Genomic DNA, 114,645 nt, shown 5'->3' with positions numbered 1-114,645 from the left:
CACCACCAACCCCCCCACCACCCACCACCAACCCCCCCACCACCCACCACCAACCCCCCCACCACCCACCACCAACCCCCCCACCCACCTACCACCGACCACCACCCACCAACCACCGACCCCCCCCCACCCACCACCAACCCCCCCACCCACCACCAACCCCCCCTACCACCAACCCCCCCCACCCACCACCAACCCACCCCCCACCAACCCCCCACTCACCCACCTACTCCCTACCCAACCACCCCCACCAACCCCCCCATCCACCTACCCCCCACCCACCACCAACCCCCCCACCCACCACCAACCCCCCCTACCACCACCAACCCCCCCTACCACCAACCCACCCCCCACCAACCCCCCACTCACCCACCTACTCCCTACCCAACCACCCCCACCACCCCCCCCACCACCACCAACCCCCCCACCACCACCAACCCCCCCACCACCACCAACCCCCCCCCCCCACCACCCACTACCAACACCCCCACCCACCACCAACCCCCCCCACCCACCACCAACCCCCCCCCACCCACCAACCCCCCCACCCACCTACCACCGACCACCACCCACCAACCACTGACCCCCCCACCCACCACCAACCCCCCCATCCACCAACCCCCCCCCCCCCATCTACCCTGTTGCATGAGACGCAACAGGGGGCCTACGTCACCACAACGCGACGCGGAGGCCCCATTGAGCCCTGCTCATGAACAGAATCCCTGAGCAAGATGGCCACAACGACGGATGTACAAAGACAAAGGTCCCCCGTATAGCCTCTAACACACTTGTTGGGGCAAGTGCTGTTAGCGAATACGTAGCACCTGCAAACCTGTCAACCCACACGGTTTACCCCGTGTTCTTGTACAGGGAAATTGAGTTATCAGGTCCATACGGCGTACATCCGTTTCAGTACGGGCATAAAATGTTCTATTTGTTTGTGTTGAGACTTTGTAAGATGAACGTTGAGATTGGGCACGGGGTGACCAGTAAGGTCTTAATTGGTCTGTCATAAGGTAGGGCACTGATACGGGGTTGACAGTTATGGGGCCGTCCATAAATGACGTCACGCACCTAGGGGGGGGGGGTCAGACATTTGTGACTATGTGTGACGAGGGGGAAGGGGTGAGAAATGTGACGTCACATCAAAATGCGCAACTTTAAATAAATATAGACAACACGTTCCACTTAATTAAATAGACTTTTTAATAAATGTTTTCTCCTACAACATCAGAGTGCAGCGCCACATTAAATACGCACTACAATGACAATAGTTTCAAGCGATTTGAAGCATGTTTTTTATATTTTTTGGGGGGGGGTGCAGAGCTTTGTGACGTCATAGTTGAGGGGGTCTGACTTTTTGTGACGCCGTGTGACGAGGGGGGGGGCGGTCAAAAATCGTCCAAAATCGCGTGACGTCATTTATGGACGGCCCTATGCACCTGTGTGAAGGCCGACACAATCGATTAGGTGGGGGGCCCAATATATTTGATTTGTCTCGCACGGTCACGCCTACGGCTATTTAACGCGGCTCCTCTTATCACGTCACTCAGCATTTTAATAAACAAATACATTTAAACCGCGTTTTAAATCTTTTATATTAAGTTCACTTGCTTGCTTGCTTACGACCGTGCAAATCTTTCGGTCGTTTTTTAACCCACTTCCCGTGATCCAATCGAGCTGACATTTTGTACACAGACTCGTTGTGCGTGACAATTTATTTTCGTGAAATTTTTTTTCCAAAATTTTACACTGTTTAGGAATTTTTTTTTTATATTTAATTACCAATTGCTTAATGGTACCAGGCAATCATCTGACCCATAGGTGGCAGCCATCTCAAGCCAGAGGACGAGAGGACTCTAGCCGTCACGCATATAAAGGATTTATAGTGAAAAACTTTGTTTTTACGGGTTAATTTTTAAATACGTTCTTGTTGAAAACATCCACGGTGGTTGTCAAAAGGGCCCCGAACTCGTAGCTTTGGCCACCAGAAGTGGAGGCAAGGCCCCCTGCCTACTGCCACCACGGCCCACGAGGGGGTGGGTGGCCAGCACCACGCCCGGCCGCCTTTGTCTCCCCACTGGCGATGTTAACCACACACCGGGTACTTATTTGAGGCCGAGTCGACCTAGGAGAGGAGGCCCAGGAACCGGTTCAGATAAATTTCGATTTAAAGCTTTCGTGACTGCAGGGATTCATCCTCTTGGTTCTTTTGGTAAAGTCACGTAGAAGGGAAATAATAAGAACAGGTCTGTCGACAAGAACAGGTCTGTCTTCTCGACAGACCTGTTCTTCACCTGAGGACGGCTGCTTGCGTTGTGGCCGAAACGTCGTGAGAATTATTTTATTATGTTTTATTTTTATTATTTTATTATTTCCCTTCTACGTGACTTTACTGAAAGAACCAAGAAGACGGTTCAGATAATTGTCACTGTTGGTGTTGGTGAGCGGGAATCGAACTCGAGTCGCCGGGTTCATATCACCGCTGCCCACAGTACACAATTTGTTGTCGTTGTATCCTCAAATCTTGTAACTAAATTTTAACCCACTTCCCAATGTGGTATCGACTGCAAACTTGGTATACTTATGTCACACTGATGACAACACTATATTCTATCATGAAAAATAAAAATAAATATTTTTAAACATTAGTTTTTGTATGTTATGTTTCGGCTTGGCTCTAATTGTCCACGGTAAACTGACGTTGGCTGTAATTGGCCACGGTTCCTTACGTTATGGCAAGCTTCGGGGCCACTTCCTGGAGTCGTGGAGTTCTTCCGTTACTAGTGTAGTAAGTTCGAGGAGACGATGTCGAAGTTGGGACACTCTGTTTATTAACTCCGGGACAGGTACAATAGTTGAAGGGGTATCGGCCCCTTCACCCGTACTATGGGAAACCCACCCTAGTACTAAGCCCTCTGTCCTGTCCCCCAGTCCTCCTCTACTGGGCTACGGGAGGCTGACTGATCTGGCCCTGGCAAGCACAGATCTCGGCACCAGCTAACCAGCCTTGCCCTGATAAGGGCAGCGGTCTGGAAGCTCTTGGGCCGCGCCACTGGCTTACCCGGCTCGGCCCTTATAAGGACGGCGAGACCGGGGAGTCCCAAGGCCTAATCTCCGAGTCTTGGATCTTCACTGGTCAGCTTCGTGTCGAACTGAACTCGAGCTCTTTGGGTCTCCACCTTTTATAGGGATCGCCTCCGAGGGCTGGGGGCGTGGGCAATAACTGATGCGGACGTCGGTGTGACCACCCGTGTATGTGAGTGCCGACAGCCCTGTGTTTGTTGTCCGCCGTTTCTCCCGTAATAACCCCTACATCACCCCCCCCCCCTGTACAGCTCGCAGCCGTCCCGGCTGCAACAATCTCTCAACCCCCAAGAATAAAGATTAACACAGTAAATACACGTGTGCCTCGTAACAGTAACAATAACAAGAACAAGCGTAACATCAACCGATGGTTCCCTATAAAAAAAAAAACCCCCTCCCCAAAAACGCAACACATATACAGAACGGTATAACAGCACATGCAATCAGCATATCGCGATCACACGCGTACATTTAAGCACAATAGCAAGCAGATCTGCAGGCAACCAACACACCATTAATCCTGTCGTAACTTTGCAGCAACAACACAATTATTCTCTCTCATGCAACGACCGCATCGCACACAGCACCTCGCAGCACCATACACCAAAAAAAAAACTTTTTTCAATTAAGCCCATCGCGCACGGTAACCCACGAGATGGTACAGCACAGGATACCCGACGCTCCCAAGTTAATAATTAACTTCACCATCAAGATAACAACTCCACGCAGCAGCGCACACACACCATTTGACACTCAGCAACCACAGCAGACTCTCCGTCCATTCCCAACACACGCACACACTTATATTGACACCAAGCAACAAGCAGATAGCGCGTTCATCGTTATTACACACACATACAACCAACAAAAAACATATATACAATGAGCGGGTTCCGCAGCAACGGAACACGCGCGGAAAGCTAATCATAACAACCGGCGCGTTTTGGCGCGAGTCCGTGCAGCGGGCCCGTCACAAGGGGCCGGCTTGGTAGAGTCGGTGGCAGGTGTCGCATCTGCAGGTGCCTGGTCGTCCGGCTTCCCGGACGTGCCAGCGCCGACCCCCACGGGGGAGGCTGGCAGCCAAGAGGGCTTCAGTCCTGGGGCTCCTGAAGACGGGACAGTCATTAGCGGATCAGAGGCTGACGGCGACCCCGCCCTCCCGGAGTCAGCGGACTCCCCACATGTTCGGCCATTTTCGTGGGAGGAAGCGTGCGGAGCAAAAAATGGCTTTAACCGTGAAGGGTGCACAAACCACCGACGCTTCCCCCACTTAATGCGCACACATTGAGGCCGCACAACCTGCACAATTTCTACGGGGCCCCTCCATGGTCGCAACAACTTAGCCGAGGTGGCCAATGGCACCTGGGGGCAGTGCAACCATGCTCGGTCGCCCGGGTGCCATTCGTGCGTGTGAGTCCGGCGCGATCGTAATCTCTCGTTTTGTTTCTGGCGAGAGTCAGAGTTTTGCATGGCCGCCTGCCGTGCCTCCGCCAAGCGAAGGATGTTAAATTTAACATGGTCGGCGATTTTCGACTTAGCATGAGGCGCGGCAATCGTCAGCTGAGTCGCGACAGGCGGGTCAACCTCGCGGCCATACATCAAAAAAAATGGCGAGAAACCGGTCGCTGCGTGCGGAGCCATCCTGTATGCCGCCAGGACTCCCCCGATCCGTAGATCCCAATCGTTTTGGGACTCAAATACCTGGTGGGATAGCATGGACGTAAGAGTCCTATGCAAGCGTTCCACCATCCCATCCGTTTGTGGATGGTAAGGCGAGGTACGAATTTTCTTTGTACCCAGAAGGCCACATACCTCGTGTAAAAGGGTACTAGTGAAATTCTTTCCCTGATCGGTCAACAACCGTTCCGGAGCGCCCTTGTCGAGGACGTAGCCCTGAACAAAGCCTCCGCAACGGCCGCTGCGGACTGGTTGGCGAGGGGCCAAGCCATAGGCCATCGCGTGAAATATTCCACGCCAACCAGCAGGTACTTATTACCCTTCGGCGTGGAAGGAAACGGTCCCAAAATATCAAGGGCGACCAGCTCATTAACCCGGGTGACCGAAATGGACTGGAGCGGTGGACTGGCTCCCTTCGCTGGCGGCTTCCGTTGTGCACACTGGGTACAGGACCGCAGCAGATCGTCCACGTCTCTTGCCATGCCCGGCCAAAAGTAATTAAGCTGGAGCATGGCAAGTGTTTTGAGGGTACCCAGGTGCAGGAGCCGTTCATGAGCAGCCCATACAGCCCTACCCCTCAACGTGGAAGGCACCACCAGCCTGTGACGGCGGATCGTCCCGTCCCAATGCATGAGTAGGCCCTGGCACCACCCCCATGAGTCAACGCCCGACTTCCCTTGACCTGATCCTTCCGCGCGACGTCGTAGTGCCAGGAGGGTCGCATCCTCCATTTGGAGGCGACCCCACTCAGCACTTGACAAGCCTAGTAGGGAATCTCTCCCTCCCCCCGAAATAGGACCAGCGTCCGAAGGAGTATCAACTGCGGCCGCAAGAACCCGATCCCGGCCGTCACTTGCCGATTTGCAACGGCCCGAACCCAAGAAACAAGTGCAATCCGGAGCGATCGGCAGGCGTGATAGGGCATCGGCATTGGTGTGGCGAATCCCCTTTCGGTAAGTTGTCTCAAAATCGAAATCCTGCATGATCTCGAGCCATCGGGACAACTGCCCCGATGGCTGGTTAATTCGTAGGGCATACTGCAACGCCGCATGATCTGTACGGACGGTGAAATGCCGGCCGTACAGATATGGCCGGTACTGTTGAATAAAGAACACGATAGCCAACAGTTCGCGGCGGGTGACGCAGTACCGCTGCTCGGCCGGGGACAGTACTCTACTACCATAAGCCACAACGCGCTCCACGCCACCCACAATTTGTGACAGCACGCCTCCAATCCCGGTATTGCTTGCGTCCGTGTCGAGCACGAAGGGCATGGAAAAATCGGGGTAGCTTAACGGCGGGGCCCCCACCAGGGCCTCCCGAAGAGAGACAAAAGCGGCGTCCTCCACCGGCCCCCAATGAAATTTGACCCCTTTTGACGTTAAGGCATGTAGTGGCTTAGCGATGGAAGCAAAGTCCGCGACAAACCGGCGGTAATATGAAGCAAAGCCGATGAAGCTTCTAACCTCCCCCACCGAGGTGGGAGTAGGCCAGGAGCTGACACAACGCGTTTTGGCGGGATCGGTTGAGATGCCTGACCGGCCGACGATGTGACCCAAATATTTAACAGATTCGCGCAGCAAATGGCACTTTTGTGGCTTGAATTTCAAATTAGCAGCGCGCATCTTGAGAAAGACGGCCCGAAGCCTATCAAGATGTTCCTCGAACGTCTTACTGAATACGATAACGTCATCCAGGTAAATCAAACACACCTCCCATTGCAAGCCAGCGAGGACCAATTCCATCAGGCGCTGGAACGTCGCGGGAGCAGAGTGTAATCCCATGGGTAAGCGATTGAATTGTAAGAGGCCGTGCGGCGTTCGGAAAGCTGTTTTGGGCTTAGATTCGTCGTCCAAGGGAAGTTGCCAAAATCCTGAGAGCAAATCCAAAGTGGAAAAGAATCGCGATCCCGCGAGGGCATCCAGCGATTCGTCCATTCGAGGAAGCGGATAAGCATCCGCCACCGAGATCTTATTTAATCGCCGGAAATCAACGCAGAACCTTAGGGACCCGTCGTGCTTTTTAACCAACACTATGGGTGCACCCCAAGGGCTGGTCGAGGGAGAAATGATGTCAGATTTCAACATGTCATCTACAGCCGATTTGACATGATCCTTTTCGGCGGGACTTAACCGAAAAGGATTTTGGCGGATAGGAGCGTTGTCACCGGTGTCAATATGGTGGCGTAGCAATTTGGTACATCCGATATCGTATTTATGTTTACTGAAGACGTCGGAAAATTCTCGCAATAAGGCGCGTAATTTAGCACGTTGTGCGTCGGACAGGTCAGGTGACTCAGCACACAACGCATCCAGCCAACCCTCGTCAGCGTCTGAGGCTAATCGCGTCTGAGAATCGGTGGCCACCTGGCCATTGATCAGCGTTTCCGCAGGTACCGGAACCGCATGTGCGAACACGGTACCCTGCGAAACCACTGCCGTCCGTGTCCCGACATTGAGGACCGCGATAAACGGGTCCCCATCCCCTTTAACAATAGTCTGGGCCGTCACCAGATCTGGCCCACTCACCCCGGCTCTAGATGGTCCCAACATAATGCCCCGGTCAGAGACCCCTTTATCTAACGGTCGACGCAAGCGCAGGGGTACCAACATCTGTGCCCCCGGGGGTACACGCACCGTCCGAGCAACGAGCGCCTGTACCGTAGCACAGGCAGTATGCAAGGCAGGGGTGGCAGGTAGGAACGTAATACGTCGGCCCGATGGAAGCTCGATGCATTGCTGGTCAATCAGAATTTTGATGGGCAATTTGGCCAAAAAGTCTGTCCCCAACAGGCACGGAATAGCCAGCGAGGAGGAGACGAACACCGGGCCAGATAGTTTAATGTCCCCTATAGAAATTTGCGCTCGAATTTGTCCGATAATACCCAACGAGCCCCCATTCGCAGCGTAAAACGGTATATCGACAGGGAGCAACGGGCGACTCTGAACGGGCAGGATATTATAAATCAAATCCGAAATGATAGTTGCCGAAGCTCCCGTATCGACCAGTAGCCGTACCTCCACCCCGTCAATATGCCCCGCGACAACGGACGACCCCGCCGATGCCGCCACAACTCGGTGAGCCAACTCGGACCATTGGCCCGGTTGGAGCGCCCTCCCCGACATGCCGCGACCCGACGCACCAGCACCCAAACCCCGAGAATCGTGTGTCGGACCTTGTGAGAGGAAAGTGGGTGTGTGTTCAGGCCGAACATGTGGGGTGCCATGACTTGCCCGAGGATGTTGCGAAGGCTTGTGGGGAGGGCCGTCCGCAGCTCCAGGTCTCGCACCGCGCTGTCGAGGAGCCCGGCATCCGGACGCCACGTGGCCCCGGAGGCCACAATTATAGCAGACAACGAGCGCTCCAGAGGACTTGGGCTGGTCTCGGTGGCTCGGAACGTCCCGAGCCGGTCGCTCGGCAGATCGCCATCCTGCAGAACGATCCGCAGCGAAGGCCCCCTCCATTCCGGAAGAGGTCGCCGCCACGGTGTGTCGTGCAGCAGCTTTGTTCGCCTTCCTCCGCTGGGAGATGAGATTGGCGTGAATGTGCCTTGCAGCCCGCAATGATGACATATCCGCATCGTCCTGTGCTAGGATGGTGAAGTCCAAATCGTCAGCCAGCAGCAAAATTTTCTCGGCCACCATCGCATCGATCCCTTCTTCGTCCATACGCGGGAAAGCGTCTTTCGCCAATGACAGCAGGGCCGTGCGATAAGCGAGTGGCGATTCCTTGTCACCCTTCTGCCGTTCATAGAAGAGCTGGCGACAATCGGAGGGCGGCCCATAAACGGTGGCCAGCAGCTGCAGCGCCGACTGAATCGTGGAGCGTGCCAACTTGGGTGCAGCGGTGAGGGTGCCCAGGGCATCGCCGTCCAGCAACGCCGGGAGAGCACACAGCGCCTCGTTGTCCGACCAGCCCGCCATCTCTTGGTGGGCCAAGAACCGGCGCTGGAACCCCCCCCAATCGCCGTCGCTTGCAACAAATACCTGCAGGGCCGGCAGGCGTTGCTGGAATGTCGGCTCCGTCTCTGATCCTCTTGCAGCATCCGTATCGCGTCCCCGTACTGTACGAGGAATGGCGGACTCTAATGGGTGTCGCGCCGTCAGTGACGTGTTGGTCGGGGCTTGGTCGGTGCTGGCGTCCGATGGTGGTGACGTTGCAACCCCTGATAGGCCGCCACTGCGACCCGCCTCCGCCGATGACGTGGCGGCTGCTGGCTGGGCTCCGTCCCCCGCGTGACGACCTGGGGCTCCTCCCTCCGCCCCTACTGTCTTCGTGGCGGGAATTTCGAGTCTCCCCGCTGTTGTAAAGGCGGGAGTTTCTGGCGGGCGTTGTCCATCTTCCCGCCGCGTCGCTCCTCCCGGCCCCAGGCGAGTTATCTGTTCCAGCATAGCGGCCGCTGCATACAGGAGCTCCGCCAGCCGCGAGTGAGCCAACGCCAACTCGTCAGTCGACGTCCCGGCCCTCTCCGACGACCCCGCCGATGTCGGAGCCGGCAGCAGTTGTGCAGGTACGTCGGCGGTGATGTCTTGCACCGCCCCTCCTTCGTCGTCATCCTCTCCTGGGTCTTGGGCACGAGTCTTCCGTCTCGTATCCATGCGTGGACCACTTCCAACACCAGATGTAGTAAGTAGAGGAGGAGACGATGTCGAAGTTGGGACACACTGTTTATTAACTCCGGGACAGGTACAATAGTTGAAGGGGTATCGGCCCCTTCACCCGTACTATGGGAAACCCACCCTAGTCTAAGCCCTCTGTCCTGTCCCCCAGTCCTCCTCTACTGGGCTACGGGAGGCTGACTGATCTGGCCCTGGCAAGCACAGATCTCGGCACCAGCTAACCAGCCTTGCCCTGATAAGGGCAGCGGTCTGGAAGCTCTTGGGCCGCGCCACTGGCTTACCCGGCTCGGCCCTTATAAGGACGGCGAGACCGGGGAGTCCCAGGGCCTAATCTCCGAGTCTTGGATCTTCACTGGTCAGCTTCGTGTCGAACTGAACTCGAGCTCTTTGGGTCTCCACCTTTTATAGGGATCGCCTCCGAGGGCTGGGGGCGTGGGCAATAACTGATGCGGACGTCGGTGTGACCACCCGTGTATGTGAGTGCCGACAGCCCTGTGTTTGTTGTCCGCCGTTTCTCCCGTAATAACCCCTACACTAGTACAATTCATAAAAGCGTGTTTGAACATTTTTAAAAATAATATTACTTATTTTTTTACCAGGTAAGGCTCACTGAGCTATACAGATATTTTTCAGAAGCGGTCTTCGCTCGTCACGCTCGGCTTCGTGGGTCAGGCAGTGCGTTACTGACTGACCCAGTTATGTAGTTACCCCGTTGTGGCCTAAGTTACTCGTGGTAGTCACCACCTATGTCGTTATCCCGTACATTTATGCAGTTACCTTGTTGGCGTGTTCGAATAAACATGTTGCCTCCAAGTTCGAGTGTGTGTCTCCGTGGAGTCCACTACCCTAAGAAGAGCCACTTTTATTAAAGATTCCCACAATAAGGAGCCCTACAATAGTATTCCACAATGAGGGACCCTCGGCTTCGTTCTTGTCTTCCTGATTGTATCTTCCTCCGAGCGTCGCCACTCCTTGTGCTCTACCCTTATATCCCTCAACCCCCTTTCTCGAACCTTCTTGTCCTTGTTTTTACCTGGAGCCAATCACTGTCCTTTCCCTTTAATGGTTCCTTTTTGTTTTCCCGTTCAACCCTTATTCTCCAATCCCTTTAAAAGTTTGCCTCCCGACCAATCACCGTGGAGGCCTCTTTCCTCCAATCAGAGACTTTTGTTTATTTTTAAATAGCCATTAGACTGCATATGGCTTGGGGTCATGTTTCGGTCATTACAACGAAATGCTGCGCTCATCACGGAAAGCGCTGGACAGTGTACGAGTGTCGTGATTAACGTACCTCTTCAATGTTGCATGGAAGGCGGGTACAATACCTCTGCATTGGCAAACTGGGGTCATGGTCCCCATTTTACAGGTAGGAACAACAGGTTCCACACTGCCCACCAGGGAGTATTTGTCTGTCTGTCGTGCATATCCGGAATTCTGCCCACCCATGCACCTCGCCACCGAACACCGAGCTACGCCGCGATTGGTTGACGATGTCGGGGAGGGTGGGGGGGGAAGGGTAAACACGTCCACTCATCCAACTGCCCCCCCCCCCCACCCGAACGCCGCGCTGTCCAACCAAGTTCCTACCTGCCCACTCCGAAGGAACGTGTTTAAGAAAGGGGGCCAGAGGGTGTGCTCCAACTCGAGAGAAATCACACTCCGCAGCCCCCTGGATAAAGCCTGTGCCAGAGTGCTGGAGAGGAGGCCGCGCCCGATGGTCAAGCCTCAGACTCAGGAAGGAACAGTGCAGATTCCGTCAGGGTCGTGGAACAATGGACCAGCTCTTTTCCTTCTCACAGATATTTGAGGGGCCATGGGAGTATACTTCCCGAGTCTGCCTCTGCTTTGCAGACTTGGAGAAGGCAGATGACCGTGTTCCCTGCAATGTCTTGTGGGAGGTGCTGTGGGAGTACGATGTACCGGTGCCGCTTGTGTGCGCTATCCGGTCCCTCTATTCCCGGAGTGAGAGCTGTGTCCGTATTCTTGGTGTTAAATCAAAGTCGTTCACTGCGGGTGTTGGACTCCGCCAAGGGTGCATCTTGTCTCCACTCCTGTTTGTGCTTTTCATGGACAGGATATCAAGGCACAGCCGAGGTATGGGGAGTATTCAGTACGGAGGCGTGGAGGTGGCGTCGCTGCTTTTTAAATCCTTTATATTAAGTTCGCTTGCTTGCGTGCTTGCTTGCTTGCTTACGACCGTGCAAATCTTTCGATCGTTTTTTAACCAACTTCCCGTGATCCAATCGAGCTGACATTTTGCACACAGACTCGTTGTGCGAGACATTTAATGTTCGTGAAATTTTTTTCAAAAATTTTACACTGTTTAGGGAAAACAAATTAAATAATTAATTACTAATTGCTTAATACTGGCAGACAATCATCTGACCCATAGGTGGCAGCCATCTCAAGCCAGAGGACGAGAGGACTCTAGCCGCCACGCATATAAAGGATTTATAGTGAAAAACTTTGTTTTTACGGGTTATACTTTTTACAGATGACGTTGTCCTCTTTGCCTCATGAGTCTGTGATCTCCAGCGTGCACGTGAACGGTGTGTGAATCAGCTGGGATCAGCACCTTCAAATCTGAGGTCATGGTTCACTCCCGGGAGACGATGGAGTGTGCTTTCCAGGTGAGGGGGGAACAGCTGCCCTTAGTGGAGGAGTTTAAGTACCTCGGGGTCTCCTCCACGAGTGATGGTAAGTGGGAGCGGGAGATCGGCCGGCAGATCGGTGCGGCCTTCGGAGTGATGTGGCCACTGTAACGACCCGTGGTAGTGAAGCAGGAGACGAGTTCTCGAACAAAACTCTCGCTTTACAGGTCGATCTACGTTCCCACCCTCACCTATGGTCATGAGCTTTGGATAATGACCGAAATGATGAGATCTCGGGTACAAGGGGCCGGAATGAGGTTTCTTTGCAGGGTTGCTGGACCCACTCTCTGTGATCGGGTGAAGTGCTCAGTAATCCGAAAGAGCCTCAAAGTGGAGCCGCTGCTCCTCCGGATTGAGAAGAGCCTTTGAGGTGGTTCGGACATCTGGTAAGGATGCCCCCCCCCCCTCCCCCTGGAACTCAACCAGGCAAGTATCACTGGCCGAAGACCCCAGGGCCGGCTCAGGACACGCTGGTGGGACTATGTCGCTCAGCTGACCTGGGAACGCCTGGGAATTCCCCAGGAAAAGCTTGAGTCCGTTGCCAGGGAAAGGCAGGTCTGGACCGCCTTACTCAACATGCTGCCGACGCGACCCTCACCATGACAAGCGGATGAAAAATGATGCTAAAGGTGCCCATTTTGAAAAAAAGGGAAACCATAGGGAATTTTGCACTTTCAAACCTGTTTATCATATAAACCCAGAAATGCAGAATTACCACTTGAAGTACAAAATAAACCAGTTTGAAATGTGTGATATACCTGAAGTTGCTATCTATGCACAGTAAACATGATAAGATTATCAAGAAAACTTCTGCTGTAGCATTAACATCCCAATTACTTCTCATTATGTTGTTCCAATTCAAAGGAAATATTTGAGGTAAAATCTGAATAACAAATTGAATTAAGCCAAAATATAATATATAAAAAAAACACTTTTCAAAATTACACATTTAATGGTGAATTGTCAATTCGCATATACGAGCAGTAACTGCACTACATCTACATATTCACAGGAATGATTATTGTAAACAAGGTTTAATTTTGATTGATTTATATTAAATATATATGTCCTATATTAATTTTATTATCATATACACATCACTAAATATCAAGATCACTGTCCTCACTATCAGATTCACATGAAAGAATATCCTCAGTTAATCTCACATTGTCACAATGAACACATTTACATAGGTCAGTGCAGGCCAGGCCAGCCTTGTGGCATGAGCACCTTCCACCTGTACAAGTACCAGACTTACACCCACAGTGGAGTGACCCCAAAATCTGTTGAGGAGCTGGATCTTAAGTCATCCATGATATGATGAGATCACCATCCTTGACAATCCATCCAAAGCCGTCTGGACTGGGAGCATTTATAAAAGGATCCAATGCTCTCCTGTGGATTGCAGCTTGGTAGTTAGCACGCTTGAAGTGCTCTGTAAGTGCATCTTTTGTTGGAGGTAATGCCTGTTCGGAAGAGGCCGGGACACAGAACCTATTGTATCTGGCCAAATTAACATCTGATACATTTTCTCCATACAGCTCACACACAAAACGTTCTATGGTCACAAATGTGGTGCTGTCCATTTCAAATTGCCTCCCAAGAGCAACAAATGCACGGATGTACTCTGCATTTCCAGACACTATATTTAGTGGTTTCTCTTTTCCATAAAAGGAACTAGTTGAGTCACAGCCAGTGAATGTGTGTAGTCCTATCAGTGCCTCTGTTAGTGAAGGACCCAAAGCAGAACCAATAGCCTGGAGATCTAACATTCTTTGCCTGTCTTTTGTTCCTGTCAGAAAGTACATCTTTGCTGAGGGATGCTTAGCCATTATTGAAAGTGAAATGATAGCAACATCAGTGTCAGGACTCTGGATGATTATCTTATTATAAAGTTCACTCCAGGCATGTTTTGCATGAAGTAGGAGCCTCGTGTCCGCTTCTTCATGGTCACAAGTCAAAGATTCTACCTCTTTGACAGACATAATGCCATCTTTAAGAGTGAGTTGATGACATACATTTCTGTGTGCCACAAAGATAGCTATGTCTTTTCCAGCTGCTTGTAAAGACACAGTTCTCCATGTCTCAAAGAGAAAGTCTGTCAAGGCTTCTTTATTTTCACCACTGGCTAGAAACTTGGTCCACTGACTTGGAGTCTTCTGCTTGATGCTGTATATTTGCAATAATTGTTGTCCAGCAACAGCACGTCTTGATCGTTCAGCATTTTTGATGCTCACTGCCGGGTAGCAATCAATGACAAAATCGACCCTTGGACAACTGAACTTTCTACCCATCTTAATCATAAGTTGAAGATCATCAGCAAGCTCACCGAATGTGTCTGGTATATTCTTGAGACTCCTGATCAATGCCATGCCATCTATCAGTAGGGCACCATTATCACCAACAGTCTTGTTCACATGACAGTCCTTGTTCTTTGATTCTAAACAAGCTAGAAGAGCAGCTTTATTTGTTTTGGCTAATGAACCATCAGTGCTTGCTAGCGGGGATGAGATATTGCAAAGTGAATATGTCAGAATCTCTTTCAAGTTTACAGACCGGGATTGACGTATCACTAACAGTCGTGCAAAGAGTCTCCTGTCATTTTTTATAATGACTTGATTTCCATCTTTTGTCTTGGATGATTTCTTCATTTGATCCACAAACGTAGTGAGCTTCAAGGACTTTATTGGAGAGAAGAAGTCTGTTTTTGATGACTGGACTCGATCTTGGATGAAAATTTTCAGAGCTGTTTCACCTTTATCACAAGCACTTTGTATGTCATCTCTGACAGTCTTTGTAGCAACACCAGAGCTAACACATACAAGATCTTCACGAGGCAGGAAGGGATTGATCATAGACTCAACCGCTGAAACCAAAGATATAACAGCAGCATTGTATTTTGCAATTCTTGTTGCATCCAACTCTTTATGACCCCTCTCTTCATGTTGCATTCCAGCCATCATTTCACACTGCCTTGTGGTTGCAGAACGTTCAGGATGAGACAGTATCCATCGCTGGACAGCACCTCTGTTCAATGTTATCCCAGTTATGCCGCCTTTGGTCTTTGAATCACGGTTGCAGGTTTGTTCTATTGCTTGGTCACAAGCTATGGATGAGAACCTGTTAGCATCCTTACGCTGTACTGTCCAGTTTCCTTTTGCAATAACTTATTCATAGCAGTGTGGATGAGTCTTTGGAAGATTGATCATCTCGACCCAATATGCTGATAGGTACCTTGCATAAATTTGGCGGGCATATGCAAAATACCATGCCAGCATACGTCTCCCTGTTGCTAAGTGAAGGCTCCAGTCAGAGCCTCTGGTTGCTCTAATGAAACCCAGTAACAGTTGAACCATTTCAATGTATGAGCTCCAAAGTCCAAAGGTGGGATTAACAGAGTTCATCTCATGTACATATCTATCATAGCAGGACAGCATATCTGATAATATGTCAGACACTGAGTTAGATGAAAATCCTGCCTCAGACTTGTACTCTCGTACTAGATCTTCCATGGCTGATATGTAACGAGTGTGCTGTTGCTCAGGAAGGGACTGAAGAAATGACCTCAACCGCAAGATATGCATTGCCTCAAATAGGAGTTTGTGTGCACGAATGCTACGGTTGTAGTGATGTCCACTAAGGACTCCATTTATTGAACCAACAGCTGCCACATTTGATTCAATCAGCATATCCTGTAGTCCTGCTTCTTTGAAACGTTTGCCTATCACTGCCATAAAGGACATGGCTTATGTGGAACTCACCTAGTCTTGGGATGATACGCTGCATCAGATTTTGGTCTTTCCACCCTATTTGCTGCGCTTTAGCGTATATAGCCTGGTCATACACAGTGACAATACTCTCCAAATCTAGTCGATCAGCAATTTCCACACTTCTAGTGAGTATGGTGATTACAGTGGTTTACAGTGTGCGTAGTGATATTGGCTTGATTTTGGCTCTGACCTACTTACATTTTCGATGCCAATTGGTTGAAAATCTAGCTCAACAGTTTAATATGTCTCAATACGCAGTCAATATTGTGCGCCAATAAATTACACTTTTCTCATTAACTGCAGGATAATGCGTGGAGAACGTTTTGCTTGGAAACCTTTTATTAACGTTGAACATATTGAGCAAAAGAAAAAGTAGTGCCCCGTTTGTCGGAACGAAACTGAACGATACAGCTCACGTACAGCGGCCTAAACGGTTTAAACAAACAAAACATACAAAATAAAGACCGAGTAATCTTCACCAATGACTTTCACTTCCCTAATTATCACACTACCTTGTTTGTATGATGAATTACAAAGGCGACAATACTACACTTGCGAGCACAGTTACGATCCCAAGAAGTCTAAGGGGGAATCCCTCTGCTTAAATGAGCAATGGAGCAGCTCTCGTATCACAATGGTAGCCCTGAGCGAGTGGTGCAAATTCACGATCTAAAAAACCAGCCACTGTTGATTTCCCAAAATATCTTGAGACCATGGCTGGGAGTCGTTCCGATAACTAGGGCTTGAACTAGCAACATTTCTATTGTGTGAAAAAATAAACGGAAATACACATATTAGTTAAGCAATGTATCATATTTTATAGTGTCTTATTCCGAGACACTTCACAGAAATTATACAAGTTGACAGTGGTTGAGATAAGGAGTGGGGTTTTTAAAATTGGTGTAGCTATCGTGACAGGAGAACAGGCGTGAGGGGGTAGTGGTAAGGGTAGTGATAGGGGTTGGGGTAGTGATAGGGGTTGGGGTAGTGATAGGGGTTGGGGTAGTGATAGGGGTTGTGATAGGGGTTGGAGTAGTGATAGGGGTTGGGGTAGTGATAGGGGTTGTGGTAGTGGTAGTGATAGGGGTTGTGGTAGTGGTAGGGGTAGTGATAGGGGTTGGGGTCGTGGTAGGGGTCGTGGTAGTGGTAGTGATAGGGGTTGGGGTAGTGATAGGGGTTGGGGTAGTGGTAGGGGTAGTGATAGGGGTTGGGGTAGTGATAGGGGTTGGGGTAGTGATAGGGGTTGTGGTAGTGGTAGTGATAGGGGTTGGGGTCGTGGTAGGGGTCGTGGTAGTGATAGGGATTGGGGTAGTGATTGGGGTAGTGATAGGGGTTGGGGTCGTGGTCGGGGTAGACCTGGTCGTAGCTGGGGGGGGGGGGGGGGGGGGGAGCATTGAGTACTTATCAGTGGCAGGATGGGCTAGGGCAGTACCTCCAACAGTGTTGTGGGACAAGTGCTATTAGTGGGCACCTATGAAAGTTGCCACGACGCACAAGTTGGTGGGGGGATGGCCAACATCACGCACAGCGGTTCTTGTCTCCACAATGCGGATGTTTATGCACCGCACCCGGTAATGATTTCATGGCAAGTCGACCTAGGGGAGACCCAGGATCGATGAAAATGTTCGTCACTGTCGTCAGCAGGAATCAAAATCAGGTTGCCAAGTTTGTAGCGCAATGCGCTAACCACTGTCGCTCACCACAACTGCCTTCCACCCTCACGTCCGATAAGCACAGTTGCTTACGTACGGTGCGAAATAAGTTTAATATACGTACAACGTACACACAATCCATGTCAGATTGAAATGTAAAAAAATACATGCATTGAAGTGCATTTCCTTTGGTCTTAATAATATTCAGCTTGAGAGTTTATGCATTCTTGTGTTTTTAGTGTCAGTATATTTGTAACCTTTGAAAACTAAATCCTCATCAAATTACATTTCACATTGTGTCAAGGACAAGCACGCCACCTGAATTGTGTGAGATAGAGCGATCGAAAGCTATTATTTTCACACAAAAGCAAATGGTTGTGACAGGTGCACATCCATTACATTTGTGAATGACATTAAAATGTACTCTAAGGTTTTTTCCGGTAAAGTCACGTAGCTAAAAAATAAAAAAATTTGTACCTATGTGACTTTACCGCAAAAAACCTAAGAGTATGAATCCTTGCAGTCACGAAAGCTTCAAATCTAGAACATTAATATTAATTAAGACTCGATAGAAACAAAGATGGTCTTCATTAAGTAGAAATATTCAGGTGCTACAGCAGCCTTCTACATAATAAGTTGTATGCACACCAGTATATCAATTGTGCCTACTAAGCCAACGTATGATGCGATAACTCGCTCTTTACAGTCATTTGCCACAGATAACACGGCACAAATATTCTCTTAAAGCAAACACAAAGGTGAGGCTTAATTTGCAGCGGTGACAACGGTTAAAAATACGTCCATAACCTAATACAGTAAAACCTTGGATTGCGAGCATAATTCGTTCTGGAAACGTGTTTGTAATTCAAAGCACTCGTATATCAAAGCACTCGTATATCAGTTGTGATCACGTGACGCTCGGCAGACAAAGCGTATACACGTACTCCTCGTATTGCAAGACCTCGCTCGTTTATCAAATTCATATTTACTAAAAAAATTTGCTCGTCTTGCAAAACACTCACAGACCAAGTTGCTCGCAATCAAAGGTTTTACTCTAGTCCCACATAAAAGTTATCCCCCAAGAATATTGGCTCAATTCTAGGTGACCATGTGAGACCATTAACCACGAGATTTGAGAACCAAGTGCAATCAGAGGTGGTTGCCTGGATTTCAATCCAGGATCTCAGCAGTGCCGGTGGCTCATTGCTCTGGGTTGCTGCGGTGGCAGGATGTTAACTCCCTCGCCTGGTATGCATGTACTCCCCGTGGTCACGTGGATTTTTCTCCGGGTCCTCCGGTTTTTCCCTCCACATTTAGAAACAACAAGCGTTTAGAGTATTTGGCTGCTGTACATTTCCACATGATGAGCCACTTCGTTGAGCTATCATTTGTGGCCAGGTCACTTCTAACAAAGATATAAATAGCTTAGCGGGCCTTACGTGGTAAAAATAACAAATAGTAAAATGGCCATTGTGAACTCAATGAGCCACCAGCCGGTGATTTCAGAAAGCTGAAACACATCCCATATTTACACCATTGGAACCTCATTTGCCAGTAAAAAATATGATAATTGGTTTTTTACCCTTCAATCTGGCAACAAAACTGACACCTTTTTTACAAGGAGTCATGTTTGCATAGACCACAATACCTGCAGTCATAATGCAAACAAAAAACATAACTCTGATAATGTATGCACTGTCCTTGAAGTTGATTGGTCCACACCCGAAAGCTGTATCGGTACTGTGGTCTATGCAAACATGACTCCTTGTAAAAAAGGTATCAGTTTTGTTGCCAGATAGAAGGGTAAAAAAACAATGATCACATCCCGTATTATTTACAATATATTTGTCACACTCTGCAATACACATTTATGTTACGAATCCCTTGTTATCCACAACATCACAGCTACACAATGAGCACCGGCTCGATGATGGCCTTAAATAACATTGAAGAGTGCGTCGATCCATTGCTGTACTTTGTGTGTGCGTTTGCGTTTACTTTCGTCACCTTGGTGACCCAGGTCATCCTTGCAAATGACTTTTGAGTTTGCACCTCGTTAACGAAAATAAACTTGATGTTTTTTTAAAAACGACCATTTATTGTAGTAGTAGTAGTGAGCCTAACCTCAAAAAGACTATCTTTTACCAAAATATGTTCTGATATCTGATGTAAAAAATGTATTCTATTAAGAGTCTTTTACGGATTAACATTCTGAAACAGCAATTCCCTTACAATAACATGTTTTTTGTGCCTGATATGGAATACAAGTTTACAGATATGACACACAAAGATCGATCGGCTTGCTGCAAAACAAAAATAGATCAGCAAGCATAAATGTACGACAACAATTGTTAAAGCGTGCAGAACATCCTGAGAACAAATCATTCAAACCTACGTGACACGGAAAAAAGTGTTCTTCTCTTTAAACATTGACAACTTTAGAGAATGTGCAAAGATATATTCAGAAACACGAACAGCACACGATCAAACTCTCCACTCCAGGGACCGGGCCAACCATGGAGGGGAGAAGCCGATTGAAAATCTTTCGCAGTTTGTTTACATTGAGCTGCAGTTCTCTTTTCAAATTCTCTTCCAATGTCCCTCTAGAAGCTGTTAATCAGATCTTTGCACTTAAGGTCCTTCCACAACATCCAATAACTGTCAGACTGTGGGGAATCATGTCAATTTTCACCATATACAACTCTTGATCCTCTTCCGTAAATACAGAATAATTCCACTTCAGAGTAGTGAAGACAACATCGGTTGTGCTCAAGCGCACCGATCTACCAAACACACACACGCACGCAATACACACGCAAATATACCTTAAACTTGCACCGAAGCACACACTTCTTTTCGGGTAGGTTTTGCTCGCGAGCTCAACTCTAGATGTGTCATCGGCAGCGCCGACACGGAACCATGAGCGTTTCCGCACGTGTTGTGTGGAGGTAGAGACAATCACACAGGCGGCTTGACAGGCTTGTCTATCAGCGAGCTTCTCCCTTGCTCACGGGCAGGGATGGAATGGGGCTGTGTCAAGGCCCCGTGGTGTCTGTCTCTCAGTGGTGGTGTGCGTGGTGGCCACGTTGTGGGTTGCTGCCCGCCGGTTGCAGCTTCTCCGAGCTCTTGTCCTTGGTCTCCGTGTCGGACTCGGACGAGGCCTCTTGGGACTGCTTGCTCCACATGTCTGTGTAGATGCCCCCTTTGGTTAGAAGCTCATCGTGCCTGCGATGCACGAAGAATGGAAAGGGAGGCAGAACTTAATTAACAAGAATGAGAAGTGGCTTCGGCGGTACGTGTGGCATTGTATCGCCACAGCGGCCGGAGTGGCCGTGGACAATAGAAGGTTGCGTCGTTTGGCTCGTCAAGTTAAAAACCCTGCAGCGGTGTGCGACTGTGATCATCCAGGACAGTCCGTACAACACATAACGACGCAATGTCCCCAATCACAAATACGAAGGAGACATCACAGCGATGCACTCCGCTGCTCTCCGACACGATTATCTGGCTTGAGACAACCTGAATGCGAAATTGCAGTTGTTGCTTTGCAGAATTATGCTCCCGTCCACCATGAGCAGGCCAATTGCGAGAGAGCCTTACTAACTAGGCCCTGAGTGACCGTCCTTGTGGCAATAAGCAATACATGTCACGTACTGGCATTCCTTCATGGCAAGGCAATTACATTTTTGGAAGTTCTCCAAGTCAGGTCATGCCATCCTTGTACTGACACAATTAATAGTGTTAAACTGATAATGGTCCATTATCCAGGAAAGGCTTGGCGAGTTTAAATACTCTTATTTTATGAGGATCCTTGTTGGGCAGCACTGTTAGCAGAATTCTTGGCTCACAATCGGAAGGCAGCGAGTACAAATTCTGCTTATTGGTATCTAAATAAGTACCACTGTCTCGGAAGTTAAGTGTGGTTGTCCTACAGCGAGACTAGTTTATACCATAGGAACGTTTAATTTTTCACCACTGCCCCTACAATAACAATAAGTACCTCCCAACACTTCATTGAGCAGCAAAATCGGGTTTGAGTTGACTTTACAAACAGCAGGAATTCCAAATACTCACAGAAAACTGAACTATCCCTGGAAATTGTCCAGCATTATTTCAGTGAACAGGAATAATAATTTGGATAAGTACTACTTGGTTCTTTCGGTAAAGTTACGTGGATGAAAATAAAAATATTTTTTATATTATTTTCACCTACGTGACTTTACCAAAAGAACCAAAAAGTCTGGATCCTTGCAGTCCCGAAAACTTGAAATCTCGAAATATGGATAAGGTGAAGGTGCAGCCTTGCACCTTCACCATCACTAGAGGGGCCTCTATAGGGTATTTTGGCCTACTTCAGAATCAGAATCTTTATTTAGAATGGAGGAATCCCATGACCTATGGAGCTCTTTTTCACAGATGTCCAACAGGGGCGGGTCACAATTAACTTGAGAAACCTTTCTGCATCGGTCAGATGCCTTGGGATAGGTGGGCGTACCACACTTGACCTCACAATCTGCTACTCGACGAACTGTGGTGCATCCATTTAGACAACCAAGCCACTTACCTCCCTCGCTCCACAATCTGGCCGTCCTGCAGCACAAGTATCTGGTCTGCGTTGATGATGGTCGAGAGTCTGAACAGAAGCAAATGCAGGTCCGGCATTAATGTTCCATGTTTTATTGTGGTTAAGCCATCTGGGTGGAGCATCAACAGCGAGCCGGGGGCCTTGCGCTTGGATAGGATGAGAGTTCAAATCCCGGTTGGATTCAGACTCTGCCCTTAATTGCTCTGGGTTGAATAACATCAGTACCACCCTAAGGAGCAATCAACAATGATTGTCCGATTAAAATACATTTTCCTGTCATAGGAATGTGTAAACTAAGCGGGACCAATTTTAAACGCTGCCCTTTGTGTCTTGCCAGTGGCAGTTTTTCCAGTGAATGAGATGGCATAGGAGGCACCCTGGAGCACTGTGGCATCGACTGTGATCACCTGTGTATTCAAGTTGGCACAGTAGGGGGCACAGGTGGTGCATCAGCCAGTCATCTCGGTCATCTCAGTCAGTCGACCCGTGGCACCTGGGTCTGACCCGTGGCACCTGGGTCTGCCCCGTGACCTCCTGTCAGCGGGCGTTCGACACTTCACGTGGCCTCAAGGTGCACATGGCCTGGCACGAGTGTCGTGGTGACGTCACCGCCACTTAGTGGCGAATAGCGGTTGTTGTTGTTGTGTTCATGTGGTGGGGGAGTGGAAGGGCAGCGGTTAGTGCGCCACGCTACCAAACGAGCGACCCGGGTTCGATTCTTGCTCAACTGATCTTCGGCCTCCCCTAGGTCGACTCAGCCTCAACTGAATTCCTGGTGCGGTGTGTAAACATCGCTACTTGGGTTACAAAGGTGGTGGTGCTGGCCACTCACCCCCTCGTGTGCCGTGTCGGCCTTCATAGGTGCTCGCTAACCGCACTTGCCCCGACAGTCAGTTAAGGATATACGGGGGATCATTGTCTTTGTATTAACGTGGAATACATTTGTTTTTGTACTCGTGTGTGCACACGCGTGTGAGTTAGCACCCTGTCACCGACGGGCGACGCACACGCACCTGTGCGCTATCACCACGGAGGTTCTGTTGGCACAGATCTTCGCCAGAGAGGCCTGGATGTTCCGCTCCGTCTGTGTGTCGAGAGCGGACGTCGCCTGGAAAGACAAAGGGGTGCCGCGTTGACGTCACTGCGCCGCCGCCGTTCGATGCGCACGGCGACCAGAGAGGACGGCCATCGACTCGCAGCACGTGATGGTGCATCATTCACACCAAGGCCGGAGCCATGGAGTCAACATTGGGGGGGACCAAATCTTCCAGGGGGTCTCGGGGTGCACCCCCCCCCCCCCCAGATAAAAAATCTAAATTTGAAAACGAATTTCCTGCCATTTCCTGCCTAAAATAAATAAAAAATTCACTAACACATTGGATTGACTTTTTATTTTATTACAATAATGTCTAAGGTACTCATTTCAGGCTGAACCGACTTCGGAGAGGCCCAGGACCGGTTCAGATAATAGTCACTGGTGTTAGCCGTGAAGGGGAACCAAATTCGGGTCGCCGGGTTCCTAGCGCATCGCGCTAACCGTTGCACTGCCGCTCACCACACACACACACACACAGCCACAAGCCCAAGCATGCGTGGGCGGACACCCACACACACAGAGACAAGGACACAGCCAATCGTTGTGCTGCAGGGCGGCACCTCATCGAGCAGGATGAGTTCGGGGGCCTTGAGGATGGTGCGTGCGATGGCCACGCGCTGCTTCTCCCCACCGCTCAACTTGAGGCCGCGCTCTCCCGACCTGCGTGTCGTAGCCTGCGCAGGCACACGCACGCACACACGCACGCAAGGTTACGACGATTACAACGGTGACAATCATAATCAACAACGGTCGCACTCATTACACGCAAACTGCTTGCCACCAATAAACTACAATACCTTGCTGGTCTCGTCAAGGAGCATAAACCATCTGGCGAACTCCGGTCATCCTCGCAGCGGCTTTTGGCGAGCCATCGGACAAAGACGGTTACCGCATTGCGCATCAGATGTGCTTCTGTGGTCATCTGGAAAGCTCTTCCTTCCGATATCAGGAAGCCACTGGAGCTATGCACTTAAATCGAGATTGAAAACTCATTCCTTTAGAACTGATTTTTGTGTTTAGTTTGTTGTCCTTCCCCCGCACCTCCGATCAGCACCATTGGCTATGTATGGTGCGAAAGAAGTTTAACATACATACATACCTTCACTCACTCTCGGAGAGAGATGAATGACTCAGAGGCGCAAGGAGCCACAGAACAGCGGGAGAGACAGCCACGCGATAATCCAGCACTGACAATTACTGTGGTCCTCCATATATTAAGGTGTTATCAGCCAATTAATCAGGGTTTGCATGCTGGAGGAAAGTGGATCACCCGAAGAAAACCCAACGCATGCAAGGGAAAAACACTCTACCTCATACAGACAAAACAGGGGAGTCCACATTTGTTGTACTGCCCTCTCCCGGCAAGCCAGGGTAGAGCACCTTGACGCAGATGGGGAGTTTCGCGACATTCGTGCGGTGATCCACCAACCGCCGCTGCCTCCACCGTGCTGGATTAGAGGCGCGCGGCGACCACGCGACAACGACGACGACTTCTTATTTATTTATTCGCACAGCGCATCTCGGCGAGACTCGACACGCTTCGTCTCACCCTCCGGGAAGGAGAGGATGCGGTCGTGAATGTCCGCGGCCCTCGCCGCCTCCTCCACCTCCTCGTCGCTCGCCGTCACGCGGCCGTAGCGGATGTTGTTGCGGATCGTGTCATTGAAGAGCACAGTGTCCTGCGGCACCACCCCGATGTGCTGCCGCAGAGACTTCTGCTTCACCTGGACGAGGCGCGCGGCGTTCAAAACGTGGACAGCACGGTCACCCTCGGCGCTGTTGATCACAATCCTTGACTCTCTCTCTCTCTCACAACCACCGATTCCCCTCACCTCGCTCTACTCCCCTTCGCATTCACAAGGCAGCAGCAGTGGCCAAGTAAACAATAAAAAACTAATTTGACCAGGTAAGACCCACGGAACTACGTATCTCTTTTTCTGAAGCGACATGGCCACAAATGATAGCTCAACGAAGTGGCTCATCGTGTCACATCTAGAAACGCATATTTCTAAATGTTAAGGGAAAAGCCAGGACCCGGAAAAAAATCCACGCGACCACGGGGAGAGAGAGAGACACATAAACTACAAATATACAGCAGCAGGCGTCAGGGTCAGAATCGAACCCACACCCTCCAGTATACCAGGCGAAGTAGTTAACATCTCGTCATGTCCTTGTTATGAAATCCGAAGACAACTTCTGCTCAATGGGAGCTCACTCCTCCTATGCTGCTCCCGCCATCGCTCTGTTCAGGTGCAGGCTCAAGACATTCCTATTTCCCTCTCTCCATTTGACTAAATAACCTCTTCCCATTACACCCCTCACCTTTTCCCCTCCGCTCCCTAATCATAAACATAGAGGCATGGTTACATGTTTATGCTAATCCACATTGCATTAAATGTGGATTGCATTCAGTCACCGATCGGAAACTTACACAGAGGCGGCTGTGGGCATAATGCGGCTAAAATATGTTTACTAATGCACAGAGGTTCTTAACGTTACCCAGAATATCAGCACTTTGGGACAGTGTATTCATCGAAAGGTGTTTCATGAGTGAACCTGGTCGCGGCTGACAATGATGATCACAGTGAAAATGTAAGGTGTATTCCTGTTCAATTGAACATGCTGTGCAGCTCAGAGTACTAGGTACTAGGTACCCTGAGCTGATGGTAAATATTCCACATTCCTATGGCAGAGAACAACTACTTCCGACTTTTTACAAATTGGCACACATATCATTGACCCCACAGGGACAATGGTGGGCTGAGTCAACTGCAACCGATATTTCAACTGGCAACCTCACTCCATCTGTGAGTTGAGCAACCTAACAGCAGCACAACTCAGCCAGCTATACTTTCATTGATAGCACTGACCAATTAGCACGATGGGAGTGCCACCCAGAGGTTGGAGACCAAAGACCTGAATCCACATGGGGATGGGGCGGAATTACTGTAACAGCAGACCTTGCAGGTCAAATGTCAACTTTGAAACAGCTGAGTGATTTGGAAAAAGGAAGTGGTAGCGAAGCATGGGGGCATGAACAGCATTGGCCGTTGTGACATCTTGAGGTTGACTCTACAAACCTTGGAGATGTCTTGACCATCAATGCTGATGCATCCAGATGTGACGTCGTAGAACCGAAATAGCAGACGCATGACTGTGCTCTTCCCCGCACCCGATGGACCAACCTGCAGCACAAGATCCATTATGAAGCCAGGTCAGTGCACAGACAGAATCGTCGTGGAACGGAGCAACCTAATTACATTGCAGCAAAGGAGTTCACCGTCCTGCTACATTCATCTGCGGGTTAAAGTTCCTTCTGCAATACACCCAGCCATCAGATTTACCATGCAAGTCGAAAAAGATGGCAAGCTACCTTTTTTAGATGTCCTAATACAAAAGAGACCTGATGGTTCAATGAGCCACTCTGTCTACAGGAAAGCTACCCATACGGATGCTTACCTGAAACCGGATTCCCACCACCATCCATCCCAGAAGAATTCACTCATCAAGACTCTGCACCATGGAGCCCAATGCATCTCAGACCAGGAATACATTGCCAGTGAACTCAAGCACGTACACCAAGCTCTTAAGGCTAATGATTACTCCGACTACACAATCCGCAAAGCGATCACACCAACCATGAAGAAGGACCCTCCTGAGGAGCCATTCAAAACCATCACCTTACCCTACATTGCGGGGATCACAAAAAAGATCTACAAAATCTTGAATAAACACAAGATCCAGGTCCGATTCAACACAGTACATAAAATCTGTGATCTGGTTCCGTCTGTAAAAGATGTGATTCCGGACATACAGTACCCTGGCGTTTACAAACTGAGTTGCCTCTGTGGTAGCAGTTACATTGGGGAAACCCAACGACATGTCTCGGACCGCATCCGTGAGCACAAAGCAGACCTGAAAAACGGTAGGACCAACACCTCGGCCGTGGCAGATCACTGTTATAATTCAGTGGGCTCACATGACATTGATTTCTCCAAGACGGAGGTTCTCTGCAAGCCATCTGGCTACCATGAGAGATTTGTTCATGAGGCTATCCACATATACAAACACAGAGACAATTTCAACCGAGAAGATGGATTCTGGCTCAGCAATTATTGGAAGGATTTGATAAACCATTTCGGGTCTTAATTGATTGTGTTCAAGCTTACGGTGACTTTCAGACCGCATTCCATTTTCTGCTCCCCCCTCCTCTTTTCCATGCTGCTGACGTCAGGACAAACCGCCACTTTTCCTAATTTTCTTGCTGTCGATTTCACACCTGATGATTTCTTGTGTTGCATTCGAAACGTCGTGAGAATTTTTATTGTTTTATATTTTTATTATTTTATTACTTCCCTTCTACGTGACGTTACCGAAAGAACAAAGAAAAAAGAGGCAAAGTTAAGTTTTTTTTTTACCTTTGACTCGATAATTTGGCCCATCGGCCTCAATGCTGCTTATCTACTATACCACGTGAGACCTAATTCAAAATCACAGCAAATAGATGCATGCCATTGGAGGAATCTCCCTCCGAGTAATTCAATTATCGTTGAATTTCGACGGCATATGCACTAGTTAAAATGAAATAAAAAACAAATCCTAGAGTACACTTACCAGAGCGATGGTTTTTCCTGAAGGCACAGTAAATGATACATTCTTCAGGATGTCCCTCCTGGTTCAGTGTGTGCAGAGGAGTGAAAAGGCCAGACATTTGAGAATGGAGGGACGTGAGAACATTTCATAAGAACAAATGTCGAAATGTACAAAATAGTCTCATAAATGACAAGCAATTAGAAAAGATATGTTTATTCCTTATTACTTTATATTCCAACTGTGTTGTTGGTGTTATTAAAATGTAACGTTATTTGGTGATACTGTGTTGGCAGTGGTGCACACGCACAAATAACAAAATAATACAATAATCGTCAATAACACTGTGGCCTAAAAATAAAATATATATTATACAGTCTTTCTGCTTTGCAAAACTGTGTTCATCACATTTCAACCAAATGGAATTTGCGGTCATGAAACTCTGAAGAAGCTAAATTAGGTGAAAAAATTAACCCGTAAAAACAAAGTTTTTCACTATAAATCCTTTATATGCGTGGCGGCTAATCCTTTATATGCGTGGCGGCTAATCAACTCGCAACAACTTGAGAACCAGGTTAACGAACGGCTGACCAGATCCAAACCCAAGATCTCAACGGTAACGTCTTGCGGTGCTCCGACTTAAGCGAACAAGAGGTGACGCTGCCCAACATTTCGCTGGGCCGTGCAGACACATGGGCTTGACTTGCGAGCGAGCTGTGAAGAAAGAAGAATTACCCGTTCACGTAGTTGAAAGAGACGTTGTCGAATTCCACGTTGCCATGGGAGAGATGCAGACTCACCGCGTTGACATCGTCCACCACCTACAGAGCCAAATAGTTCCACGCATATTACAGACAAGTGAATCAGTGTTACCTGCATAGCCAATAATGCACTCTGATTACTAATCGAGTATATAATTACAATAACCCCCCCCTCCGCCTAAAATCGTTGCACCTGATGAGTTAAATGATGCCGTCACCCTGCTGCTGCTCTATTTAAGACCGGGAGCAAGAGCAGAGCCTCACCATTCTGGCAAATTGCCCGATGATGCTGGATGCAATTACCAGCGAAACGTCGTACTCAAAAATTGTAAATGTTGTGGTTTCACGCTTCAACACACCGGTGGGCTAAAGCAGTGAACTATTTGTCTTTTTGTCAACGTGACACTTTTTTTGCCGATTGGCCGTGTCGGGTGGTGGAGGGTTACGACACATTTTTAAATAACGTGATCTAACCCAAAAACGTCGATTATGAATGCACTCTTAATGACTGAATACTGTAGAGGAGCCGTTCCCATCTTGTTGTTTGGCGGACCCCTGGTGGTCCACGAGGTTACTACAGGGAGGTCCGTGGAAAATCAAAAAAATAATAACATCGTCACAGGAAAGGTACAATTTCAAGTAACTCGTAGCGTGTGGTGGTCCACCAAATGATTGGAGGTTGAAAAGGAGTCCGTACACTCGAGAAGGTTGGGAACCGCTGATCTAGAACGATAATTATATGCAGGAAGCCCTTTATTCGGTTTATTTGTTACATCTTATTTTAAAACGATATTTCGCCTAGAAAACTCCCTCGAGATAGAATATCTTGTCCGTACGGATGTCCTGTGCATATTTTATTCAAATTGTGTGCTTTCTTTCTTGTTTAGTATACACATTGAACTTCGCTGTGTATAATTATTTAATGTACGATTGTATGTTGATCTCCTTTCGCACCATACTTAGCCAACCGTGCTAACCCGAGGTGTGAATTTAAGTCAATGTTAAAGAATGTTAACGGTTATGATTCCCTGTAGTCTTCATCAGAGCTGGTTTTAAAATGTTTCAAACAGTGTTATTTTCTGCACTCTTTTTCACTTCATACATTGGAATGTAACATTGTGTTCTACCTTGTTTAAACGCAGGCCTAGCTAACAAGACTCCCGGGGGTCTCACCGACCTCTCAGCTGCTTAAACACGAAGGTCGTCTATCGCTCTTTCTCTCTCACAGAGTCGCGACAGCCATGGAAAGTGACGAGTCACTCACCTCTTTCTCCTCGCCAAACAGCTCAAACATGTTCTCCATGTCGATAAAGGAGCTCTGGATCATCCTGAGAGAGATGGGCGTGATTGACAACATCAGCGCCTTTCGCTTTTAATTATAACAATAATTTCAACTTGTAACGGCGCTGCACAGTAGTATTTGCTCGCTCGATCTCCGAGAGAATGAACGACTCGGAGGCGCAAGGAGGAGCCAGATGATGAACCGGTGCCCATTTCCCCCTGCCAAGCTCTGTGATCCTCTATATATTAAGGTCTTCTTGGCCAATTAATGCGCGTACATATTTGTGGGAGGAAAGTGGAGCACCCGGAGAAGACCCACGCGTGCGAGGGGGCAACACTCTATCCGATGCAGATGGAACAGATGGAGCCCACGTTTGCTCTACCGCCTTCTCCTGGCAAGCCAGGGTATAGCTCTTCAACTCCCACGGAAAGGCAGTTTCACGACATTTGTGCGATCCACCAACCCTTGCCTCCACGGTGCTGGATTGCAGGCGTGCACCACGACCGCCCAGCAATAACACCATAGATGCCCTAATTGTCGGTGTCAATCACATTAAAAATGTACACTGACATTCTGCACGACGAAGCTCAATTACCATTGTGTTCTGTATGTATGGGTGTGCGTCAAACTAGAAACCAATTCAAATGAATAGGGTCCTTGCTTTTAAACATCCGACAGTTCAGCAGCATTGGTTTAAGCAAGCCTGACTCTGCTGATGAGACAATGAATAGCGAAGCCAGTTCTTGAGTGTGCTGCAGCATAGATGCACTCCAGGAAGAATGTGTGACTGATGGGATGTGTTAAAAAAAATAACGAGGAGAGACAAATATGGGCTGGAGGCATTATGTCTGCTTATTTATTGTGTGCCGTGAAATAATTAAATGATCAAAAACACACACACATTGCAATTACAAGACCTGTTCTGCCACTATGCAGGTTTTCCTGATGGGGATTCTCAGTGACGGCATGCAATATTCAAATGTAATCAGGCCCGAGGGTGCTGGGCACAAGGCAGCCTCACCTGTAATACGTTCCGAACCAGTTAAGAGGCACGTAGAGCTGAATGATGTACGTTCCAAACAGCACAAAGTCGCCCACCTGGAATGAGATGTGTACAATGACATTTGGCTTTGTATCTACGTATGTACGTTGAACTTATTTCGCAGCGTACTTAGCCAACCGTGATAATCGGAGATGCAGGGGAAGGACAACAAACTAAACACAAAAAGCAGTTCTAACGAAATGAGTTTTCAATCAGGACCCACAGGACCAATTACGAAACAGCACAGGAAAATTGCTTCTCTTGAATACGGTTATAATCAGATTGCGCAATGAACGATATGCAAAAGCGGAGTTAGGAATTCTCTTATGAGTCCAGCCCATCGTGAAATCGAGGCTACTGGACTAATCTTTTTGGAGTGGTCCCTTTTGATGAGGTATGCTGCAGAGAAAAATGCATTTGCTGTTGTGTAACTCTGATGTAATTACATCTTATTATAATCAGACATCTGTGTGTTCTGCAGGCCACGCTCTGCCTTGATGGAGGTAAACATGTTTCTAGATGTATTTTCTGTCCAGTGTTTTTTTATGGACTTTGCATCTTATATATATACACAAAGAACATCGTGTATACTTTATTGCACATGGCAATGTAATAAAATGTCCTGTCAAGCATAAAATTCATCCACTGCATTGCTGCTCAAACCTTAGGAAAATCCCGAAGATTAAGCCCGGCCCTAGCTCAAGACTTAAAATGAATCCTGACATTAACAATGGAGTAATGACAGGTGAAGTCTATCCCTGGCCAGGAATTTAAGTCTCAACCTTTGAATGCTATGGACCCCCGAGTATTTAGATGCTATATTAACTTTCCTTATTATGACTATTACCACTATAACCCTAATTATAATGCAAGCTTCAATTCTAGCCATTAGGGCTGCACTGATGCCAGCCCTAATGGGACACTCTAAGCCCCAGCAAAATTCCAAAGTTCTATTCCATAACCCTGATGCCACAACCTTTGCTATAATAATATTAATGAACATAGTCTTGGCTCATCGCACCTCCGATTAGCACGGTTGGCTACGTACGGTGCGAAAGAGATTCAACATACTAACATACGTGCATACATGCTAAGAATATAGACTTAACCAGAACCAAACCAAAACAATAGCTCAAACTCCAACTTCACCCCAACCCAGGCCCGGTGACATGTCCAAGCAGTACCGTGTTTGCCGCAGAGCTTTGCAGTTCAAACCCGACAGGCCGCGTTGGTTACTTATTCAGGTGTAGTAACCTTACATCACGTATTCAGGTGTAGTAACCTTACATCACGTATTCAGGTGTAGTAACCTTACATTACGTATTCAGGTGTAGTAACCTTACATCACGTATTCAGGTGTAGTAACCTTACATTACGTTTTCAGGTGTAGTAACCTTACATCACGTATTCAGGTGTAGTAACCTTACATCACGTATTCAGGTGTAGTAACCTTACATCACGTTTTCAGGTGTAGTAACCTTACATCACGTATTCAGGTGTAGTAACCTTACATCACGTATTCAGGTGTAGTAACCTTACATCACGTATTCAGGTGTAGTAACCTTACATTACGTTTTCAGGTGTAGTAACCTTACATCACGTATTCAGGTGTAGTAACCTTACATTACGTATGCAGGTGTAGTAACCTTACATTACGTATGCAGGTGTAGTAACCTTACATCACGTATTCAGGTGTAGTAACCTTACATCACGTATTCAGGTGTAGTAACCTTACATTACGTTTTCAGGTGTAGTAACCTTACATCACGTATTCAGGTGTAGTAACCTTACATCACGTATTCAGGTGTAGTAACCTTACATCACGTTTTCAGGTGTAGTAACCTTACATCACGTATTCAGGTGTAGTAACCTTACATTACGTATTCAGGTGTAGTAACCTTACATCACGTATTCAGGTGTAGTAACCTTACATTACGTTTTCAGGTGTAGTAACCTTACATCACGTATTCAGGTGTAGTAACCTTACATCACGTATTCAGGTGTAGTAACCTTACATCACGTTTTCAGGTGTAGTAACCTTACATCACGTATTCAGGTGTAGTAACCTTACATCACGTATTCAGGTGTAGTAACCTTACATCACGTATTCAGGTGTAGTAACCTTACATCACGTTTTCAGGTGTAGTAACCTTACATCACGTATGCAGGTGTAGTAACCTTACATCACGTATGCAGGTGTAGTAACCTTACATCACGTTTTCAGGTGTAGTAACCTTACATTACGTTTTCAGGTGTAGTAACCTTACATCACGTATTCAGGTGTAGTAACCTTACATCACGTATTCAGGTGTAGTAACCTTACATCACGTATTCAGGTGTAGTAACCTTACATCACGTTTTCAGGTGTAGTAACCTTACATCACGTATGCAGGTGTAGTAACCTTACATCACGTATGCAGGTGTAGTAACCTTACATCACGTAGTCAGGTGTAGTAACCTTACATCACGTATTCAGGTGTAGTAACCTTACATTACGTTTTCAGGTGTAGTAACCTTACATCACGTATTCAGGTGTAGTAACCTTACATCACGTATGCAGGTGTAGTAACCTTACATCACGTATTCAGGTGTAGTAACCTTACATCACGTATTCAGGTGTAGTAACCTTACATCACGTATTCAGGTGTAGTAACCTTACATCACGTATTCAGGTGTAGTAACCTTACATCACGTATGCAGGTGTAGTAACCTTACATCACGTATGCAGGTGTAGTAACCTTACATCACGTATTCAGGTGTAGTAACCTTACATTACACGCAGTTTTCTTCACAGTGGACGTGAAAGATCCCCTGATGTAATTGGAAATGAGTAGGAAATTGTGCACTGGCGGACACGTCCAAATTTGCAAATGAATTTCCTCAATTGAGATTACACGTAGCAACATTGCCCCCTAAAGTCAAAATAAAGTTTCGTACCTTGGTAAAAACTAGTTTATCTAGTCCACTGCTGCAATGTTATGAACTAAGAAAAACTACTGCAGGCTGCCGGTCAAACCCAGCACTTTTGTGATAGCCTTGCACTATAACAATGGTGCCAGGCTATCATGCATACCAAATGTAATCAATCATTACTATCTATAGATATAAACACGAGCTCATGCCCTTGACTTAACAACTAAGCCTATCTTCTTGGTTCTTTCGGTAAAGTCACGTAGAATGAAAATAATAAAATAATAAAAATAAAACATAATAAAATAATTCTCACGACGTTTCGGCCACAACGCAAGCAGCCGTCCTCAAGTGAAGAACAGGTCTGTCGAGACGACAGAGTCTTCTCGACAGACCTGTTTAATTTTTATTATTTTTATTATCTCCATTCTACGTGACTTTACCGAAAGAACCAAGAAGATGAATCCCTGCAGTCACGAAAGCTAACCATAACCCCTTAACCGTGACCTCGACCACCCCCGGAGGAGGGCTTCAAATCTGCGCTCACCTGTAGCTTCTTGTTGGTAACGAAGTTGGCGCTGAGCAGGGAGCCGGCCAATAGGCCCAGGGCGATCACCACGTTCTGCGCTTGATTGAGCACGGCCAGAGAAGCGTTGGTCTTCCACTCGGCATCCTTCCCAGCATCACCGAGAAAAAGACAAATATCCCCGTATAGTCTTAACAGACTGTGGGTGCAAGTGCTGTTAGCGAGCACCTATGAAGGCCGGCACAGCACACGAAGGGAGTGGGCGGCTAGCACCACGCCCGGCCGCTTTTGTCTCCCCAGTGGCGATGCTTACACTCGGCACCGGGTGCTCATTTGAGGCCGAGTCGACCTAGGAGATGCCCAGGACCGGTTCAGATAATCGTATTGGGCGTGAGCGGGAATCGAACGAGTCGTCAGGTTCATAGCACAGCGTGGTAACCGCTACACTACCACGTCCCCAGATCGACACAGACACACATTCACACATTGCGTATTTCAGCAAGAAAACACTTTCACTTAGCGAATGTAAATATAAACATATAAAAGAGTTATATTTTGTCATCTCCTTCCAGGAAGTGTACGCGTTTTTGTCTGTTGTTATGATGATGATTATTGTTGTTGTTACCACTACAAGAATGAAAAGGATATTTCATAAAGTGACACGCAGTCCACCTATGGCCAAATAATGTGATCATTTCAACTGGTAACGCACCACCGTCGCACTGTATTCGCTCGCTCTCTAACAGAGAGAGCGACTCAGCGGCGCGAAGAAGGAACCACAGACAAGTGGGGAAGGCAGCAGCAGCAGCCAGGTGGTGAGCTGATGCCAATTCCCCCCCGCCTCACCCAAGCTCTGTAATCCTCTATATATGTTAAGGTGTTATTGGCCAATTACCAAGAATGTGCCCGATCTCGTTAGATTTAGGAAGCTATGCAGGGTGGAGCTTGCATAGTACATGGTTGGCCAAGCACAACAATAAGATTGTTTTAGGCTGCAGGGCTATGCGGTGGGCAGAAAAAATAAATCAATTGCGCTGCTGTGCTTCCACGATCAACGAAAATACGCCCCGGCCTTCACAAACCCATAATGGCCGCAGTAAAGTGTGGTAAAATAACCCGCACATGCCGCATGGCGTGGGGGAGGCCCTCGTCCGGTGACATGTTCATGACGTGCAGTGTAGTAGGCGTGGCTTTAAGGTGCCTACGCACCTGATATTCCACAATGGTCTGGTTGAATCGTTGTACTTCATAGCTCTCAGCATTGTAATATTTCACCTGCAAGAAAAAATACGACACTTCAGGTCAATGCCATTTTGTTCAACCTTTTTTTTTATTCCTCCAAGTTGGCGTTTTTTTTAAGTTAAAAGAGTTGTGAACAACTTTGTAAGATGAAGAAAAATCAAGGTAACACTAATCGTACTTCTGTATTTTTGTTCGAATGGTCACATACTTCCACATCGGATAATTGTGGGAGTAAATAAAACGAGTTTAATAACAAAAGTTAGTCATGTAATTAATACAATAATTTTATTTGCAACAATTTAATGCGTATAAAACATTTGCAATATCAATAGGATGGGCTGGTACCAAACTGTTTAACAATAATGTCCTTCATTTAAAACATCCTTATCGTGCCTTGAGACTTTTTTTGGACGATCGTGCATTGAGATATTTTACCAGCTCTTTTATAGTGACATTTCAAGCAGAAGTATCCAAAGAAAGCGCACATAGAGGTCATGAACCCTACTTGCTGACCAACTCCTAACCAAATCGCAGCCCCAGCAAGGAGGCCAGGAAATGGGAGCCTCACGCACATGATCATTGCTGCGTATTTCCACGAACGCTGTAATAAGCATTTGCCACCAAGCATAGATGACAGCCACTGGGTGTAGGGATTGTCTGAAGACCCAGAAGATGTTTAGAGATACATCTCAGAGACACGCATTTTTTTTATATAATGGTAATTTGGAGTCTGACGTTTTTTTCCTTCAACAAGGCAACACTAAATATTGATTATGCTGACGACTGAATCTTTAATACACAGTAGCACTCACGGACACAAGTAGGCTCAGTACGGAGTTGGCAGGCAGTAGTAGCCAGTAGCTGTGTAGATTTAATATTGCACGCAAAACTCCTCTTACCTACGACAAAGTGGGGGGGGAGGGCGAACTTCACCAATCAAATCTCCAATCTTCCCAATAACCACCACTAGGAGGAGTCCCCCAACTTCCAGAGTGGCTGCGCCCTTGGTAGCTAAAGCTGCCACCTGCACCCGATTGACAGCGGAGGTCCCTGCAGGGCGCGGTGGGCCCTGTTTAACACCCTAGTGTGGTCATCTGGGTCAGACAGCGCGTTGACAATTTCTTCTCTCACAGGCTTTTGCTACGTGCTATACTGCAGGCATCTTCGCTCTACAATTCGGCCTAACCCCTACAAGACCACGCGTGGATTACGAGCGGCTGCGATAACTTTATTGCGCTAGAATTGCGCATTACCGTCTCGAAGTTGAGCAGCGAGTCCACGGCCTTGGACTTGGATAGGTTATCTTTGGTGTTCATCTCACGCCGGTACTTTGTCCTCCACTCGGTGATCGCGATCGTGATGCCTGGAGGGCCAATCGTCATTGTTGTCAGCAGCGTCGTCACCATTATTTTGGTCACAGTCATCGGCAAACACGCTTCACAATCATTCACGAGCCGGGCGACAGTCCATTGAAAGAAAAGCTTCAGGCAAATTGACAAGTGGCTTGAAACCTTCATCATCAGTGCTGTTATTCACGATCGCTCATCGCAGCACCAATCTCCTTTGATACTGCATTGGCAGTGGTGCACAAACACAAATAACAAAAACCCAACAATAAAACTTACCAAAAATAGGAATAATCTCCATATATATAAAAGGCAAAGTTGTGATTGTGTGTGTCTGTTCAAAATGTCTAGCGTACTTCCCGACATGCAACAAACTTGAAATTTGCCATGTGAGTACTTTCCAGACTGTACACCATGCAAAAATAAAAAAATACACTTTTTTTGGGTGGGGGGGGGAGCTCAATAATGCATATAGTTTTTGCACGGCAAGTGAGCTGTGACGTCAAATCTGTCACGTGACCCGCGCATGTGGAAGCGTAACGAATTGTAGTGTAGTGGTTAGCGCGCCGTGCTACGAACCCGGCGACCCGAGTTCGATTCCCGCTCACGGCCACCACCGGTGACGATTATTTGAACTGGTCCTGGGCCTCCCCTAGGTCGACTCAGTCTCAAACGAGTAATTGGTGTGGTGTGTGAACTTCGCCACTGGGGAAATAAAGGCGGCCGGGCGTGGTGAATCCAAGTCCCGGGCGAAGCTGGGTAGTAAAGCTAGTCATCTCTTAACAGAAGAAATTTGGGGCAATGTCCTTCCTTCAGAGCAAGGGCCATTTCCCAAAACTTCACCATTTTATTTTTATTTCCCTTCCGGGTCAGTGTTGTCGACAAACGTAATGAGTGTTTGTGACTTGAGAGCAAGCGAGGGAGGGCCCCACCTCAGACCCTTTCAAAAGGGACTCGGATCAGAGTAAATACATCGGCACGAAACAACAGGATCAAGTGCAACGGACGTAAATGCCGCAAACAGCTCCTGGGGTGCAACCACCAATTAGTCGCTCTCTCGCAGGCCGTCGCCAAACTAATTACTCTTCTACTGCCAGTACCGTGGTTACAGTTCCCCTCTGAGCTTCACTCATTGAGGTTGTCCACCGATGGTCGAGCACTCTACCACACCGACCGTTTCATCCAATCCACACCGGGTTCACACAACGTGCTGCAGGTCACAAAGAGTCTCTTATCCTTCTGCCCGCGCACCGCTTTACACCATGGAATTCCCCCTCCCATCATCTCTTTTCTTCAAGCTCTAATAACTTCGCTCAATTCTTATCGATCATAACTGTGATAGTGCTGGCTGTTGCTGGGCACACGACGTGTTGGGCCTTAGCCTTGTGCTCAGAATTGTGTTAACATAAATCAATAAAAACCATTGTAAAAGGACTAAGTAGAACCCGGACTTGGCATTTGAATCAATTCATAACCTTCTACTGCTCGGCCATTATAAGACATTGTTCACAGTGGTGATAGCGAGGGTGTTGGGTCTGTGTTAATTGTGGTGGTGGTCAGGCCTATCGTGAGGTCTTGTGTCTGTGTTAATGATGGTAGTGGTGAGGCCTGGGGTATGTGTTAATGATGGTAGTGGTGAGGCCTTGTGTCTGTGTTAATGATGGTAGTGGTGAGGCCTGGGGTATGTGTTAATGATGGTAGTGGTGAGGTCTTGTGTCTGTGTCAATGATGGTGGTGGTGAGGCCTGGGGTATGTGTTAATGATGGTAGTGGTGAGGTCTTGTGTCTGTGTCAATGATGGTGGTGGTGAGGCCTTGTGTCTGTGTTAATGATGGTAGTGGTGAGGCCTTGTGTCTGTGTCAATGATGGTGGTGGTGAGGCCTTGTGTCTGTGTTAATGATGGTAGTGGTGAGGCCTTGTGTCTGTGTCAATGATGGTGGTGGTGAGGCCTGGGGTATGTGTTAATGATGGTAGTGGTGAGGCCTTGTGTCTGTGTCAATGATGGTAGTGGTGAGGCCTGGGGTATGTGTTAATGATGGTAGTGGTGAGGTCTTGTGTCTGTGTCAATGATAGTGGTGGTGAGGCCTTGTGTCTGTGTTAATGATGGTAGTGGTGAGGCCTTGTGTCTGTGTCAATGATGGTGGTGGTGAGGCCTGGGGTATGTGTTAATGATGGTAGTGGTGAGGCCTTGTGTCTGTGTCAATGATGGTAGTGGTGAGGCCTGGGGTATGTGTTAATGATGGTAGTGGTGAGGTCTGTGTCTGTGTCAATGATGGTGGTGGTGAGGCCTGGGGTATGTGTTAATGATGGTAGTGGTGAGGCCTTGTGTCTGTGTCAATGATGGTAGTGGTGAGGCCTTGTGTCTGTGTTAATGATGGTGGTGGTGAGGCCTTGTGTCTGTGTCAATGATGGTAGTGGTGAGGCCTTGTGTCTGTGTTAATGATGGTAGTGGTGAGGCCTTGTGTCTGTGTCAATGATGGTGGTGGTGAGGCCTTGTGTCTGTGTCAATGATGGTAGTGGTGAGGCCTTGTGTCTGTGTTAATGATGGTAGTGGTGAGGCCTGGGGTATGTGTTAATGATGGTAGTGGTGAGGTCTGTGTCAATGATGGTGGTGGTGAGGCCTTGTGTCTGTGTTAATGATGGTAGTGGTGAGGCCTTGTGTCTGTGTTAATGATGGTAGTGGTGAGGCCTGGGGTATGTGTTAATGATGGTAGTGGTGAGGTCTTGTGTCTGTGTTAATGATGGTAGTGGTGAGGCCTGGGGTATGTGTTAATGATGGTAGTGGTGAGGCCTGGGGTATGTGTTAATGATGGTAGTGGTGAGGTCTTGTGTCTGTGTTAATGATGGTAGTGGTGAGGCCTGGGGTATGTGTTAATGATGGTAGTGGTGAGGCCTGGGGTATGTGTTAATGATGGTAGTGGTGAGGCCTGGGGTATGTGTTAATGATGGTAGTGGTGAGGCCTGGGGTATGTGTTAATGATGGTAGTGGTGAGGCCTGGGGTATGTGTTAATGATGGTAGTGGTGAGGCCTGGGGTATGTGTTAATGATGGTAGTGGTGAGGTCTGTGTCAATGATGGTGGTGGTGAGGCCTGGGGTATGTGTTAATGATGGTAGTGGTGAGGCCTTGTGTCTGTGTTAATGATGGTAGTGGTGAGGCCTTGTGTCTGTGTTAATGATGGTAGTGGTGAGGCCTTGTGTATGTGTTAATGATGGTAGTGGTGAGGTCTGTGTCGATGATGGTGGTGGTGAGGCCTTGTGTCTGTGTTAATGATGGTAGTGGTGAGGCCTTGTGTCTGTGTTAATGATGGTAGTGGTGAGGCCTGGGGTATGTGTTAATGATGGTAGTGGTGAGGTCTTTGTCAATGATGGTGGTGGTGAGGCCTTGTGTCTGTGTTAATGATGGTAGTGGTGAGGCCTGGGGTATGTGTTAATGATGGTAGTGGTGAGGTCTGTGTCAATGATGGTGGTGGTGAGGCCTTGTGTCTGTGTTAATGATGGTAGTGGTGAGGCCTGGGGTATGTGTTAATGATGGTAGTGGTGAGGTCTGTGTCAATGATGGTGGTGGTGAGGCCTTGTGTCTGTGTTAATGATGGTAGTGGTGAGGCCTTGTGTCTGTGTTAATGATGGTAGTGGTGAGGTCTGTGTCAATGATGGTGGTGGTGAGGCCTTGTGTCTGTGTTAATGATGGTAGTGGTGAGGCCTTGTGTCTGTGTTAATTATGGTAGTGGTGAGGCCTGGGGTATGTGTTAATGATGGTAGTGGTGAGGTCTGTGTCAATGATGGTGGTGGTGAGGCCTTGTGTCTGTGTTAATGATGGTAGTGGTGAGGCCTTGTGTCTGTGTTAATGATGGTAGTGGTGAGGCCTGGGGTATGTGTTAATGATGGTAGTGGTGAGGTCTGTGTCAATGATGGTGGTGGTGAGGCCTTGTGTCTGTGTTAATGATGGTAGTGGTGAGGCCTTGTGTCTGTGTTAATGATGGTAGTGGTGAGGTCTGTGTCAATGATGGTGGTGGTGAGGCCTTGTGTCTGTGTTAATGATGGTAGTGGTGAGGCCTTGTGTCTGTGTTAATGATGGTAGTAGTGAGGCCTTGTGTCTGTGTTAATGATGGTAGTGGTGAGGTCTGTGTCAATGATGGTGGTGGTGAGGCCTTGTGTCTGTGTTAATGATGGTAGTGGTGAGGCTTGTGTCTGTGTTAATGATGGTAGTGGTGAGGTCTGTGTCAATGATGGTGGTGGTGAGGTCTTGTGTCTGTGTTAATGATGGTAGTGGTGAGGCCTGGGGTATGTGTTAATGATGGTAGTGGTGAGGTCTTGTGTCTGTGTTAATGATGGTAGTGGTGAGGTCTTGTGTCTGTGTTAATGATGGTAGTGGTGAGGCCTGGGGTATGTGTTAATGATGGTAGTGGTGAGGTCTTGTGTCTGTGTTAATGATGGTGGTGGTGAGGCCTGGGGTATGTGTTAATGATGGTAGTGGTGAGGCCTTGTGTCTGTGTTAATGATGGTGGTGGTGAGGCCTGGGGTATGTGTTAATGATGGTAGTGGTGAGGCCTTGTGTCTGTGTCAATGATGGTGGTGGTGAGGCCTGGGGTATGTGTTAATGATGGTAGTGGTGAGGCCTTGTGTCTGTGTTAATGATGGTAGTGGTGAGGCCTTGTGTCTGTGTTAATGATGGTGGTGGTGAGGCCTTGTGTCTGTGTTAATGATGGTGGTGGTGAGGCCTGGGGTATGTGTTAATGATGGTAGTGGTGAGGCCTTGTGTCTGTGTTAATGATGGTAGTGGTGAGGCCTGGGGTATGTGTTAATGATGGTAGTGGTGAGGCCTTGTGTCTGTGTTAATGATGGTAGTGGTGAGGCCTGGGGTATGTGTTAATGATGGTAGTGGTGAGGTCTGTGTCTGTGTTAATGATGGTAGTGGTGAGGCCTGGGGTATGTGTTAATGATGGTAGTGGTGAGGCCTTGTGTCTGTGTTAATGATGGTAGTGGTGAGGCCTGGGGTATGTGTTAATGATGGTAGTGGTGAGGCCTGGGGTATGTGTTAATGATGGTAGTGGTGAGGTCTGTGTCTGTGTTAATGATGGTAGTGGTGAGGCCTGGGGTATGTGTTAATGATGGTAGTGGTGAGGTCTGTGTCTGTGTTAATGATGGTAGTGGTGAGGCCTGGGGTATGTGTTAATGATGGTAGTGGTGAGGCCTTGTGTCTGTGTTAATGATGGTAGTGGTGAGGCCTGGGGTATGTGTTAATGATGGTAGTGGTGAGGCCTGGGGTATGTGTTAATGATGGTAGTGGTGAGGCCTTGTGTCTGTGTTAATGATGGTAGTGGTGAGGCCTTGTGTCTGTGTTAATGATGGTAGTGGTGAGGCCTGGGGTATGTGTTAATGATGGTAGTGGTGAGGTCTGTGTCTGTGTTAATGATGGTAGTGGTGAGGCCTGGGGTATGTGTTAATGATGGTAGTGGTGAGGCCTTGTGTCTGTGTTAATGATGGTAGTGGTGAGGCCTGGGGTATGTGTTAATGATGGTAGTGGTGAGGCCTGGGGTATGTGTTAATGATGGTAGTGGTGAGGCCTTGTGTCTGTGTTAATGATGGTAGTGGTGAGGCCTTGTGTCTGTGTTAATGATGGTAGTGGTGAGGCCTGGGGTATGTGTTAATGATGGTAGTGGTGAGGTCTGTGTCTGTGTTAATGATGGTAGTGGTGAGGCCTGGGGTATGTGTTAATGATGGTAGTGGTGAGGCCTTGTGTCTGTGTTAATGATGGTAGTGGTGAGGCCTGGGGTATGTGTTAATGATGGTAGTGGTGAGGCCTGGGGTATGTGTTAATGATGGTAGTGGTGAGGCCTTGTGTCTGTGTTAATGATGGTAGTGGTGAGGCCTTGTGTCTGTGTTAATGATGGTAGTGTGAGGCCTTGTGTCTGTGTTAATGATGGTAGTGGTGAGGTCTGTGTCAATGATGGTGGTGGTGAGGCCTTGTGTCTGTGTTAATGACGGTAGTGGTGAGGCCTGGGGTATGTGTTAATGATGGTAGTGGTGAGGTCTGTGTCAATGATGGTGGTGGTGAGGCCTTGTGTCTGTGTTAATGATGGTGGTGGTGAGGCCTTGTGTCTGTGTTAATGATGGTGGTGGTGAGGCCTTGTGTCTGTGTTAATGATGGTAGTGGTGAGGCCTGGGGTATGTGTTAATGATGGTAGTGGTGAGGCCTGGGGTATGTGTTAATGATGGTAGTGGTGAGGTCTTGTGTCTGTGTTAATGATGGTAGTGGTGAGGCCTTGTGTCTGTGTTAATGATGGTAGTGGTGAGGCCTTGTGTCTGTGTTAATGATGGTAGTGGTGAGGCCTTGTGTCTGTGTTAATGATGGTAGTGGTGAGGCCTGGGGTATGTGTTAATGATGGTAGTGGTGAGGTCTGTGTCTGTGTTAATGATGGTAGTGGTCAGGCCTGGGGTATGTGTTAATGATGGTAGTGGTGAGGCCTTGTGTCTGTGTTAATGATGGTAGTGGTGAGGCCTGGGGTATGTGTTAATGATGGTAGTGGTGAGGTCTGTGTCAATTGTGGTGGTGGTGAGGCCTTGTGTCTGTGTTAATGATGGTAGTGGTGAGGCCTTGTGTCTGTGTTAATGATGGTAGTGGTGAGGCCTGGGGTATGTGTTAATGATGGTAGTGGTGAGGTCTGTGTCTGTGTTAATGATGGTAGTGGTCAGGCCTGGGGTATGTGTTAATGATGGTAGTGGTGAGGCCTTGTGTCTGTGTTAATGATGGTAGTGGTGAGGCCTGGGGTATGTGTTAATGATGGTAGTGGTGAGGTCTGTGTCTGTGTTAATGATGGTAGTGGTGAGGCCTGGGGTATGTGTTAATGATGGTAGTGGTGAGGTCTGTGTCTGTGTTAATGATGGTACTGGTGAGGCCTGGGGTATGTGTTAATGATGGTAGTGGTGAGGCCTGGGGTATGTGTTAATGATGGTAGTGGTGAGGTCTGTGTCTGTGTTAATGATGGTAGTGGTGAGGCCTTGTGTCTGTGTCAATGATGGTAGTGGTGAGGCCTGGGGTATGTGTTAATGATGGTAGTGGTGAGGCCTTGTGTCTGTGTTAATGATGGTAGTGGTGAGGCCTTGTGTCTGTGTTAATGATGGTAGTGGTGAGGCCTTGTGTCTGTGTTAATGATGGTAGTGGTGAGGCCTTGTGTCTGTGTTAATGATGGTAGTGGTGAGGTCTGTGTCAATGATGGTGGTGGTGAGGCCTTGTGTCTGTGTTAATGATGGTAGTGGTGAGGCCTTGTGTCTGTGTTAATGATGGTAGTGGTGAGGCCTTGTGTCTGTGTTAATGATGGTAGTGGTGAGGCCTTGTGTCTGTGTCAATGATGGTGGTGGTGAGGCCTGGGGTATGTGTTAATGATGGTAGTGGTGAGGTCTGTGTCAATGATGGTGGTGGTGAGGCCTTGTGTCTGTGTTAATTGTGGTGGTGGTCAGGCCTGGGGTATGTGTAAATGATGGTAGTGGTGAGGTCTGTGTCAATGATGGTGGTGGTGAGGCCTTGTGTCTGTGTTAATGATGGTAGTGGTGAGGCCTGGGGTATGTGTTAATGATGGTAGTGGTGAGGCCTGGGGTATGTGTTAATGATGGTAGTGGTGAGGCCTGGGGTATGTGTTAATGATGGTAGTGGTGAGGCCTTGTGTCTGTGTTAATGATGGTAGTGGTGAGGTCTGTGTCAATGATGGTGGTGGTGAGGCCTTGTGTCTGTGTTAATGATGGTAGTGGTGAGGCCTTGTGTCTGTGTTAATGATGGTAGTGGTGAGGCCTTGTGTCTGTGTTAATGATGGTAGTGGTGAGGCCTTGTGTCTGTGTCAATGATGGTGGTGGTGAGGCCTGGGGTATGTGTTAATGATGGTAGTGGTGAGGTCTGTGTCAATGATGGTGGTGGTGAGGCCTTGTGTCTGTGTTAATGATGGTAGTGGTGAGGCCTGGGGTATGTGTTAATGATGGTAGTGGTGAGGCCTGGGGTATGTGTTAATGATGGTAGTGGTGAGGCCTGGGGTATGTGTTAATGATGGTAGTGGTGAGGCCTTGTGTCTGTGTTAATGATGGTAGTGGTGAGGTCTGTGTCAATGATGGTGGTGGTGAGGCCTTGTGTCTGTGTTAATGATGGTAGTGGTGAGGCCTTGTGTCTGTGTTAATGATGGTAGTGGTGAGGTCTGTGTCAATGATGGTGGTGGTGAGGCCTTGTGTCTGTGTTAATGATGGTAGTGGTGAGGCCTTGTGTCTGTGTTAATGATGGTAGTGGTGAGGCCTGGGGTATGTGTTAATGATGGTAGTGGTGAGGTCTGTGTCTGTGTTAATGATGGTAGTGGTGAGGCCTGGGGTATGTGTTAATGATGGTAGTGGTGAGGCCTTGTGTCTGTGTTAATGATGGTAGTGGTGAGGCCTGGGGTATGTGTTAATGATGGTAGTGGTGAGGCCTTGTGTCTGTGTTAATGATGGTAGTGGTGAGGCCTTGTGTCTGTGTTAATGATGGTAGTGGTGAGGCCTGGGGTATGTGTTAATGATGGTAGTGGTGAGGTCTGTGTCTGTGTTAATGATGGTAGTGGTGAGGCCTTGTGTCTGTGTTAATGATGGTAGTGGTGAGGCCTTGTGTCTGTGTTAATGATGGTAGTGGTGAGGCCTTGTGTCTGTGTTAATGATGGTAGTGGTGAGGCCTTGTGTCTGTGTTAATGATGGTAGTGGTGAGGCCTTGTGTCTGTGTTAATGATGGTAGTGGTGAGGTCTGTGTCAATGATGGTGGTGGTGAGGCCTTGTGTCTGTGTTAATGATGGTAGTGGTGAGGTCTGTGTCAATGATGGTAGTGGCGAGGCCTTGTGTATGTGTTAATGATGGTAGTGGTGAGGTCTGTGTCAATGATGGTGGTGGTGAGGCCTTGTGTCTGTGTTAATGATGGTAGTGGTGAGGCCTTGTGTCTGTGTTAATGATGGTAGTGGTGAGGCCTGGGGTATGTGTTAATGATGGTAGTGGTGAGGTCTGTGTCAATGATGGTGGTGGTGAGGCCTTGTGTCTGTGTTAATGATGGTAGTGGTGAGGCCTTGTGTCTGTGTTAATGATGGTAGTGGTGAGGCCTGGGGTATGTGTTAATGATGGTAGTGGTGAGGTCTGTGTCAATGATGGTGGTGGTGAGGCCTTGTGTCTGTGTTAATGATGGTAGTGGTGAGGCCTGGGGTATGTGTTAATGATGGTAGTGGTGAGGTCTGTGTCAATGATGGTGGTGGTGAGGCCTGGGGTATGTGTTAATGATGGTAGTGGTGAGGCCTTGTGTCTGTGTTAATGATGGTAGTGGTGAGGCCTTGTGTATGTGTTAATGATGGTAGTGGTGAGGTCTGTGTCAATGATGGTGGTGGTGAGGCCTTGTGTCTGTGTTAATGATGGTAGTGGTGAGGCCTGGGGTATGTGTTAATGATGGTAGTGGTGAGGTCTGTGTCAATGATGGTGGTGGTGAGGCCTTGTGTCTGTGTTAATGATGGTAGTGGTGAGGCCTTGTGTCTGTGTTAATGATGGTAGTGGTGAGGTCTTGTGTCTGTGTTAATGATGGTAGTGGTGAGGCCTGGGGTATGTGTTAATGATGGTAGTGGTGAGGTCTGTGTCAATGATGGTGGTGGTGAGGCCTTGTGTCTGTGTTAATGATGGTAGTGGTGAGGCCTGGGGTATGTGTTAATGATGGTAGTGTTGAGGTCTGTGTCAATGATGGTGGTGGTGAGGCCTTGTGTCTGTGTTAATGGTGGTAGTGGTGAGGCCTTGTGTCTGTGTTAATGATGGTAGTGGTGAGGTCTGTGTCAATGATGGTGGTGGTGAGGCCTTGTGTCTGTGTTAATGATGGTAGTGGTGAGGCCTTGTGTCTGTGTTAATGATGGTAGTGGTGAGGCCTGGGGTATGTGTTAATGATGGTAGTGGTGAGGTCTGTGTCAATGATGGTGGTGGTGAGGCCTTGTGTCTGTGTTAATGATGGTAGTGGTGAGGCCTGGGGTATGTGTTAATGATGGTAGTGGTGAGGTCTGTGTCAATGATGGTGGTGGTGAGGCCTTGTGTCTGTGTTAATGATGGTAGTGGTGAGGCCTGGGGTATGTGTTAATGATGGTAGTGGTGAGGTCTGTGTCAATGATGGTGGTGGTGAGGCCTTGTGTCTGTGTTAATGGTGGTAGTGGTGAGGCCTTGTGTCTGTGTTAATGATGGTAGTGGTGAGGTCTGTGTCAATGATGGTGGTGGTGAGGCCTTGTGTCTGTGTTAATGATGGTAGTGGTGAGGCCTTGTGTCTGTGTTAATGATGGTAGTGGTGAGGCCTGGGGTATGTGTTAATGATGGTAGTGGTGAGGTCTGTGTCAATGATGGTGGTGGTGAGGCCTTGTGTCTGTGTTAATGATGGTAGTGGTGAGGCCTTGTGTCTGTGTTAATGATGGTAGTGGTGAGGTCTGTGTCAATGATGGTGGTGGTGAGGCCTTGTGTCTGTGTTAATGGTGGTAGTGGTCAGGTCTTGAACCTGTGCTGGTAGCCACCCAGAGTGGGTGAGCCTCCACTCACCGAGATAGACGCACATGCAGACGAAGACAATGAGGCCGAACCAGGCGTTGAAGAACGTGACGAAGTAGATGATGGCGATCACGATGTCAACGATCGTGGGCAAAATGCTGAACACAATGTAGCTGCAGGACCACAACGAATTACGCATTAAGAGATAACGCAATCGTTACGAGAGTTTATTCCGGGAGACTTCATTATAGAATGAGGCTCACAACACACATGGAATTGCGCATGTAAAATCTGATTAGTTACATTGTATGCAACTTGTAAGCAAATGCTATGCGCATGCTGCATTTCGATAATGGTGTAGAATGGACATGGAACAAACGAGACACAGTATAAGCAAGATGAAAAAATATACAAAAATAAATTATTGAATCCAATTTGTCAAATCGCTAAGCGGGAGAACCGTTACATCCATAGGCTGGCATGCTCGCTCATCTCTGACGCACACACTGGAGAAGCACACGCACACACACCCACACTTGAGACACACACAGACCGGAAAAGCGTGCACACACGCACTTGACACACCTATACTATAATGTTCGACGGCTTGTGCACCAGATCTTATTTATTCACGATGTACTTACAAAAAAATCCGCGGACTACCTGCTGGATCTCCTCTCTGTTTCGAAGAACAAATGTTACCTAAGGTCTTCGCTCATTTACCAGCTTTACATTCCCTATTGCCGTACAAATACTTGAGGAAGGGCCTTTGCTATTGAGGCCCCCAGGGTCTGGAATGCAATTGCCAATAAACTGCAACTTGAATCACTACCTATGAGATCTTCACTCAAAACTGCTCTAGAGGAGTTGTACACCCCTAGCTGCCACTGCTATTCAGTGGCCTGAAATCAAATGTTTTCGTTCCGGATGACCGCTTGCAACGTATGATCTTGTGTTTTGATTTAGTGTGCTGATCTTTAAAGGTGCATTTGAAAAATTTGGATACTCCTACTGATGCTCCTGCTGTTGTGGAGTGACTCATGCAGCCAGCTATGGCTACAGGGTTTGTTGGTACATGTTGTTTATGTCGTTTATTGTGAAATTTCGGTCACAGTTCCTATGATCACTGTTACATTGCTTTTATGGCTTTATTTTGGTGATTTCGAAAAGTTTTTTGGTTTGGCCATGTTTGTTTGTTGTAGTACGGAGTTAGAATGATGTTTTTTTTAATCTAAGTTGTTGTTGTTTGACTTGCATCCCACTGGGATTTTTGCACAGCGTTGGTGTACGGTGCTTTTTTTCTGGAAGACACTGCAGTTTTTTCCTGGATTTTTCTGTTTGCGCATTGTCACTTTAAGATGTTTTCTTGTTCATGTTTTTGTTGCACCCGATTCAAGAGCGGAATGGCTCACAGGGCGACACCAAATAAATGAAACTGAAAACCTGAGACACACACACACAGACCTGAGACACACCTATACCAGAGAAGCGCACACACACGCACTCGACACACACCTGAGACACACACACACACACCTGAGACACACACACACACACACCTGAGACACACGCACATACGCTGGAGAAGCAAGTCCTGTTAATGAGCACCTATTAAGGCCAGCATGGCACACGAAGGGGTGGGTGGCCAGCACCACCATGCCCGGCCGCCTTCCTCTCCCCGGTGCTGATGACATTCACACGCCGCACAAGGTACTCATCGAAGACCGAGTCCACTACGCACTTGAGGAACACGCACGCACACACGCACACACGCACGCACACACGCACGCACACACGCACGCACACACGCACGCACCTGAGCAGGCTGTTGATGCTGCTGGTGCCGCGGTCGACGCTGCGCAGCACCTCGCCCGTCTTGCGGCCCAGGTGCCAGCGCAGCGACAGCGAGTGCAGGTGCTCAAAGAGCTGCACCTGCACCTCGCGGTTCGTGAACTGCTGCACGCGGATCCACACGAAGGAGCGCATGTTGCTGATGAAGCCGGACGAGCCTGCTCCACGACACGCGGTGGGGGGGGGCACGGAGACAAGACCGGGGAGGAAAGCCGTGAAACCACTGCCGCTACTCCCTGCCCTCGCCCCCCCCCCCCCCCCCCCCCAGCTACGACCAGGCCTACCTGGACTCCTATCACTACCCCCTATCACTACCCCTATCACTACCCCTGTCACTACCCCTGCATCTATAACAGTGGTTCTTATCCTTTACTGCAGCCTGGCACCCCTTTGGTTCTCAATCGATGAAAAAATGTATAATGTTAATAAATACATAGAGTTTGATTAAACAAAGTAGTTGTACTTAGGTGCCCGTGCTTAATTTATCACTACCTCTACCCCTATCACTATCTCTATCACTCCCCCTACCCCAACCCCTCCTTAACCTCTCCTGCCCGTTCTCCTGTTACCATAACTACACTTGTAAGAACCCCACTCTATCTCAAACACCGTTAATCCTACGTCCAATTTTCTAATTTCTGTAAAGAGACTTCGAATGAGATACTACATCATTAGACCTCCTTTGCCAGTACCAAAATATAATAATAGGGTTTTTCCCTCTTTTTTCTGGCAACAAAACTGAAACCTTTTTACAAGGATTCATGTCTGCATTAACCATTACTTTGATAGTACATTGTCTTTGAGCTGTACGCCTTTAGGCGTCCTCTGGTTGAGCACCAATTGGGTCGAGGCTCAAAAGAAAGCCATCCCTGGTGTGGACCAATGCGTTTCAAGGACAATGCCAAAATATTATTATAGTGTGTTTTTTTTGCATTTTTACTGCAAGTATTTCGGTTAATGTTGACATGCATCCTTGTAAAGAGGTTTCAGATTTTTTGCCAGAAAAAAGGGGAAAACCCTATTATTAAGACACTACATATCTTTGTAAGATAGGGTCAGATAGCTACTCAGATACGTTTGCAGTGATTTCGATGGTGAGGCACGATGCCGACTGCAGTGGTTGATCGGTGGATAGGCCATTAGAATGTGGAATTTCCACCATGAGCTTCAAGGCCAGACGCACCGACACACTGCACATTTCAGCAAGGGAATGCGTAGAGAGAGGAATTGTGGGTTGCGACACCACACACACACACACATCGTGTTCGACTGAATGGATTTCAGTGAATAGATTCGGTTCCCGATGAATCTTCCAGCACATTGCGGCGCAAAGTCAGATACTGTGCCGGATGACACGCAACCTGAAAAGACGCTGTCTTTCCGACAGACCTGTTCTTCACCCTAGGACGCTGTCTTTCCGACAGACCTGTTCTTCACCCTAGGACGCTGTCTTTCCGACAGACCTGTTCTTCACCCTAGGACGCTGTCTTTCCGACAGACCTGTTCTTCACCTGAGGACGCTGTCTTTCCGACAGACCGGTTCTTCACCTGAGGACGCTGTCTTTCCGACAGACCTGTTCTTCACCTGAGGACGCTGTCTTTCCGACAGACCTGTTCTTCACCTGAGGACGCTGTCTTTCCGACAGACCTGTTCTTCACCTGAGGACGCTGTCTTTCCGACAGACCTGTTCTTCACCTGAGGACGCTGTCTTTCCGACAGACCTGTTCTTCACCTGAGGACGCTGTCTTTCCGACAGACCTGTTCTTCACCTGAGGACGCTGTCTTTCCAACAGACCTGTTCTTCACCTGAGGACGCTGTCTTCCGACAGACCTGTTCTTCACCTGAGGACGCTGTCTTTCCGACAGACCTGTTCTTCACCTGAGGACGCTGTCTTTCCGACAGACCTGTTCTTCACCTGAGGACGCTGTCTTTCCGACAGACCTGTTCTTCACCTGAGGACGCTGTCTTTCCGACAGACCTGTTCTTCACCTGAGGACGCTGTCTTTCCGACAGACCTGTTCTTCACCTGAGGACGCTGTCTTTCCGACAGACCTGTTCTTCACCTGAGGACGCTGTCTTTCCGACAGACCTGTTCTTCACCTGAGGACGCTGTCTTTCCGACAGACCTGTTCTTCACCTGAGGACGCTGTCTTTCCGACAGACCTGTTCTTCACCTGAGGACGCTGTCTTTCCGACAGACCTGTTCTTCACCTGAGGACGCTGTCTTTCCGACAGACCTGTTCTTCACCTGAGGACGCTGTCTTTCCGACAGACCTGTTCTTCACCTGAGGACGCTGTCTTTCCGACAGACCTGTTCTTCACCTGAGGACGCTGTCTTTCCGACAGACCTGTTCTTCACCTGAGGACGCTGTCTTTCCGACAGACCTGTTCTTCACCTGAGGACGCTGTCTTTCCGACAGACCTGTTCTTCACCTGAGGACGCTGTCTTTCCGACAGACCTGTTCTTCACCTGAGGACGCTGTCTTTCCGACAGACCTGTTCTTCACCTGAGGACGCTGTCTTTCCGACAGACCTGTTCTTCACCTGAGGACGCTGTCTTTCCGACAGACCTGTTCTTCACCTGAGGACGCTGTCTTTCCGACAGACCTGTTCTTCACCTGAGGACGCTGTCTTTCCGACAGACCTGTTCTTCACCTGAGGACGCTGTCTTTCCGACAGACCTGTTCTTCACCTGAGGACGCTGTCTTTCCGACAGACCTGTTCTTCACCTGAGGACGCTGTCTTTCCGACAGACCTGTTCTTCACCTGAGGACGCTGTCTTTCCGACAGACCGGTTCTTCACCTGAGGACGCTGTCTTTCCGACAGACCTGTTCTTCACTTGAGGACGCTGTCATTCCGACAGACCTGTTCTTCACCTGAGGACGCTGTCTTTCCGACAGACCTGTTCTTCACCTGAGGACGCTGTCTTTCCGACAGACCGGTTCTTCACCTGAGGACGCTGTCTTTCCGACAGACCTGTTCTTCACCTGAGGACGCTGTCTTTCCGACAGACCTGTTCTTCACCTGAAAAGACGCTGTCTTTCCGACAGACCTGTTCTTCACCTGAGGACGGCTGCTTGCGTTGTGAAAGAAACGTTGTGAGAATTATTTTATTATGTTTTATTTTTATTATTTTATTATTTCCCTTCTACGTGACTTTACCGAAAGTACCAAGAAGATGAGCCTGAAAAGGCATCGGGCAGCTACAGCCGCCATGGGATCCCATTGATACTTTCCACCTGCCAGATTCAAAATATTCACATGCGACTTTTAACAGGAGCACGGTCATCAACGTATTTGGATGTTCGTCGTCGCATGTAGAATGCCTCTCTCGAAGCGTCTCCTTGCTGAGATGTGAAATGTGGCCATGCTCATCGCTGTAGGTGGTCCTGCAACAGTGGTGGAAATTCATCATTCTCATGGCTAGGGTCAATCTATTCCAAAGTCAACCACTGCAGTAGGCATCTGCCTCATTGCCAAATAAAAATGTAACTGAAGACCACTGACCAATGGCACACTGGACTCATCAGCAAGGAGAGGCCGGTTTAATAAACAATGCCGAGTTGCCCGGTGTTAAGGAGGCAAAAGGGCGAGACAAACACGGTGAGGCCGTTCCACTTATTATTCTGCTTTTTTTTTTTTATTACCATCGTTGAAAACGTTTAGCCAAAAGACGACTTCGCAAACGAACCGGCAACTCGCTTAAAAACCCACAAAAAAGCGACCGCTGAAAGGAGCTCGACAGCGAGGCCACGCTCAAGTGCGCACACGTACCTGCCCCTCCGCCCTGCAGAAACTTGAGCCCCACATAGGTGACCACAGTCCAGGCCACGGTACTCCAGGGAGCCTCCTGCGTGAGGTCATTGACTGGGTAACCCACCACGGGAAGAAGAGACAAGGGGCAGCGTTTATTATGGTCGCCGTGAAAACGTGAATTTAACCTTCTACAATGGGTCTTTGCGGTGGGCAGGGGGGTGGAGCAGTGGTAATAATTGTGCATTGCAGCAAAAAATGGCCTGGGTTCGATTTCTGCCTCGAACACCTTTCTGTGTGGAGCGTATACGGTTCACCCTCTGTTCTGCATTGGGTTTCCTCTGGGTTCTTCAGTTTACTTCCACGGCCACAAACATTACATTGCAATTGGTATTGTACCCTTCTAGAAACAATTTTTATTTTACCAGGTAAGGCCCACTGAGCTATATAGCTCTTTTTTAGATGCGGCCTGGCCACAAATGAAAGCTCAACTAAGTAGCTTATCACGTGGAAATTTACATCAGCCAAATACTCTAAACGCATGTTTCTAAATGTGGAATGAAAAACCGAACGACCCAGAGAAAAATCCACGTGACCATGGAGAGAGAGAGAGAACATGCAAACTCCAAATATACAGGTGTCATGGCCAGGATCGAACCAATGACCTCCTGTGTATCAGGCGAAGTAGTCAACATCTCGCCAAAGTGGTGCCCCTAAGGAAGAGTCATTGGGCTTAGCGTGGCTTTGTGGGTAAATAACGGACAATAAGTGAAAATGGGACAGATCACACGCTTACGGGGTAGGAAGCAAAGTCCAATGTACCGTTGTTTTTAAAGGGTGGCCTGTTGGCTCAAATGTCGGCACACATCGAGCTGGCACCGCTGAGGTGCTGGGTTTGAATCTGGGCAGGCACCCATTGGTTAAATATGGCTCAAGTGCAGCTTGGTTGCCAATGACTGCACACACACAAACAAAAAATGTTCGTAACATTTTGCCGTGTACTCAATTCGTATGAATTGTAAATCTGGCAAATTTAAAACATCAGTTTGTGACAAACATTCCAAATACTGCTTATGGAGCAGGGTGGGTGGGAAAATGCTGCCCGATAAGCGTGGATAAGAGGTCAGCTGAGATTTCAGTAGTTCTCTGGTATCTATTTTTTGCTGTTTGGTCGACAACACGAGGTGACGAACTGCTCTGTGAGAGTTGCAAACGGATCACTGGTCTCACGACATTGGGAGGGAAAGACAAAAATGTACAAAAAGCATTCCGAAGTAGATGCAATGCCTTTGAGATCATTGCATACTGCCTTACAACCACCAGTGAAGTGACCTATTTTTGACACATGCATGGGTGCATTCGCAACAGAGCGCTATAAATACTTGTGGAGGCTTGATTTCAAGTTAATATTTGTTGGCCGACTGTGTGAAGGGAATTAATAAATTATGTGAATAACATAGGGGACTTATTCTAGTGTTGGTGAATATTAGTTTCCATCAGTTTTTTTTTTGTTGTTGGTCAAAACACAACACTTACAAAATAACTAGACAAAGCATTCCCTGCTTTGGGTGTCTGTGTCGTCTTGAATCCTGACCACTGGCCACCATCCCCTTCGACCGATACGTCCTTACCCTCGCCCACTTACTTTACATTGCAAATCACGATGTTGAGGTGAACATTAAATTCGCAAAACCGATTCTTGGTTTACCGAGGTTCCACGAACCAATACAACTGGGATTACACATCAGCACCCATCACCCCACTGCTCGCAGAGGAAATTAGTTATTTACCATTGTTTAATCCTCGTGACTTGCTAACCTTTTCTCTATTTTGTACTGCTATCGTTTTTTTGTATTGTTCTTATTATTTTTGGGGGGCAGGCCACGCACCGATGTTCTTGTAGTAGAGCGGCACGAACACATTGACGACGCGCTCGCCCGCCAGCATGACCAGGCAGAGCAGCACAGCGAGCTGCAGACGCACGCTGCCCCGCGGCCACATGTACGGCACCAGCAGGCGCACCTTCTTGCGGAAGTCCACCCACGCGGAGGCGTTCGGCGCCGCTCGCGCCGCGCCAGCGCCCCCCAGCAGGGGCTGCAAATGGAAAAGCGTTCCCGTTGATTTTTCGTTGGAACGAAATCGCTGACGGGAATCTGTTACGAGTTGTACGTGCGTTGAACTTCTTTCGCGCGCTGTACGTAGCCAACGATGCTAATCGGAGGTGCGGTGGGGGGGGGAAGGACAACACACTAAACACAAAAAAACTAAACACCACGTTGACGATGATCGTCAACGGGGCGTTTCTCTATTTCATTTGTTTGAGTCTGCTATGGACTAAGAATGGGTGATAATCGTCAAGCGTGACGAAGACAGAAGCACACTGACTCTGATATTCTTCTATCATATGGCTGCGCCGGTGATGCAGAGCAACAACTACAATTTCACATTCAGGTGGTCAAGCCAGATAACCGCGTCAGGAGCAGCGTGAGTGTATCACTCTGATGTCTCCTTCATATTTGTGGATCGGGCATTGCTTAGTTATATCTTGTACGGTCTGTTCTGGATAACCACAATTAAGATCATTTGTAATGTCATGAAAGACTGCAGTGCATGTACAAAGACCAAACAAGCGTAATTGACTATCTAGAAAGAGATGTAATTAATAATATTTGTAGAGGGAAAATTGCACGACCCTCACACCAATATTTGGTCATTATGGGTGGACAGAATTTTTTTTCGAATTGGTCAACTAGACCAAGTGAATTATGACAATTAAAAACGATGACCAAATTACGATTGCTACAGTCAACTCGGGTCATGAGGGCTACTTTGGAGAGAAACGTAGTACGATTACCTGATTACTCTTAGACATTCCCCAATTCCGTGGTGGAAGGTCGCATTTCAATTATGAGACCACTGTCTCGTGCCAATTAAGTGGTGGTCATTTTATCATCTTCATACAAATGATGGGCCAAGTCACCCTCCCACTGTTTATTGAAGCAAGACCTTTTTAAAATGTTTTTTCTATGTGTAGTGACTGTTCGCATTACGTGTAGCCCACGTACTGGGCGTAGTACCAGCCCTAGCGGGGCTTGGGTGAGCGCTGGTCAGCATGGAGGCAACGCGAGCAGCGTGCGGTGCGGGCTCCCGGTGAGGGAGCGAGAGGGAGCGTCAGCCAGCCAGGGTTACGTTGGGACATGATACGCTGGTTGACCAGCCGACACGTGACCGGATGATATTGGAGGGGGGCCACCGGTGGACGGGGGCCGCTGGGCGGTCACGTGGTATAGAGGAGCTCTCGGGAGCCTTCGGGAAAGAGCTCGAGAGATCTAGAAGGTGGGCGGGGCGAGGAGCGGAGCTAGCCCCAGCCCAGGCCGATATAACGGGGGCCCTGTGAGGGGCTCGGGGTTCTTCGTGTTGCTGGTGATGATGATCCTCGTCGGGTTGAAGAAGCCTCTAGCCACGCGGTCCGGGACCCAGCTTGTGTTCCGGGCCGGGATAGCGAACCGTGTCTAGTTCTGCCGTAGCGTGGCGAGATGGGCATTCAACACCCAAGTGTAGGTTGTTATGTTGAGTTGGTGGAATAAATAGTGTTGCTCCCAAGACAACGTCTGCAACTCAGTTGGACTCACTACATATGTAATGGGTTGTCACGTAACGAATCACAATGGAATGCAGCCATGCCGTTTGAACGTTGATGCATTTACATTGGCTTGATCATAACTCAAATTGAACTTCAATCTTACCAAGTCCGTGAGTTTTGTAATTAATAATCGATTCCGTAAATTTGTTTAAGAAAACTCAACAATCGAGCAAACCTATCTGCAATACCAAACAAAGATGCATGACGCTGCATTGGCAGCGGTGCACAAGCACAATTAACAAAAACTCGTCACATTTGCCAATAACACATTCACCACAGTTCTCTTCTGTTCAGGGTCACTTTTAGTCAAAGTAATTTCCTGCTTCAAATGAGCATTGAGGCGGTGCTCATCTCCAGTTTAAAGTCCTGAGCCAGTGGTAGAAATTCCACATTCCTACGGTGGAAGAAAGTCTATCCACTGGACTGCCTCTGCTTATTCCCCCCAAAAGTGGAACCTATTTTATCGACCTCACAGTGAAGAATCATGGGCTCGGTCAACCGCCAACCAAGATTTTTAACTCGCGACCTTCCGATCGCGGCCAGCTCGCTCCACTACAGAGCCGCATGGCCGGTGGCAGTATCCCTGATGAACACGTGGAGCGTTCGCAATCGGCGTCGCCAAGATTCAGGTGAGAAGGAGTGAAGAGTCGCGACGGGTGAAGAGGAGCGACGAGTGAAGGAAAGAAGCGACGAGTGGAGGTCCTCACCCTCGCCTGTTCCACGTCCCGCTCGCCCTCATTGATGAGCACGGAGTAGGGTCGGGGGGGCAACCCCGGCGCCCGCAGTCCCAGGACGAAGAGCGCCAGGCCGCACACGAAGCGCGACACCCACAGCCCAAAGTCAACCTGCATGACACGGGCCGACCGCATGCCGTCAGTCATCCAGCACACGTACCGAAGCAACGGAACGCAACTATCACGAAACAAATTTCGATTTAAAGCTTCTTTCGTGACTGCAGGGATTCATCTTCTTGGTTCTTTCGGTAAAGTCACGTAGAATGTAAATAATAAAATAATAATAATAAAACATAATAAAATAATTATCACGACGTTTCGGACACAACGCAAGCAGCCGTCCTCAGGTGGAGAACTGGTCTGTCAGACTCTGTCTCCTCGACAGACCTGTTGAGCTCCCCCCCCCCCCCCAACAAAAAAACGAAAGTGTATTTTTAGAATGTTTTCATGGTGTACAGTCGGGAAGTACGCTAAACATTTTGAACAGACACACATATTCACAACTTTGCCATTTATATATATGGAGATTTGAAAAGGCTCCCTCACGGCAGGTGTACCTGGCCCACAAACGGTCGTTAGTCTGCCAATTAAACTATTTTTATTTTATCTTACCAGGTAAGGCCCAGTGAGATACGTAGCTCTTTTTCAGAAGTGACCTGGCCACAAATGATAGCTCAACGAAGTAGACAGCTCAAGCACGTGGACATTTATAGCAGCCAAATTACTCTGAACACATGTTTCTAAATGTCGAGCGAAGAATCGGAGGGGGCGGTGATTGCTCAGGATATTCACGTAACATGACCGTCTTGAGCGAGCTTGAGCTGACTCGCTTGTCCGAGAGACAAGGAATAAATAATCATGCGGACACCCGCCTTGTTTAATGTAAAGTAGGGGCGTAACGATAATTGTTCAGATTATAATCGATTCTTGCTCTCACAATGCAAGCCTTTAATCATGAGAGTGAAAATCGATTGCTGTAGTTTCAACTCGTACGTGAACATATGTAGCCACTAGAAGAGTCACAATGCAATGTGATCAATGCAATTTTTGTCACGTGCAGTGCTTTGAGTACCCGGTACAAAGGTGCTTTATGAATGTAATTTACTATTTTACGATGTATACAAATATGTTATGATTGTATAGACTTGTGACACTGAATCGTGTTGTGAAGGCAATTTAAAAGAATAAAATTTAATGGAGGTTAACAAAGCCCACCATTTTAGCACATCATAGGCTATCGTGACCAATATTATCCAGAGGTGTTTTTTGGTTAGATCGTAAGAATATAAATGTATCAAGAAACCCACCACCAACCGACACAGCCAATTATGAAGGTTTGTCATGGAAACAAAACGTGCCAATTAGTTGCAAGCACAGCACACCGACGTATTGGAGAGTAAATCCACAACATTTGCAATTCGAATACATGCCGTGGGTTTACAAACCAACCCAAAAAAAACTGTATTCAGCCCATCGTGCCTCTATGGTCTACAAAATAAAGTACCGTAAAGTAAAATAAATTAAGTAAAATGAAGACGTCAACAGTGGTTGTGCTCTGGGGGGCTAAGTCCCCAGCCATAGGGACGTGGAATGTATACTACTCATTCAGGCATGACCACCATCCTATACTTATTTGAGCAAATATATCTATTTTTATATTACAACAAAACGGGAGCACAATACAACACGCCGAAAGGTTCCAACGAGAGGATTACCGCGACAATTCCTGTCCCCAATGGCGGAGCCAGGATTTTCAGGTAGGGGGGGGGGGGGCAACCCCTCCAACAATGAAAAATGGTAGAGGAGTTGTTAGCAAGTAAGGAATTGTCCCTTGCTTTTTATTCGACGCGTGTGCGGCGATGGCGCAGTCATCGATCGAGGGTCGAATTCGAACCTCGTGTGATCGGCATCGCACTCGCTGAAAGTGGATGCCTTCAGGGAAGTCGTGTCCTGTATACGCAACTGCGCACAATTCTGTGAGTCACTTAGAACTGCTTTGCCGCTACTTATTGCCAATTATGGACTCAGACTATTGTCCTATCATCTCGTAGAGTCGCTGGCACGTAATATGGTACACAGTGGCAGTGGGGGTCGCAAAATGCCGATTTATTACTAAGAAACCCCAATGATCCGATCAAAATTAGGGATTTCGATCGGATCATTGGGGGGGCAACGTGCCACCCCACCCCCACCCCCCCCACTGACACCGCCAGTGCCTGTCCCACCACAACGGGACCACACGGAAGAGGGGGGGATGATGAGGCCTGCTGCCTCCAACCATGTGGGCAGCCCGCGTTGGGGGGACGATGAAGACGGGGGGGGGGGGGGGGAGGGGGCGGTGAGCAAGGAGACGCTTTAACGACATGTTGCTGTATTGGGGCTTGGAATAATTCACTCTGTGCAGACACTCTTGAGAATGCTGATTCGCTAAAAGCTACGTGAAGTAAACACACGACGTGCCAACCTTGAATTGTGGATGGCAGTCAGCTGTGGGCATCGTACCAAGGCCCCAAACTTACGAAGGGCCCCCAACAATGATCTTCAAATATTGACATAATTCCACGAGTCAGAATCTTTATTTATACTGGAGGAATCCATGTGAGCTAAAAAGCTCTTTTTCACAGATGTCCAGTAGGGGCGGGTGAGAAAGTTACAACAACAAACAGTACACACAAAGTATCAGAAAGGTAAAGAAATAACTACACGCTTTCTTTTAACTCACTCTGGCTGTTGTTGTTGTCGTTGTATCCTCAAATCTTGTAACTCAATTTTAACCCACTTCCCAATGTGGTATCGACCGCAAACTTGGTATGCTTATGTCATACTGATGCCAATACTATATTCTATCATAAAAAATGAAATATTTTTTAAACATTCTTTTTTACATGTTATGTTTCGGCTTGGGTCTAATTGTCCACGGTCAACTGACGTTGGCTGTAATTGGCCACGGTCCCTTACGTTATGTCAAGCTTCGGGGCCACTTCCTGGAGTCGTGGAGTTCTGCCATTACTAGTACATTTCATAAAAGCGTGTTTTTAAAAGTTTTTTTGTATATATATTACTTATTATCTTACCAGGTGAAGCCCACTGAGCTATTGGCTTCTTTTTGCAGAAGCGACCTGGCTATAAGTGATAGCTCAATGTAGTGGCTTATCATGTGACATTTATAGCAGTCAAATAATCGAATGAATCAAAATAACCAATGTAACTTAGCCCACCGCTATCTCCTGAAATTGGTTTCAAGTGTTACCGATGAACAGACACTAAATACAAGCAAAGAGCAACTGCCAAAGAAGAGTAATGAATACAAGACAGAAATCACACCAAGTAGGATAAATCCACTGCTGGATTGAGCTTGTTGGTAAGGTGTGGGTGGCTCCCAGCCGTCTTGTATTGGTTGTACAAGACACTTTTACCCGGGTTAGGCAGCTCTCACTCTCACCTACCCACATTATAAAATTTCCAATGAACTGTAATGTTTAAAACACAGCTGACCTCTGACAAACATGACCCAGCAAAAAACGCCACTGGGCACGCTGCAGAAAAGTGCGCAGTCATGGCACATTCTTGCGTAACTATCACTGCACATTGGACCTGCATGACCTGCACACAGAGTAAACAGAGCCTAAAAATAGCACCGCGGCCTTGCAATGTGCATCCTTTGTGGCATACTTCCTTTTTGAAACATTTTGCAGTGTCATTGTTTAACCGCTCCTCGTGCGCACGGATTGCTCCATCCATAGAGCCGTGGGAAATGATTAGTCATCCTCTACTGCGGAACCACCCTCAATTGCCGCGATACCGGCACATGCAGAAACACAGACTCGCGACTTTATTTCAGCCGGTAAAAGCCCATTGAGCGAAATTGGCAGCAATTACAGGACATTGCAGTTACAGAGAGTTGCATACAGATTCATAGAGTTACATACAGAACCATAGAGTTACGTACAGATCCGTAGAGTTACACACAGTGATACAGTGACACAACGACCCATATAATTAGATAGAGTCCCACAGACTTCGGCCGGTAGGGCCCACTGAGCTTAGCAGCTGTTGCAAGGACGACCACAGCCCAAGACCCGTCTTGAATAACGGCAGTGACAGGACATCGCAGGGTGGGAATGTGTAACATAACAAGGGCAAACAACAAAATTATTTATATGGAACCCAAGCCAGAAGTTACTGCAGATGTATGTAGACAAACTGGATCTACGGACTCGGGCATAAGGAAGCTTGGTTATAGCAACACAATCGCTGCCCGCCATCAAAAGTTTGCCTGACTGCATACCAGAGTTGTAAGCCAGCCAATTTTACTTTATGTTTACAGCTAAACTGCAATGCAAGTGAAGATGTCTCTTTGCTTATAAATTGGTGCTCATCTCCAATGACGGTCCAAATTCTGTGTTGGGAATGCCACATTTCAATTGGCTGAAGCTGCTTCCTTTATAGCTAAGTTCTTGACTCGAATCGCATTATCATCATCAGCAGCAGCAATGATCATTTAACTGCTGGACTGAGGTTGAAAGGCAGAGGAAGGAAATTCCAAAGCCGAGATGTGAGGAATATATCAGACAGTGAAGTCAGCTGTACACTGCCGATGAGAGATTTCAGCCAAGTGTGGAGAGCGTCACAGAAATTGGAGGAGGTATCAACAACCATTCCTGACATGGCCGCAGGAGCAGAAACGAGATGGCGACGATGAGAATGGCCGTAGAAGCAAAAATTACGATAGCAGTAGCAATCTGTCTTTAGATACTCATATAATTAAATCAGTAGGTAAACTCCAGCATATTGTTCCTACTCGAGCACTTCATGCTATTGGCCAATTATGGAGACACATCCTGTGCACGACGACCACCGGTGGCATGCCAAAAACTGGTGGTAAGTTGAAGACTCTAACCGCAGCTCCACTTGGCCGGACAAATGAGTTATATGAGACCGGAGCACGAATCAAACCCGGGAATGGAATCCAGGTTTCCACTAACTCGGAGGTAAGGGCAGTCACCACATTGCGTGCTTTCAGGTGTGTGCTTACGCGGCCGTCGGGAATGCTCTTCATTCTGAAAATAGGAAGCCACTTGTGCTATGCAATTTTAAATCGAGATTGAAAACGAATTTCTTTAGAACAACTTTTTTTGTTTTGTTGTCCTTCCCCGGCACTTCCAATTAGCACGGTTGGCTACGTACGGTGCGAAAGAAGTTCAACATCCTGTACACACATAACACTGCTGACAGCTCACGCACCTTCTGCTCGCTGCTGTCGAGCCGCCACCACCACAGCGAGCTGCTCCACGAGACGAACGCGACGATGTCTCCCGCGAACGCCAGCCCCCAGAACGCCAGCAGCGCGGCGCCATGGCCACGCACGCGGTCCCCCGGCAGCGCGCGTCGCCTCTCAAGGCCCAGCAGCGCCAGCGAGGCCGCCCAGCCCACCGCCGACAGAGTGGCGTACGCCACGACGGAGCCCACGACGCCGCCGTGTGCCGTCGCGCCGTGGTACGCGCCGTACGCCACCTGAGGGTACGACGCGTGGGCATCGACGATCGGGGATTTAGACGGGAAGATGCGATTCAAATTACAGTCTGTTCCCCTATAACGCGGTGGTTGCGTTCCTAAAGAACACCGAGTTATGTAAAATCGCGTTATAATAAAGAATAAATAATGTAGGGTAGAGCACAGTCTGCGATAACCTGTGAGATGTGTTTGCAGGCTGAACAAAGACTGAGGCACGTGGGTAGCATCTAGAAGCAGCCCACCCTGTGTGATGCTATGCCCAAGCAGCCGTACAACCGCTTATTCCTACTCGCGCGATGTAGTTCTGTTCATTCCATCGCGTTATATCTATTTCACATTTGCGTTATAACAAATGTGTTCCCTAATACATTCAACGCGTTAAATCCAATTCGCGTCATGAAAACACGCAGAATTATAGAGCAGACTGTGTTTGATTCTTGCATTAGCGGCAGGATAATTTTGGAAGGAACTCAGAATTAGAATATTTATTTATACTGGAGGAATCCGATGAGCTAAAAAGCTCTTTTTCACAGATGTCCAGTAGGTACTAATACGCAGGTTTTCACATCTCTCCCATGCAAAGAGCAGCTTCTATTCGAAAATGGACATCTGTGGAAAAGAACGTCATAGCTCATCGGATTCCTCCACTATAAATAAATATTCTGATTCTCATAAGACCCAGTGGCAAGATACGCAAGAGCGGGCAATGTGTGCCGCATGATAACTTGAGTGGCAATTATGTAAACGGGAAAACATTTAAGACCTTTCACCCATCGATTCCTTAACAATTGGATGTGTTCCTGGACTATTTTTGTCACCCACGAATGTGAATAGCCATGCACTGAGGGTCTGTGGTTAATAATGAACGTACATAAACAGACAAGATATTTGGCCTATTTTTTGTGTTTACATTCAAAAATCCAAATATGCTATTATGACTGCAATCCAACTAATAAAACAACCACTCCGACTTAAAATCGAATTCGGCATCTTCATGTAAAACTATTTAGGACCACATGCATGTGTAGTGGTGGTGTTGACGTGCGCCGACAGTGATGGATCACGGGGCGCGGGGTTGGGCACGCGATGTGGGCGTGGTATGGACGCGCGCGCCGGTGGTGAGGCGCGCTGACACAAGGTGGGAAAAGAGGATCGTAGCCAGCGCGCAGTGATTGGTCAAATAGGATGGGTGCTCTCAGCGACGTCCGCAGGAGGTGCATAAAGGGGGACGCGCGAGAGCACTCGAGGTTGTTGTTAACCAGTTGAAGACCGAAGACGGAGTGGAGGAGGTAGTGGCCCGAGACCCCTAGTCCCGCCGTCCTTGTCAGGACCGGGGCCCTGTGTGGCTCGGAGCCGAGACTGTGGGACCCGTAGTCCGACGCCCGTGTGGGTCGGGACGGTGGTACCCAGAGCCGAGACGGACACCCCGGCCGGGTGTGTTCCGGAAGGCTACGGGGCGTAAGAGCCCGTGTCAGTGTAGCTGAGTGGTAGTTAGTCACCCGAGTAGCTAAGTGGGTGTTAGTCACCCGTGTAGCTGAGTGGGTGTTAGTCACCCGAGTAGCTGAGTGGGTGTTAGTCACCCGAGTAGCTGAGTGGGTGTTAGTCACCCGTGTAACTAAGTGGGTGTTAGTCACCCGTGTAACTATAAGTTGGTGAAATAAAAGAGTGTGCTACCCGTGAAGTCGTCTCCCGCTGAGTTACTACTCTACACATGCATATATAGATAACTGATATTTGTTTTAAGTAATCAAGGTCAAGAGCTCACCGCACCCAATGCCAATGACGCTGCCGCAAGTGAGCAATTGCGTCCTTCCTTCTGCCAGAAAGATGCCTCTGAGGTTATCATCAGCACCATCTACCTGGCTCCCTTCAGCCTTCCCCTGGCAGAACCAGTCTCAAACTACTGCTTGACTTTGTCCCGCATGCATGGTCTACCTATTAACAAAGCAACAGCAATAGGGCAGCACCCAACTCTGCTGAAGCCCAGAGATAGTGGTATAAATTCCACATTATTGTGGAGTAATTGGAAAAATACATAGGACATCACTTCCCATGAAGTACATTTTTCAGTTTAATCCAAAACACAAAAAACATTGGAATAGTAAAAAATTTCATCTTTAGGCCTAAATTTCCGATTACTGTTTTGTTGTAATGATCCGGAAATTAGGAACGCACCCCAGATCCAGAGCCCAGCAGGGAAACTCACCGCGAGTGCCGCCATGGCGACGGTGAGCAGAACTTGCAGGCGGTGCAGCAGCGACCGCGGCACGTACTTGGGCTCCATGAGCACGGCACGGCGGGCAAAGCGGACGCCCTGCACAGCGCCCAGCAGCAGCAGGGCGCCCGGCGGCACAGCCCCGCACAGCGTGCGGTACAGACAGGGGGACAAGCCGCCGTCCACCCACGCGTCGCTCACTGGCCGCCCGCCCTCGCAGTATGGGCCCAGCATGGCTCCGCCGTGCACAATGCCAATATCCGACTGCACGGAGGAAAGAATGAGGGAAGAGATCGGGACAGAGCGGGTCCCCGCGTGTTAACTTGACGGTGCGATACTGTGAGGATAGATTGTATAGGTCCGGGTGTCGGCTGTGGAACAGCTGAGGGGTGTGTGGCAAAGTGAAGAAAGCAATGGTGGCAACCAAAGCATTGGCCACAAGGTGAACTCTTGGCCATGAGTCAGAGACAAACGAGTTTGAGGAAGTGCGTGGCTGTCCTGAGTCACCGGTAGAACGCCACATTCCCATGGCCAGGGACTAGATGGATTTTAAATCGATCACCGACCATGGCTGTTAGTGTAGATGCATTATGGGAAATAAGCAATGGCGCCAGACACTGGAATGTAAATCGCCACGATTAGCAGAGTTTCCAATCGAGATAATGACCACCTGATGCTCATTGGGGCATGAAAACACTTTTACTCTTTATTGTATAGCATTACTGTGATCCTGTAGTGACCACTGTCAGACAAATGCCCACATTACCAGGAAATGTTTATAGAATTATAGACTGCAATAGCTACAGATCACATCGCCACATATTAGTCTGCTGGGTGCAATGAAGCAGTCCATTTGTTTCACATTTAGTGCGTTTATGGGCTCGGCCCGTTCACCAATGACTTCACGCAAAAAAACTCCATCACGTTCAATTTAGTTCTGCGCTTCATTTAGTTAATTTCCAGCTGAGGATTAAATATCAGCTTGACTCATCTTCTTGGTTCTTCCGGTAAAGTCACGTAGAAGGGAAATAATAAAATAATAAAAATAAAACATCATAAAATAAAAATTCTCACGACGTTTCGGCCACAACACAAGCAGCCGTCCTCAGGTGAAGAAACAGAGCTGTCGGAAAGACAGCGTCCCCCCCCAACCATCTTCACCTGATGACGGCTGCTTGTGTTGTGGCCAAAACGTCGTGAGAATTAATATTTAATGTTTTATTTTTATTTTATTATTTCCCTTGTACGTGACTTTACCGAAAGAACCAAGAAGATGAATCCCTGCAGCCACGAGAGCTTTAAATGGAAATCAGCTTGACTGTCATGCTATGTACATTGCTCTTATACGCAGAGGAGGTGGAAAGTACTGCTTTCTACTGTGTGTGGAACGGAGAGCACTTGTGGGACGACTGCGGATATAGTTCCGCGATATCCGCTTCCACGGGCCGTTATCTAACATCAAGGGTTGGACTGCTCTGCAAGAGTTGCGAATGGATGCTTCTAGATTTGAAGATTCGTGACTGCAAGGGTCCATACTCTTTGTTTTTTTTTCGGTAAAGTAACGTTAGTAAAAATAAAATTAAATTTATTCACGACGTTTCGGAGGCAACACAAGCTTCCGTCTTCAAGTGGCACCGTCACAGCAAAATTACTGTAATTACTGTAATTTTGCTGTGACAGTAACTTTATTTTTTACCTACGTGACTTTACCAAAAAAACCAAAGAGAATGGATGCTTCGTCTCATTGCATGGCGCCAACAGCGCTCTCGGGATAAAAACGGAAAAAGAATACGAAACAATACAAATTCATTTGCAACTTAATTCTTGCAACCACTGATCTATCCAGAACTGGCTGTGTCACAAGAACATCACCCCCCGGCGGAGAGCAGAGAAGTTTAACAATGCACGGGACATACATGGTTATTAAACACATTCCTGCGGAGGGAGCTGGTAGGAACGTTGGGTTGCTCGGTCAATGGCCAGGGTCAACGGCGGCGTGGTGTATTCCGCAAATATGCCCGACTGTGAGGGTGGGCACAAGCCGGCGTGAGTAGGTTAAACGTTGAGTTTTATAAGGGCACCACGGGGTGACCAACCCCTCCCCACCCTCCCCTCCCCACCCTCCCCTCCCCATCCAGCCCCACCCTCCCCACCCAGCTCCTCCCCACCCTCCCCTCCCTACACAGCACCTCCCTCCCCACCCAGCCCCTCCCTGCACGACGGACACAATAATCCCCTGTGGGCTGGTGTAACCAGGAGGTTCCTACCAGTATTAATGCGAATGAACAGGAATGACTTGACTTCGCCCTCTCATGTTGACCGTGAAAATATTTATGTAGCTCAACTACTCATGAACCAGGAAACCACTAATCAGAAAGTGTAGCAGTTGTGTACACAGGCACACCTAAAGACTCAACAGTGGCCGGTTACTTATCATTGTGTCGTTGAAACGCACGAGCAAAATCTGTTAAGAACAGGAGTTGTGCAATCGTTGGGCATGCGTAATCGTTGGCTGTGCGAGATGAACATTTCCTCCCGTCTTCACTCACCCACAATGACCCAGAGCGGTGCAGGATGGTCAAATAGTCAAGTAACCCCCGACAACCTCCACCGGCGTGAAGTGGCCCTCATCTAGCAGTGGATTAACAAGGGCCATTACGTGCACAGGGGGGAATATTAGAAATCAACGTTAGGATTTTTCGGGTCCACTGATGATGCCCAAGGCTCAATGGGCAGGTTGTTTGGAATTGGAATCAGGTAGCCCAATATGATGTCAAAACGTATCGACGCTTCCATTAGAATTTCAAAAACTAGTTTTTTCTTTCTTCGTCTGAACCAGTGTTTCTCAAACTTTAATTTAGGCCCGCCAACTACTTAGCCGATGCAAACATTTCCGCGGATCATACAGCTCCCCGACACACCCCTGGTGATATAACACATTCAGTTTTTTCACTCTCAAGACTAGTACTAGTACAAAATTAAATTTCGATTTAAAGCTTTCGTGACTGCAGGGAGTCATCTTCTTGGTTCTTTCGGTAAAGTCACGTAGAAGGGAAGTAATAAAATAATAAAAATAAAGCATAATAAAATTATTCTCACGACGTTTCGGCCACAACGCAAGTAGCCGTCCTCAGGTGAAAACCAGGTCTGTCGAGGCGACAGCGTCTGAATGAAACAGCACACGCGCTTGGAGCATATATATAAGCTGGGTTGGAAGGGGGGAAGAAAGGGGGAGCCTTGAAAAAAGAATATTATCAGAAAAAAGAATATTATCAGAACATAAAAAAACAATTGATTTTTAATGCAGCTATAAGGTTGTTTTTTTTCTCTTGGGGGGGGGGGGCATTTAGATCTTAGGATTAGGGTAGTTTAATCAGGGTACTTTAGCTAACTTAATTTTGTTATGAAATGTCAAAAGCCAAATGTTAATTAATATCCGAAACAAAATGTTAGCGTTAAAAAAATTAACTCAACGATTTTTTTATTTTATCAGGTAAGTCCCACTGAGCTATGTAGCTCTTTTTCAGAAGCGACCTGGCCACAAATGATAGCTTCTACAAAGTGGCTTATCACTATGTGGAAATTTATAGCAGCCAAATACACGCATGTTGATTCTAAATGTGGAGGGAAAAACCGGAGGACCCGGAGAAAAATCCATACGACCACAGGGAGTACGTGCAAACTCCAAATATACAGCCGTCAGGGTCAGGATCAAACCCACGACTATTTCAGGATTAACTTGCATTTGTATCTGCAGGACCATCGCGGACAACTGGTGGTCCGGGGACCACACTTTGAGAACCATTTATCTAAACCAACGCGCTTGTTATAGGATGGATATCGGTGTTACAAAGCGCTCCATTGTGTGCTATTTAAGTGACTTGGATAACATAGCGTAGCGGATTTAACGGATATAACGTAACGCTGCTCCGAATCCAAATGAATTACAAGCGTGAAAATTTAGCGAGACGTGGCAAAGAGAATTGGCGTTCCACTTGGCACATTTGAAACCGGTTATGTGGCTGGGTGGCATTGTAAATATTCTGCAGTGCTCTCCAACAACACTGGTGTGCTGAAGCAGTAATACATTGACACGTGTGTCAATGTGACAACTATCTTAATGGGTCGTCCCTGGCGGAGGAGGGTTTATAACACACATTTTGTCTACGTGATCCGACCCCAAAAAAACTATTAGAAATCATTATACAGGGATTCCTCTACTTATGACCGAGTTAGGTTCCAGAGGTCTGCTCGTAAGTCGATTTGTTCGCAAATCCAACTTTACTCCTGTCGATTCTAAACGTGTTGTACACTAAACATGGGGGGGGGGGGGGGGGAATGGCTTCACAAGTTGTATAATGTCCTGCAAATGTAGATGCCACTGGTTCTTCATTTGGCATCTACATGACAAATGGACAAGTTTGTTCGTATTTCTGAAAGATCGTAAGTGGAATGTTTGTAAGTAGAGGAGTCCCTGTATTGGGTGACATTGTGTGTGCTTGACCCCACACATATGCTCCAGCCATAGGAAGTTTATATTTGTACTTTGAATTGTCAACCTGTGGATATTTAACCATGCCAAATTACATTAAAAGCTGACACCCCGAAGATAAACTGCACTATTATGTCCTGATGGATGTGTCGATGCCAAGCCATTGCAAAACGTGGGTTTCACAAGGCCATGTATTTCCAAGTCTAAGTTTGCATGCAAGCACAGAGCTTTTGAAGAGTGCAGCAACTGCACATAGGCACCACAGTGTGATATGCTTGTTGAATGGTAGTAAGCATGGAAATATAAATGTTCAGTTTTTAATTAGTATGTGATGTCATGCTTACGTGATCGAACCCAACAAAAAACCTCCTCCGATGGATATTTTCCGCGGCAGCCTAAGTGTTAAACTTACGAATTAGTGCTTGTGCTTAGAGATGCATTTCCCTTCTCTGTGTTTATACATACACACACGTGTAGCCGATGTGTCGATCCACTGCTGGATGAGAGCCTTGCGGCACTTTAAGTAAATTTGACCATACCTCACCGCTGATCAGTGCGGGTTAGTAAGGGTGGGAGGTTAAATGCTGCACTGCTCTGTGCTGTTCATGCTTGTATTTGTGTGTGTGGTGGTCACCCATGCCAGCACTATCCTGGCTCAAACCTATTTAGCCTTCGAGGTCTGACGGAATGGGCTACTTGCGAGCGATTTAGCCATCGGTTTCTCTTGTTTATACAGCAATAACAGCAAACAGTCCCTGGGCTGTTAAGCAGAGGTTAGTTAACAAAGGAAATTATGTCAATGTCTCACTGCCCAAACACGTGTAGGACAACTCATGAGATTATATGAATATGATGACTGCCAGTGGTGGACATGCCACATTACATTGGCAAGGGCCCAGCTATTCCATACACTTTGAAAAAAGTGAACACTCCAAAATTACCACTCCAATCGACACTCTAATTGACACGTACAAGTCCTCATTCAACAAGTCATTGCACAATCAATATCGGACTAATCGCACCTTTCCACCAAACAATAGAGTGAAAAAATGTGTGTTTTACTCATCACCATTATTTACACATTGAAAACGAAACTTCAATTTACCAGGTAAGGCCCGCTAACACTTGCAGTCGAAACGTCGTGAGAATTTTTATTGTTTTATATTTTTATTGTTTTATTATTTCCCTTCTACGCGACTTTACCGAAAGAACCAAGAATATGAATCCCTGCAGTAACGAAAGCTTTAAATCAAAATTCATATAGCACTTGTTCAGAAGAGACCTGCCCACAAATGACAGCTCAACGAAGTGGCTCATCATGTAGACAATTATAGCAGGCAAATACTCTCACAACGTGTGTTTCTAAACGTGGAGGGAAACACCGGGGGGACTCAGAGAAAAAAATCCACGCAACCACTGGGAGAGGGACACGCAAACTCCAAATATACAGCAGCAGCAGCAGGCGTCAGGGTCGGGATCGACCCCACGACCTCCTGCACACCAGGCGAGGCAGCTAACATCTCCTAGCCACCATGGCGCCCCAATAACCACGACCATCGTCAACAACACCAAGCACCTCATCACCACCACCACAATCGTTACTGAACCTGTATCGCAATTATAATTACCACCATCGTCAATGTCATCATCATAATTCTGGCAATTACCACCATCAACATCATGATTGCTGCACCACCAATACAACTATCACCAGTACCATCAGCTCTAACGTCATAACCCCCCACCACCACCAACATATTCATGTCAAATAAATCATTCTCATCACCACCACCAACTACATCGTCACAATCGTCTTGATGCCCGCAAGCATCACTCCCATCATCAGCACCGTCACACGTATCACCAACACCAGCGTTAACAGACTGTTGGGGCAAGTGCTGTTAGCGAGCACCTATTAAGGCCGGTCGGCACGGCACACGAGGGGGTGGGGGGTGGCCAGCACCCCCCAGTAGCGATGTTTACCACACACCGCACCAGCTAACTAATTTGAGGCTGAGTCGACCTAGGTGAGGAGGCCCAGGACCGGCTCAGATAATCGTCGCTGGGTGTTGTCCATGAGCGGCAATCGAACTCGGGCCGCCAGGTTCCCAATAGCATCACCAAGACAAAGATACCCTCAACAGACTGTTGGGGCAAGTGCTGTGGCACCGACATCTCCATAATCACCCCCATCACTATTCCCACCAGCATCACACCCATCACATCAGCACCATCGCCACGATCATCTTCACCACCAAACCCACACACACTGCCTAGGCGACACAGCCCAGCGCACATTACCTTGACAAAACTCCGGCAGCAAGCGAAGCAGCAGCAGTAGCAGCAGAGCGGCAACGCCGTGCCCCCACACACACACCAGGCGGAGTGGTCGTTCGAGTGTGTAAGTTAGCGGTGACGGCGCATGTTTATAGCTTACTGGTGGTGCTTGTGAAGAGTTAGCAGCGAGGTTGCTAACGCCCCCCCCTCCCCTCTTCTGTGTGTGTGTGTCTCTGCCTCCTGCTCAATGCCCCCCACACACAAACGCAGCGTCCTGCCACTCTCATTCCAGTGGTCGAACAGCTGTTTGCGGACGGAAGTGACGTCACCCGGTGGGGGCGGGGGGTCGACACGTGCGCGATTCTTAGGTTTCTTTGCAAACACGTGCGTCACGGTGACTTTTTAACTTTAATTCTAGATTTGAAGCTTTCGTGACTGTAATGATTCATACTCTTAGGTTTTTTTCGGTAAAGTCACGTAGGTAAAAATAAATATTTTTTCTGAAATACCTGATATTAATTAAATTAAAATTCACGACGTTTCGGAGGCAACAAGCTTCTTTCATCAGGTGTAACTTTTAGTTTAACGCGTAGGCTTTCGCAACAAATATCTTCCATGGATACAGATTTTTTTTTTTTGGGGGGGGGGGGGTTAGATCGCGTAAATATGTAAGCGTGTCGTTAAATCCGCCACCACCCGACAGCCAATTAGTAAGATTTGTCACTTAAACAGATCGTGACAATTCGTCACTAGTACAGCACACCGGTATGGTGGAGAGAGCCAAGCCACAACATTGAGTACGACGTTTCACCAGTAATTACAACTAGCCTCATCAGGCGACAGCCAGATTTTTACTTTTACACTGATGCTGGGTTTTGTGGCGATGCAAACCCAAGATTTGGGGGCCGCGTGGTAAACTACAGTACAGGCGCTATCCACGTGTTTGTGACCCCCATTTAATTATCTAAAACTTTATATATATTTTAAAGAAATGTTTATTTAGCTCCTGTACATAGTTACACGTAAAAGTACAACTAAAGTAATTTTAAAATAAACCAACATTCGTTAAAGAGATCAGAAAACGAATAGCCAACGTTTTGGACCATTCTCCATAGCACAGAGGCCACTTAATACCATGTCGCGTTGATGCAAACTACATTTCACATTCGCTTTTTTAATTACCAGTTTTTGTTAAATTGGCATATTAATCGTTACACTGGCAATCACTATTGGGGAAGAGACACCAAAAAGCATGTGCGACGAAGGGACATGACATAAAAAATCTCGCCTATTGAATATATCTATAATTCTAATTTACATTTGTAAGGCGCATTTTATCCAAGGATCCCAATGCGCCGAAAATTGAAAGCTGGGTAATAAGACAGAGCCAGCAGCGTAAACGACCAAAATTATGGGGGGGGGAAAGCCATTTTAGAGCTGTGAGTTTTCAGGGCAGATTTAAATACTGTAGCTCTAAATATTATGCTTGTCTTATCAGAGGCAACAATTACATTGTGTTGGAGCTGCACTGGCAAAATCCCGATCACCAACTTTTTAAAACGTTCTACAAATCCACATTTTTATTACATCATATGAATGCTCGTCGTCTGTGCAACCTTTTTTTAATCTACGAGACCATGAGTTGCCGAGTAATGAGCGAAAAAGGAACGCACTTATGCGGACTACAGAATTCAAAACCCCGCTGTGTGCAATATGAAATCAAATGTTTCTCTGCTGGCCGCGAGGACCAACCGCCCAGCCTAGCAACAGGCGTCCCCATCAGCGGTGTCCCGAGAAACGGTATCCATGGTAACGGTATCCTAGGTAACGGTATCCACGGTAACGGTATCCATGGTAAGGGCATCCCTTGCAACGACCGGGCCTTCTGGAAGCTCCTGGTTACACCAGCCCACAGGGGATTATTGTGTCCGTCCGTCGTGCAGGTAGGGGCTGGTCACCCGTGGTGCCCTTATAAAACTCAACGTTTCACCTACTCACGCCGGCTTGTGCCCGTCCTCACAGTCGGGCATATTTGCAGAATACACCACGCCGCCAACCCAACATTCCTACCAGCTCCCTCCGCAGGAATGTCATTGAATGAGGCAATAATGAGAATTGATTAAAGGAATGATGAGTCATTGAATGCATGCAAATTCCCTGGTTTAGAATGCAGGGTTCCAGAGCCTTCTCAATGGTCACACATACATTTTGGAATGGTCAATACACTGAAAACTGTATTTCTCCCGTCTCTACATGGCTTAAAATTATTGCTTCAAGACCATTGGTGCCACGAATTCGGATGTAATTCCTAATTGAAACACTGAAATATTGAATCACATATTCAATTACTTGTCACTGCACGTTTATTGAAATGCTCTACACTTTTGTTGCTGTTTGTTAAGTTTCTGCATTTGCAGGCCTTCCTCCTGAATTGTCATTTTATTTTTTTAATGCCTTTGTAATTTATATTTCCTCTTTTAATATTTTCTGTATGCTATCACCCCTTGTAATACCACTTTAATCAGCGGGTCGCCCTTGAAAAAAACTGCTGTTTAGCTCAATGGGCCTTGTCTCAAAATATATTTTTAAATTAATTTTGGGAAATGATATTGCATACAGTGCGAAAGCCAACAAAATTATTGTGATACGGTCAGCCTGACTGATTTGCGAACAATAACTAAGATGTCATCTCAAACGTTATACTACACTGCAAATGCTGCAACACTTTAACTCAGGTTCTCACTTTTATTAACAATGTAATAACATAGTGAAACCGAGCCATATACAAACTGTTCAATTACAAACACTTCACAATGACAAAATACATCATCATACTTTTCACAAACATAATCACCACTACTATTTATGGAAAATATAATTCACATTCAAAAGTGAAACATGTCAAAAAGTTTGTTTAAGTTTATGAAAGATTGAAATGGTGAGGAAAGCAGAAAGATGAGAATAGATTCAAGGGGGAAATATAGAGAGAAGAGTAAGGGACCCAGCAACAAACCCTGCAGAACACTCACACTGAGGGGAGGGAGGGGATAGAGACTCGTGCAGTTAAAGTTACAATCTGTCTCCCTGCTCAAATGAGCGATGGGGCAGACCTCATCTCAATTGGCTGGCTTTTGCTGGTGGTGGATTTCCACATTCCCATGTCAGACCAGTAAATCCATTGAATAACCACTATTAATATCCCAAACATTTTTATTACATTCATAGAACCTGGAGGTATGATGAGCCGAGTTAGCTATTGACAAGGAATTGAACTTGTAAGCTTCCAAGCGATGTGCGCTAACCACAGTGAAACCTGGCCAGCCAGTATGTACACAAGCCTTGCTTACATTTATACCTGAAGAAATAGTGAAGTTCATATTTCATTTGTAAGTAAAAAATATATAAAAGCTGGTGATGTTTTTTTCATGAATAGTATATGCTGGTGCTTTGCTTCAATTGGCACGGTGAGATGCTTAGGCGCTGTCAGCCCCGTCTTCTGAAAACCAGGGAGGTGATGCTGTTCCCTGTGCTGCCCCCAAAGGTGAAGGTCGGGGTCGGAATCTGCTCTTCCAGCTCGAACCCTGAACCAGGGCGACAACACGCACAGAGCTCAAACTCCGATCATAAACATAGAGCTCTGACCTTCAAGACTTCATCCAAATACAGACCTCAAATGCAGATCTCTGACACCAACCTGAAGCACACAATTCCATTCATTACAGACAAATAAACCCCACTTAGAGATCTTAAACATACTCCATACTGCACACTCCATGTATATATTGGATCCATCCAAAATTGACAATATAGATCCTAAATATCGACCAGAAAAAGGAACCTAAACATTAATCCCAAACACAATTTTCCAATGCAGATCAATGAAAACAGATCCCAAACTCAGATCCTAAATAAAAAACTCCAAACAGACTCTACAAATAGGAGCATATTACAGACCCCAAAAACAAACGCCAAAAGAACACCTCATCGACTACAGATTATATATTATGTAAGGATGCTATAAAATAAATGGTAAAAAAAACATGGAAACTCAATCGTGGGAGATTCATGTCAAGCGACTCTCAAACGCAGCCCCCAAATACCTCCTCGATGGGAGATATTGTGTACGTATGTATGTTGCAGAGGTGGGACAAAGTCATTGTTATGCAAGTCCAAGTCGAGTCTGAAGTCATCAAATTCATGACTCGAGTCTGACTCGAGTCCAAGTCACATGACTCGAGTCCACATCTCAGAGGTGGGACAAAGTCATTGTTATGCAAGTCCAAGTCGAGTCTGAAGTCATCAAATTCATGACTCGAGTCTGACTCGAGTCCAAGTCACATGACTCGAGTTCACACCTCTGGTATGTTGAACTTCTTTCGCACTGTACGTAGCCAACCGTGTGAATCGTAGATGTGGGAGAAGTACCACGTGGTCGTGTGGATTTTTCTCCGGGTCCTCCGGTTTTTCCCTCTCCACTTAGAAACATGCATTTAGAGTATTTGACTACTATACATTTCCACATGATAAGCCACTTCGTTGTGCTATCAAATGTGGCCAGGTCGCTTCTGAACAAGAGCTGCATAGCTCAGCGGACCTTACCTGGTAAAATAAAAAAATAACCCGTAAAAACAAAGTTTTTCACTATAAATCCTTTACATGCGTGGCATCGGTTTTATTTTATTATTCATTTCTGTTTTTCTTGAGTAAGAGTTTCATTTTTATCACATTGGTATTTTAAATGAAATATGAAAAAAAAATTCCTAAAAAGTGGAAAATTTTGGGAATTTTTTTTCACGAAAATAAATTGTCACGCACAACGAGTCTGTGTGCAAAATGTCAGCTCGATTGGATCACGGGAAGTGGGTTAAAAAACGACCGAAAGATTTGCACGGTCGTAAGCGCGCAAGCAAGCAAGCAAGTGAACTTAATATAAAGGATTTAAAAAACAAAGTTTAGTTTAAGTTTGAAGCACTGTCGAGTATTATGACGACATTCTCACCGTCGGAGAAGTGCGAGAGCAGCTCGGGCCGCGTCCAGTTGCACGAGGTGATGACGAAGAGTCCACCGGGCGCGAGCACTCGCTGCAGAGCCTCCACGTAGTCCGCCCGCCGCTCGGTCGCCCCATCGGGGCTCAGTGACACCGCGTCCAACGTGCCCTTGTCCACGCACACGTCGAACGGCCCCAAACCGCGGTCCCCCGCCGCCGCTGCCAGGGCCAGGAAGTCCGCCTCCTGCAATTAGTCCGTTGGTTAATGAGCGTAAGTTGACTCTGTTTGGTTTATCTGTGAGGCCTCAGAACCAGATGAACAAAACAGGCGGCGAAAACAAGTGGCACTTTGCTTTATGTATGTCGAACTTATTTTGCACCATACATAGCCAACCGTGATAATCGATTTATTTTTATCTTACCAGGTAAGGCCCACAGAGCTATGTAGCTCTTTTTCAGAAGCGACCTGGCTATCACAAATGATAGCTCAACGAAGTGGGTTATTATGTCTCTATTATGTGGAAATGTATAAAACAAGAACCTGGAGAAAAATCCACGCGACCACGGGGAGAACATGCAAACTCCAAATATACAGGCGTCGTGGACGAGATCGAGCCCAAGACCTCCTGTATATCAGGCGAGGGAGTCAACATCTTGCCACCACGAGGTGTGGGGGCACATAGGCGGCTGTGCATCTCTGAAGGCTGCATTAAGATAAACTCGAGTTTAAAATCACTATCACGCTTGCAATGCAGCACTTTGAAGGCAGGGATTGGTGAATCATGCAGATAAGTAAACTGCCAAAGCTGCTGGCCTGCGAGTTATCTACAAAATACATCTTGAATCAAACTGTGCAGAGTTTTGTGTGTTATTTCTATTTACCTTTGTATTTTTTTTTGGGTACAGTACAGATAGTCCCCGAGTTACGATGGTCCGACTTACAATATTTCGATCTTACGATGGCGATAGCGATACAAAAAAATTGTCAAATATTTTAAATTTCGCGCAGCAGGCAAATGCAGCAGCGTACGAGGTACGATACTGTACGTTGGGACGCTGCCGGGATGTACGCATCTCCCGCCTTGTGTGGTGATGCCTCACTCTCACCAGCGGTCGACGGAGTTAAGTGTTAGCGCGTGTATTTTTTTCTCCTGGGTAGGTAAGGCCATCTTCGACTTACGATATTTAAGTAGAGGACTACCTGTAGTCTGTTTTCCTCCCATGTACAAAACTGACCTAATATCTGAACGCATGACTCGTCTTGAGAATCGCCACCATACTCTAGTGACATCACTGCAGTGATGTACTAAAACCTTCGGCGTGATGCTGTTGACTTTCTTTCAAATACATTTATTACTAAAGCTTCAAACACATGCCAGTAGGAATTGGTCACAGATTTAATATACAAAAGGAGTCGAAAATTGGTAGCAAATTGTTTGGCAGTAGAGACATCAGTGCTTTAAAAAAAAACATCGTGTCAAAATATTGAACAATAACTGACAGACCTTAGTCAATCCACTGCTGGATGAAGGCGATGCGGCGTGTGTCAAGGGGGTTACTTGACCATACTTCACCCTGCTGGTCAGTGTGGGTGAAGGAAGGGGAGCCATTGCTGGTTCAGACATCACACGCCACCGATTTCAGCCGTATCCGGGAATGGAACACGAGCCGCCAGTTTCACCGTGTATTGCACAACCCACTGCCCCACTGCCCCGCTCACAATGTGTCTATGGGTCTACGTAATGCAAACTCGGAGTGACGTGGCGCTAATACCTGGAATACGATGTGCGGGTGTCCTTGCTCAGATGCGATGGACTGGGCCAGCCTAACAGCAGCCGCAGAATAATCAATGCCAGTCAGCCGCGTGAATCCTACCTTGGCCTGTGGGTATAAGACACAGATATACGGACACGCTTGGACATGCTCATCAACACGACGCAGCCAGAAGACAAAGGTGCCAGGGCAAGCCGGGCTTATCTGGAGATGCGGTCAAGTGTCTCGGGGTGCTAACATGATGCCCATGTCAAATTCAGATATAATCTGGCATGGCTAAGTGATGCTGTGGCAGCGTGGCTCAGGGGTCTATAATTCTATGCCCATGTTAGAGAACCATGTGGCAGCCTGGCAGTTACTTTGTTTCAATACCAGGCTGCTACAAAGTATGTTGAACTTCTTTCGCACCATACGTAGCCAACCGTGCTAATCGGAGGTGTGGGGAAAGGACAAACTAAAATCAAACAGCAGTTATAAAGAAATACGTTTTCAATCTAGATCTAAGAGTGCATAGCTCCAGTGGCTTCCTAATATCAGAAGGAAGAGCGTTTCAGATGGCCGCAGAAGCGCATCTGAAAGCACGCTATGCGGTTTATGCTCCTTGACGACATCGGCAAGGTAAAATGGTTTAATTAAAACAAAAAAAACAAGTTCACGAGTCTATTGTTTGTTTTAGAAGCCTCCAATTATCAAAGTAAAGGGGTCATCACAACTAATGTTCTTGATACCACCACCCCTTCCTTATCTCTCATATACCCTGAGCAGCTACTGAGCTAACCCATTGGCCTATATTGTGTCTTTTTAGTATTTGTAAAGTTTTATGTCGCAAACCTAATTTACTACCCCTGTGTACCTATAATCCAGGCGGGTACAGAACATCTACAGACAATGACAGTTACACCATACACAAACAGGTTACCAGAACAAATAAAGCACAATTTACTGAACTTTAGGAGTGAATGCACGTGAGATAAAGAATACAATACTGAGCATCACGTCGGACTAGGACAATATCTATTAAAAAAATGGCACTTACACCACACGGACAAATATTGTTGGTGTGGGCGGTTAATTGGTCGCGGAGAAGATGTGACATCGGGTATGCGACGCTGTGATGTAATACTTATGCAGCCCGTGTAATTGGGTGATGGAAGGAATGAGAGGTGTTCTGCGGTTCCGAGGCAGCATTACGAAGACAAGAGACTGCACCAGTTCTAGCAGCAGGATGCCGTTCCCTGTGCCAATGTCCAGCACGGAGCTGTCCTTGTCTGTCCCGCGAGCCTCGATCCAGCGCACGACACGCTTCATGCTGTCCCGTCCAAACCTGCGGTCAAGAGTGACAGTTCAGCAGACGCAGCCGCCCGGGAAATACCAAAGTGCAGAGTGTGCTGCAGAGGTCGCAATCGGGTACCCGATACCCGTAAACCTACCCGATACCTGTAACCCTACCCGATACCCGTACCCTACCCGATACCCGTAACCCTACCCGATACCTGGCTACCCGTACCCAGCCGGGTACGGGTACCCGTTTGCGACCCTGGTGCGGCCGGGTACGGGTAAGGAATCAAAACCCGTTTGCGACCTCTGGTGTGCTGTAATGGGGGCATTAAAGACCCCGTGACGTAATTCTCAAGGGTAGACCATTGGGTGCTGCTGTCGCCTACGTTTGAACAATGGCTGTAACTTACCTAAGATGAATGTGTACAACTACATTCCAACTGGACTTTCAAATTCTCTTTTAAAAAATCTCAGTTTACTTTTGACTGGTTAAATAAAGAGGAATTAACTATAAGATCCAGTAATATAATTTTCGACAGAAGTCCCATTGTTCTAGTTTAAATATCTCAAGTCCCAGTCTGGATATAACTTTTAAATTAAAGTCTGTGAAGTCAGAGAGTCTCCATGCCTAATGAAGCACTGGGACAACCACTGTTGACTTACAACAAAGATGTACTCATATATAGGCCCCAAACGGAGGATGGGCTGAGTCGACCCCTGGCCAGGATTTGAACTGTGAGTCAAGAGCTCTGCCCACAGCGTGGCAAAGCTGGGCATCAGCAAGAATATGAATTACTCATACATACATACAGTAAACACGGTTTCCCAGTTCTCCCTTACGATAGAAGTAATGAATCTCATACCACGGTCTCACGGCCAATAAAATATCGGCTGGCCTGCATAGTGAATCGGCTAGTAGACTCAAGCCAGTTTCCTACGGTAGCCTTACCGGGCCAAACCAGCTCAAAACAATCCATGGTAGCATGCTTTTCCTGGGTCACATTGCTTGCTTTGCGAAGGAAGCTACACATTTTTTTCCGACGTATGGGGGAGTCAACAGTTGTGAAATCCCAGGCTCAATACAGAGGAGAATGACGCACCATCAATGACATCTCTCGCTTAGGTCAAGATCATGGCCATGTTTTTGTAATAAAACAAAATAGCCACTTGAAGGGTTTTTCTGAAGTTCGGTGAAAAAAACTATATAATGTGCAAACGTTTTCAGATACACAGAGCCACATTGCTCTGAGAGATTTCAAAATCGATTATTTCTTCAAAGATGTCGATAACACACGAGGAATAAAATTGTGAACAGTCGAAAAAAAAAATACAAAATCTAAAATAGAGAAAGCTTTCCCCCAAGCAAATGTTAAAATTGTTTTAAAAGCGAGCAATTCCCATCGCTTCCCTCTGGCTGCAAAGGGGAGGGAGGGAACCGGAGGATGGAAGTGTAGTGCCATAAGAGGGGAGGGGCTGCTGGGGGCTCTGGGATCCTAGGCAGATAAGCCTTGGCGCCAGGCACTGGAATCCCAGGCACCCAGCCAGTTAAGCCCCTTGGTGCCACCAACGGGGGGGCTGTGTGTGCTCTGTGGGATATCTGGGGGTGCACACAACCCCACCCCTCGTTGGGGACGAGGCATAAAAGGGCAGCTCCCTGGCCGATCGGGGCCAGTTGTAGCTCAAGACCCAAGACCCAAGACCAGCCATCTTAGGACCCTGGACCCCCTCGTCCCGCTTGTCCTTGTAAGGGCCGGGACGCTGTGAGGGCCAGTGGTGGGACTCTGGAACTCCCGGCTCTACGTCCTTGTAAGGGCGAGTTCCGAGGAAGCCAGAGTCCAGACCCGCACCTTGGCTCGGTCGGGTCAGATAGGCTCCCCTAGGGTAGTTGTAGCCGGAGGACCCCAGAGCGTAGCCAGAGTAGTGTATCTAGGCTGTGTACCTAGGCTGTGTACCTAGGCTGTAACAGAGTATGAGGACTGAATGGAGTGTTGTATTGTAATAAAGAAGTTACCTCCACAAGTGTCTCCGGAACCCATTACAGAAGGGTGGAGCCAAGGCCACTGAATCACGTGGCTTATTGAAGCATTGGGGCAATAAACGAGCATGGCTCAGGTCTGATTTATAATCGTCATTGGAAAAGTGGCATCCGTGATGTTTTAACGGGCCTTGCACGTGAATGAGTGCTGTGCTTACCAGACCTCACCCACGTCCCCCGTGTCCCTGTATAGAGACAGCTCCCGCTGGTAGGCATCCTCCCAGCTGCACACCACACCAGCATACAGCCTGAGTGGGCACATGCGATAATACTAACAATACAAAATAAAAAAAAAAAATTACGTAGGCTTTCACATTCAACATTGATTCATAGTTGTGTTTTTGGGTTAGGTCTGAGATCTGAGTTGTTAACCTGATGATGCTGGATGTAATCTGTCGTGGAACACCATACTCATTTAAATGTTGTAGGATTCCTCTCCAACACAATGGGGAGTGTGCTTTAGCGGTGATCAATTTGGCACGTCTGTTCACGTGACACTTTTATTAACTGGCTGTGTCGGATGGAGGAGGGTTTACGACACACTTTTTTTACATGACCTAACCTAAAACTCCAATTATGAATCACAACACACTATATTGGGAATGGACTCCATCACAGAAAATTCATTGTTGCTTTTTCATTCCATTTGTGCAGAGCTCTGAGTATTATCCTTGTGTGTATGTTTTTTTATTTTGTACCTATGTGACTTTACCGAAAAAACCTAAGAGTACTTGTGTGTATGTGTTGGCTTACTCCATGTAATCCAGTGTCTTGCTACATGTAAATACACTCAGTAATGGTAATTGCTAAATATCTCAATGTCAGACCCTCGTGATAAGGTGTCTTGAGATTGAGGCTTTCCTTGTCATAGGAAAAGAATATAACTGATGCCTCAATAATATATGTATGTAGCAAACTGTGCTAATCGGAGGAGCAGGGGAAGGACAGCAAACTAAACAGATAATGATGTAAATATAAAGACATCCCTTTGCTATAAACCAGATGAATCACAGTTATAAGGATGGAAACATTCCTTTATAAATGGGTGGCAGCAATGACCTGATAATAAAACCATATCAGAATAACTATGAATATAGCAATGATTGCATGATTTGTAAAGAAACGTGAAACAGGAACTAATTTCTAAATGTCCTGAATATGACAATTATAGTAACATAAGATGCACTTAGTTCAACTCATCATCCTGCGAGAAGTCGATGAAAATGAGTACTACTTTGTGGAAAGTCTGTCAAAGTGGCTCACTTGTTAAGATAACAACCCTGTCATGGGAATGTGGAATTTACACTCCTGGCTTTGGCCCATCAACAGATTAACACTGCCCCATTGCTCACTTTGCATCGAGAAAGAATGGCATTACATCAATACAATGTCACAGTTTAGGAGCAATAGTGAGAATAAAGGACTTGATGCTTTGTTGTGATTTAAATCGATTTAAAAAATCTATTCTGCATATGGAAAAAAGCTTACTGTTGCCAAGAAAAATTGCCAAGGCCCTCTGCGCAGGAGAGATTCAGCTTAAACATGTTCTTGTTGAATCTCCCCTGGCAGGCACTCATCCCAAGGGAATTAAAGTGGCATTAAAGCAATATGTTGTTGCTGCAAGTACTGCAGTCAATCGTATTCATTTGACAACTCCCAGTACAGATTACCCCGACACTTAGCAATTAAGTGGTGTTGCTGTTAAACGCGGTAATAACGGTGCTCCTGATCCAATCACTATTGACAGGTCTTTCTCGAATGCAAAATGGATTGCACATTTACTGTTATTGGCAGCAGTTAGGGTAAGATACATGAATTTTTACAGGCAGTAACTACCTGGTTGGCTCTCACCTTTATATTAAAGAGTCAAATCCCATTGTGAATATTTTATATCTTACAGTTACATGCTAATTCCTCATATTAACATCACTAGCCCGGCCACTTCTTTATGACCCTTGGGCTACACCCATTTCAAACGTTTTAAAAGTCTGCCTCGGCAGCAGACCACGCTGTCCCACCTGATGACGGACGCTTGTGTTGCGCCCAAAACGTCGTGATTTATTTTATTTTATACCTACGTGACTTTACCGAAAGAACCAAAGAGTATTTTACTTTAAATCTAGAATTATTTTGCATCTGTTATGCCAGGACAAGTTTTCTTCGTCGTGTCAAAAATGTGCCACGGATAATTTATAAAATGTTGGATAGTTAGGTTATAACACGAGAACAAAAATGCTCAATAAAGAATACCAATGCATACGCAAGATTTTTAACACACACTTTACAGCTGGCGGCACACTTTGGTTGACAATAAATGCCCTGCAGAAATGAATGGGAATCGAACTTTAGCCTTTTGTCTAAAGTGTAAACCATGCTACCTCACAGCTTTCATGTGACAACAATGTACCCCCTACTATGATTTATTCAAATGATCCAACTGTACAGCTGAGCTCAGTATATGGCAGCATAGCAAGTACAATAATCTGATGACCTCTTGGGAATTTTGGAATGCACTGTTGCTCATTAAAACATTGGCGAAAAATCCCATTGTGTCATTCATTGAAAGGGACTCGTTCAGTATTATCTGGTTAAATTTCTAGAAGTCAAAGTTCGTCATACGATCAAACAAGCGATGGATCTCGTTTTTTCCTAGGATAAGCACTTTTGGCTTTCCTTAAAGCAAAACTCATTTCATCTACCCCGGAGGAATACACCCCTGACCAGAATAACTCACGATCTTCGAGCGTGATAACCACAATGTCACCTGGCTATATGTACATGTGTGTTGTATAAGTTGCATTGAGTTTTCTTACTAGGACTTGGTCCCCAGTTGCGATGGTTCGAAATCTCCATCATCCTGCTCATCATCCTCGCACTCGGGCACTTTGTTCATGTCCACGTCCACAAGCTCCTCTCCTGAGCTTAAATGTTCACCGCTTTCCTAAAACAGCAGCGCAGACAGGAGCACGCCAAGTTTATTACACATCATTTCAAATCAAAACCACCAGATCTCCGTTACAAATCAGTTAATTCCAGATAGCAATTCCCAGACTATTCAGGTCAAACCCCAGACAGGTAGCAAGCCTAATTGGGAATTGTCAGCCCATAGGCCAGACACGAACCCACTACTTCATTTAATATGCCCCGTAGGCACATGACGGCAGTCTGTGTTGTGTGCCGGTGAGTGGCCTCGCAAACTATTTCCATCAGTAAATGCATCTTGGCCGCACTAATCGGGTACTAGTGGGGGGGGGGAGGGCAAGGGATGTTTTCGACTCGGTAACACGGTGTTTATACAATGTTAGCGTGCCCATTCAACTTCTGCAACTGAAAGGTCCCCTTCCAGTGTCAGAAGTTACATCTGTGTGTGTGTTAAAGTGTCGTTTTCCACCAAAGTATGTGAAAGTCTTGTTTGGCCCTCAACCAGTAACAAGTTATGGCCAAGTTATTTTGTAAACTACACACGTGTTTAGAATACACACACGCAAAATTACTGATTTAACTCCACTGCACCCTCAGCCACAATCGATTGCTTCTCAAAGGTCAGCTATAGCCTCACAGGGTCATAAATGCACCCAGATACAATAACCCGGCTAAAAAAGATTCTATACTCAGATCCGAAAGGCTCAACCACAAACGCATTTACGTAAACTTGAGCGTAAGTAACTTCAGCAACGATAGATTAAACTTTTAAAATTGTGTGTCAAGCACTTGCCCAAACTTTCAAATCGGCCTCAATCTCACATCCTCTCAGATTCACTCTCTACTCAATAATAGTTCACTTCCACAGTCCACTCATCAAAAGTACATACTTAGTACACTTATCAGCCGTACAAACTGTTTACACCACTCATCAGCAGTACACACACGATATTGTGCATCACTCATCAGCAGTACACACACGATATTGTGCATCACTCATCAGCAGTACACACACGATACTGTACATCACTCATCAGCAGTACACACACAATACTGTACACATACAATACTGTGCATCACTCATCAGCAGTACACACACGATACTGTGCATCACTCATCAGCAGTACACACACAATACTGTACACACACGATACTGTACATCACTCATCAGCAGTACACACACAATACTGTACACACACAATACTGTGCACCACTCATCAGCAGTACACACACGATACTGTGCATCACTCATCAGCAGTACACACACAATACTGTGCACCACTCATCAGCAGTACACACACGATACTGTGCATCACTCATCAGCAGTACACACACAATACTGTGCACCACTCATCAGCAGTACACACACAATACTGTGCACCACTCATCAGCAGTACACACACGATACTGTGCATCACTCATCAGCAGTACACACACGATACTGTGCATCACTCATCAGCAGTATACACACGATACTGTGCATCACTCATCAGCAGTACACACATAATACTGTACACACAATGCTGTGCACCACTCATCAGCAGTACACACACGATACTGTGCACCACTCATCAGCAGTACACACACAATACTGTGCATCACTCATCAGCAGTACACACACGATACTGTGCACACACAATACTGTGCATCACTCATCAGCAGTACACACACAATACTGTGCATCACTCATCAGCAGTACAAACGCAGTACCGTGCACCACTCATCAGTAGTACATAGTACACACACACCATTCATAAACAGTATAAACGCGACTCGTTAGCAGTGCGTACTCAGCACAAACAGCACTCATCAGCAGCACACAGCCAGAAGTGCCACTGCTGCACCCGGGTACTCACGTGGTGGGGCACCACGTGTTTACCCAAGTGTCCCTAGACCACAACCCAGGTGGAGTGTCTCTATCCGTAGCACGCCACTTCACAAGCCCCGGTGTGTGTGTTTTAGTTTGTAATTCGCGTGACAGCATGTCACGCACTCAAGTGCAAGACGCTTGGTCAACTGTGGAGCAAACGCAAATGAATGGCGACGAGAGAGAGAGCGAGAGACAACGATGAAGGTTTGAGCTGAAAACAGAGACCGCTCATCGCATTTCTGCTCGGGCGCATGCAGATGACGGGAGAGAAAGCGGCGTGAGCCATTACGTCATGCACGTAATATGAAATGCGTGATGACGTCATCGCGCTGGTACTGTGCTCATGTGAAAATGCGTGATGACATCATCGCGCTGGGACTGCTAATGTGAAATGCGCGATGACGTCATCGCGCTGGTACTGTGCTAATGGTAAATGCGTGATGACATCACCACACTGGTCCTGTCCTAATATGAAATGCGTGATGACGTCATCGCGTCGGTACTGCGCTATGCGCGATGACGTCAAAACGCCAACTTACGTGATTGCTTCTAGATTTGAAGCTTTCGTGAGCGCAAGGATTCATACTCTTAGGTTTTTTACGCTAAAGTCACGTAGGTAAAAATAAAGAATAAAAATAATATAAATAATAATATAAAAACTATATCTTTTTTTATTATTTATATTATTAACTTACGTGATTGCGTCACCGAACACTTTCGCTTGACTCGACGCGCTGCGTTGTTACTCTGCGGAATGACGTCACGCCGCCGACTTTTATTTTTGGCGGGGAAGTTCGCTGCGTGGCCCTGGGCGCGAATCGTCGGGTGAGAAACCTCGACAATCGTTGGCAGCGTCGTCGAGTGGCGTTGCGTGAGTCTCCCGCGCGCGTCTCTCCCCCCTCCGTTTGCAACGCAAACATTCTTAGACGAGCAAAGGCGACACGGTGAGCATCACTGCCGCTACTACGCGCCCCGTTACTGTAAACAAAGACAAAGATTCCCCCACCCCGTGTAGCCTTTACAAACTGTAGGGGCAAGTGCTGTTAAGCGAGCAGCTGCTATGAAGGCCGACACGGCGCACGAGGTGGTGTGGCGGCCAGCACCACGCGTGGCGATGTTTACACACCGCACCAGGTATTCATTTGAGGCCGAGTCTACCTAGGGGTGGCCTAGGACCGGTTCACATCGTCACTGGCGTTGAATAATAGTTCGCGACGTTTCGATCGCAACACAAGCGGCCTTCATCAGGTGGGACAGGTACAGCAGGAGAACTGCTGACATAGGAGAAAGAGGTACTGCTACAAGAGTTTATACTGGTAGGAACCTCCTGGTTACATCAGCCCACAGGGGATTATTGTGTCCGTCCGTCCGTCGTGATTCCAAAAATGGGAGGGGTGGAGAGGGCTGGGTGGGGAGGGGCTGGGTGGGGAGGGGCTGGGTGGGGAGGGGCTGGGAGGGGTGGGGCTGGGTGGGGAGGGGCTGGGTGGGGAGGGGCTGGGTGGGGAGGGGCTGGGTGGGGAGGGGCTGGGAGGGGTGGGGCTGGGTGGGGAGGGGCTGGGTGGGGAGGGGCTGGGTGGGGAGGGGCTGGGTGGGGAGGGGCTGGTCACCCCGTGGTGCCCTTATAAAACTCAACGTTTAACCTACTCACGCCGGCTTGTGCCCACCCTCACAGTCGGGCATGTTTGTGGAATACACCACGCCGCCGTTGACCCTGGCCATTGACCGAGCAACCCAACGTTCCTACCAGCTCCCTCCGCAGGAATGTGTTATCGGATTTTAGTGGGCTCAACCCAAGAGTAAATGGGCGAAGCTAAAGAAGGAATAAGTATGTAAATGTGAGAGTAATATGAATACCTGCAGTCACGAAAGCTTTAAGTAAAAATTGGGTTTAGGTAAAGCCTCACTGCTGCTGCTGCTACGACTGATGAGACACCAAAAGTCGAAACCCAGTTGCAGAGTTTGTGCCCGTGTTGTACCAATGCCGCTGAAATATTGCACTCCGTCCCCAGAACAAGGCCGTGTCGCTGATGGGATGTGTTAAGAGAACATCAAACCTTGTTTTACTCGTTGACGGCACACGGAGTCGTTGGACAATTTTTTGCAGGAGGGTCCTGCTTTGGGTTTTTATTTTAGGATGTTTTCAGCCAATTAATTAGGGTTTATACAAGTGGGAGGACACCAGAGTAGCCGGAGAAAACCCACAAGCGCAAGCGGGAAACACTATCCCCGTGCAGATGGAAACAGATGGAGATTATAATTGTTTTTTTACCCTTTCATCTGGCAACAAAACTGACCTTTTTTACAAGGAGTCATGTTTGCATTGACCACAATTACACCAAAAGGCCATCTGGTCCAACACCATGTGAGACTAGGCTCTAAGAAAAGCTGTCTCGGGTGTGGACCAATCAATTTCAAGGACAGTGCATACATTATTAGATTTGTGTTTTTTTTTGCATTCCGACCGCAGGTATTGTGGTCAATGCAAACATGACTCCTTGTAAAAAGAGGTGTCAGTTTTTTTGCCAGATAAAAGGGTAAAAAAACTATTATCATATTTTGCTACTGGCAAAGGAGGTTCCAATGGAGATGGAGATTAGTTTACATGGAGATTAGTTCACCAACCCTCGCCTCAGCAGTGCTGCATAGCCACCACCGCACAGGTGCCACTGTTAACTTCACAATTCCACCTGGCAAGGAGCAACCTTTGTGGAGCTGTGCTTTTTACAGAAGTGATTTTCTTGTGCCACCGTGTGTCTTTGAGAGCCCAGGGGGACAAAGTTCAGCACGCCATGGCTGCACCGTGCGTGATCCGGCGCCTGGATGAGGCCGTCGTAAATCGGATTGCGGCCGGGGAGGTGATCCAGCGTCCAGCCAATGCCATCAAGGAGATGATGGAGAACTGGTGAGGGACAGAGCATCTGGACTAACGCATGTCCACGACTGCAAATCAAGCTGTCAAGCCAGGGCCAATAATATAGACTCCATTTGTATTTGTACTGACGAAGTATGGATCCTTGCAGTCACGAAAACTTCAAATCTAGCCTAAAGAAGTTTATTTACCTCTAATCTAGATTTGAAGTTTTCGTGACTGCAGGGATCCATACTCTTTGGTTCTTTCGGTAAAGTCACGTAGGTAGAAAATTGCATTAAATCACGACGTTTTGATTGCAACACAAGCAATCATCATCAGGTGGGAAAACCACAGCAAAAAATGTTCTTGCTGTGGTTTTCCCACCTGATAATGATTGCTTGTGTTGCAATCGAAACGTCGTGATTTTATTTATTTTATTTTATACCTACGTGACTCAGCGAAAGAACCAAAGCGTATTTATTTACCTCTCTTGAGCACTTAACTCCTATTCAGACACTTGCAAGTTCACAATAAATTCAGGATGAAAACACAAAAGCCCGTCTTTTCAGCACCGCTTGCTCGGGGCTGTCGACAGAATTGAGGACTACAATATACTGTATGTATATCATTGAAATATGTAAATAAATATATAAATTATAAACTTATTAAAGGCATCTTCTGAAGTGTAGTATTATTCTTTCATAAATATTACTTATATTAAATTTGTATCAAAGTTTTATGTATTACCATTTCATTGAAAATATGTATGCAACTGTATGCTTTACTCAACACTATCTACATTTTGTAATATAATATGCTATAATAGTCCTGAATTTATCCAGGAATGCTTGCCATGGATTGGTAAATGTTGGCAAATTCCATGTTGAGTAAATAGTTTCATTGTTTTATTTGAATTAACATTAATTTAACACGTAGGCTTTCGTGACCATTATCCATAATACGGGTTTTTTGGGTTAGATCGCGTAAATATATAAAAGTTTTGTTAAAGCCGCCACCACCCGACACCCAATTAGTAAGGTTTGTCACGTAAATAGAACATGCAAATTCGTTACTAGTACAACACACCGGTGTGTTGGAAAGCAAAGCCACAACATTTACAATCTGAGTACGACGTTTCGCCAGTAATTAAAACTAGCTCCATCAGGCGACAGCCAGATTTGTGGAGAAATCCTCCTGTTTCCTTCCTTAAATAGAGGGGTAGATGTCATCACATCTCGTAATTACTGACGAAACGTTTTACTAACATTGTAAATGTTGTGGCTTTGCTCTCCAACACTGGTCTGCTGTACTAGTGATGAATTGGCATGTTCTGTTTATGTGAAAAACCTTACAAATTAGCTGTATCGGGTGGTGGCGGGTCTAACGACAGATTTATATATTTAAGCGATCTAACCCAAAAAAACTGTTTTTTGGATAATTCATTTACGTTGCCTTTTGCCAGATTATACATATTGTTTAAAATAATGAAATGTCATGTCAAGCTTGGCGGCCGCATAGCATAACAGCTAAGTAACCCCTGTCATATCCTCATTTGGATTGTCTTTTTTTGTTTTGTACTTTTAGTTTGGATGCTAAGGCCACGAGCATACAGGTGACAGTGAAGAATGGAGGACTGAAGCTTATTCAGATCCAGGACAATGGCACGGGTATTCGCGTGAGCCTCGCACCCCACGAAGTCCACTGGATGCCATCGGTCAACAACTGTGGCCAAAGTGAGGCAGGCCACCTAACCGATCCCATCCCAATGTCTGTGGCCACCGAATTCACGTGATGGAATTGGGGCTCCCAGTTCTCATTACTTTGGTGTTAATATGGTATTTAAAAATCATTCAGGTCTTAAAGTGAAAGTGTCTCCTGAATCAAATATCCAATGGGGGCAGCCACTTTGTGCAAACCGGGTTCTCAAGTATCATACATAGACGTTCTCAGCCTGATCACCAATTATGGCACCAAAAATCCACGTTAATTTAGCTTGTCACTTCACCTTTAAGGCTTAAAAATGTTGCTCTTTCCATTGTTAACGGAGCGTTTTCAAATGTGCACTGCCAAGTATAGATAATAGGCCTATTGAAGGAACCTCCAAATTTGTCATTTTCTGAAGGCTGTTGTTCTCTGATACAAGGTGATGTTACACTGGTCTCGGTAAAAGTTGCAAATGACAATTTCTATGTCATGGAACATGATGCTAATCGTAAAATTGAAATTCAATTGAGAATTTTAAAAAAATATGATAGTAATAAAGTACCCCAGGCCACATATTCATTGTAGTTCTCCTGACCAGTAATACGTGCTATGGGTTCTCATCGCTCCCATTTGACCAATGTGATGCGTTTGACTCCCAACAGAAGGAGGACATGGAGATCGTGTGTGAGCGTTTCACAACCAGCAAGCTGGAGAAATTTGAGGACCTGTCTTCCATCGCCACCTTCGGGTTTCGTGGAGAGGTCTGATAACCTACACTTTCAAGCTACTCATATTTGAATGAATTCATGAATATTTGAAAACAGAAATAAGCAATATTCTTGGTTCTTTCGGTAAAGTTACGTAGAAGGGAAACAATAAAATAATAAAAATATAAAACAATAAAATTCTTACAACGTTTCGATTGCAACACAAGCAATCATCATCAGGTGATTTATTATTGTATTATTTCCCTTCTACGTGACTTTACCGAAAGAACCAAGAAAATGAATCCCTGCAGTTACGAAAGCTTTAAATCAGAAATAAGCAAGTTTAGCACGTAGGCTTTCGCGAACAATATCCATAATAGAGGTTTTTTTGGGTTAGATCGCCTAAATATAAATGTGTCGTTAACGCACTACCACCCGACAGCCAATTAGTAAGGTTTGTCACATTAACAAAACGTTTTGATTAGTTACTACTTTAGCACACCGGTGTGTTGGAGAGTAAACACAAATCGCCTGATGAAGCTGGTTGTAATCACCAGCGAAACGTCGTACTCAAATTGTAAATGTTGTGGGTTTACTCTCCAATACACCAGTGTGCTGAAGTAGTAACTAATTAAAATGTTTTGTTTACATGATAAACCTTGCTAATTGGCTGTGTCGAGTGGTGGTGGGTTAACGACACATGAATACTGATCCCAAAAAATATATAGAAATAAGCAACAGCGAAAAATAAAAACAAAAATGTGATGTTATATCTAAAGTGTACAGTCTTGTTGTATTCATAAGATTGGCTGATTTCATGGTATTATTTTTACTGAAGGGGAAGGTGGTTGAAGTGGAATGGCAGAACAACACTATTGTTCTGGGGTCACTGTCATTGTCACTGCAATACAAAAGCAGTTTAAAAAAATATATACGATTTGATTTTCTAAGTGTAGTATATATCTAATTTGAATACTCAAATAATGAATTAATCATAGTTTTTTTTTCTTACAGTAGCTAGTAATATTTATTTATCAAAGTGTAAAAAAGTATAGTATTCTCAAGTTTTATTTTTAATCTATATAAAAGGCAAAGTTGTGAATGTGTGTCTGTTCAAAATGTTTAGCGTACTTCCCGACATGCAACAAACTGGAAATTTGCAATGTGGATACTTTCCAGACTGTACACCATGCAAACATTATAAAAAAATCACTTTTTTTTGGGGGGGGGGGGGGAACTCAATAATGCATATATTTTTTGCACGGCAAGTCAGCTGTGACATCAAATCTATCACGTGACCCGCGCATGTGGAAGCGTAACGCATTGTAGTGTAGTGGTTAGCGCGCTGCGCTACGAACCCGGCGACCCGAGTTCGATTCCCGCTCACGGCCACCACCGGTGACGATTATTTGAACCGGTCCTGGGCCTCCTATAGGTCGACTCAGTCTCAAACGAGTAACTGGTGTGGTGTGGGAACATCGCCACTGGGGAGACAAAGGCGGCCGGGCATGGTGAATCCAAGTCCCGTGCGAAGCCGGATAGTAAAGCTAGTCATCTATATGAACAGCAGCCCTTTTCAAAGGAAATTTGTAAATGATTGGTGATTGGATGGAATTAGTCCACCGAAGTTGGACTGTTATCAATGGAAATATGTAACTCAAGTGGTTGTACTATGGACAATACAGATTAGATCCCCACCACAGGATAACTACATTTTCACCACTGGCTCCATACCATAAACGGATATGAGCATAACTCCACACATGTTTGATTGTGGAATTACTTTTTATCTACCTTTCTACAAAGCTGTTCTGTCGAGGTATGTATGTAATGATGATGAGGTGTAGATATAATTAGGTTTCTCACCGGTCATGTGTGTTTCCATGCCCCAATCCCGGTTCTTCCCCCCTAGGCTCTAGCCAGCATCAGTCATGTGGCGCACGTGACGATAACTACCAAGACAGCGGACAGCATGTGTGCCTACAGGTGCCAGCACAGAACATGTGACGCAAAAGCAATAATGCACTATAATTTACCCATAGGAATGCTGATTTGCAATCGCACGTGAACAACCCCGGGTCGGTAGAAACACAGTGCCTGTTTTTATTTCATGGATTACAAAAGAATGAACATTTAGTTTCATTGCATTTACATGCTCAGGGTGGCGCTTATCTCTGTTGGTGATTTGGAGTAATTTGTAGACATTAAGCAATTTCTATAGTTTTCTCACAATGAGTTACTCTTCACATTGATCCTGGTGGGAAGATGGGACTGCACCTTGGATATATTTTGACATCCATTTTTCTGTATATTTTGCATTAGCAAAATATCTCCAAACCTCAGTTTCCATGCTTAAAGGAGTAATGGAGTGGTGCTATTTTCAGTTCATTACTAAACTAATGGTAGATATTCCACCATTGTGGTGTACACCTCACATGCCATTTATCGAGCAACCATTGACTTTTCCCAAAGTGGTACTCATTTACTTGAGTCTAGAGAGACCAATAAGCCAAGATTTCCCCTGACCAGGATATGAACTCGCAGCCTTTCAATTGTAAGTTGAGCACTCTACATGAATGATTGTACTTATTGTGCTAATTAAGCATACACTGAATTTTAATTCCTTCTTATCCTGTTATATTTTCCCCATTGCAATGGAGACTTTATACCATTAGGATGTCTCTTGGTTCCACCTAAAGGACTTGATTTTTTGTGCTTTTCAGGGCAATGTACTGCGATGGCAAACTGAAGGCGCCTCCCAAACCTTGCGCGGGAAACCAGGGAACGCAGATTACGGTAATCAATAAAGCATCTGTCCTTCAACCTGTCCTTGCGGTGTTTGTGCTCAGAATCCAAAAACACTTGTCGCTTGGAAAAAGAGCTGAACCGATAACTTACAAATAGGTAAAAGCTCACCGTCTTCATAATGAATACTACATTATAAAATAAACGTATAGTCACGTGATGTTTCAGGCAATAGACCTTCAGAGAAGACCACCCTTTACAATGCGTCGCCGTGTAAACACTTGTTAATTTCAAGGAAAGAGCATGGACACTTTCATTAATATCAACATTTTAGCATAACCGAATATTGAGCAGCAGCTTCTTACACAGTAAGAATGGATGCCTCAATGAGTATATTTCTATTTATGTAACCATTTTGACTGCAAATGAAGACACATTTCACATATAAAGTATGTACTGACACTCCCTGTTTCTATCGTAAACTATGTACGCACAATTCTAACAAAGATCTGGACCATATAACATCTGTACCGTCGCAGGATGCCCATGAAATAGAGCCTAACAGCTCATTGGGCCCTTCCTGCTGAAATAATTAATATCTAAATCTTAAGATATATATTTTACTCTTGGTTCTTTCGGTAAAGTCACGTAGAAGGGAAACAATAAAATAATAAATCACCTGATGATGATTGCTTGTGTTGCAATCGAAACGTCGTAAGAATTTTATTGTTTTATATTTTTATTCTTTTATTGTTTCCCTTCTATGTGACTTTACCGAAAGAACCAAGAATATTACTTATTTCTACAATAACAATAAGTACTTCCCAACATTTTTCGATTTAAAGCTTTCGTGACTGCATGGATTCATATTCTTGGTTCTTTCGGTAAAGTACACATAGAAGGGAATTAATAAAAATTAAACATAATAAAATTCTCACGACGTTTCGGCCACAACACAAGCAGCCGTCCTCAGGTGAAGAAACAGAGCTGTCGGAAAGACAGCGCTCCAATGACAGCTCTGTTTCTTCACCTGAGGACGGCTGCTTGTGTTCTGGCCGAAACGTCGTGAGAATATAATTTTATGTTTTATTATTATTTCCTTTCTACGTGACTTTACCGAAAGAACCAAGAAGATGAATCCCTGCAGTCACGAAAGCTTTAGATCGAAATAAATTTTACTGTTATTTGCCAAAAATATATATGAAGCAATAAAATTTGAAAATTTCCCTACAGGCTGAGGACTTGTTCTATAATGTGGCGACCCGACGCAAAGCCCTCAAGAGTGCCAGTGAGGAGCACGGCAAGATCACGGAGGTCGTAAGCCGGTGAGAGAACTCCCAGCGGTGTATCACCATGCCGTGTAATCCAGCACGCGTGAAGCCCTATTTATGCAGTCAGGTCGGGACATGTCACAGCACTCCCCTCAAAAATCCCAGCCAGTTAGTAGGGACGATTAATCTCATCAGTCCTTGGGGTTACATAAAATAAGTACCGTTCTGTTGGAAATCAGCAGTGGTTATTCTTTGCATAGACTGATTCATCCCTGACGTGAGAATGTGGAGTTTAAACTATTTGGCTCGGGGCAAATAATGGTCACTTAATTTTTGTTTACAAAGTACAATTTGTATGCCAGTATGTTTAGAAGAGGGGAGGAAAGATGGTGATCAATAAGTAAGCGGGTACTATCTCCTTCATTCCTTTATCCCTTCCAAAAAAAAAAATAGTGTTTTTTACATTTCCCGTCAACCACAATGGCTTCTGGGCCTGCATAATTTCAGCAGCATTGGGTTCAGGGCAAGCAAATCGGACTGGTTTTGACATAGTGTCTTATCAGCGGTGTCAGGTTTGGTTGAACCAATGCTGGTGAACTGCCAGATGTTATAGGGACATAACACGCAATAATCATTAGTCTTTTATGAACAATTAGTTTCCATTAACTGGGTGCATCCACAGACAACATTGATTTCTCACGTGGAGGCCATGGGAAATACAGCTAGATGAGTTATTATGTGTAAATTTGCTCCGTGGATAATATGACATTTTTATTTGAGTTCTTAATTGTGGGAGACAGGTGATTCTTTGATTTGTACTCTTAACATAAAATAAATTTGTAATTGGAGATGTTTCTATTTTGTCAGGTATTCAATACACTACTCCGGAGTAAGTTTTACACTGAAGAAGGTGAGCATTTAAGATGTATGAGAAACATCTACATATATGAGATATTCATTTTTATTGTGATTCTATAGGATAACTGGTTATTGGTCTCACCCAGTGTGTGATCACACTTGGTGGATACGATTACAGTTAGTGCCATGGTATGATCACATGTTTCTGCCATGATGTGGTCACACTTGGTGCCACATTGGGAAAGTTGAGTTAAAATCCTGGTTGAGATTGCCATGGCACAGGATTGAGCCAGCTGAGGTCCTGGGTTTGTCATCTGAGAAGCCACCTGCGATGATTAAACTGAGCTCAAGTGTAGAAAGTCCATGGTCTCAACCTAGTAAACAATAAATGTGCAAAAAACCTAATTTTTATAGTATTTATCACGTGATTTGTACATTGATTGGGCCTTTAAGCGAGGCGGTTGTATTCAGCATATCCCATCGCTGAGGATTAAATATTTCATTTTTATAATTTTACGGACACTCTTTGAAGGGCAGGCATATAAAATGTGTGCAACTTAGTTTACACCAAAGGGTCTATGACATCACCTTCCTGTGTCATTCTGTGGTATAAAATGATGTTTTCTGCTCTTGCCTACTACGAGACATCCAAGTCTCCTGGACGAATGAATGAGTGACGGAGATTGTATCCCAACAGCAAGGGGAGAGCACAGCCGACGTGCGCACACTTCCTGGAGCCACTACGGTGGACAACATTCGAGCCGTGTATGGAGCATCCGTTGCTCGGTGGGTCTCAAACAAGCGTCCTTTCCTCATGAATGTTTTATCCCTATTTATCCAGGAAGAGTTTATAAGATGAAAGACTGTTTCTCGAAGGATCCTGCAAAGTGTTTTTCTGTAAGGGATGATGTTATATGTAATCCCAGTGTGAGTAATTTTGAGGTAATTTTATGCATTGGGATGTTTGCCAATACCATACAATTATGGTTTGTTTAGCTGTGGGAGGAAACTGCAGAACGCGAGAGAAATGCTTGCAAAACAAGGGGAGAACGTGCCCTCTTGGAAAGAGCCATAATAATCAGTGAGACTTTCCTGGGTAACAAGTGAAATAAAACCTCCTATAATATATAATATAATCACCCAGGAATGTCTGTCCTTAACGCTCGTGACAGCACTCCACATCGACCAACCCCCATTAATAATCATGAACAGGTGACGTCCTCCAAATGGACACCCCCCCCATTCATAATAATTAGCGGGTGACGTCACTCCACATGGGGGGCCGAGGCGCCTCCTCCCCCCTCATCGGCGTCAACTCGCAACCCTCACTACAAAGTCAGAACCCTCACGTCACGCGATCTCCGTAACGCTGTTGAGACATCCAAGTAAAAAGGACGTCGTGATGAACAAGGGATTATAACCTTTAAATGAAATAAGTCTGTGTCACCGCGCCCTTACAAATTGCACACGAATGGATGCAATGAATATCACGTCGCGGTCTGATTTTCGCTTGCAAGTTTCAGATTTACTGCAATACACCCGTCCTTTGACGGGCAAAAGGCTCGTAATAGTCATATGGACCGTCAGCAACAGACTTTGATGAACCCAAAATTATTATGCGGGACGCATTGTAACCTGTCCTTGGCTGCCGTACAGGGAGCTCATTGAGGTGGACTATGAAGATAAAAAGCTGGTGTTCAAAATGCGAGGCTACATCTCCAATGCCAACTACTCCATGAAGAAGTGCGTCTTCCTGCTCTTCATCAATCGTGAGTGCAGGCACCTGTTCATCGTCAATTTGTAACTGCTACTCGTGCAGCAAATATCCGTTAAGAAGTTTGCTATCAGGTAACAAGGATGGGTCATTAGAAAGTGGGGATGTGATTCCTAGGGCTAATGCCTTTGTCTTAGTACTGGGCCAGCACCACTGAGATTTAGGATTCATACTTTTAATCAGCCACCTGTAATTAAACGAGGCTCACAGGTGGAACAACTTAATGGGTTCAGCCTGACCACCGTTGACTGCACAAACAGTACCTACCGTATACATTTGCCTCATTGTGTAGTTCAGATAAGTCTAGTTTTGAGGGGTACGTTCGAAAATGTTTACGATCATTTAAGTGTGTAAATCCAATCTGCCCAGCATGACATTGTCTTCTCGTGTTGGGTAATGGAGGCCTTTTAAAGTGAGTGTGTAAGTGCAGTTCATTCAAGTTTATCCAGGGGACTATGGGGCAGGCTTAGCCCAGATCTGAATAAAGAAAAGGTTTGTAAATTAGGTCACGAAATGTATTAATTGCTTTCCTATGCAGAATGGTGGTGAAGATGTACAATATCTCGTTTACACCATTGGAACCTCCTTTGCCAGTAGCAAAATATGATAATGGGTTTTTTACCCTTTTATCTGGCAACAAAACTGAGACCTTGCGCCTTTTGGCGTGATCTGGTCCAACACCATGTGAGACTAGGCTCTTAAGAAAAGCTGTCTCGGGTGTGGAGCAATCAATTTCAAGGACAGTGCATACATGATCAGAGTTGTGTTTTTGTTTGCATTCTGACCGCAGGTATTGTGGTCAATGCAAACATGACTCCTTGTAAAAAAAGGTGTCAGTTTTGTTGCCAAGATAAAAGGGTAAAAAACCAATTATCATTGTATCGTTTATTTTTCTCGTTTTTTAAGTGTCGGGGTTTACTTGCCGACCTGTTTGCGGACACCTATGACGATTGAGGAGTATACAAGTTAAAATCCATGGGTGAGCACATTTAATCCGCAACCCAGATAATCGGCCCGCGGATGATCGAGAGTAAGACCCGCATTATGTGATGTCTCTTCAAGATTCATGTATGTCCTGAGCTGACGGAAGGAGTTCTGAATAGGGTTTGATGGTCCTGAAGCAGAATATTAGTGCTGAATACAAAATATTTGCGAATACTATTTGTAACTTTGATCTTTACCCATATATCGAGAGTTAAATTTTAATGGCAATATTATTGAAGGATTGTGTGTTGTCTTGGTGTGGTCTAGGACTGTTGTTGTCATTGTTTTGCTGACTTGATATACTTTTGAAATTTGAACTTGTATACTTTATCTTTATTTGTTCATTATCGACTTGCTGACCTTTCCTATCCTCTGCACTCCTATCAGTTTTTTTGTATTCTAATTTCCTGACCCCTTGCCCCCAACTTGACATCTGTTAACAAAGAGCTTCATAGCTCATCCGGATTCCTCTGGTCTAAATAAAGATTCCGATTCTGATATTATTCCTTTCCAGAAAACTGAAATGTTGAAATGGAGATGTTTTCGCGGTGTTGTTTGCAGACCGGCTTGTGGACTCGACGGCGCTGCGGAAGGCAATCGAGACGGTGTACGCGGCGTACCTCCCCAAAAACTCGCACCCCTTCCTCTACATCAGGTGCGACACGACGCTGTCACACGTCACCTCCCCCACCCACCCAGAGTTAAAAAAATGGTGTTTAAAGTCACCCCAGCCTCAATGTTGTTCACGAACCATTAATATCTTGAGTGCTCTAAAAAGCCTTTGTTATGGATAACATGGGTCGCGAAAGCCTTCCTGTTAAACTGCTCTAATTTGTTTAATTCATACAAATAATTAAATGTATAAAGCACCCTTGAACAATCGTTCTCGGGGAGCTATGCTTGAAAAGGCGGATATAGTTTCACATCAAACAAGAAAAGAAGAATTGGAATTGAGAAAGACGAGTGTGTGTGTGTGTGTTTAGCCAGCCTTCAGCGGTGCTCGCTAACAACACTTGCCCCAAAAGTCTGTTGGGGCTATATGGGGGATCTTTGTCTTTGTTTAGCCTGGAGCTGGCTCCACAGAACGTGGATGTGAACGTTCACCCCACCAAGCACGAGGTGCATTTCCTGCACGAGGACAGCGTCACGGAGGCCGTGCAGCAGCATGTGGAGAGCAAGCTTCTCGGCTCCAACTCCTCGCGCACCTACTTCTCACAGGCAGGCGCGCTCAACCGTACCCACACACTGTGCCATGTACAAAGACAGATCCCCTCTATAGCCTTAACAGACTGTTGGGGCAAGGTGCTGTTAGCGAGCACCTTTGAAGGCAGGCACGACACTTGTATGCTTCATGCATCCCCGCTGCACATTCGTGTGGGTAAGGACCATGCCCTGCCTTGAATTCACTAGGCCGTCGAGGGCTCATGGACCCTCCCTTCTGGCCTGAATGCCACACCAGATTTGGGGTGGAATTGGTAGAATTCTGCATTCTGGGCATGCTAGAACGCCATTGAAATTAATGAAGATTTTACAATAGGATTCGCTCTTTGGAAGAATTGCAAATGCAACACACATATCAACAACAAAAATAACATTCATCCACCTGGACCATAACATGCTTCTATATAGGACATGAAGCATGTCTACATAAAGAGTTAAAACACCACACATCTACAGGGCATACACCAGACACATCCATACACAACACACATTCAGACGTGACATGTATGTATACAATACAACACTCCGTAATCGAGAACATGGCACTTCTATAGAACAAATCATGATTGTTTTTCTACAGTGCCGTCACAATGGAAACACTTCATTGAATGTATGCCACCCAGAGGCATAATGTACTTAACACTCGAATGCCGTGTGAGCCCGTTACATTTACTGGGTTCGTAGTTTGCGATTGCATTTCTACGCTGTATACATCTTAATAGTTTTTGTTGTTGTGTTTGTGAAGGCGCTGTTGCCCAATGCTCCACCGGTGGGGCTAGAGTCCACCCAGGAAGGTGGCAGCACCAGGCCGGGACCCTCTGCAGCCTCGGACCGTGTGTACGCCCACCAGCTGGTGCGCAAGGATGCGCGCGACCAGAAGATCAACATCTTCCTGCAGCCCCAAGCACGAACACAGGTAGGGAGGGCTCCCACCGGCTCGTCAGCTGGGCTATTTCTGGCCATGTGTGTCTTGGTTTTTCCCTCGGGAAAGTTGTATTCATTTGATGTTTGCCACATTCTATTATCTGTATTGTTAGTGTCTCGCAGATCTCCACAAACCTTCAAGTGTGTGTCATTTATTCTGTTTGCATATCGTTGTGTGTCTGTGTGTGTGTGTGAGGTGCTCGCTAACAGCACTTGCCCCTACAGTCTGTCAAGGCTATACAGGGGGTCTTTGTCTTTGTGTGTGTGTGGGGAGCGGTAGTGTAGCGGTTAGCGCGCTGCGGTACGAACCTGGCTGTCCGAGTTCAATTCCCACTCACGGCCAAAATCAGTGACGAATATCTGAACTGGTACTGGGCCTCCCCTACGTCTACTCAGCCTCAAATGACTACCTGGCGTGGTGTGTAAACATCGCCACTGGGGAGACAAAGGCAGTCAGGTGTGGTTGCTGGCCACCCACCCCCTTGTGTGCCGTTCCGGCCTTCATAGGTGCTCGCTGACAGCACTTGCCCCTACAGTCTGTTAAGGCTATATGGGGGTCTTTGTCTTTCTGTGTGTGTAAGTCTCAGCTCAAAAGAACATTGGAAGCCCCGAGGTAATAGTGAAAATTCCACATTCTCTTGGTGAATCGAATTGTCTCCTTAAGATGAATAACCATTGACAAATCCACAAAATTGTATTGTATTTCACAAAAATACTTATTCCTTTCATATTTTATTGTCTCCGCAGGACACCTACTAATGCATTGTTACGATTAATAAGTACTGTATATCTGTAACCAAACTTTCACAGAACACACTCCCCAAGCCTCAGCAAGAGGAGATGGAAGAGACGGACGCACGGAGTGAACTCGCCATTATGGAGATGCTGGAACGTGATGGGGATGTTACCAGCTCTCCTCTCTGGTGTGTATTTTGTCAACTTCATCGTCATTGAACGTCTGTGCTGAGCTAAGCAGGTGCTTCATTGGTCAAGCTGATGATGGGCAATAAAACACATGCGAGTGCAGCAAATGCTTTACTCATCATCATCATCCATAATATATTTTTTTTTGGGTTAGATCGCGTAAATATATAAATGTGTCGTTAAAACCCGCCACCATCTGACACAGCCAACTAGTAAGGGTTGTCACGTAAACAGAACATGCCATTTCGTCACGGGTCCACCTGCTTCGTTCCTTATATAGAGGCGTAGATGTGGTGACCACACTTCTGAGCTCAGTGGGGGGGTGGGGGATTAATGAGTCAACGTACATCATGTATGCGCATTATGCGAGCCCTTTTATCTTGTCCTTCCTATCCATTGTGAGTATTAAAATAGCTGTACCAATGGTAATCCCTATAGAAGTATGGTGGCCTGTATAGGCATGCATTTAAACAATTTATTATTTTATGATTCGCTTCCACACAGCACTAAGTCGGTAGCTATCCGAGCGGTTAAAATAATTTTTATTTCTTTCAATTTCGATAGATTCTCTAATTAGTCTTGGCCAGTAGTAGCTAGTTTTGCACAGAACTTCAACATTATCAAAATCAATTGAGTGTCCTTGTTGGCAAGCGTGTTCTGCTGCTCCTAACAGTTGTATTTGGGAATATTTAATATTTCTCTGATGTTCTTTTAGTCTCGTGCTGATCATTCGTCCTGTTTGTCCAACATAGCATTTGCCACAAGTGCAGTTAATCCTGTACACACCTTCTGTTGGTAGCTTCGGTAATACATCTTTTGTACCAGATATTAATTTCTGTATTTTTGTATGTACCGTGCCAAATCGGACTCGGATATTTTTGTTTTTCCAATCATCTGGCGAGTCTATCAGTTACTCCCGCAATGTACGGTATTTTGATCGTTTTAATTACTTGGGCAGTTTCAATGCTCGTGTTATTTGATTTGGTTTTGGCATTCAATGTCCTGTTAATTTGTGTATCATGGTAACCGTTTATTTGCAGCGTTTCTTTAACGTGTTGAATTTCACTTCTCAGACTGTCACCATCTGACACTTTCTTAGCTCGATGAATCAGCGTCTTGATAAGAGCAGATTTCTGTGCGGGGTAGTGGTGTGGCTGCATTCAGATACGCATCATTATGCATTTTCTTACGGTAAACACAGTGTGTTATTTTACCATTTCGACCCCGTCCGAGCAGAATATCCAGACATGGTAGAGTTCTGTCAGCTTCCATTTGCATGGTGAACTGGATGGATGGGTTTTGCGAGTTGATGATTTAGAAATGCGTTCAGTGTATCTTTGCCGTGTGGCCAGACCACCAATGTGTCATCCACATATCTAAACCAAGCAGATGGTTTTAGTGTGCTTGAAGCTATTGCTTTTGTTTCAAAATCTTACATGTACAAATTTGCTATCACAGGAGACAAAGGAGAGCCCATTGCTGCTCCTTCCTTTTGTTCATAGAAGTCACCTTGCCACAAGAAATAGGTGTTCTTTAGACAGTGTTCAGCTAGTCTTGGGATATATTCGGCTAAACCTTTGTTCGTTACCAGAGTGTCGAGTAATTGAATTGACTTGTTGACCGAAACCCTCATGAACAGAGAAGTCACATCAATACTTACGAGAATATCATTAGGGTTAAGCTTAATATCTTTGATTATATTTACGACATGTTCAGAGTTTTTGATGAACGAAGAGGTCCTACCGATGTAGGCCTGTTTTTGTTTTGTTACGTATTGTGCTCATTTGTATGTGGGAGAGCCTATTGTACTAACTATGGGTCTTAATGGGACATCAGGTTTGTTAATTTTTGGTAGCCCATAAAGTCTTGGTGGTTTTTATGCAATTGGTTTGATCAGCTATTGCTCTTCCTGGGAATTGATGACTTGCCAATTATTGCCGTTGTTCACGTTCCAAACCTTCATCAAGTAAATCTTTGATTAACTGGCTTTTGCCTTATAAAGCTCGTTGTAATTACTGCCGAAACGTTGTACTCAGATTGTAAATGTTGTGGCTTGGCTCTCCAACACACCGCTGTGCTGTACTAGTAACGAATTGGCATGTTCTGTTCACGTGACAACCCTTACTAGTTGGCTGTGTCGGGTAGTAGCGGGTTTTAGCGACACATATTTACGCGATCTAACCCAAAAAATCTCTTAAGGATGATATTGGTCGCGAAAGCCTACGTGTTAAATCATCATCCTTGTAAGTAATTATCCTTCACATCGATATTTATCATCATCATGTCCATGCTTTGCTTGGGTTGGGTGGTAGAACATGTCTCTGCCAAGATTTAAAAATTTTCCATCATTTGTCAGTTTCAAAAGCAATTACTGTAGGAATATGATGTAATCCATGATCATCAGGTCTTTCACTTGTTATCATCCATGCTGGAAAACCTTTGGTGGTACTGATTATATGACGATACATTGTGAACCTTTTTAAATGAATAGTTAATTTCGTAATCAATTTTATTGGCCATTTATAAAAATTAGTACAACTTGGATTTACCACTGCTGGTGGTACCAATTTCAGCTCTGGCTCCTGGACTAATTATTCAGGTCCTTGTGATTTTGGGAAGCCACTGGAGCGATGCACTTTGAAATGTATATTGAAAACTAATTTCTCTAGAACTGTTTAACACGTAGGCTTTCGCGACCAATATTATTCATAATAAATGTTTTTGGGTCAGATTGCGTTATTTATAAATGTGTCGTAACCCTCCACCACTCGATACGGCCAAACAGTAAAAAATGTGTCACGTTTACAAAAGACGAATAGTTCACTACTTTAGCCCACCGGTGTGTTTAGAACTGATTTTTGTGTTTAGTTTGTTGTCCTTCCCCCACACCTCTGATTAGCATGGTTAGCTATGTACGGTGCAAAAGAAGTTCTACATGCATACGGGTCATGGCAAAGTTGCAAATGTCACATCACACGAAGTGAAACCTCACTTAACGGACTGGCTTTTTTTCCTTCTCATACCCTGTTCATAATCTCATTGGCCTGCAAACTACACCGCCAGTAAGAGGCCGCGCACGGACGCAGATGGGGCGAGGGGCTGCGAGGCGGAGGCCTTTGAAGGTGACTCAAGAGTGGAGGAGGCGGCGGCGGCGGCGGCGGTGGAAGAGGGGATGGAGGAGGAGCAGGAGCCACTGATGGCAGCCGCCCTCTCCAAGCGCCGTGTCTTCAGCTTCGTCAGCCTCCTTGCTTTGCAGAGTGAAATCGCCTCCAGCAAGCACGACGGTCCGCACAGAAAGCACAGCACATGCATCATGTATAACCACTGGTTTCTTGTCGTTTTTTATGATTCTATACCTTTTTCCCTATTTTTTTTATCAAAGTGAAATGTCCACAAACCATAATTGCTGTGGATATTACAGAGCAGAATGAGGAGAGCGATGTCATAGAACTGCTTCTTAGATCACTTCAAGTGATATTCCTTGTCCACACAACGTGATTTAATTTAATTTATACCTACGTGACTTTACCGAAAGAACCAAAGAGTATGGGCCCTGCAGTTACGAAAACTTGAAATCTAGATTAAACCGCCTCTACGGGGAGGTTTTCCACACATCTGTTCTGTGGTTGTCCCACCTGATGACGGACGCTTGTGTTGCGCCCGAAACGTCGTGATTTAATTTATTTTATGTATCCCTACGTGACTTTACCGAAAGAACCAAAGAGTAGACTCTGCATTGTCACACGTTCCACTATAGAGAAATGTTTTGTCAAATAACAGTGAAAACAACATATTTTTTGTTTGTCAAAGCTGGAAATTAACCAAAGTATGTATCGCACTCAAGTCAGTATGTTTCTCCAAAAGTCTTGGTGACTGGATTGTGCTCATCAACCTGCGATCGTGGAGATCCCGGTTTAATCTCTGGCAGCTAAATCAGTTTTTAAGCCCAAGATCTGAGCAGTGGCAGTTCACTGACCCCTTAGTCACTTGACAACCTCATATCAGGGATCTCTATCCTACCTGGCTGGGTTGGTGCCTTATGTAGTGTGCTGTAACTTAAAAATCTAAAGGTTGGGCAGACAATTGGAATGTAACTGTGTTTTTTAAATAATATGTAAAATTGCTGTGATGCCTTTCTATACGTTGCATGTCGTTGAGGATGCGCGTTTCCGTGGTTGTGTTCAGGCCTGCATGAGGTGATCAAGAACCACACGTTTGTGGGCTGTGTTGACCCGACTTGGGCTCTCCTTCAGCACCAAACCAGGCTCTACCTTGTCAACACCACGAAGCTCAGGTCCAGTGAGACTTTGTGCTACACATTGAGATACCGTTGTTTCCAAAGCAGGCATTGGTAATAACAACAGCTGATGAGATTCCCAATCATAGTGCCCATCAGCTTCCCAACGATCGCAGCATTACCACATGCCTTTTTACATGAATGTGTTTGAAAAAAAGTCTTGTTCCTTTGTGTGATGATATTTGACTCCTGGCCTATTCTTTTCCACAGCCAAGAGCTATTTTACCAGATCCTCATACAAGACTTTGGAAACTTTGGAGTTCTTCGTCTCTCTGTGAGTGCCTTGTCATGCCTGTGGATGCATGCTGAACACTAGGAATACATTTGGGCAAATGTGTAAGCATTTGTTTTTGTGTGCATAGATATAGGGTGAAATATGTGTACGTTTACATTTATGCGAATTAATCTAAACGTGTGTGTGCTTGCAGTGGGGAGCGGTAGTGTAGCATTTAGCGTGCTGTGCGACGAAGCCGGCAACCCAAGTTCGATTCCCACTTGCGGCCAACACCGGTGACGATTATCTGAACCAGTCCTGGGCCTCCCCTTAGTCGACTCAGCCTCAAATGAGTACCTGGTGCGGTGTGTGAACATTGCCACTGGGGCGACAAAGGCAGTTGGGCGTGGTGCTGGCCACCCACCCCCTCGTGTGCCGTGCCGGCCTTCATAGGTGCTCGCTAACAGCACTTGCCCCAAAAGTCTGTTAAGGCTATAAGGGAGATATTTTGGTTTCTTGTCTGTGTGTGTGTGTATGTTGCACACTCGAAATGAAGGACGTGGGCAGGTGCTCCAAATCGAGAGCAAACACATTTATTGTGGTCAATCTGTAAGATGCAACGGCACGTGTGTCACACACAGCAATCCTCAATCGGGTCGCCATTAACCACGTGATTGGTGTACAAGTCTGGTTAATCAATAACCCTGCCAGCCACCCACACGTGCATTGATGTACTGCACAGCACATACGGACTTTCACAAAACCACACTTTACTCCCTTGCTGCACGAGAAAATAATTAAAAGAGTGTTCCATTCCTAATGTGCCGCATGTACCTGATGCGGTGTGTAAACATCAGCATTGGGGAGACAGGCGGTTGGGCGTAGTTCTGGCCACTTGTGTGCCGTTCTGGCAATAATAGGTGTCCGTGAAGTGCTCTTGCCCCAACCAGTCTGTTGAAGGCTATAAGAGGGATCTTTGTCTTTGTGTGCGAGTGCAGACTCCGGCGCCCCTGTACCAGATTATCATGATGGCGCTCGAGGATCCGGACAGCGGCTGGACGGAGGAGGACGGTCCTCGGGAGGAGCTTGCAGAGCACGCAGCTGCCTTCCTGAACCAGCGCGCGGAAATGCTGCAGGACTATTTCTCCCTCGAGATCGATCAGGTGCGGTGGGGGGCGATGGGGGCTGTAGAATGTACCTACATCAAGTCCGCATTAACCACACGTGCAGTCTCTGGTGTTGGCCAATTGGCTTCAAAGACAATGCATATCCATAATACAGGTTTTTTGGGTTAGATAGCGGAAGTCTACGTGTTTAACTGACTGCATATATTATCAGAGCATGTTTATTTACAACTACGTGTGGTTAATGATCAGAATTAGTGCCTTGCAATAGGTGTCTATTTGGTGTTTGAACATCTTAAACCTGTTTTATTGCCAGAAAGGGTAAAGCATACAGGTAGTCCCCGACTTACGATGGTCCGACTTACGATATTTCAATCTTACGATGGCGATAGCGATACGACAAAATTGTCAAATATTTAACGTTTCGCGCGGCAGGCAAATGCAGCAGCGTACGAGGTACGATACTGTACGTTGGGACGCTGCCCGGATGTACTGTACGCATATAGTTTATACAGTACGGTACTGTAAATTGCTCTGTTTTGCTAAATTATCACCATTCTTTAAGACTCCTGGGTAGGCGAGGCCATTTTCGACTTACGATATTTTCCACTTACGATGGGGTCGTCGTAACGCAACTCCATCGTAAGTCGGGGACTACCTGTATTGTTCTATTTTTTGCCATTATTTTAGGAATGTGTCATTTCAGCACTGGTTCAAGGCTACTGCCCTCATATGAGTGCTCCCCCATTGCTCATTTGTGAAGGGAAACACTGTGACTTGAATTTTGATTTAAAGCTTTCGTGACTGCAGGGATTCATCTTCTTGGTTCTTTCGGTAAAGTCACGTAGAATGGAAACAATAAAAATAATAAAATAAAACATAATAAAATAATTATCACGACGTTTCGGCCACAACGCAAGCAGCCGTCATCAGGTGAAGACCAGGTCTGTCGGGGAGACCTGATGACGGCTGCTTGCGTTGTGGCCGAAACGTCGTGAGAATTATTTTATTATGTTTTGTTTTATTATTTTTATTGTTTCCATTCTACGTGACTTTACCGAAAGAACCAAGAAGACTGTGACTTGACTTTGAAGGTGAGCGTTGGTCAAGATCAGATTGTGTTTGTTTTGTTTTTGGGGAAACACGTGCAGGATGGTAACCTAACTGGACTCCCTCTGCTGCTTGACAATTACATCCCAGCTTTGGAGGGGCTTCCTCTCTTCATGCTGCGCCTCACCACAGAGGTAACCAGGGGGTGCAGCTGTAAAGGCCTGGCAACACCACTCATATCTGTGTTAAAATAGCCTCGCATCTGCCCGTCCCAACGCTTATATTTTACTAATTACCTCATTGTGCATCACTGTGTGCTCCAACCTCCTACTGGAAATCTGTGAAAAAGATGTTTATAGCTCATTGGATTCCTCCAGTATAAATAAATATTCTGATTATGAACTTTGCGGTTTTAATTAGACATGACCAAAGATTCCAGTGCAAGACCTACTTAAAATTGCCTTCAAACTTGGTATCGCTTTTCTAGATGAATGCCATTATACTTTTTAACCTCTATTTGCGGACTTTTGAGTGTTATTCTCTCATTTGCATTGTGGTCCTTATCGAAAAACATACCAACATCCCAATGCATTACTTTTCTGAAAATATGTTGAATCTCAAATGAGTGTGTTAATAATTTGAGACAGCCCAGCATACCCAAAGCTAGCTATGTCCCTATGACAAAAAATGCACATTTATGTTTTAGGCTGCAATCTCGCTCAACACATGTGATGATCAGTAAATATTGATATCGGGACTCGATAGTGTATCAAGGTCTAGATTTTAGGCAATTCCTGACCAAACATAACAACACATAATGATAGTATGCTTTATTCAACCATGCAAAGGGCTGTATCTCACTAGGTTGCACAGTATCTGTTCTGTAGTCCTAACACATACATGTTATGTGTGTAGCTGACCGTGCATATCTCCACACTCTTTTTCAAACATGTCGCCCAGTGGCTCAGCAAAGCTGCTGTCCGGCCACTGATTTCAAAAGTTGCCGTTTTTCTATCAGCTTAAGGAAATTCACGTTGCTTTTTATGTAAATCTGCCACGCAGGTGAACTGGGAGGATGAGAAGGAGTGCTTTGAATCTTTCTGCCGGGAGTGCAGCCTATTCTACTCGGTGCGCAAAGAGTTTACCCTGGACACGACGGACGAAACCGAGCCCAGCCAAGAGGCAAGCAGCACAGGCGTAATTCCATTTATAACTCCAGCTATGCATGTACCCATACTTTACCCCACCACCCGTGATCTGCAGCTCAACTAACTTTGTATAGGGGAGACCAGAGTAATTCGTTACATAGGAAGATATATTACGTTTGAAACTGTTCGAGTTGGAGGTTTTTAAATCCTTTATATTAAGTTCACTTGCTTGCTTGCTTGTGCGCTTACGACCGTGCAAATCTTTTGGTCGTTTTTTAACCCACTTCCCGTGATCCAATCGAGCTGACATTTTCCACACAGACTCGTTGTGCGTGACCAAAATTTTACACTTTTTAGGACGAAAATATTATATTGAATTACCAATTGCTTAATGCTGCCATGCAATCATCTGACCCATAGGTGGCAGCCATCTCAAGCCAGGGGACGAGAGGACTCTAGCCGCCACGCATATAAAGGATTTATAGTGAAAAACTTAGTTTTTACGGGTTATACTTGTTTAACTTTGAAAACTGAGCAATGATAGTGGCAGAGGATGGCCTATTTAAATGATTCACAGGGTAAACGCAGTCATGTTTAGAAATACAATGAAGATGAATTTGTTATTAGTTCCAGATAAAATATAAGGCTTTGGGTATTATGGCTAGGGAAATGGATGTGTTTGGCTGAGAGTTATTAATTAGCTTAATATTAGAAATCCATATTTGTTTTCGGGTTGGGCCGCGTAGCAGTAGTTTTATGCCAAAATCCCTGTCATCAACCCTCCACCAACTTTAGTTTTACTCCATAGCCCCTTATTACATTAACCAATGATTCATAACTTGGTGGCATCACTGTGGCGAGATGTTAATTACCTCGCCTGGTATGGTATACAGGAGGTCTTGCGTTCGATCCCGACCCTGACGCGCCTGTATATTTGGAGTTTGCATGTTCTCTCTCCCCGTTATCTTATAGATTTTTCTGCGGGTCCTCGGGTATTTCCCTCCACATTTAGAATCATGCGTTTAGAGTATTTGGCTGCGATACATTTCTACGCGATAACCCACTTTGTTGAGCTATCATTTGTGGTCAGGTCGCTTCTGAAAAAGAGATATAGTTCAGTGGGCATTACCCGGTAAAATAAAACAATGTTTATAGTTCGATCCATATTTGTTTTTGGGTTAGGCCACATGCGAGTTTTATGCCAAAATTATTGTCATTACCACCAAATAATATCTTTGCAAACGTGACAAGCTTGTCACGTGTTGGAGGGTTGACGACAAGGATTTTGGCATAAAACTACTGCTACGCGGCCCAACCCGAAAACAAATATGGATTTCTAATATTAAGTTAATTAATAACTCTCAGCCAAACACATCCATTTCCCTAGCCATAATACCCATAGCCTTATATTTTATCTGGAACTAATAACAAATGAATCTTCATTGTATTTATAAACATGACTGCGTTTACCCTGTAAACCATTTAAATAAGCCACCCTCTGCCACTATCATTGCTCAGTTTTCAAAGTAAAAAAACCTCCAACTCAACAGTTTCAAACGTAATATATCTTCCTATGTAACTAATTACTCTGGTCTCCCCTATTAAAAAGTTAGTTGAGCTGCAGATCACGGGTGGTGGGGTAAAGTATGGGTACACCCATCTCTTCCAAGACATCTGTGGCCAGCATGAAAGAGGGCAAATGCCCTCTAGGCAGGCACTTGAGCTCCCTCTAGTGTATGCCCTTCTGCCAGCATTGTCATGAGCAAGTAATTGCATGGCCGCATCTTTTAACATTACCTTTCTAAAAATGTGCACCTCATTGAACTCTGATGCGTCGAAGTAAAAAGACTTAATCATCTTCGCTGTGATCATTAGAAGGGTCAGACAGGTGTTGGTATAGCATCTTTACTGCCTGTGCCCCTTTCCCCGCAGTTTCCGCATTGGAAGTGGACAGTGGAACACTCGGTCTTCAAGGCCCTGCGCTCTGTCCTGCTGCCGCCTGGGCAGTTTGCGGAGGATGGAACTCTGCTGCAGATCGCCAACCTCACCGACCTCTACAGGGTGTTTGAGAGATGCTAGACTCCCTCCTGGGTTTCATCAAACCAACCAAGTTCTGGTCTGTTGTGTAAAGTCACATAGGTAAAAAATTAAAATAAATTAAATCACGACGTTTCGGCCACAACGCAAGCAGCCGTCCTCAGAAAAGACAGCGTCCTAATGAACACTGCTAAGCTTGGCAGCGTATTTTAAGGTGGGTGGGAGGAGGGGAGAGCGCCTTGACAAAGGAGTTTGCATGTTAACGTCGTGATTTAATTTATTTTAATCTTTTTACCTACGTGACTTTACCGAAAAAAACAAAGAGTATGAATCCTTGCAGTCACGAAAACTTCAAATCTAGAATTAAGTTGTGGTCTATATATGAAAAGTCACACGAAAGATCAAGTGTTAGTAATATTGTATTAGTTGTGGTGCAGTGCATGGCTGCAGCCCAGAAAATTGCCAGTGGGAGTTAGTGCATCCATACAGATAATAATCCATAATTTGTGAGATGCCCAATCTACTAGACAACTACAGCAGTACCTTCTTGAAAAGCTCATGAAGATAAAAGTTAGACTTTCCTGGATATCTATGTATAAAAGCATTCCATGATCACGGTATATTCAAACCGTTGATGCAATCGTGGCGTTATCCTGTGAAGCGTTTCTCGAACTCCCTTCTGTCCCAAAAACGTTACATCCTTTTAAGCCTGGGACTTTTTTTTGTTGCACTAAGTTCCATTTTCACTTTGTCAAAATAAAAATTGAAGGGTGTACAAAATCATGCAGATATAATTACTATTTCATGTAATGTTTTCTGCTCAAGGACCATTTCCAGAAACATTCAATTAGCATAGCACGATTTCACATAGATTATATGGCGATATTTTTGAATGATTGTCACATTTTAGTTCTGCGGTTTTCTTGTTTTTTTTGTGTGGTCGTTTGATGTGTTTTCTACAAAAAAGTTGAACGCATCAATATTTTTAGGTAGGAAATGCGGTATTTAACATTTATCATCGTTCATAGGTTTGTACATTGTGTCAGGAACCATACCAACGTGATGGTCAGATGCATATTTTGTAATGATCATTCTATTTGCTCGAGAGAGTCTGAAAGTTATGCCCTTGTCGGAGGTATTTAACGATGCTCCTCCTTGGCAATTCGATAATGGCCACAATTCCAGGTGGCGATTTGATTCAAGTTTTTTTTATAGTAGTACAGCAATAGGTGCCTGTGGTCTACAGATTTGGACCACTCACCTGACCCATTTGTGCAGAGCCTTTGAGTGTTATCCCCTCCTATCAAAGTGGTCCGGCTACTGCCCACATGCCACACATCTCAATGCAGGACCCTCAGCGTTGAAACTAAGGCTTTTATTATTATTATACAGTAAAACACCGGCTCGCCAGATTTCCAATTTAGCGTCACCAGGTAGGCTAATTAAATAGTTGTACATATATAATGCAAAAAATTGTAAATAAAATAATGTACATCCTTTAAGCTTTGGAACATGTTACGTACAACAATGAAAGTACACTAGAACAAGTTATATTGTGTATATATAACATGGAAAAAGTGGTCAGTGTACTTACAGAAATTCGTTAGTGCTAGGGGGGGGGGGGTATGGTGGTGAGGGGGTGATAGGGGAGGGGTGTTGGGGGATGGGGGACCGGCATATCCTCAGACTGACCGCCATAAATACTGGACAGCACAGTACACAACAATGTCCCATAGTACTTATTTTTGGTCTGCACAGTAACAAACGCCACAGTAATACATTTATCGTGTTACATTTCCAGAAAAAAGTTGTTTTTACATTCTATTAGTTTTGCAGCTAGCCAGACCAGTTTTCCCCACTATTAGCCCACCTAGTTACAGCACAGTAGACGAATTTAAATGATATTTGCATTCATGATGCAATTAAATTATCAAAACCACAACAAATTGGTACATCATTAGATGGTTTAATAGGCATTAGCAGCTACAACATCAAAGAGTGGAGAAATACGGTGTCCTGCAACAGCAGAATTTTGTTAAATGGTGTAGGATGTCTCAAACAGCTGACCCACGAAGCCACAATCCATGTGTACATATGGAGACGGCCTCTTGTGTGCATATTACATCACATAT

The 114,645-nt window shown here is 46.1% G+C and overlaps 3 protein-coding genes across 9 annotated transcripts; 1 reads left to right on the top strand and 2 right to left on the bottom strand.

Annotated features, from left to right (window-relative positions):
* Positions 1-17,550: 17,550 nt before the first annotated feature.
* LOC133355925 (ATP-binding cassette sub-family B member 6-like) lies at positions 17,551-72,115 on the bottom strand. The gene is given in 22 exon segments (XM_061573353.1): positions 17,551-20,681; positions 22,021-22,089; positions 23,055-23,149; positions 23,698-23,796; positions 23,798-23,811; positions 24,687-24,861; positions 26,218-26,322; positions 27,752-27,809; positions 28,463-28,548; positions 29,753-29,816; positions 30,792-30,868; positions 34,270-34,395; positions 35,458-35,523; positions 36,744-36,853; positions 47,385-47,506; positions 49,150-49,342; positions 52,962-53,054; positions 54,830-55,034; positions 57,291-57,428; positions 62,562-62,831; positions 65,038-65,310; positions 71,976-72,115. Coding segments are annotated over 21 exon segments (2,574 nt in total). The 5' UTR covers positions 65,281-65,310; positions 71,976-72,115; the 3' UTR covers positions 17,551-20,515.
* Positions 72,116-74,546: 2,431 nt separating this feature from the next.
* EEF1AKMT2 (EEF1A lysine methyltransferase 2) lies at positions 74,547-86,940 on the bottom strand. 3 transcript variants are annotated; one of them, XM_061573342.1, is made up of 7 exons: positions 86,804-86,940; positions 84,702-84,829; positions 82,047-82,112; positions 79,785-79,899; positions 78,576-78,683; positions 76,815-77,046; positions 74,547-75,396 (listed from the first exon to the last, which is right to left on the bottom strand). In XM_061573342.1, the coding sequence occupies exons 2-7, from the start codon at positions 84,779-84,781 to the stop codon at positions 75,299-75,301; spliced, it is 699 nt and encodes a 232-aa protein (XP_061429326.1). In that variant the 5' UTR covers positions 84,782-84,829; positions 86,804-86,940; the 3' UTR covers positions 74,547-75,298. The 3 variants fall into 3 exon arrangements, with proteins under 3 accessions (XP_061429326.1, XP_061429309.1, XP_061429317.1); XM_061573325.1 differs by having other exon boundaries at positions 86,667-86,934; XM_061573333.1 differs by lacking the exon at positions 86,804-86,940 and adding an exon at positions 86,601-86,685.
* A 439-nt stretch (positions 86,941-87,379) lies between these two features.
* MLH1 (mutL homolog 1) lies at positions 87,380-114,124 on the top strand. Of its 5 annotated transcripts, none has more exons than XM_061573293.1 (21): positions 87,380-87,505; positions 89,449-89,582; positions 91,116-91,206; positions 91,898-91,996; positions 93,855-93,928; positions 94,666-94,738; positions 95,921-96,012; positions 96,826-96,868; positions 97,514-97,602; positions 98,473-98,585; positions 100,136-100,229; positions 100,639-100,792; positions 101,541-101,711; positions 102,530-102,642; positions 105,707-105,927; positions 106,829-106,937; positions 107,151-107,214; positions 108,153-108,317; positions 109,430-109,522; positions 110,391-110,525; positions 112,409-114,124. In XM_061573293.1, the coding sequence occupies exons 2-21, from the start codon at positions 89,470-89,472 to the stop codon at positions 112,553-112,555; spliced, it is 2,253 nt and encodes a 750-aa protein (XP_061429277.1). In that variant the 5' UTR covers positions 87,380-87,505; positions 89,449-89,469; the 3' UTR covers positions 112,556-114,124. The 5 variants fall into 5 exon arrangements, with proteins under 5 accessions (XP_061429277.1, XP_061429298.1, XP_061429269.1 ...); XM_061573314.1 differs by having other exon boundaries at positions 87,436-87,551; positions 110,391-110,510; XM_061573285.1 differs by having other exon boundaries at positions 87,436-87,551.
* Positions 114,125-114,645: the final 521 nt, after the last annotated feature.

The sequence above is a fragment of the Lethenteron reissneri genome, chromosome 7, assembly GCF_015708825.2.
Source record: "Lethenteron reissneri isolate LAM-NWPU_2019-01 chromosome 7, ASM1570882v1, whole genome shotgun sequence".
NCBI lineage: Eukaryota > Metazoa > Chordata > Hyperoartia > Petromyzontiformes > Petromyzontidae > Lethenteron > Lethenteron reissneri.
This window is presented reverse-complemented; position numbering and strand designations above follow the sequence as displayed.

Bases quoted from the DNA above. Each gene is read 5' to 3' on its own strand.
- MLH1 (XM_061573293.1), top strand. From the start codon at position 89,470: ATGGCTGCACCGTGCGTGATCCGGCGCCTGGATGAGGCCGTCGTAAAT. The intron at 102,643-105,706 runs GTGTGTATTTTG...CTACACCGCCAG, and splicing joins GTTACCAGCTCTCCTCTCTG to TAAGAGGCCGCGCACGGACG. The intron at 106,938-107,150 runs GTCCAGTGAGAC...TCTTTTCCACAG, and splicing joins GTCAACACCACGAAGCTCAG to CCAAGAGCTATTTTACCAGA.
- EEF1AKMT2 (XM_061573342.1), bottom strand. From the start codon at position 84,781: ATGAACAAAGTGCCCGAGTGCGAGGATGATGAGCAGGATGATGGAGAT. The intron at 79,900-82,046 runs GTAAGCACAGCA...TCTTGACCGCAG, and splicing joins GGGGACGTGGGTGAGGTCTG to GTTTGGACGGGACAGCATGA. The intron at 75,397-76,814 runs GTGAGAATGTCG...GCCCTGGTTCAG, and splicing joins GCTCTCGCACTTCTCCGACG to GGTTCGAGCTGGAAGAGCAG.